The sequence below is a fragment of the Odontesthes bonariensis genome, chromosome 6 (assembly GCF_027942865.1).
Source record: "Odontesthes bonariensis isolate fOdoBon6 chromosome 6, fOdoBon6.hap1, whole genome shotgun sequence".
NCBI lineage: Eukaryota > Metazoa > Chordata > Actinopteri > Atheriniformes > Atherinopsidae > Odontesthes > Odontesthes bonariensis.
The window spans coordinates 27561016-27705194 of NC_134511.1; the positions used below are offsets into that span (position 1 = coordinate 27561016).

Sequence of the window (144179 nt, forward strand, 5' to 3'; positions counted from 1 at the left end):
AATGATAAACAAACCCAGCTGCACTCAGCCCGCCCTCCCTTCATCCCTCTATCCCTCACAATCTTCACTACCAGCCCTCCGCTTCCTACCTAAATAAAGAGTGTGTGGAGCCTTTTCTTCTTCACACTCCCACTTAAGAAATGGAAATTGCCCATACTGTGACCACTGCGAATAGCTAACAGCTTTTCAAATGCAAAAAAAAGAGCCCTGAATCATTACAACTGGCCCTACAGCTCCCATGCTGACAGGACACAATTCATGCTAAACAATCCCGTCATGAGGGTTGCGAGCAAGTCATTTAGATTTCGATCAAATTCAACTTCAACGATCCACACAGCATTAAAACACAAAACCCAGCAGAGGCTCTAACAGCCACTGTGCACATTTAACATGTGCAGTGAAACTTCCTTTATTCCAGCAGGTTTAACTACTTTTTTATCATGAGCTCTTGCCCAGAAGGCAGGAGATGTGAGCCAAATGCATCATTTCTTGTCTTAGAACAACCAAACGGGAATCCTTCCAGTTGTTTCCTTTTTTTCCTTCCAAGCCGACCCCAGAGTGGGTTCAACAAGAACTCACTGCAGTTAATCAAGAAAGCATGTTGCCCTGAGTTCAGCAGTCCTCCAGAACTGGAGATTTTCTCCACCACTCCTCTCTTTTTCTTTATGATACTGTTGTCAAATTTATATCTCATTTGAACACATCTTCCTTTCTTATTCCCATAACTCCAGCAGTTTTGTTCATTTGTCATACAAACATGTATTTGCTGGCCTGCAGATGCTGACACTGGGTAAATTATATTATGCTGCGAACATGCAAGGCAAAAATGACCACTCGTCATTCAGCAATGCTGGTACATGGGCCTGTATTGTTTATTTGCATTAACTGCACTTAAATTGCACAATTTATTTTTTGCATTGTGAATTATAGATTAAGTTTTTTATGGGCAATGTGAAAACTAACTTTTGAACCCCTCAGCTGTTTAGATTGATTTAATTTTACAATCATGTTTGGATTGTTGGATTGTTTTGACACTCTTTGTTTGGGCTTTACTGTTATTTCTCATTTTAATCACTCTCATACTGAGTGGAGCTGTTGTTACATTTGTTGTCAGCAATAAATCTCTGGTAAAACAGCACACTTGGCTGTTCAGCACAAAACAGCAGTTAGAAAGACACTGAGGAATTTGATTTGCAGATGTTTAACAAATAACAAAATGTTTAACTGGTGACATTGAAGTACGGTAAATCATTATTTTGGAAGGACTCAGCCAGAGGATTGCATAAATAAGGGCACAGGGAAACATGAAATTAACATAATTTATATACTGAACATAAGTTACATAAATATATATACAGAAATTATATGACATGTTTTATGTATGGGAATAGCTTGAAGCTTGTCACTGTATGAAGAATAGACTTAGTCATAGCTTGATGATCGCAAGATTAAAATACGCTGTCAGTCAAAACCATTAGTAAAAGATCCTGCAATGGAAGTAATTACAGAGCTGAACTGGCATCTGTGTGTAAGGGCAAGATGGAAAGGTGAAACACTGCTGTTGTCGCTCAGCTGATGGAGTGCTGAGCCTCCTCAGTTTGGTCTGTGAGGACTACTTAAGTGGAACAGTGGTGGTTAAAGGCTCTATGTGTCTAAGCTGCCCTGGAGGAAACAGAAAAAAAGGAAATAGTAGCCAGTGTTGCCAGTAGCTAACAAACAAATGCAGCATAAAGATGAGAAGAAGTTAGTGAAAATCCCATTAATTACAATAAAAGCTCCTGGGAAGCAAACTTTACCTTCACCACCAACTCTGTCACAGAGAAACTGCGTTCAGCAGTAAAAAAAAAAAAAAAGAGCCAAAACAAGAGTAAATATTGGTGTTGCTTTTCTTCACTGGAAACAGCTTTTACTCAGTAAAGAACTGAAACCTGATGCATAACTTCCAACCAATTTTTCAGACTGGTTGATGCTGTGGATACAGCTTATGTTGTAGATACATCCTGCTCAAGGGAGATTGGACAGGAGAGAAGTTTCGGTGCAATCTGTTGGTTTCCTAGGAAATTGTTTTTGAATTGGCTCTTTATGAATGAATTGGATTCATTTTGAATTAAAATAATAAAATTTGATTGGATTATGATTACAATGAATTTTGGCTTGAATTGGACTATATTATTGAAGTGCCATTAGATGACATTTGTTGTAATTTGGAGCTATATAAATAAAACTGAATTGAATTGAATTTAATCTTTTTTCAGCTCATTCTGTAATTTCAGCTTAATTTGTGCTACCTCTGTTTGATATGTGTGACTTACAAAAGAAGAACAGCAGCAGGTTTATAAGAATGTCTCATTTGCACTGACAAGGCTGAAGCCATTTATAGAAAAGGGCGACAGCATTAAGGTTTACTGCCATGTTTATACTAGAAAATGAGCAATTCATATAATGACTGTGCATGTGTTCCAGTAGCAGTGTTATTGTTATTATTTAATATTTGCTAATTTTCTTGATGATATTTCAGTTGAATAATAATAATACTTGGCTATATTTAGCTATGAACATTGTGGTCTGTAGCAGAGCTACTCTAAATTGTGTTAAAACGGTTGAAAACCAAACCAGACATAAAAAATCCTGGTCTGAAATAGAGATAAAATATCAATACAATAATAGAATCAAATATGTTTTCACACATGCCTTGAAGGAGTATAAAGCAGAAACCTTTCCTTCTCGCAGTAGATGCTCTAAAAGATTAGCTGTTACTTTTGCATCGAGTTGATCTTCTGGACAATTTAGTAAGGAGCTGAGTGGAAAATCACTGTATTGTTAACAATTCTGTTTCCATGTGTCACAACTCAAGAACATATCTAGAACATTTCAGTAACTCATTGCATGTGCAACAACTGCAAAACTAATGTCTTGTCCTCAGTTGGTAGATTGCGACTTGCTGTTTAGCAGTTATCAGCCAGTTGATAATAATGCTCCTGTGCTGCTAATATTGCTGAAAGTAAATTAGCTGCCCATGAATGATAAAATCAATATTTTCATCATGTTGTTCACTGATGAAACAGGAAGTATATAATAAGGGTGATATTTACGAAGAGTGATCCTGAAAAAGTATCCATCTTTCTCTATCAGTGTATTAAAAAACTACATTTCTGCTGAGACAATTGCTAAAAGAGATAAAATGTGAATGAAGGCAACCCACCTCTGATGTACTGTCAATTTAAGCTTCACTTTAACCTAAGAGGGACCTTCAAATTCAAGTACCAGAGGCAAAGAGGCAGAGATGCAGGAATGACTGGAGCTATTCCCAGCAGTTTAGTTCCCAGCCTCTTCAACACCATGGGAAAGCAAGCCGAGTGAGCGAGGGTCAGGTCAACCTTGTCTTCTCATCTGACTGTCAAAATAACAGTACCTTCCCCTCCAGCTTCTAGCACTGTCCGTCAGAGCTTGGCTGCCGAGAGCTGTGGCACAGAGGGGTGGAAAAGCAATTAAATCAAACATGGGTGAGTAGCTGCAGGACAAATGCCCCGTCAGCAATTCTCAGCGCAGCCATAGAAAACCAGTTTTTTTTTTTTTTCCTTCTTGAGAAGGGGTATTCATAGAGAGAGTATTGAAAGTGAAAAAGAAAACCTTCTAAAGGAGAGCTAAGACATGTTGTGTCACAGGGTGACCAATCCAGGAGTTAGCAAGACGCACACTGGCCCAATTCAGAGGCTCTTTCTTCCCTGGCGATGGCCTAAAAACCAAAGGTCAGACACATACTGTGACCCTTGACCCCCTGGTTCACATCTCCTCATAATTACCTTTGCGCATCAACCCCTTGGCTACCCCCATCCAAAGACAATGTAACAATTTGTCTTTTCAATTGTCTGTCAGTCACTCTCTTACGGTCCTTTTCAGTGGGCGTATATAGTTTCTTTTTCCATTTGTATTTATTTATTTATCTTGCTTGGAGTGGAGGGGGTTGACTGGCCTTAGAAACAGGGAGTCTTTGTTTGGGCTGGTTTCACATGGATATAAACCACCCCCAACCTCAACCCCGCCACTTTCTCCTCTCCTGCCCCTGTCTTCTATCCAGCACAGACCCCATGGACTTGTTTGGGGGCTGCTGGGTGGCTGATCTAAAGGTCATTGTACACAGCATTTCCATAGCCATTGACCAATCAGTATGATGTGTCTCCCTTCTGTGGACCGCTGAGGTGTTTTTTAACTGGTAATCACTATACTGTCAGCAGTAATGCCTGCACTCAACTGAGTTTCCAGGATTACCTGCAACCTAAACAAGCCGCACAGACTTTACAAATGGCCATTTCAGCTCTCGTTTTTTTGTGATTTTGAATTTTATTAGGTTAAACATTTTGATGTTACATATTAATTCAAAACATCTGCTTTGCATAGCTTTCAACTAGCATAAGGTATTTGTGTGTAGGGGTGGAGGTGGGAGCTTGGACTCAGGTATGACCTACTTTTCAGTGGCTCTGGCTGTGATCAGCTGGATAGAAGTGCTTTTAGTGTGTTTTAACCTCACTGCATAGCCTTTTGACAGGATAACAGATTTTGACAAAATAATCTTGACTCATTGTGCACATTTCAGCCTTTTCTGAGAATTTCAGATCAGAGCAAATGGTCACCACCATAGCCATGCCAAAGATGTAGCTCTGTTATAGTAGAACCTATGCTGAGTGATGACATGTGAACTATCTCTTTGAAAACTCATTGAAAGAAGCAAATGTCTGGTTTGTCTGGTTGCATTCCCCGTTTATGCTTTCTCAAGCTAACACCATTGTCCACATTTGTTTCCTTACAAATATATTGTGTTCCTGATTATGTTTAGGTACAGTGAAATGCTGGTCAAACTACATAAAAAGGTAACTTCTCTTTTTCTTCTTTTTGAGTGCAGAAATTTATTTTAACTGCAGGAATGAGATAGTAGGAGGTTGTAGGGGAACACTCAACCCTTAGCATCAAGACTCCTGAATATTGTTATGTTAAGAGTGTTTATGCTTTATTTTGAGATGACGTGTCTTAAACTAATGTCTTTCCATGTCTTTCAGCTCTTCTTGAAGTACTTCGATATGATTAGTAAATGACCTCTACTTCTGTTTCACAAGGAAAAGAAAACAAGCATAAGAGATTAAACTGAACCTCTTTCAGCTTTACCACAAACTACCAGATACAGTAGGTTGACAACAGAGAGAAAAATAAAAATAGACTTTCTTTGATGTAATAGTCTATGTTGAATATAATTTGGTCAGAACACTAATTTCATTGCAATATCAATTATCTAATAATGATCTATTTCTTCTTCTGTTTCTTTTCTTTCTTGATTAATTGCACAAGACAGATATTTTCATCCTTGCATTTTTACTGACAATAATCATGTATTTTGCACATTTTTGCAAATAGTTAAATCATGTTCACACATGAACACTGAAAAATGTCCAGAGAATCCTGTCTCCTACCTTTTCTATAGCTCTCTATCCTATGCATGTTGCAACTGGAATACATCGTACTGGTGACTGAGAAGGGCAGGACCTGATGTGAAAGTAAGCAGTGCATTATTTTCATTACAACACATCAAGGAAAGTAGAGGAGGCTACTGACAGATCCACACGGGTAATTATTTTTCGATTTGTTATAAAAACTACTCGCATTCGGACTATCCACAACACTGGTGAAAGCATGAAAAGGAAAATACAAAAAAGTAGACATGAGTTAGAAGCAGCAAACATCATCTCACTCAATTCAATTTAGTTTTCAACTCAGTTTATTTATATAGCGCCAAATTACAACAAATGTAATCTCAAGGCACTTAAATAATATAGTCCAATTCAAGCCAATTGGAGTTCAATTCATTGTAATCATAATCAATTTCAAAATAATCCAATTCATTCATATAGAGCCAATTCAAAACCAATTTCCTAGTGAAGAGAACCAACAGACTGCACCGAAACTTGTCTTCAGTCCAAGCTCTCAATGGCTGTGAAACCTCCAGACAGTTACCTGCTATATTCACAGGAGCTCAATCAGACGTTATCAGGACTTTATGTTCAGGGGTGTGTGAATTCCACACAAAGTCCGGTCATCCTTTCCATTCTCACTCTCTACCCATCACATACCAACACAGGAGCCTGCTGCATTGGTTTTCAACCCCCAGAGGTTTATTTTAGGTTGTGCAGGGTTTCTATCTTGGGTTTCCAGCTATCAGGACGTATTGTCACAGTAATGCGGAAAATGTTGGCAAAGCTTTACACAATGAAATTTCTGTTACGTGTTGCCTACTTAACGCCTAGCCATGATGTTTTCTTACCCTAATTATATGCTGTTAATGTCTAACCTTAATTAAATACTACATAGCAAAAAGGTACAGTAGTAGGGCAAAGGAAAAATAAAGAGTGGAAGTCAAAATACAGACAGGATTAAAAAGAAGTGAAAAAGAACATTGTTAAGGTTGGGCTTGAGCATGAGCTGACTGCTTGGAAGTCATGTGTATGTACCTCTCCTTCATTCCTAATATGTTGTTGATAAAGCAGTATTTTAGAATGATGTTTTCTTGTTGCAGTTTACTGTTGGTGCAGCTGGTGCGTCACTTTCCACCGCAGAAGGATTACTTGTAATATGCAGTTGCACAGCAGTTCCCCATGTGATAGAACAGCTGAAGGAGTCTGTGCATTAAAAACTGACATGAGTAGTTCTTGACCTGGTGAGTTGGGGAACAGATTTTGTTTGGTTGACATGTTAAGGATATTTGCATTCCCATACACAACCCTGAGGATAATGTCTATAAATGTTCAAGGCTGAAAGACAAAGTCATAACTAACTGATTCTTTTCACTTTTCCTTTTGTGTTCTCTACCTTGTTTTTCATGGTGAATTTATGAATGTTTTATTGCTTTTGATTAGAAATGTATCATAATATTCAATATCATGATATTAAAGCTATAACAGCTTCAACTCTTCTGGGCAAGCTTTCCACAATATTTAGGAGTGTGTTTATGGGATTTTTGACCATTCTTCCAGAAGTGTATTTGTGAGGTCAGACACTGATGTTGGACGAGAAGGCCTGGCTCACATTCTCCGCTCTAATTCATCCCAAAGGTGTTCTATCAGATTGAGGTCAGGACTCTGTGCAGGCCAGTGAAGTTCTTCCACACCAAACTGACTCATCCATGTCCTTACAGACCTTGCTTTGCACACTGGTTTTCAGTCATGTTGGACCAGGAACAGGCCATCCCCAAACTGTTTCCACAAAGTTGGAAACATTAAATTGTCCAAAATCTCTTGGTATGCTGAAACATTCAGAGTTCCTTTCACTGGAACTAAGGGACCAAACCCAGCTCCTGAAAAACAACCCTGCACCATAATCCCCCCTCCACCAACCTTTGCACTTGGCACAATGCTGTCAGACAAGTACCGTTCTCCTGGCAACCGCCAAACCCAGACTCGTCCATCAGATTACCAGATGGAGAAGCGTGATTTGTCACTCCAGAGAACGAGTCTCCACTGCTCTAGAGTCCAGTGGCGGTGTCCTTTAGACCGCTGCGTCCGATGCTTTACATTGCACTTGGTGATGTATGGCTTGGATGCAGCTACTAGGCCACGGAAACCCATTCCATGAAGCTCTCTACGCTCTATTCTTGAGCTAATCTGAAGGCCACATGAAAGTTTGGAGGTCTGTAGAGATTGCCTCTGCAGAAAGTTGACGATCTCTGCGCACTATGAGCCTCAGCATCCACTGACCCTGCTCTGGCATTTTACGTGGCCTACCACTTCGTGGCTGAGTTGCTGTCGTTCCCAGTCGCTTCCACTTTGTTATAATACCACTGACAGTTGGCTGTGGAATATTTGATAGTGAGAAAATTTCACGACTGGACTTGTTGTACAGGTGGCATCCTATCACGGTACCACGCTGGAATTCATTGAGCTCCTGAGAGCGTCCCATTCTTTCCCAAATGTTTGTAGAAGCAGTCTGCATGCAGAGGTGCTTGAATTTATACACTTATGGTCATGGAAGTGATCAAGTCCAACTGATCATGTATGAAAGGGATTCTCTCTAAATGATACTTTAGAGAACTCGGAAAAATACTGATGAAGATTTAAAAAAATATGTCTGAAGATTGGGATGGGCCCCTTAAAGGGTGGTCATTTAAAACAATAATGCTTGTGTGAGCTTGTTCTAATAGCAGGTTTTTCCTGTACCTTCTTGTTTGCCAATCACAGCATGAAATAACTGTTTCCCACCGAAGACTCAACGCTCCAATGCAAGGTAATGAAAGCCAGAGGAAAAAGAAGACATTTCCAGTCAAGGACTGTGTGATGTCACATGGTTTTTGAGGGATAAACACGATCAGTCTTCCAGACAGCTTGGTTTGCGCAAGTCACTCATTGTGATTGTCTATGGTGTTTCTTATGAAGCTCATAATTACGACAGTGTCGGGAGGAGATCTTTACAAAGACTGTGGTTTGCTTTGATCAGTCTAATTTGCCCCCTCTGAGAAGGCTAAGAATTTGTGCGAGTGGTTGAAGTTGGTGCGAGTAGAAACAGAGCTGTGAGAAGCCTTAACAACAAGATGAAATTAATCCCTGTGGTATTTCAAATCATGCAACAGATAAATTTATTGAGTCGGCCTAATGTCCACAATCCTTCACGTTTGATCAGGGAAAAGAATAAAGTATGAGTAGTTAAATAGTTAAAGCTGGGGTATGTACACTAAACTAGGGCAGACTTAAGTTGTACTTATACAAACAGAGCTGCTCTGGTGGCCAAAATTATCCCACTGGTTGATTTAAACTACAGTAGCAATAAAGACAGCCATGAATAAGAACACTGTATAATTCACTATATGGGAATACAGCAGCTAAGGCCTTTCTGTGTGGAGTTTGCATGTTCTCCCCGTGTACGCATGGGTTCTCTCCGAGTACTACGGTTTCCTCCCACTGTCCAAAAATATGCATGTTAGGTTAATTGACGTCTCTAAAATTGTCCTTAGGAGTGAGTGTGAGCGTGTGTGTGGTTGTTTGTCTCATTTATCTCTGTGTGGCCCTGTGATGGACTGGCGACCTGTCCAGAGTGTACCCCGCCTCTCGCCGATGACCGCTGGGATAGGCTCCAGCCGCCCCGCGACCCGGATTAAGCGGGTCTAGAAAATGGATGGATGGAAATACAACAGAAAAGTCTTCCAGTTACTGAAAAATATATTCCTCTACCAACCACAGAATTGTGTGAAATAGCTACAATACAGTACATGACATTGTGGTGCACACAATGTGCTGAAATTGAGTGCATCCAGGATTAAAGCAACACCAGCTGAAAGACTGGAGAAGTTTTGGTAAGATATAGATACAAACTTTCCTGTGTTTAAGGTTTTTGGAACTGATGATTTAGAAGTCGAAGGGGATTGTGCTGGATATGCCCAGACTGGAATGAGTCCAATGGGTCATTAGTCTTTTATATTCAAAGTAACACTTGAGAATTTGGTAAAGTTTTTGTTCTTTGGATCCCCTGCAGTAATGGGATGTAACACCACTGTCATAAAAAACAAATCAGTGCAGGGTAAGCCCTGCGAAAATATAGTCATACACATACATTTCTTGCCACGTTGAAGAGGCAACAAAGAAGCCATCAAAATCCCATAAAAAAATGTCAAATGACTGTAAAGCAAAACGGTGCAGGGCTGGAAACCAAAGTCATATCTCAGCCTCTGGGCCTCTAGGGCAGTTTCAAGCCCAGAAATGTGCATAGCAAAGATCAATGTGCTTAAAAACGAGTAAGTAGGCTTTAATGTTAAGATTCACAAACTTCTCTAGTGTTGTTTTAATATTGTTTGGTTTATTATAATCTTTGTCTTCAGCAGTTGTCTTATTTAGGCAGACGTATGTACTCAAACCATTTGACTACATTTATGAAAAGATCCCAACACATGCTTCCACCACCAGCATTCCTATCAGCCTCAGCAATCTTTTGTGTTATGTAATTTCCCAAATGTTAGCAAGACAACAAAAATAAGAGGGAAAATACAGTCAGTGTGATACAGCACCTGTTAAATGTCAGAATTTCACATAATTCAAGATTCACAAAGCTGCAAGCAAAGCTGTAGACTAATGTGAATTGTGGATTTGTATCTGATCTGACAAAAATATGGTATCTGAACTGAGAATTTGTGTTGGGAGTCAGTATATGGCCTGTTACATCACCTTGACATTAAGAGTGAGCAGAGACTGATCAAACACTCATTATTTCCTGTGTTTTCTTGAACACATCACAAAGACAACAGCATCAGCCAGCTGGTAGACAACATGTTTTCCACATTCTGTGGTTGCTTGACATAACCAGCTATTTATTTTCAACCCCCCCCCAAAAAAATACACACTGTGGAAAATTAAACAAAAGCAATGGTTTTCTTGCCATTGTGATTCTAATTAAATTAAGATAAACAACAGTTTCTGCTCTTTTTCTGGTTGATGCTATCAGCCTGAAGTCTTTTTATTGTCCAAAAACAAAATTTACTGAATGAATGATTCTTTTAGATATACCATCTAATTTCCAAGTGGGTCTTTAGCCTAGGCCCCCTACAGGTGGACAAAGACATTGCACATCTAAGAACTATTTTGTTATTCACTCAAATAAAATTCAATTGAGTTTCCACATCACAGCAACACATCTTAAGTGTTTCTTTTAACAAGACACAAAGGCTTCTAAAGAGGGTATGAAGCGGGGGGAATGTTACTGTTCCGCACAACAATTTCAACAGCAGCACACCAGATATTTGATAATATATAACTGAGAAACCAAATGAACAGAGCAGTTGATCTGGAGATCATCTGGAGAATCGGTGGCTTTCTACTCTTTCATCAGTATTGTAGATATATCCAAATATCTCCTTGGTCTATTAGAAATGCCTGGAAAACCTGCAACAAGGATGCCTCCTGATCACATTCCCATGCCACCTCAGTGGCGCCACTTTAGGGTAGATGTAGGAAGATCATCTGCTGGGGGGATGCTGGATGACAGTTGGTCGGATCATAACCTGTAATATTCCAACAGTGATTGTTATTTACACACACTTTCATATAACTGGTTGAAGCTGGACATTATTTCCAGTGGAGTGGACAACCAATCCGTGTAGAATTTTTTATCATTAGAACACACCCAAATTCCTGATTCACTGATCAATCAAAATCAAGACGGGGCATTTTGAGAACAAACTGATCCTGGCTGAAAGGGGTAATTTGCAATGTCACGCTGAATGAATATCATGAGTGATATCTGAAACCAAGCGTATTGTTTCTCAATAACACTGAAGAGATTTAAAGTTCAAACTGGGTGAATGTAAAAGTGTTTGAAGAAGATTTGTGTAACCTGGCAACAATGAGCACTAGAAGAGAAGTGCTCTGAAAATGAGGTTTTGGGTGCTTCCAGCACAAAATCAGCTGCCTGTGGACACAGACTAACAGTGGTTAGAGGAAGCATTTTCACCCTTTAAAGGGTGAAAGCTTTACTTTATGGCTTTGCAATTTCCTTGCATTTTTCTAATAAATTTCTAAAAAGTTTCCTGGAAACAACTTTGAAATTAAGCACTCATTATAAGCAATACGTAGATATCCTTGAAATAACTGCTTCATTTAAACTCAAATTTCACATTACACTGAAAGGAGACCGAGTAAATCATAATTAGGTTCAAATTACATGCTTGATAAAGCTGGTATACTAGTCTAAATTGAACACATGTGTGAACAGCGCAGAGATTTTTCCAGAGAATTCAATGAGTGCATGAAATCTGAGAGTCATTGAGTTTATGGCATCTTTTTATTTTCTTTTGTTTTATTTATTTTAATTTGTATTAGAAGTAGTCACTTACAGGATGGTGGAACACTTTGGTGGTCTTTTGTGTTATTTTTTTAAGATTAGATAACAGGTAATACAATTAAAATTAGAGTCCTTGAGCAAGACGAGGTCAAACAGGCAAAGCTGCTTCTCTCGTGTCACTTCTTGCACTTTTACCTCATCAAAAGAAAGAGTGTTCTTTAGAATCATACACAAGGACTGTAGAACTTGCAAATTTGATTGAAGTTTGTTAGTGACAGTCGTTTGTGAAACAGGATGCTGGCACCATTTGAAATCTCACTGTAGGTAATGCTCGCAAAACCCCAGGGCCACAAACAGGCTACAGAACTCTGTAGTGCAGTTGTGCACTAAGTTGTGCTAAGACAAATCTACAATAGTATAGACCCCAGAATTTTGGAGAAAATTGCGCTTTTTGGTCCTGGGATCTTTAAGCAGGATGAAATTTGTCAGCACAGTTCTGTGATCTGCTGGAATCAGTGGCTAACACTTTCAGCTCCGTAGTTTTAACATCACCTTTGTCTTTATGTCAAACAAATAGAATATATAAAAATATAATACACAGGCAGGCAAAAAGAAAGAAAGTGTTGGCTGCAGTTTTTGTGAAGGAATGTTTTGGTCTTTAACGCTGTGAAAGAATGCCCAGCTGTGTTCATTTCTGCTTATAACCTTGGACATTTGGGTGCAGATGTCAGTGTGTTATAAAGAGCTTCACACTAAAAACTATAAAGCTGTCTTGATTTAGCAGGATGATTAATGCCTCTCAGACTGCCGACTGAAATATGAGGTAATCCGACACCCCGATACCGGTCGGTCATAACATGCATAACACCATCATTAGGCTACCTCGAATGGAGTTTTTGCAATATTGAGTTGAATTTTGCCACACACAGCAAGATACGCAAACAAATCGTTTCTGATGGTAAAAACTTAATTTATCTAAAGCTCAGTGTAGCTAACCAGGAAGGGAAAACTTGTACGTTCAGGAATCTGTGACTTAACCAAGAGACGTTGCAACACCAAACTGATAACAGACACCCTAAACAGGATATTAAACAGCTAATAAACATTTAGAGGCATGTATGTTTCTCTTTAAATCCCCTCCAGGCATCTTGAGGAAAGTGATTGTTTGAATTTCCACAGGCTGTCTAACGTGCCCGGTCGACCACATCTGATGTAAGTAATGTGGAGGTGAGGAAATAAAGTCATCTCATTACACTGGTAATTTGGGGTGGCATGAGGGACTCTTGAGTGGCACATACAAACCATCTGTGACTGAGGCATTGATGCATGAAATACAGCACATTTCAAAGTTCTTGGGTATGAGACTTGCAAAAAAAAACTTGCAAGGCCGATGTTTAAACAAAAATAATAAGATTAAATGAATAATCCAGAGTTTGTTTTCCTGCTTTTTCCTCCGGTGGTTACTGTGGTTGCTGATGAAAGCCAATGGCTGAATAATTATGTGGGCAAGTGATGACATTTCTGGCTTTCATTTACCAGCTTGACACAGAACAAAGAGTCCATACTAAATTGGCTTTTTTCTGGAAGTGACTGCTGTTGAGAACCTAAGGATGACTTCATCGTATATAGAAAGGTCACAGAAATAAACATGTATTCGTAAAGGATAAATTAATTCTGAAGATAGCAGTTAATGATTCAACTGATTTGTAAAAGTATGTTGTCTAAAAAGTGCTACAGAGAGCCTGACTGCTTCTTCTGCTGTGGGGAACTAAATCCTCCTTGAACCGCACTAAAAAATTGTGCATACTTTCATGACTAAAACTGTGTGTGTGCACAAAGGTAGAATTGTAAATATAAATTATTTTCAGCATATTTTATAAAGCCCTGCATTCATATGGTTCTTCTTCAGACCTCTTGAAACTTTAAGCTCGTGCACATTTTGTTTTAGCATTAGTATTAGCATTTTGCATTAGTTATTTACATAGATAAAGTGTAGTTTGCACTAAAACTAAACAGACATGAGAATGAAAGCAGCTAAATGAAAAAAACTAACAGAAGCAATTTGATCCAGTCAACTGTTGGGGAAGACAGTAACAGAGAAATAATAAAGAATGGTCTGATTGCAGTTGAAAGAATACGTGCATCAACTCACACAAAGCCTACCTCAGAGTTACAGGCGGCAAGTTCTGCTTTATCTGCAACAGATGAACACACAGCCTGTGCAGTATACAGCCTTGTGTGGAGATGATCAAGAGGGAGAAACAGATGGTTGACTGTTTTCTTAAACAGCCTTTAAAAACCTAAAGTTTCACATGTGTCAGTGGGTGAATAAAAGTTCTCATTTTATAGCCTCATTAGCAAGGTCTTTCATAACCATGACACACCATTGTGATGCACAGCTTCAGTTAATCATATAAGACACAATTTAGAGTATAAAACAAACGAAATTAACTTTAAATCACCACCATACTGATCAAGCTTTGTGAAGTCTTTTTTTCCTTCCACTTTATATCAGGGTCACATTGTGTTAAAAATATGTGTGTGCACTGATGGTCTGACTCTGAATAATATGTGCACATTCTCACCACACATTTTATCCTTTAGAGATACCAGTTTGTGTGCAGGAAAAGGCGTACACATAAAACCATGCATATATCAGTAGCCGTGGATCAGAATGGCTTTTCTGATAATTTTTCTGATGAAATATGACAGTTGGTTCATGCACTTCTTCAGGTTTCATAGGGCTGTTCTCAATGAGCTGTATGAAGAGTTGGCTCTGCCACAAACCCTGATGGCATTGTTGTGTGAGGCAATGTGCGTCTTTACAGCTTCTGCATCTCTTTTCTTTCTTTTTTACCTCTGCAGGGTCCTTGGCTCTGACATTACAGAGTTGATCAATTCTATTGTTTTTTTTCTTTCCAGTAGTTATTGTTGTTTCTTATTTGACCACCAAATAAAAGAGATTTCCTTTTCTCTGCTTCAACGATGACTGTCTCGGGTTCGCATTGCACTTATTCTTTGTTGCTCTTATTTTCATACCTGTTTAGTTGTAGTATAAACTATGTTTTTGTACTCAAATTATTAATTTGGGGAGTATTGTAATCAAAATTAAATCAGACTTGTGCATGAAGGTGAAATTCCAGGATGATTGAGATTTACAAAAAAAGAACAAGCCTTGCAAATTGGGTGAAAAGATTGTGTATGGATAGTTCTGCCCCTCTGTGTACACACAACGTTATGCATCTAGTTCCTAAATATAACCTTCAAGCTGGCAAAGACACAAAATTACACATTTAATTTTGTTGATTACACATAAAACTAAAAGTCTGATGTTACAGATGTGACTATATTGCTATTCTTTTTCAATTTGCAATTTGCCTTCATTTTAATTTCAAACTTTTACTTGCAAGACATTAATACTCATAGGCTCAGCCCCCACCCCTGCAACCCTGAATAAGATGAAGTGGGTTTAGAAAATGGTTAATGTTAGTACTCAAAACTCTTTCTAGATGTAGATGTATGTCTGCTGTATGTATCTCCCCATGAGTCCTTTCAGATATACTTTCTGTTAATCTGACGACAACTGAACATGCTGCGGTCAGATGAAGCAGAGTTATTATTTAGTGCTGCGCAAAGTTTGATATCAGGGTTGGTAAAGAACAACACATATATATAAAGAGAAAATGGAGACACAATTCTCTAGTCAGAATTATTAGGGAAGAAGTCTTTTTTTCTTTATTTGCTTTTTGCCTTTTTTATTTCCATATATCTTAATCTATACTTGTTTATTTCTATAGTTCTAAATCTCTTCCTGCATTCCTGTGATTGTGGTAGATACATGACAGCAGAAGTAGAAATATAGGAACAAATGAAAATATAAATGGTCACATTTTGTGCTCAGAAATAACTACAAATGTAAACACAAATAAATGAAAGAATAAAAGAATTTTATCAAATTCAAATGTTATTATATTTCAATTTATTAACTAATACTTTGTTCCGTGACTTTTCAAATTGCTCCAGTTTCTGTTGGCTGCCAACAGAGGTCACTAAAACCCACTTACATCTCCATACTTCTTTAGTAAACACTTAGAAGAAGAAGAGCTAGGCTCCTGTTGTCTCTTTTAGGAGCTTTGGAGCCAGAGAGAACATTGAGTGATATGAGTTTAATCTCTCAGTCAAGGACAGAAACATGGTGAAGCATTCCTGTAGAGGCTTCTTTATTGTTATTGTTATAAATCTCAGTTTAAAAGAATCCAAGTTTTTTGCTGGATAGATCTGTATGTGTGTGTGTGTGTGTGTGTGTGTGTGTGTGTGTGTGTGTGTGTGTGTGTGTGCGTGCGGCTCTCCTGCCAAGGCATGAAAGGCCTCACCATGACCTGTGATTACCTCAAATAAAAACTCCCACTGTGAGAAGGGACTTTAGTTACCATAGTGAGATTGCTTATGTGTCCAATAAAGTAAATGTGCTGAAACCGGGGTGTAAAATACTCCATTACAGATAAGAGCCCAACATGCAGAAAAACTCAAACAGTTAGATATGAGACAAAAGTTGCCATCATCTCATTGTTGCAAAGTTCATTTTCAGGAGCCTGAATTCACCAAAGTTAAAAGTTCCTTTATAGACCATGTTTTTCATCATCATTGCTCTTAAGATATTCAATCAATTTAAGAATTGCTACTAAACCATATTCATAGCAATGGTGATGAAAAACATAATCAACTTGACAGAACTTCTAACTTTGATCAAGTCAGGCACATCAAAATAATTTAGAGCAATTTATAAGTTATGCATAAAACACATTTTGGAGTCTTTACAGTTTAACTGGCTGTACCAGTTCAATTCAATTCAATTCAATTCATTTTTATTTATATAGCGCCAAATACAACAAATGTCATCTCAAGGCACTTAGATAGTAAGTCCAATTCAAGCCAATTGGAATTCAATTAATTAATAATAATCATAATTCATAAAATAATCCAATTCGTTCATATAGAGCCAATTCAAAAACAATTTCCTAGCTAAGAAAACCAACAGATTGCACTGAAAACTTTTTGTTTTTCGGTCCAATCTCCCGGCCTGAGCGTGCCTGAGGCGACTGTGGAGAGAAACGACTCCCTTTTAACAGGAAGAAACCTCTGGCAGAACCAGACTCAGGAAGGGTGGCCATCCGCCTCGACCAGCTGGGGTTTGAGAAGACAGAAAGGGGGGGGGGGAGGGGGAGGGGAAACAGATTGTGGCAAGAACCTCCTTATTTCTGTACAGTTTGGTTTTAAATCACCATAATATAAAGCCCTTTCATTTTACTACTTTCCCATTACCAATAGTTCACTTGTCTGATATACAAAAAAAACATATCAGTAGGAGTGGCTTTGTGTGATTACTTAAGGTTGCCCTCAGTGATGACATGATGGACTTCCAGCGGTTCTCTCACAATGCTTAATTGTGCTTTTGGTCTTAATTTTAAAGTACATTTCTGTTGTAATTTATAAATGAACAAGTGCCATACACTGGCTTGTCAATGGGTCAGTTTTGATTCCTTTTACATTTAGAAGATGTAAATCAGAAAGGGGTGAATGGAAATATTAGAAATACAAATAACCTTTATATTGACCTTCATATTTTTGCCTGTTTCGAAGAAGAGTTGATGCACTTTCGGGGAGAATGGAAACACTTTTTCTGGCATGACAAAGATTAAAATGATGTGACTAACCAGTTGTTTCTGCCCTGAGTCCCAGAAATTCTGGGAAGAGGCCCCTTCCTTTTTATTCTTGTGGCTGTCCTCCACAGTTGTTGTTTTCTTCCATCCCCCGAGGTCTGATTCAAGTTGGCACAACTACTCTGAATTCCAACCACAAGCAACATAGCGTATACCGCCACCCTCTGGTGAAACAATGCAGCCAATGTTATTCATTTCTCACCTGTCAGTGAAAATGGTCTTCAATCCAGGCTTTTCAAAATATTGCTTCAGGTTTTCTTTGCATGTGGACCGCAGCTCAACTAGTGACACTTGGAATTGTTTTTATAAATAACACTTTGAGATGGATAATTCATTGCTGATTAAATTGTAATGAAAAACGAATTGGCTTCTCTCATCTTTCTCTATCCTGCTACTACACTTATTGGCATAAACTGTCACTGATTTTGATCTCTTAGCTCGAAAGCTTCTTTGTTCAACACTATTATGAAAACCACAGCATCACATGATGAAAACATGTATTTGCTATTAAATGCATGGGTTTCATTTGACAGAGTTAATGGAATCTAAGGTAGATGTAGGATGAAGTTATTTTCTACCATCACAGCTGATCAACAGGATATCTGGTGTGCTGGATGGAGAAATGGCAACAGGTTTCTCCAAACCACTGGATCCAAACATCTGTCTTGACAGCCTGTGTTGCTCATTTTGCACCAAGGTGGATGTAGTTGTTCCCTTAGTTGTTGTAGATTTTCTTGAATGAGTCAAAGAATCAAGATGCTGAAGACCAAAACCATTCATTTCAAATGGGAGTCTAACAGTCTCTGGGTGTCATTACAGTCGCAGTGTCCATCTCTTTTTATTAAGTCTTTGTACATAACAAACTAAATGAACTAGTCCTGATCACCTGGGCTTGTCAGAGCTGGAGATTGGGAGCCTAGTCTATGAAACATTAGCATTTAGTAAATAATTATTTGCTATAAGTTTCATGTTATGTATTGCCATTAAATGTCCAACATGTTAGAGACTAATCCTTAAAGTGTCATTTGGATACATACAGTAAGCTCACCATTGCAATTCATGATGCACCAGTGTTAACACTGCCGATTGAATGTCTGAGTTTCAATTTTGTCTTTACAAACATTAAAGGCTGTTCCTGTAATTCAACCTAAAGTTAAAAGGTTTCACCAGCTATTGTAGAGCTTAAACCTGAGATGACTGAGGCAATAATAATAAATATATACTAGGAACACTTGACCTATCAGAAATGTTCAGCACTGCAAGCTCCACCCTGGGGGTATCAGGTTATATCAACAGTACTACCTCCTTACAAGGGCTGTTTTGTGGGAAAAGTTTCTCCTCCAGAACTCTGAGCTTCCTGCGATGGAAAAGGAAGGGGCCACACAAAGAACTTTTTGCTCTTGAAAACGTTCCTGCTGTCCTAAATTAGGATCTTTATTGAGAAAAAACAAGACTATTCAAAAGCACTCTGATTTTGAGGCTGCCGTTTCTGATCAATTATTAGTTCAACTGGGCGTTTCACGCAGAATTAAGAAAATTAGAAATAGTCAGAGGACTATAAGAGCAATCATATGCCAACATTTACCTCAGTCCTTTATATCCATATTCCCAAAGTCATTCTTAAAAAAAGAAGCATCCACTTTTATTGCCTAATCCTGTTCTCATTTAGTGGCATGATTTGTCATAATATGGTATATAGCCCCTATAGAGTCATTTCCCTGGCTGAATGAGCCAGCTGCAGTTTCTACGTCTGTAAATAGCAGAGTGGGACAGAGCTGGTCATATACAGAGGTTGCATAGAGGTTCCATAAGGGAGCCACTACTAAAGAGCAGCTCGAGCAGCAATAAAGACATTGTCATGGGCTGTTAACCAGTATGTGTTGTATATGATGGGCCCAAATGGTGCTCATTATTGATCCCTCCCTGCACTGACGAACACTGGCAAGGGTGGAATTAAAGACCCACCCACCTTTGTTGGGAGACTCATAAGCCCCTTTTTAGAGATGAACCCCTCCCCCTTAATGTAATAGCAGCTGAAGATGCTTGTCTTGCGTTGCCAGGACTTGTTTTAACGAGCACTATGGACATTTCTACAGAAATGCATTCTCATTAGGTCAAACCTATGACTCACTCAGCTCTGGTGTCTCATCAAACTCTTGCTTGTTTGTTATTGACTTATTATAGGTTCAGTCCCAGTTTCCAGTCATTCATATCAATAGGGCCACAGTCAAGCCCTGCAGCGGCAAGCACTGCCGGCAGGTCCAAACTGCATGCAGTCACATTAAGTGATATGGACGTACGAGTGTTTTAATTTAGCATTTGATCTGCTTTCTATTTTGCAAGCGCATATATTTTAATACTTCAACATGCATTGATACTCAACAGTTAATATGTTCACAATTGTACCTTTTGTACAAGGTACAAAAATAAATCTTCTAAGTTAAATTAACAGGTAGAAAAAATAAGAAAGAAGTTTTATTCATTCATGAAATTTTTCATGAATGAATAAAGTCATTTACTTTTAAGTGAATACTGGATTACTGGACACTGGAATACTGGATTACTGGAATACTGGACAATAAAGCATTTCACTGTAATTTTCACATTGTGAATTTAAAAAAATAATAATAAATATCCGGAACCTTTCCTGGACAAATATTTCCCTCCGGAAACATTATTTCGTTGTACGAAGTGGAAAAAACTGGTAGCGGAAGATAAACAGAAAGATTGTTCAACATGGCAGAGGTAAGCTTTAGTTTGTGTTGATTCGTTTTCAAAACGTCAGCGGTGTGTTAACGTGATAATCTGTATCTAATGAGTTGTGGTACCTTTATGGGAGTGTGTTCGATAGAGAAATTGAAGGGACGCTGGCTAGCGTTAGCCGTGTAGCTCGCGGGTTGGTTGCTAGGTTGTGTAAGATAACTGCTCTTTGCCATTAAGCCACAACCTTTAAAGTGATCTATGGTTATGATAATGGTAGCCAGGTGTTTTGGTATAGTCAACGACGAGCCAAGCTGCGTATGTAAGCTAGCGTTAGCAGGGTTTCTTGAGTGACTGGCTGCTGTGCTAAAGGCTATCCGGCTGAACCTTTGATCGTAAATAGTGAACTGTCAGCAGCATACTGAGAAAGAGAAGCATACGTCGATTTCTTAAGATAAGAACATAATGGGAAGTTGGCTGTGAAACTGCTTCCTCATGTACATTGTTGCATTTGACCTATTTTGACCAAAGGACCAAAAGAAAAATGAAAGCTGTCAGGATTAGGATGTGTGAGCCAAAAGCCAACAAAGTGCACCTCACTTGTCAATTTTGTCAATTTTCCTTTTAAAATGTGTCAGAAAAGCTATCGGTATGTGTGGGATGTAGCCTACTTGTGTTTTATCATGGTTGCACAGCTAAAGACGACCCTTCTCTGGCCGAGTCAGTGAACTGATCTAAGTGATACCGTGCTGCAGTCGACCTGCTGAGTACCATTTTAAAAACAGACAAATCACACTACAAAAAGGCTGAAGATGGCTACAGTGGGCAGCATGGAGAGCATCACCTTGGAAAATACCAGAAATCTGTTGTCTGCAGGTCCAAGGCTGTTTCTACATCTGTACAATTATTGTTAAACATCTCAGCTTTACTTTACTTTTTATGTAAGTTGGGACAATTATGACAAAAACATCACACAGAAAGTGATTATTCCCAATATTGCAACTAATAAATGTATTCTGATGTCAAGGTTTATTTTCATTATAGAATTTGTGCAAGAGTTCGAAAAATGGTGAAAACAACCTGCGACCATCCTCTGTCTTTTAGGTGAAATTAGACCGTGTCAAATCAGCATTTTTAAAAAGCAAACACAGCTTATTTTATTACACAGAAACTCAAAAAAAGAAACTAATCATTAGCAAAAAAAATAAATAAAATAAAGCTCTTAAAGTTAGTCTCTGTTTATGTGAAACAAGCTCATTGTGTTTTTACCAGGACTGTTACATATTCTAGATTTCATTATATAATTGGATTGGAGAAAGAAGAGGAAAAAAAACACATTTAATTTTAAATATTAACAGCGCCTCCCTGGCTGTCTGCCTCATCATTTTGTGTCGGACACAGTGGCCGAACTCAGTGCACTTCATGACTGACAGGTGTCTTCCACAGTCGGGTTTAATGATTGGAGAAAAAAATATAATTTTTTTTTTTAAAAAGGAGGTCAAGCCGAAACAGCTGAAGAAAAGGGAGAGCAGGGTGACCGCTGTAGACTCCAGAGATGAACCATGTTTTCATTGCTAAACTCTGTTTCAACAGACTCACAGCTTGCAGGATATGCGGCAGCAGGCAGCCATCGCAGCCAAAGTCTTCATTCAGAGAGATTACACCAACGGCACCATGTGCCAGTTCCAAACCAAGTTCCCCTCGGAGCTGGAGACCAGGGTAGGACACGCCTCAGAGCTGTGAAGCACCACTGCTGGTCACACTGTGTGTTCAGGACTTCTGACACATGAAACGAGAGACACCCATACGGAGAAGAAAGGAAATCTCAATCTCAATTTCAGTTTCAGTTTAGATAAATGATTTTCATACTTGTCTTTTTTGTCATAATGAATTCTGTTCTATTTTTCTGATAGTTTGGTAGGGACAGAAGAATACAACTGTACTCTCTTTACTCTCTCAGAAATAGTTCAGAGTAAAATCTTCTCTTTGTTTCATCAACATCCTCAGCTACTCCACGACTCTCTGCAGCTCTCGAGCAAAAATGCTAATATGCTGCTCAGGCATTAAAAGATAAAAAATCATCTAATTTAATTTGAGGTTTTGCAATCGCTCCAAGTGAATTTATAATGCAAATTTTCCATAGTTAGACTATTTTGGCCAAAACAAAACATCAGCACTCCAAGAAAGCTCTTCAGACCTGTGGATACCCAAACTGGGCCATTGTAAAATCAGCAAAGACAACTGGACCAAACCACACTGTTAGAGAAGCTAAGGAGAACAGACGTAAAGATACTGTAATTCCATATGTGGCAGGAGTCTCAGAGAAACTTAGAAGGATCTTCTCTAAACATGATATTCCAGTGCACTTCACTCCCAAGAACACCCTCAGACAGAGACGGGTTCACCCAAAGGACAAAACACCCAAACACAAACTGAATGGTGTCATGTATGCAGTGCAGTGCAGTGCGGTGCGACAGGGAGTGGGCGGATCTCTATGGAGGAGAGACCAAACAACAGCTCCACAAGCGCATACCCCAACATAGCGGAAACACCTCCTCAGGTCAAGACTCAGCAGTGCACCTACATCTGAAGGAAAACGGACACTCTAATGAGGACAGGAACACATTCCAGACAGAGAAGACAGATAGTTTGAGAGAGGAGTCAAGGAAGCCATCTTCGTTAAACTGGAAAAACCATCGCTGAGCAGAGGAGGTGGTCTCAGGTATCACCTTCCCAGCACCTACAATGCAGCATAGTCTCTTCTCCCAGGCAGTTTTACTATATTTTAAACACTTTCAATCCTGTGACCAAAACTGGCCCTGTCAGGCAGGTAGACAATTCAGCGGTAATAATGACTCTAACCACATGCACATCGGTCAGGGGCCCTTACCATCTAGCATTTCGGATGAGAGGTGAAACGTATTCAAGATCCAAGAAGTCCTGTTGCCCTTATTCAGGTTCTTATTATTACCCTGACCCGGGTGACTGAGAATCTTCATCTACATGCTGAGGAATGGATTAAAGGCTGGCATTGGTTTTGTTGTGGAGGAGGAAAAGCAGGTTACTGAGACATGCCACATAAGCCAGTGCCAGCCAAACCGCTCAGTCTGCAGGACACCGAGCTGCAGTTTTGAAATGCTCACGCCACATGAAAAGAGCTGCTTCACAACACTTTTAAGTACTCTGTGGTGGCTTATTGGTAATTCCCTGTGGATTGGGTGGTCTCCCATGTTTTTCCAGCCAGATTCAGTTCATACACTCACGAAGACACGAGCAGCCGGACAAATGGAGAATGGTAGAAGCTTAAAATGTTGTTCTAAAAAAATCATTTTTAAAATATTATCTGTATCCCTGTTTTTATGAAATATGCAGTATAATACCAAACATTTGAATGACTCACATTTGTGTGTGTGTATATATGTAAGCGCTTATTTATATAACTTTTTTTTTGAGCCAGTGAATTTATTCTCCCACAGCTTCAGTTTTGCTGTGCAGCTGGGCTGTTCTGCAGCTTTGCACGCCGGACTGTCACATTCTTGCAGCTAACTTATCTTCGGCTGTGGGATTGCTTGCTTTTAGTCACTTCTTCCTGTGTAAATGCTGAAGGATGTTGGCAAAGAACTAGATGAGCACTTTGAGTTTTAAATGTTTTTGGCCGCTCACTCGCCAAAACTTTGAGCAAGATTTCATTAATTGACAACTTTCTTTCATCTGTGTCAGATGTTTGTTTCCTAAGTTCACATTGAATCGACCGTTTGTAAATCCTGTTCAACCTTGCTCTCTTTTCTAATGTTTTAGAAATGGTAATGTGCCTGTGTCAGATGCAATAGAAAGATGCTCAGGTGATGTGGTTTGAATAATAGTCTCTGAATTTGAAAATTAGAGGGAGAACAAAGGCTTTTGATAGTGAGTGCCAAATATGCCTGAGACCACTGATGTGTTGGATCTTTTGTTGCATTCCTCGGGCACAAGGAAGCAGAACATTGGAGGGTTTTCAGTTGCTCATAAAGCCCCTGGCTGGCTCCACATAGGCTCTGCTTGGAGGTTCCTTCTTTTCTCATCCATGCCATACGAAGATTGTTTGAACTGTTCTGGTCCAACATTGGACTACTGTCGACACCCCAATCCTAAAAGCTCCAAATCCCTCCATCAGTATCCCAAAGGCCGTCTGCAAACAACTGATATATGTCTCTCAACTAAGTCAAAGTGCATCTGTGCCATTGGAGAAGGAGAAACTATCAACATTCCTTCCTGGATTGTCAATGTGTGTGTCCAGCTTTCACTGTGTCCTGGCAATTATTTCGTGGAAACATTCACAGAGCACATAGCTGAGGCATCCTAATCATTTCAGTAGGTGTTTCCAAATGTGGGAAGGAGGCCCAGCACGCCCCTGATGTATGACCAGTTCAAAAAACTTCAGCCCCTCATTTATCTAGAGAGGGAAAGAACCGCTAAGAAGACAAGGTTTCTACTCAGACATCCTGTACACACACTACTGTTCAGGTGTGCACGTAGCTCTATGCCCTTATTTAATCTTACCCTGTATGTTTCCATATATATGTATATTTCAGATCGACAAACAGCACTTTGAGGAAACGGTTCGGGCACTGAACAATCTTTACGCTGAAGCGGAGAAACTTGGAAGCCAGTCGTATATAGAAGGCTGTCTGGCGTGCCTCACTGCCTACACCGTTTTCCTGTGTATGGAGACTCACTATGAAAAGGTGGGATATGTTCTACCTGTTCATCAATAATAAACAGAGCTGTTAAAGGAGACATATTCTGCCTTTTCTTTCCACAAGGTGACACAATATCTTGAAGACTTAATGAAATGTTTATGACATGTTTGATCAAAATATGCGCTGTGCGGTGGTGTCGTGAGCACTGTTGCATGTTCTCCCCGTGTATGCGTCGGCTTCCTCCCACCGCCTAAAAACATGCATGTCAGTTTATTTAGTGACTCTAAATTGACGCTAGGAGTGTAAAAGTGTGGGCTTTATTTAACTGTTGCTTATATGGGCAACATTTTACAGATTTTAATAAGTTTGTTTTTTAGTAATCAGGTCCTGCAGTGGCGCTATTGATGCTGCATTCAGCAACTAATGGGAACTTTGAATATCCAACTTCTAGCAGGGGAAAGAAAAATCAAAGAAAACGGGGAAAAGGAGTCTGATTTCTTTGTCAGTATAGAAAACTTTAAACAAAAAACTGGTTAAGCATCATTATCACATTTCTTTCTTAACTTCTAATGAGAACTTTTTGTTAATGGCAAAAAAAAAAAGGAGAGTTTTGCCATCCTACTTCTGAGGTACAGTGAATGTAACATGATCAGAAGTTGTTAGTCGAGATCAACATGATGGTTCTATTGTACCGGGATGTAAAAGAACCCTGCAACTCGAAGCTGCTCATTGAGTACTAAGTTTACAGACACACTTTCCATCATACAGAGTAACAGGGTTGTGTCACATTGAAGTGTCTGAGTTAGTGGTCACTTCAGACTCCCAAAAATTTGTTCTCCACACTTTTTTTTTCTTTCCCTAATTTGTCCCCATTAATGCTGTTTTGATGACATACAGAAACATCAAAGATCTGTGTGTGTTTTAACCGTATGTAGTCAATTTTTATCCCTCACACTTCGTGGTTTCTTTTTGAGTTGCAGAGAACTTCATTGTCATTGAAGATGTTACATATCAGTCATGGCAGTTTTGTATTTGGCTGAAATGTTGGAATTCTTGTCAAAACGTTGCTCAACCTAAAGATAAATAAATCAGGGTGCGGACCATGAATGCATTGGTCCATAACACAGTAGCGGGGTTTAATTTTAAAAAGCTGTTTGTATTGTAAAACAAAGCAGCCACTGTAGCTCGTTTTTGGAAACGTCGTCGTTCAAAGTAAAACGGCATCTCAGTGACCTCTCCTGTTATTGTCCACATGTAGAGGAAACAGTTCGGTATTTTTATTTTTGTGGAAGCTTCTTGCTTCTTGGAACTCTGTTTATTGCCCTTTTGTTTATTGCAAAACATGATTGTTTGGGTTTAAATCTCAGCATTGATCATCTGTGCTTGTCCTGTCTGCATCGAACTTGGTCACCAGTTGTGTGTTACCAAGGGGACATATTTAGCAACAGGGACATCACCGAAAGAGAACACTTGGCTGGAGTCACAATATGAGTCTGACAGCTTCCAGGTCTGCTATGCTGGTCTGATAGCTGATCTCATCCCCACATGGTCTGAAAACGTGTTTATCTGAAATATTTTCTCAGTATTCATGCTCACCATGTTCACCATCTTAGTTTAGTTTTTTTAGCACTGCAGACATCGTAGACTCATTCTTTTTTTTTTTTTATTATTGTTACTGATTACTATAACATGATCACTTTTCCTTTTTTAGGTTTTGAAGAAGATTGCAAAGTATATTCAGGAGCAGAATGACAAGATCTACGCACCACGAGGCCTCCTGCTCACCGACCCCATCGAAAGAGGCCTTCGAGTTGTATCCTACCCCTCCGTGTGAATCCAGACGGTATATATTAAGCATTTATCCGGTTTTGTTCAGGCAAAACGACAGCAAAAGCCACACAGTTTTTCAATCAAACAACAAAAATGAGTATGTGTAAGAGAGAGGTGTGATGTTCTGAATGTTTCGTTCAACTTTAAGTCATTAAACATACCAGGAAATGTGAGTGAAACTGGACCGTGTCTGTAAGTAGAACACGGAGCTTTCACAATTACCCACTAGCTGCGGTGATTTATAGGTTTGTAAACTCCTCTTAACTGCTGGTGGGTGAATATGAAAGGCAGCAGTCTCTGCAGCTTACAGGAAATCTGATGCTATGAAGGGATACGCTGTAAAAAAATCAGATAAAAGTTATATGTAATCCATAGCATCTGCGTGAAATCAGCGGGTGCGCCGACATCCTGGCTATCGCAGCGTATGTGTAGGGGGTGACTCAACATCGCAATTAATTCCAGCTGGGTGGCAAAAGGAGATTAGGGATAACAAAATATGACTGAAATTGTTCACAGCTGAGCTTTGTTCCCACTCTTGCCTGTGATTTTATAGTACTGACAGTGATCTGGATTGTTTCTCCGACACCGTCGCGCTGCTGTGCTGACTCTGACACGGGAACACCAGGAGACTGACAGGAGTCTCTCATCTGAACTGAGCTTTTAACCCTTGAGTCTAGGAGTCATGATTGTATTTGTTACTATCTGATATTGTGGCTGTTTTAGTTCTGCATGTTTATTTTAAAAATGTACCTTTCCAATTGTGAGTGGTAGAAAGTTTTTTATTTATTTAGTTTATTCTTTCAGTCTTGTTATTCCTCATGTTAAACAAACAGTGCTTGAATCAGAGGGCTAACATAGTGTTTAGGCTGCAGGACTATACATCTCCGTTGTTTGTCTCCTGTGTTGGCTCTGGGATAGACCGGTGACCCTGTGCCACTCGCTCAGTAGCAGCTTGGATAGTCTCCAGACCTCCCGCAAACGGAAAATGAATAACTGATGCAACAGAACACTGGATCAGATCTGAAGATGCTAAAATAGCATGATCCAAATGTAAAATCCTTAGAAGTCGTGGCCAACATTAGCAAGCTGTTCAAAGTAAACTTGTTAGCTTTGCTGTTGTTGTGGAGAAAAGAGTAGTCCGACTCTTCTTGGTCAGCCTCTTGGGGACTTTATTGAACAGTACAACACACACTTTCCATTGGTAATGCCAACTCCCCAGCATCATGACTCAGTACCAGTGTCGAAGAAGCTACGGTGAAAAATAGAATTGTTTTGCTTGTGATTTAAGAAATATTATGTTCTACTGCTACCGCATATTTAAGCTACAGTCAATGGTGGGTCACTGAACGTAAGTTGTCAGCCGTCTTTCCATCGAACTGACAAGCAAATGTGATGCAAATTTCTAACACGGTGATTCAGAAAATGGCTGCATGATGTCATCAGCAGATGGTTTTTAAAGTGTATGTTCCAAATGGTGTCAGCTGGAAACCAGGAGAGGTCTTCAGGAATTAGTTTTAGGTGGGAACGTTGGGAGCATGTCCGCGAGTTTTGGACATGTTTATTCTGTGGAAGCAGAAACGGCTGATTGATCATGTTAGTGATGGAAATGTTTCATCATTTGACCCTGGAAGCCAAATGCCAGAGCTACCAGATCCCCTCACCTTAGAAGTTATTGGATGGTTTGTTATACACATATATGTGTATAAAAAGAGATGATGATAATTTACACTGAATGTAAACCTTGCTGCAGCTGCTTTTCCTTAACTTTCTTGGCAAGATTGAGGTGACCATCTTTGAAGACAGAAGCCTGACCAGATAAAAGCTGACATGGTGAGTTGATCCCAACAAAGACCGACACATTGCTGCTAGCACAGATATAATGCTAAAACACAATGTGTATTTTTAAATGGGAAACACAAGAATTTCTGGGAAGCACCACAAGGAAAAGGGCTGGTGATAAAGAGCGAAAAAACTTGTCTCAGGCAGAATCCCTCCTCCACTATCAAACACAAGCACCACATCAAAGTTTCAAGCTTTTTGTCAGGGATTAATATTAGTTGGCTACTTCTCCTCCAAGAGGGCTTTATCTCAAAGAATTTGAAGGATTAATCGGCTTACGCACCGAGATTTCCGTCTGAAACACGAGCCGAGCCGAGTAACTTATCCAAAAAGTGACAGTGTCTTTTCCTCACAGTAGTGCTTTGTCTTTAGTTACAAGTTCTAAAGTAGCTGCTCTCAGAGAATTATCTCATTTAGTTAAAAGCTGTTTCCTTGTTGACTTTGATGGTCGATGGTCTTGTTTGAGACTGGTGGAAGAGGGGCTTCAGTTGGAAATTACAGTTGGCGGCCCCAGGTGTTAATGGCCGACCTGTAATATCTACCCAAAGTGGTGTGTAATCCTTTTTTTCTTTTTTCTACAACCTGAGTTTATCATACTTGAAATGAAAACTATGTGATGAAGCAAGTTACCAACAGCACATCGCTTAAGTTTTAAAAAAGAGACAATTTCAGGAAATGCATCCCAACAACACAAAAGTTTCTCGCCTTCGTTCCGCTGTTGTGAAATCAGCTTCATCAGGATCATTCCTCAGCGGTATCCCAAGACACAATTTGTTTGCTGAAAATCCTGAGATCTTTTGAGACCGCACAGTATGATCGTCAACCACAGATGGCTTTTAAATATCCACAGATCTTCCACACTTCACAACAGGGGCCTCAAGAGCACAACTCATCCCATAAATTGTTTCAATCTCTGTTACAATAAATCCCTTTCTGCGTCTCGCGTGTGCAGAACAAGACGACAAAGCGGGGCTCAAATCATACTGAAAAGTACTTTGTGTTCGCTGTACTGTAGCATACGCACCACCATCAGACAAAGGAAGACATCCCCTGTACATACATTACAAGGGGTTTGTTTTGTTTGGCAACATTTCGGAGCCCATAGACCCATGTGGTTGGATATACCACTGGCCTACTACCGCACAGATGCATACAGGAATTAATCTACTCATTTGAAACTCCTTCTGAGGGCCTCAATGCATACACATGTCCTGGAGGAATGTAAACACAGGATTTTTATAAGTAGCTGCTGATAGAGGGGTGCTTTGGATCTTTGCCACAGTCAAAGGCAGGGTAAGGCACAGCCAGCAACCAGACTGAGAGGGTGCACACCACAACCATTTCTCCTGCCAGCATCTTTTCTCTGTCTCCTCCAGGCTTTGACTGATACTTCCATGCATAAAACAGAGAAATTCAATATAATATTTGCGCATCTGTTAAAAGATTGCCCTAAATGCTCCCAATTGGAACTGCTGTAAATTAGAAAAGATGAATAAAAAAACTTCTTGTTGGCCTCTGGCTGCTCTTGAACAAGTAAAGCCTTCCCCTCTGTCCTCTTTGTGTCGGAAGTCCTAGCAGGCTAAAGCAGGATTCTTGGTTCCTGAGCGCCTGCCCGGTGTGGGGCTGAAGAGCGTTGATGGATTTGCCTCTGGTGGGATTTCTGCACTGGATAGAAAAACAGACTGTCTGTACAGCTCCTGATTGCCAAGCATCTATTCAGAGGCAGATGGTGCCAAGTCAGTGTCCTGTCAGCCTTTACAAAAGACACTCATACCCATGATGATGTGTTATTTGTGCAAACTGGCTGCCTGCACAGCTTACCACAAAACTTGTCAAGTTAGGCTGCACATGTGAGAGTATCGGTGTCTCGGTGGAGAATGTTGGACAAGGTGAGGGCATAATGATATTCATCATTACTCTGTTCTTTTTATTGAATGAAGTTAATCTCTCCTCACCATTGAAGATTATATTTTACAGGCCGAACTAAAAGATGATTTTTCACTTGAGTGTCAGTTCTTGAATTACTATTAATACAGAGGATTGTAAATCAAACTGAGAACATTTGCTCAGCCCTTTGTTCAAAATGTATTCATACATGCATGAAATCTTATGATAGAGTTGCTTTACGCAACGGTTTGTGTTAGCCGTGCCAGCTCTTTCTGTGCCCTGCATCGGGAGGCAGCAAACACATGTTTAAATGCAACGTCAATGTCAGTCCACTCAGATCGTGGCTGTAATCACACATGAACACCAAAGAATGTCTTGAGGAGAAGCAGGGAACTGGCTCCGAACTCGTTGGACGCATTTGAGAGAACGAGAACAATTTATGCATATATTTGGAAAAGTTTTAGTTCAGGTTGACGCACAGAATTAAGCAATTTTGAATATCAGTTGAGACCAGCATTTTATGGGAATAGCGATGAAAGCACTTTATATGTCGGATTGAATGAACTCTTCAAATGAGAAGTAATAAACACATGCATCAGTCATGAAAATAAATATATAGGTTTAGGATCACCTCAGTTAATTGTCAGAACTGTTAGATTGAAAGCATTTCGGGTATCAGTCAAACTGTCACAGATAAAACATAATGTCATTGTGTTATCTGATGTGTTGTCAGACATCCCAAGTCTCCCGGAAGTTCCGGGAGTCTCCCTGATATTGATAGTTAATCACGGATGCCCGCAAGTCGGATAAAATATCCCGGATTTTAAACTATGCGAGGGAGTGTTTTTTTTTGTTGTTGTTGTTTTTTTCAATGCGAGTGAGAGCGTGCAGGCAACACAATAACTCGTGCACCATGCGCGTTTGGACTGCACAGGCACGAGAGAGAGAGGGGTGTGGGGAGAGGTTGCTTGTGAAACCTGTGCGTATCTGTCCCAAGCGATGCTCTGTTCAACGGGGGTTCGAGAAGCATCTCCCTGAAATGAGTTTTTGGAACTTGGGATGTCCGTGTTGTTGTTCATCAAAGGTTCTTGTTATTCCCTGATAGTAAAACTGTAGGATTAAAAGATGACGTACTCTCCCTTTGCAATGACTTTAATTTCATGTTCAATATTTTTAAAAGTCCTACTGACGTAACTCTGCAAATAGTTAGCTTCTGTTATACAACCAGAAAGCCTATTTTTCTTTTTTGCTAGCGAGTTTCGTCCCACATGAAACTTTTAGGCTTTTTCAATAGAAAGTATTTGTTACTAATATGTTTATTCAGACATACAGTGACAGAGCAACTTTTACACACTGCTAACACTAACATCACTAGCTAATATGTGCTTGCTGGCTAATAGTGGTAGCTGTTGTTGAGCTTGCTAGCTTAATATGTTGTACAGAACGGGTGATTTGATAACTTTGTAGCTCCATACTTAAGGCCAGTTGTAGCTTTTGTAGGTTTGAAACAAGAGTTCCTTGTTAGTTACTCATATCATTTTCTTTCCATGACAAGGATTTACTCAATGCTCACTCAGTCATGTCACTGAATAATTCTCCTGTTTCTGCTGCAGCTGTTTGGCTGAGCAAAGCCGCGGGGTCTGCAGCAGCTCAGAAACAAAGCCCACCTTCCGGAGGACCTCCCAGACCGGCGCCCTTAATACTGCGTCTCAACAATCTATTCCTGTCCACCAACTATCATTTGCATGTCTCATTCAGAGCATCATTTGTGACCAAGTTTGAGATTGTGTTCCTGAGACTTGATTAAATGTTTGAGCTTTATTTGTGACTTTCTGTGCCCACGTTTTAGTTGAGGGTCATGTAATTGTATTTATCTGATAGAAATATAGAACAAGGTCTTGGATAGATTAACTCATTGATTTACTGACATTCTTCAACCCATTTGATATTGGATGAAAAGTATTTGTGATATTGGGAACTTTTGTATATTCCTTTTCTTGTCGGACTCTTGTTTTTGAGTTTTAAAGCTGACACATAGGGTAACTTATTTTTTATGAAAGGTTTTGGAACTCCCCGACGTCTGAAGTTTAAGTGAATATTTTGTCTGAACCGAGGAAATAAATTAGTCATGTAAAGAGGAACTGTGGTTATTAGCAGATTTGTTACACATTTTGTAGCTCACGGTTTGCTTTATTCCTATTGTTTTTCCTATTTTTTTTGCAAAGGTGTTTGCCAGTTTATCACTTTTTATTTTTTGCTTGCATCCCTAATTAGATGTAACCTTCTGATTTCCATTACCTAACAGTCCAAAACAAATTTTGATAATATTGTATGTATTTAATTTCTATGCAGTGATTTAAGATTTTAATTTTTCTCTTTTTGTAATTAGCATGTTAAACTGTAAATACTGCTCCTTGATTCATGGTTATCTTTATCTTGAGTCTGTGCTATACATCATGTTTGGTGATTACTGTGCTAATAATTTATGTAAAGATCATATATTCGTATATTGTGAGACTACCTTTGACAGAAGTATTAAAAGTGCTCTTGTTAGCTGACAGTGCCTGGATTGTCTTTGAATGTTGCCTTAATTTAAATTTAAAGGCCCGGTCACACCAGGAATCAAATAGCAATGTTTTACTTTGATTCATTTAAGTTTAATCGCTGTGATTACCACACAGTATATCCACACTAATCTTTCACAATCAGGTTCAACTTGAGCATTTCAAAATGTTTATTCGCCTACAACGAGCTCTGTTCTGTTGCTGGTCGTGAGCTTAAATTGAGTCATTGAGAGCTTGAAAAGTTGGTTACTCTTAAAAGTACGAGGACTCAGAAGCTTGTAATGTAGGTGTACCTGATATAAGGGAAAAACAAAGGAAAACTTCCCCAATTTCATAATTGGTCTTACAAATTCTGTGAAATGTCCATAATTTGTTTGTTTAACCCTGTTGGATTGAAGTAAACATTTTAAATAAGATGTGAAAAGCTTGTTTGGTTTTCTTTCATTCTCATTTGTCGTAGCCAGACTTCTTAATCTGTACCGCAGCCTCGCTCGTTGTGTGAGCCATGTGTACCTGTACTTGGTGTGATGATCGTGAAATTTGTTTGGAGGATTCGCACATTTTCACTGCACATAAAAATGTGTTTGGAGGGGAATAACCCAAAAGATTAATTGTTCTGGACCACTTTCTGCTGTGAACAGGCCTGAACAGGAAGACCAGATGTCAGTCTTGTTTTGTTTAGTGAAACTAAAATCCACTGACTGTAAAACAAAAGAACCTCAGTTTGTTATTGAAACCTTCATAATCTGCAGTACAAACAATACAGCTGCTCATGCTAAGCTTCAGCCGTCTCAGATGTTTAAAAGAATGTGGTCAGATGGAAGCATATTGAAATAACGACATGTACTGCTAGAGATTTTTGAATGATATAGCTACTGAATCAACACATATCTTGATGTCTTGTCTTTGTTTGACTTAGGTTTTTGTTCATCTTAACTCCAGTTAAAATTTTTCTATGTTCCTTGAAATCCAAATGTATCGTTAATCTTAAAGCTGTATGCTAATAAAGATGTAAATATTTAACGCTTTCCTGCCCCTGGTCTTATGTGGTGCTCAGTCAGAAACTGGTCCTTCATTTTTATATTGTCTCTCCACATCACTGCTGACCACACTAAAGGCTGGACAGCCAACTGAGTGCAGGACGCTACTTCAGACTAATGATTTAGCGTAAGGTCTCAAGCTCAGGATTTTAGTTGATCTGTCTTCGAAGTTGGACTTACTTGTTAGAGCAACATATTGCATTAACGGGCAGATAAATCAATAAAACCGACATCTAACACATAGTCATTTTGCTTTATAGCTGAACATTCTGGCTTTGAAAAACAAACCTCAAGAAATTGAAACAAAAGTCCTCCGATTAATGCCCTTTAAGGGATGCTGAAGTTTGTATCCTGTTATTTTTTATCAGGTTTGTTGTGGTGCAATTCTTTCTCATAATTTTAATAATGGATTTATTGGTGCTATGAGGAATGTAAAAAATAAAAACAGTTATTCTCATATTTGTTTCTGTTTATTTGCATAGTATGAACCCAAAATGTGTAATGTTTTGTCTTGTCAACTCCATTGAATTTTTTTAATATAAATCCAGTTTTTTCTTAAGGTTCCCACATGTGGTCATCGTCACGTTTTTTGCTTATTAAATCTTCGCATATTTCTTTGTTTGGAACAGGTCAGGTATGCAGGCCAGTTAAGACTGTACCCTCTTATTCCTCAGCAATGCCTTTGTAATGTGTACAAAATGTGATTTTGTATTGTTCTGTTGAAAAATGTATGCATGTCACTGCATGTGGTCTTTAAGACAGCGTATGTTGCTTTTCTGCATTATTGTGGGTGACTTGTTGCTGATAGCAGTCTGGGTGGTTCTTTTTGCCTTTTTTGCCTCCATTTAAAACAAAATTGATCTGGAATACTGATTGGTCTGACCACAATACACCTTTCCACTATGTGAAAGTCCATCCCAGATGCCTCTGAACCCAGAGAAGTTGACTATGGGCAAGGTAAATATAAAGATTCTTTTTTGCACAGTAAAGTTTTAAGTGACATTTGTGAAGGTAACTCTGTAATCGTAATATTATGTTTGACAAAGGTTTCCTACAGTAATCCCTTGTCCATGTGGTTCTATCAGCTATTGAAGAATGACGGTTCGACTGACGCAATGCCGTCTGAGGGATCAGAGATCACGGGTGGCTTGTACTCGTTTAGTCACTGAAATATATGAAAATAATATTTTGCACTGTAGAGGCACAAATATACAAATTCAACATATTTGCTCCTCAAAGACTCAGCCTTTCATGGAAGCTGCTTCTGTGCCAAACCATGATTACAATCACCTGCTGACATCTCCTGTTTCTGGTTGGGTTTTTTTCATCTCAATAGTAGTAATAGTATATTTAGTATAATAGTATATCTTAATATCCCCCATAAGACCTTTTTTATGTGTTGTTGGCCTAGAAAACAAGAAACTGATATATCAACAAGTAAATGTAAGTTGACAAGACAAAACATGAAATATGATGGGCTCATAAGTGTCTGCAATGAAATGAAAATCAACGTAAATGTAAGAATTGTTGTGTGGCACAAACATACTGGTTCGTATTTTATTAGAACCAGTGTTTTGACTGAACTACAGAGGAAAAGAGCCTGAGTGGTCTGATTGAGGCAAGTATAAACAGAAGATATAAAGCCAGATGAGAGAATGCCAATCAGTTCACAGCGGTGTGTCTGAGGCACATAGTGTCTGGCTGCATTCGAACCCATTCCTCATCATGCCTACATGCTGCTCACCCGTGACCATATTGCTACAATTTGTACAGACTAGCTTGTGTTATCTTCCAAACACCTTGTGTTTGTATGATTTCAGCAACCCTGTCAGGATGTTTATTTTGTTCTCCTTCTGAACTATTTGATGTTTACACTGTATTCCTCATATTTGCACCCACGGATTACTTACTTTGTCAGCTGTCTGTGTGTTCTGTTATAGACAGCTATTAGCAGGATTCTTGCTGTACTGTTAAAATTACTGCATTCCTCTTTATCTTGGCATTGCTGCATCCTCTTTCACAAGGTTTTTATTTTCACAATTTGTGCGTGTTCCACCTCATTACAGCTTTTGTATTTCTTTATTTGTCTTGTAAAAAGAACCCAGTAAAAACCTGCAACCTGAACCTGGAACACAGAGGCTCATGGTTTTGTAAGCCTGCAGAATCCTGACCTCTTGAGAATCAACTGTCAAAATTTCACATGAGGTTTTGTCTGTCCCAAAGCAGGACACAAATCAAATGTTACGCCACTGTGTAAATGTAGCCAAGCTATACATACGCACAGTTTTTAATCTTTTCCTTCAAAGGTTTTCTCTCATTAGGGGTCCCATGGCATCTTGAAAGAGAAAATAGACGGACTTGATACATCATCCTGAAAATGATTTATGTTACCAGGAATACAATGTATGCATTCACTGCAATAAACTGTGGTTTTCCAGCTGCACAGAAATACTGAGTGAGACAGAGCACAGGGTACCATTTGTTACTTTCATGAGGTTAAAATGCATACCAGAAAAGGTCTTGAAAGTAGCCCCGCAGAACTAAATGATTTTCTGTTGGCCACAGACATACAGTTTAAAACATGATCAGAGCTTAAAGTGGTCTTGCAGAACAATATGTCGCATTTCTGAAACCATCTGGTCTAAACTGTAACTCTTTTGGAGGCTAAAATAAAAAATTCTTAAACCCCTTAAATCTCACAGTTTTATTACATAGAAAACAAATTTTACACCCTTTTGGAAATATACTAAAGACTAGTTTGTGCAGTTTTATAACCAAAGTGTCATAAATAAAGGAATTTTCCATGACAAGACTCAGGAAGGCCCAGAAAAAGGTAACAATTCATGTAGCCGTTTCTACATTTCAAATAACACAAAGAATCAGCAGCTTTTCGTTTACTAGATAACAAATTTCAGAAATGTTTATAGATTTCTGTTAGCCATTTCATATATAAAAAAAGCACAAACTAAAAACATTAACCATCACAGATGTACAATTTAATTTAATGCAGCAGTGTTTAGCACAATTTCAAGCTGAGAGAAAAGAGGGAAAAGACCTCGAGTTTATTCTGATACATGAATAGAATAGGTGAATCAACTAATTATTTATCACATTTAACCATTTTCACTGTCAAAGGCAGCTAAAAGGCTAATAACTAAAATTAACTAAATTAAAGTTAGCTGAAAGAGCTCGCTACATGCTAAAAATTGTTGGCTAAGAAGTTTGATGTTCAATGTATTTGAATAGTAAAGGCACAAAGATGGCATATACTACAAGTAAGTGATTATAAATACATTACTTTATTTAGTAGGTTTAATTCAATTTTTCATAATTTTGCCTTTTAGTTTTGTTTCTAAGTACTGTTCACTTCCTGGTTGAGGATAGTGCTCTCAAAAACGTGCGCACCTGAATGCCTCTTACTCCACCAGGTGTTGGTATCGTGGACTGAAATAAGCAGGATTTTGAAAATGGGGAGAGGGAAATAATGTGTTTTTATATGTGCTCTGCTTTCAAAGCATGTCATAGAAAAACTCAAGCCTTGATTGTTGTAGTTATTGTGTATATTTTAGGTCCTTAGGTATAATTTGTTGATTAAGATACATTAGCTTTAATTGTTCATTTGACTTTTTCTTTGTTATTAGCAAAATAGTTTACCTGCAAGTATTTAAAGACGGTGTGTAATTGCAGTTCTGAACTCCTAGAACTACTAGTAGATATCCTGATCAGCCAGGGTTTTACCTCTTAACTTAAAAGTGCTACCAGTATCCTGTTGACTTGAGACAATGGCTCATGATCACCACATGCAATGTCTAACTTTAGCTTTCTTATGGTAGCTACCTGGGCGTAGTTTCCCCTCTAATGTTTTACAATTGCAGTATTTCATTTTTTTAGGGCAACTTGTCAGTTGGTAATGTTATCCTGTCATCAAATGTTATGTATGTATTCTCATTTTTGGGGTGCAAAACTATTTAAAATCTGCCATGTTTGATGTGCCTGACAACGGTGGTTCCTCCAAAACATGCTTAGGGAGTTCTAGGAGTTTGCTGCATTCTCAAACCAGATATCTGTTTAAATGCAATTGTGTAAAATCGCACTGAGTGACCACATTTGGTGAGTGTTAAAAATTAAATGGGTGCTGCACCTCTTCTCACAGGTCTGTGGGTGTAAGGTTGAGAGCCACACAAGTGAGGTACTGCTCAGTGAGAAAAGGGGATCAAAGTGTTTAACTTCTGACTTTGCTTTTTCTACAGAGTTGTGTACAGTTGTTGTCCATTTCATCCAAACACCATTGGATAGATGGGGAAATTTCTTCTCTAACTTTTCGGTTGCTGCATAAAGCAAGTAAACACCATAAAACACAGCAAACTACACGAATCTCACGGCATGTAGAATCTCTCATAAAAACAAAATGACACACAACCACAGAGTGTTAGCCATCAGCTCATTCCTTTATGTGTGAATACAGCCTTCACAGGGGACACTTATATTTGAATAAACCTGTAATATACAGTCTGTGGTGACTCCTCTCAGCTTTAACTGCGAGTCCATAAATTCCCCAAGCAGAGAAATATCTGGCCTTACTCCAACACCCGCGCTCTCCTGCAGAGAAAGCAGCCCTGATTCAAAGAGCTTACGCTCTTAGCTTGAAATGACTGTACTTATGATAGCCGTAATTTATCGGCTTATGGTTTATTGAATGTACTCTGGCACAGAAAGCATAATTGGAGTTTACAGTAAACATCCCTCCCATTTGCTCGCTGGCTTTGAAATGAGATCTGTCTGTGGCAGATGGGAAAAAACGATTGTAATCTTTGAGGATGTTTCGCCCCATTGTTTCAGCAATGCAGCTGTGGCTCACAGTGTTTATGTGGCTTTTCTTTCCACACTGCAGAAACATGAAGTTCACGTGATGTAAATTAGAAACCACACTTGACCTGTGGGGTAGACTGCATTGCTCTGTGACAGACAGGTGATCTCACACTAGATTCCTCTCACAAAGTACATACTGGAATGAACACGAACATCATAAAATCTGAAAATGTAAGTCTTTATTAACAGAGAAATGTTGTAATATCAGGTTGAAGCCACAGGAGGTCAGTGTTGAACCACTATTCAAGTTCCTGTTTTAGAGACCTTGGGTTAGTTGTCATGGCTCCTGAGAGAATTGTGAAAAATCTGCCTACTATCTTCCAACTTTTCTCCATTTATAAATAAAATACATTTCACTTACTGTCCTCCTCTTTCCCCCTTGAATCCCTTCTGCAGCTGCTGATCATTTTTGAAAAAAAACTACATTGTTATTATTTTTTTAAAATCCTTTTTGCTCCTCTGTACAAGTCACTGAACTCCTACTGGTCAAAGTAATCATAATTAGCTTGTTTCACCCTAATCAGTTCAATCAATTTAAGTGCCTTGAGATGACATTTGTTGTAATTTGGCGCTATATAAATAAACTGAATTGAATTGAATTGAATCAGTGCCACCTGTTAACCAGCAGGTGCACATTTATGAGAAATCATCCCTAAAATCTTTCATGTACGGTAATTAATGTTGACAGAATGCAGAGGAAAACCATGAAATCAAACCAGAGAGCATAAAATTGGGCGCCTGGAATCACTAATGACTCAAACTCAACTCTGGCAGTGTGAAAACATGTCAGTCAGTCATTCACATATCATAACATTATATGTCATTGTTATGACATCGCTGTACCAGGTTATCCAGCCTCCTCCCTCTGAATGTCCACCATAACTTCAGATGATGCTGCATTCACTGTACCTTGGAAGTGGAAATCGAAATGCTGGTTTTGCTATTATCATAATACGAAATGGTCAGCGAAGGACCCTAATATTTTTATATCCCGACAAGGATATCTGAATGTTTATTTTTATTCTCTAATTGTTTTCCAGTTGGAAGTTGGAAATTCTGATTTCCCAATTGTCCTTGAAAGCACATTGTTACAACCTCAATAACTGGCGTTAATAAAAATAAAAAAAACGTTAGTGAAATAATGTTAGTTTAAGCAACAGTACTTAATGTTGGCCGCTTAAAATGGCATGGGAAAACTGTTGCCAGGTGTTATATATGCGCTGCTGAGGGTGGCAGCACGTTGGAGTAGCTCTGAACCTCACATTGAGATTTTTCTTTTTTCAAAATTTCATTCCTGTTATTTCTTGGAAGAAATTGCATTTTTTTGGACAACTGTTCCTTCCTGCCTTGGATGCTGTGCAGCTGGATTAATTTTTCCCAATACTTTTGTATATTTTACTCTTTTGTCATGATGCATAACCATAGCAACAAGGTGGTTTACAACAGGGAGCAGCTGATTAACATTGGAAAAGCAGAAATAATTCGACAACTGAAGCCAGAAATCCCACTGGAATTGAAAAGGAGGCGTCGTGGATGCAGAGCAGGAGCAAAGAGGAGAGAAAGAAAGAAGAAGTTCAAACCATCTCTGCCATCCGTCATCATGGGAAATGTAAGATCGTTAGCTAACAAGTTGGATGAACTTCTAGCATTGACAAGGACTCAGCAAGAATATCGGGAATGTAGCATTATGTGTTTTACTGAGACATGGCTACAGGATCATATACCTGACTCCAGCGTCTCTCTGCCGGGCTTCCTGACTGTACGAGCAGATCGAGATTTAAAGAGTAGCAGGAAAAGGAAGGGGGGTGGATTGGCAGTGCTTGTCAACAACAGATGGTGTCACCCAGGAGATGTTACTGTGAAGAGTCGTCTCTGCAGTCCTGACATTGAACTATTGGCAGTAAGTTTTCGTCCATATTATTTGCCAGGAGAGTTCACCAGGGTTGTTTTGGTGGCTGTTTACATTCCACCCTCAGTTGTTGCCGACACTGCATGTGATGTCATCAGTTCCGTTGTTGCTAAGATACAGGCACAACACCCCAATTCTTTTGTGGCAATATCTGGTGATTTTAATCATGCCTCACTCTCTGCTACACTGCCAACTTTTCAACAGTTTGTCAGCTGCTCTACCAGAGAAAACAAGACATTGGATTTGTTTTACACAAATGTCAAGGATTCATACATTTCCAAATCAAGACCTCCCCTGGGTAAATCAGATCACAACCTTGTTTTTCTCTGTTCAGCATATAAACCCCTTGTCCAGAGACTACCTGTCACAAAAAGGACTGTTAGAAAGTGGTCACATGATGCTGAAGAAGCCTTACAGGGTTGTTTTGATGCAACCGATTGGATTTGTCTTTGTAAGCCACATGGAGAGGACATTAATGCCATGACTGAGTGTGTGACTGACTATATAAACTTCTGTGTGGACAACACCATCCCCACCAGAACAGTGAGATGCTTCCCTAATAACAAACCCTGGATCACCAGTGAGCTAAAGGAACTATTGAACAAGAAAAAAAGAGCCTTTAGGGAGCGAGACAGGGAGCTACTGAGGAGTATACAGAAGCAGATCAAAGTCAAGATCAGAGAGAGCAAGGAGGTGTATAGAAACAAGCTTGAGAGTAAACTGCAGAGGAACAATATCAGAGATGTGTGGTCAGGAATGAAGAAGATCACAGGCCTCAAGCAGAGGGAGGATCGGATGGATGGAAGTCTGGACAGAGCAAATGAGCTGAACACATTCTTCAACAGGTTCAGTTCAGGAACAAGCTCACCATCCTCCCCTCCTGTTCCCATCTAAAGAGACATCCCACCCTCCTCTGACCCACAGCTTTCCTGTAACATCTCCACCTCCACCTCAAAAAAGGATTCTTCTGCTTCCACTAGTTTGTCTTCAACCCAATCAGGAGATGCTGCTCTCCCCTTTGCCTCCCCCTCCCACTTTTCTGTTTCTAGAAGTCAGGTGAAGAGGCAGTTGGAGAGACTGAACCGGAACAAGGCTGCAGGTCCAGATGGTGTCAGCCCCCGAGTCCTGAAGGCCTGTGCAGAGCAGCTCTGTGGGATTCTGCAACACCTTTTCAACCTTAGCTTGACCCAAGAGAAGGTACCACTGTTGTGGAAGACATCCTGTCTGGTTCCGGTACCAAAGAAAACTCACCCTTCAGACATTAATGACTACAGACCTGTTGCCCTGACATCCCACATCATGAAGGTCCTGGAGAGACTCCTGTTGACCCACCTGTGTAAGCAAACCAGCTGTAGCGTTACCGGGTATTTATATACGTATTAAATATAAGGATTTATGAGATGTTCTTACAGTCTCAAATAAACCTTACCTCGAATTCAGGGCACCACCTACCTAGGTTTTTAACTTAATTTAAGTCACAGTCAGGTAGGAAAACTGTTCGAAATCTTACGATCCTGGTGTTAAATTAATCTTTCAATTAATAATCAATTAATATTCAGTCTCATATCTCGCTACTTTCGTGAAGTTCTCGTTTGGTTGGACAGACATTACGTAAAGAAAGCATACGACACAATCTGTGATTATAACATATATATAGATATATGAGCTGTTTATTACAATGATATGATCTTAGACATGAACCTTTAAACAAACAGGAGATGCATTGAATATGGGTGATTATATAAAACACTTAGTGAATGGAAAATAAAATATGGGAATGGAGAGTTACTGGATTTATTCAAATAGTTTGGGTTGGCTGACTATTTGAAGCTAAATACTGACATTTCGGATTAATTTATCATTCTGTGAAAGCCTCGAGACATCCATCAAACCCACTTTAAGGTGAAAACGGGTCGGTCTTACTGTGCTGAAGTTCTGTTTAGTCGGTTCGGACCACGGCAGCGGCCACGCGGGTCCGAGCGGATTTCTCTTCCGCTCTCTGGGCCTTCCTGGCTGTGGTGGCTGACTTTAGCGGACTTCTCAGTTGCTTCTTTCACTGGGAAACCGAAACGATGGTGCCGAGGACTGTGGTTAGATGATTGAATCTTGTGAGTGTCAGTGGGTCCGTTGCTTCTCTGATGAAGTGAACTTAAGTTCACAGAAGATTAATAAAAGGTTGCTTGGAGTTGGCTTTCTTGGTAGGAAAAGGTGATGATGGCGTGAAACAGCGGAGGTTAGGACGTGCGACGTAGAAGGACGTGGATGGCGAGGGACGAACAAAAACACGTAAAACGTGCATCTTCGGAGTATTTCAATCTGTTTCTTTGTTCGGGTCTTTCTTTCTCGTCTCCGGGGTCTCACTGGGTTCTGGAGGGTCTCCTCCGGTCGTCCGCTGCATCGTTATCCACACGTCCTTCCGTTCTCTCCTGAGATTATGGGAAAACTCCCAAACTCTGGTGAGCTCTTCTCTTCTGCTTAAACCATCTCCAAAACTCTCTGAGCAGCTGTTCTCTGCTCAAATCTCCTTCTGAAACTCTGGGTTGGAACCCTTCTGGAACAAGAGGCAAGAAGCAAGAGAGCAGACGCCTGAAGCGAGCCAGCAAACGAGAGAACTAGAGAGCGTGTTTTCGCGGGTTCCGGGTTTTGACTCTCGGAGGCGGGGCTTACACTACTTTTTCAGCCAATGACATGCTTGAACTGTGTGCATGTTTAACTGGGTGTCTGTGTAAGGTGATCTGTGCTAAAGGGGGATTTCTGGATGAGACAAAGAACTCTGTGTTTCTCCATTACTCCCATCTCATAGAACATTTGTCTCGGTGATTCTGAAAACACCACATCTTGTTAAGATATGCAGATTAAAGATATAACATGGACTTGTAACATAAAGACATCAAAATAACACACATGATAAAGACAATTATGACTTTCAAAATTCAGATGAATATCTATGAAATCGTGACATATGAATAGTGAACCACACAATGTTAATTTTCTGTGTTAACAATGGGGACACCAAACAAATACCAAATAGATACCGAAGGGACATCGTTAGAAGTTAATAGTTGCATATATTGTCCATTTTACTGAGTCCTCTGGGATTTAAATGTTCAACTAATCAACACTGCAGACCACTAGGGGGCAATGTGGTTCCATCAGGCAGGTTGGGCATTTTCCAACAAGTTTGTTTCTTCGTCAATATTTAAGCCAGAATCGTACAAATTGTCTCTATATGCGTCTTGTGATCAAGCTGGAAACTTTCGAGTTATGGTCCAGATAAGATAGTAAGTGTCCCACTTTTCCAAGAGTGAGTTCTTTGTTCGTTAGAGTCTATCCCAATTTTTATTGCAAGTGTCTGTTGCTTATTTTTTTTTCACTCCCAAAAAGCTTTTAAGAAGGTAGAAGGTGAACGTAAATTAGGCAGTTTCTGTCTCTTTTTCCTTTGTGGAAAGAAAATGAAGATCTGGTTTATATCCACATACGTAAACATCCCCCACAGGAATGTTGGTTTTGTCAAAGTTTGAAAAACTCTTAATCCACACGGCACTGTGACTGCTACACAGCACATATCAGGACCCCCTGCAGTTTGCTTATCGCCATGGAGTTGGAGTTGAAGACGCTATCATACACCTGCTTCAACAAACCCACTGTCATCTGGACAAAGCAGGCAGCACTGTGAGGATCATGTTCTTTGATTTCTCCAGTGCATTTAACACAATTCAGCCTGATCTGCTTCGTCTTAAACTCCAGAAGACTCAGGTGGAGGCCTCAACAATCACCTGGATTAATGACTACCTGACAAACAGACCACAGTTTGTCAGACAGAAGAATTGTGTGTCTAACCAGGTGATCAGCAGCACAGGAGCACCACAGGGGACTGTACTCTCACCATTCCTTTTCACTCTGTACACTTCAGACTTCCAGTACAAGTCAGACTCCTGTCATCTACAGAAATATTCAGATGACCCTGCAGTTGTCGGGTGTATCAGAGATGGACAAGAAGCTGAGTACAGAGAGCTGGTGGACCGCTTTGTGGCATGGTGTGGGAACAATCATCTCATCTTGAATGTTAACAAAACAAAGGAGATGATTGTAGATTTCAGGAGAAACAGGGTCAGATCAAACCCTGTTTCCATCATGGGAGAAGAAGTGGAGGTGGTTGAGGAATATAAATACCTTGGTGTTCATCTGGACAACAGACTGGACTGGAGACACAACAGTGAAGCAATCTACAAGAAAGGACAGAGCAGACTGTACATCTTGAGGAAGCTAAGGTCCTTCAAGGTTTGCAACAAGATGTTGCAGATCTTCTACAAGTCTGTTGTTGAGAGCGTCGTTTCCTCTTGCGTCATCTGTTGGGGCAGCAGCATCAGAAGCAGGGACCTAAAAAGACTCAACAACCTGATAAAGAAGGCTGGTTCTGTTCTGGGGACGGCTGTGGAACCTCTGGAGACACTAATGCAAAGAAGGATTTTGCATAAAATCAAGAGAATTATGGACAACCCTGAACATCCTCTCAATGAGATTGTTATCGGAAAACAGAGTCTCTTCAGTCAAAGGCTTCTTCAGTTTGGATGCAAAACGGACCGCTACAGGAAATCTTTCCTGCCCACAGCCATCAGCATCTATAATAACTCCTTGATTTAATTGAGCTACATCAACATTTAATTTCCCTCTGGGATAAATAAAGTATTTTTGAATTTTTTTTTTTTTGAATTGAATATAGATTTACGAAGTTTTCAATCGAGCTGTTCCTTCTCATCACCTGTACAACCGTAATGACGGAGTTTGTGTCCTTTAGTAAAAATGTCAAATTGAAGTTGTTGTATGCTTTTTACTGTAGTACAATCAAATACTCTCAAAAAACACATTAACTATTACGGATTTTTAGATACTACCATTTTTGTGATACAAACTGTTCAAGTTTTAACATTGAAAATAACATGCTTTTTTTTTTCTTTTACGTTGCTAACATCCATAACTACTTTAAAATGACATTTTTAGAAATCTGACTCAACAATGACCTCTGTATTGATATACTGTCCCATCTACTGCAAATGGCAGATATTGAGTCCACTGTGGTACTTTGTCCATCACTCTTCAGCATGTGTCTGATTGAAGCTGTGAGGAACATGTTAAAGTGAACAGTGTCTGAATGACTTTTAACAGATTGATGAAGTTTTATTCTTACGTGTCTCATGTCTGAAAAGGACAACAGTGGCACAAAATGGAAGAGGGGCGAGGAGAGAGATCGTTGTTATTTACTTGTAATCATGAGAAGTGAGTTCTAATTATTTGTTTTTAATGTCAGCTTTAAACTGTAAATATATGTAATCTTTATTATATTTCTGCCCTGTTTGTGATGCATAGCAACAGATAGTGTGTACATGAAATGCAAAGCTTAAAAAAAGAACCTCTGAGGCTTTTTAATTATTAATTTAACTTACAACGGTTTGACTCTTCAATCTTTTTCAGGGTCATTTAAAAAAGAAAAAAAAGCTCAGTCCACAGCACAAATGTTAAGTGGTTTCAGGAAATATTCACTCCTTAAGTTCATACTTTGCTGTGCTGCAGACTTCATTATTTACACCCAACAACAAGTGAATATCTGACTTTTTTTTTAAACAAATTTGAAAATCTAACAAAATGGTATTTGTTTGGGGAAAAGGGGGTAAGAAAAAAGACTTGGAGCGCTTAGAAGTCACATCTGTTGTAGATGGGGACGTGCTTAACCAACACTACTTTATTTCCACCCCCTATGAAGAATGCAAAAGGAGGAGACCTGCCTGACCCCCTTGGCCTGTTTGATAGCCACGCAAGGCCCATGTATTAGAAACACAAGAAGGACAAAGATGGCGGACAGCTATTCTAACCTGCCGGCGTCTGTATATAAAAGATGGACGTTACCATTGTAACATCGCCACATAATTTACAAACTGTCCTTTTGAAGTCTTGAGTCCCGGGGGGTGCCCTGCCTGTGCCCGGGGGAGTCTGGTTGCTCTGGGCACGCCGCCGTGAAGGTGGGTCGGTGCGGGTCCTGGTGCCGGGCTGGTTGCTCTGGGGTCTCTGATGTGCCTGTAGGCTGTTCTTTGTTAGGGTGGGGTGGCGTGCGGTGGGGTGGGGCGGTGCTTCTCCTCTGTTGGGGGCGGCTTGGGTGGGCCTGGGTGATGGTGGGTCTCAGGCCCGGGCTGTTATGACTGGAGTGATTGTGTGGTTTGTTTGTTGTTTATTTGTTTTTGTTTGTTGTGTTCTGTTTTGTTTTGTTCTTTTCTTTATTTGTAGGGGCCGTCTGGGGTGGGGCGGGTGGGTGCCTTCGGGTTGCCAAGTGGCTCCCCGAATACGCTGCGGGCCCCGGACCTGGTGAACATCGAGCCCTCCTGCTCTGTGGCGGATCCCAGGAAACGGGGGTGCCTATTGCAGCCAATCCTTGGCTGCCCTCTCCGGGGGAGCCTCTCTCCCCCGGTCTTCTAGATCCCCATACCCCTCTCCCTTCTGGCTCCTGTACACAGCACACATTCACACACGTAGGGTTTGAGGGCAGGTGTGTTCTGTGGGGGGCAGCGGATGGGTCCACGTAGGTGGTCCCCTTTGCTGCACTCTGCAGCCCCCCGCCCTTGTTTTAATTACACCTTAGACATTACTAATCATGAGACACACACACACACACACACACACACACACACACACACACACACACACATTAGGTTTTGGGGGGTGATAGCACTGAGTGGTATCTGGTGGGCGGGGCTCTTTGGGTATGTAGGCTGCCCGGAGGGCCACGCTCCCAGTTCCACAAGGTTGCTTGCCCCTCAATTTTAAATGCTCACTATTAGAAAATATCAAAGAGCCAGAGGGGGGAGGGGAGGGGTCTTCCCGCACCCCTGTTGCTGTCTGGGGCGGGGCGGGCCAGGAGGAGGAGTTTTCCTGCTGGTTCAGGGTCTGTGGTGGCTGGGGGGCTGCTGGCCCCCGGATGTGCCCGCTGCGCCACACTCCAGCGGAGGTGGGGGATGGATGCATTGCTTCTCCCCGCTGCTCGCGGCCTCACCCACCTGTGGGCACGTCTTGACTCCCGGGGCGCTTGCCCAGGGGCACTGGGGCGTGCGCTGGCCCACTGCGGTTGGCTGTCTGGGGCGCCTGGCCCTCTCGGGTGTTGGGCGGGGCCCCTGCCGGGGGGTTTTGGTGGCGCTCGGGCTCGCGGGGGCCGGTTCCAGCGCGCGGCCCATGTCTGGGTGGCGGGGGCCTGGCTGGGCTGGTAGGCTGCCACCTCTGGTCGCCGGGGGGGCTCTGTCCGGGGGCTTCCTCTGCTGTCTTCTGGGGGGATGCGTGGTTGTCCCTATGGTGGGCTTCCCGGGTTCTGTGCTCCTTGGGGGCTGTTGGTGGCCTGGGTCTGGGGGCCCTCTCGGCCTGCTTCTGATTGCTGGGGGGGGGGGGGGTTGTGACACTATACACTGATATTTAAACATGGTTATTATGTGGGACCATCTATGTGTATTGCATGTTCATGCACACACACACACACACTCATTAGCCCAGTAGCATGCTCACTAAGCAGTTGTTGTGCCGTCCTGTGGTTTAAGGTCACCTGTGTATTATATGAGATTGCTGCTGCTTGTGTTTTTTTGTTTTTTTTGCTTGTGTGTTTGTTCTCTGCTTGTCTGCTTACAGGTGCTCCTGGTGCTTTAAGGCTGGATTCCCCACAAAAGCCGTGAATCGTCTTCAGTTTTGTTTTTACAGGTGTAGCAGCTGGTTGTCGGATTTTTCATTGTTTTTTATGTTTGTCTCTTCATGTTTCTGTTCTTTTTTTTCTCTTCTTCGCTTTCCCTCTCTCTCTGTCCCCCGGTCCGGTTCGGCACTATTATCATATCATGTTAAATATTGTAACAAAAATAAATAAATAAAAATGAGGAGTTGATGGGCGTCAAGGGGAGCTTTACATTCATAAAGCTTCCCTTGGCATAGCAAATGTGTTTAGCATAAACGGTATTCAGATTACAATTCTGCTGCCATAATGCTGGACAGGACAAGGGAACAAAAACAAACAAAAAAAAAAAAACAAGAAGTCTTGAGTTCAGCATCTGGCTTTTTATCTTTCTAATCTACCAATTAGTGAGAGGCAGGGAATAAATCCCCACCCTATGCCCCCCTCCTCCAGTCACAGGGCCAAATGTACATAAAAAAGGGTCAACAGCAAATGCTTGCTTCGTAACTCTGACCTTTATTATAGTTTAACACACAAAGCACATAATTTTGTACGCTCAATTCAAGTATACTGTTAGTATACATAATGTAGCTGTTCAACATGTACTGTGCCCTCAGAAAATAGAGGACCAGTTTGATAGCACCATTACAAAAAGTACAATGAAACTAGATTCACACACATGAAAAGGTACAAAAGAATAACACAAGGAATAAAATTGTAAAAACCTAAAAAATAAAAGATGGAAGTTACAGATGTGTACTTGAAAATGTTAGACAAAAACAACTCATCTGCAAATCTGACAGTTTAGAAAGAGAAATGTTCTCTCTGTGTGATGAGAAGATAGTATCTGTGGCACTGCAGGATGGAAACCAGCTCTTCTCCCTACCAATATTTAGTTTTGAGGACAATGTGGGTGGTAAATGAGCTGAAAAATCCCTCAATGGGTTCACCATTGCATATGTGGATTAAATGCAGGATTAAAGGGGAACTCCGGGGCATTTGAAGCGCAATCCCATTGCTAGAGGTTGTCAAATACTGACAGTAGGACACAGACTGGTGCAAATCGGCGCTCCCTGTGCGGCGATTGCTCTGTTTGCGCAGCCTGTCATGCTAGCCAAATACGTGGTGGCCAAGGGCCAAATAATAAACCTTCCACGTAAAACAACAACTTGCACACTGCAGAAACGTCACACCACTTTATAAACCATCAGACAATAAAGTCACAAGCCTTACCATCAAAACCATATGCATGGTTCTCACATTACTGGCATGGGGACGTTACAAAACAACTTTATAAACAGCATGTCACTTACCTCTTGTCGGCATGCGCGCGTATGTGAAAGCCCAAAAGAGTCAATGGACGATACTCCCATATCCAAAGCAATTATCTTCTCTAGAAAAACTGCGTTGAAGTATTTAAAACATTACAACAATATTACTGGGCATGTATTGTTGTAATGTTTTAAATACTTGAACGCAGTTTTTCTAGAGAAGATAATTGCCATCTAGTGAGGTATCTTAAAGCATAAATCTTATCAAAGCAATTTTTTTTTACGAGCGCATTTCATAAAGATTCTTTTGCATTGAAAATGATAATGAATTGGATTAAATTTTATTATAATTCAACTAAACTGGACTATATATAACTGAACTTACATTGAACTAGTTAATTTTCTCTTTAAAGTGCCCTGAGATGACTTTCGTTAAGTGGCTCTACATAAATAAACTAAACTGAAAGATGAAGCTTGCTGGAGAAACTTAACAAAAGAATAGTAGTGTACAAGCTAGGTGCCATTTTATTAGCAGTTGTGTACCACGTGTTAAGGATGGCTTGCTATCTACAGAGTAAATTGTCCAAGTGGCTCTAGCTCTTTCTGCTAAGCTATGGTACATGCTTATGCTATACATTACACACGAGGAAGACTGGAGCTAGGAAGCTATGCAAGCTTTTCAGAATATGTCATGTGTTGCAGTATCTTGTGTCTGCATGATATAGATTCAGCAGATTCTCTAGATAATTCTATTTACTCTTCAGGTAATGGTAGTTTTTTTTTAAGGTAATAAGCTCCTGTATGGATATACAATGGTTAGATAGCAAACTTATTAGCTTTGTTGCCAACAGGATAATAAATTACAAGACATGAATTACAGGACAATTGTCTGAAAACCATCTAGAGGGAAGTTTGTACTTAAACAAAGGAGTTTAAAAGAGGAAGGTTCAGTGCAGCTAATTAGCATTAAATGGCTTTACACTCATTTCATCCAAACGATCAGAAACACCAAAAAGGCTATCCATCAGTCAGTGATGCCAATCAGGCATTGAAATTCTCTTTCAATCTTGATACAGTGCAGTGGAGATTACAGGTAAATTTCTCAGTTTTAAAAGTTGTTGTGGCCAGGACTTGATCCTGTTTAAAATAATTTTACTGGTGGTAGGCTATATAAAAAATATGTCTACCACGATAGGGTAGATCCCAAGAGCATTCTGATGATGCTGAAAAGTTTTGTTTCAAAGCCCTTGTGGTTACAAGTCTAATATTTTGTTAAAATCCATCTAAAAGAGTCACTCAGAAAACCACACACATGGGTGCTTTTCAAGATTCAAACTCGTGTTTCTTTGTGTCCCCTCTTCTCTGGTGACCTTGAAAATGTATGAATTTTTTTCAACCTCAAGGAGATGAGAAGGCTTCTCGAGGAGCTCAGACACACATTTGTGTCCTATGTGGAAGTCTTTATCAAGCAATTATTAACTGGCATGGCATATAAATCCTGTGCCTTAATATGTAGAACAAACTTTGACATTGAAGGAAAACATCCAATGATTCTTGGTTTGACATTTCAGTTCCTCCATCCTCACATGTCCTCCTAGCATCTTTCCTGCATCCTTTTTAGAAGGAGCTAAAACACAGGTGAGCCAAGCAAGGGAAGGTAGTAAGTATACCTAAAAGCATACTGAAAAGCAACCTATGATATCACAGGGTACGATCTGGAGTATGCTTGCCCATCACTGCATCAAGGTGGGAAATTAAACCACTACAGAACAGCTAAACTAAGGATTTCAAAGGATGTTAAGTGGCTCTTAGGAATAAATAAACATGAGGTCCCATTTTATCTTTGTGCAGATACTACTATACTTTATAAAAAGGATTTTTTTTTCTAGATTAAATGAGATTATGTTCAACACACTTTGGTAATGCCGACTCCCCAAAAGGATTATAGTGCAACCCCTCTTTGAAATGCAACTACAGTTAATGCTCCAATTGTTTAGAGAGGCCTTTCATTACGACACTTTTCAGCGGTCCCAGATTAGTTCTAGAAGTGACCCAGGTAATAAATCATAAGTGATTGAGATAAATGGGTTTACTGCTGCCACAGCTGATTTGGCATAAACACTGTTGTGTAAATATGGGACATGCCAAAGAAATGTGTGTGCAATGTACCTCAATGTATATGGACTTGAGGCTGTAAAAGATGGTTGCTGCCATCAGTCTTAAGAGAGGCAAGGACATCATAATCCTCCAGTGAGAGCTTTGAGTGAAAAGAAAAAATACAAAAACACTGCAGCAGGGTTCTTTTTAAAGTGCTGCATTTCTATGAAGACAAATTTCTAATAGCATTCCCTAACGCTACTCCTAAACTGTCTTCACAGGGAGATTGGAAGTGTTGGTAAAGTTCAACCTTCCTCGATTTGGACAGGAGAGACTCAAGTACTCCATCTGCTGGAGCGAGAGAGAATGGACAAAGAAATCTGCTGCTAAAATAGGATGATCTGATCAATGCAGGGCTGGCAGGAGAAATCCAACGCAGATGGAATGTGTAGTGGTTGGTGGGTTTCAGACTCTGCTCCTCATCTTCATCTTTATCTGTGGGTCACCTGGTTGTTGAGAAGGCCTGGGAATGTATCCTCAGTTTCAGAGCTTAATGAGCCACCTAGAAGTGGAACGGCAGAGACAAATATTTACCACCTACACACTCTGTTCTTGATTCACAACCGACCAATAGTTTTATTTACTTAGCAAATTCTGGTGATTCAAAAGCATTAAAACTAGGTCTGTTCATCCCTCTAGATTTATGGATTTATAATTTAACTAACTTAAAGTGAACTGTTAAAGCTAAAAGTGACTGTAGTTATTGCTATTGTATATAAAGGCAAGTAGAAATTGTTAAACTCGCGAAAAGTAATAAATATTGATTTAAAATTAGCTTACAAGTATGTTTGAAGTAGCTTAAAATCAGTAATTAACTGCCTGAAAGTAATAGATAAAATAGTAAGCCAGATATCAAAAAGTATTTAACTTAAGGTGGACTTAATGGATAATTGTCAATAAAGACAGATTTATTACAATATTATGAGTAATGGACACAAGGCTGTAATGTTGAAATTCTGCGTGTAAGCAGTTTGTAACACAAATACACATTCAACTAACCGAAAACTGAGACTCTTCCACTGTATCCAACTCCAACTCAGCATAACAAAATAAAGTGATCAAGCTTTGGTAATCTGAGAGTTTTTAAATGTGCCTTGTATGTCTGAAAACTTTCTATTCTGGACAACAGAATCTTACTATTTTCTTTTAAAGCTTAATGAAGCTGTACTGTGATGTGTAACAGTTTTGTTTTTCTGTGTTTTGAAGGCAGAATGAGCTTCACTCTCAGATCATCAACACTGCAAAGACAACAGGTTAAATGTTCTTCTTAATCTTTGTCTTACCATTATGGCAGCTGTACATCCACACACGATAACCATCATATCGAGATCTGCATTTCATGATGTTATTGGTGTAGTCTGACTCCGGCACTTCATAGTTTGGATTAATTATGATCTGTTAGAGGGAAAACATGAATGAGTGGAAGGTTGTGATTGTGAAAGTGAAGAAACTCCGTCAACTGATGATCACCGATAGAGAAAGAGTTGAAGGACATGGGACACATCACCTGGAAAATGTAGTCCCCAGGTTTGACATCAGTGATGTCAATCCATTGGCAGTCAATGTCGTGCCTGTAGGTATCCCAACAGCCCACAGTGATACCCTGGTCTCCGAAGTTGGCACATTCATACCGCTTTTCAATACCTGCAAGATACAATAAGATCACACACTGATAAAATATTGATTCATTTATTTTAATGGCCACTTAAGGCCAGAGCAAGAACCTTTAAATCCTGAAAGTTGTTGGGATGTTAGCCAATTCGTGAAGATTGTCGTTAAACACCTTCACAGTATCTGCTACATCATGTAAAAAATGTAGGTCCAAGGACTCCTTTTAGCTCAATGTTGGTCTCCATGGGCTTTTGAGTTAGAAATCTGACCCTTCAACAGAAAGTACTATATAATAATATAATAAATATAATAATCAGGTTGCTTCATATTTTTCCAAAGGGTTTCATTTTAAGGGGTTTCTACAGAGGACCCCTTCTGTATTTCCAAACTCACATGAGCAACAGTTCAGCCACAGCTTTGAAAGGTCATTACTGACATTTTCAAAAAGTGAAAACGTTTTTCCTTCCACGTCATGAAATTAAATTGGGATGTCAGTGTAGTTCTTACCTTCGTCACACTCCGAGTCCTCCAGGCAGAAACTTGCTTTGTGTCCCTCTGCCACTTTGGTTCCATTTAGGCTGAACAGGTCATAGGTGGTGAACACATCCATGCTGTGATAATGCCTACACACACACACACACACACACACACACACACACACACATTTGAAAATGTTAATCACAGATTGACATTTAAACTTATTTCACCTTTTTTCCAAGAGGTTCATTAGTTCAATGTCAAATTATATTCATATAAAAATAAAAATAAAAACCTGCATCAGCAACTCTACATTGAAAAAGCGGAACTTGTTCAAAATATTCTTTAATAACCAGTTAAAAAAAAAAAAAAAAGCTGCTGTGTAATTACTGTAAGTGATGGAATCCAATTTAAACTAGAGGATTGCTTGTACTCAGTGACACTGACCTGTGACAGTCGTGCCACACCCATGAGTTCCGGTCAGCTTTGGGCCGGAAGTCAGACTGGCCGTTGTTGTGGATCTGAGAGGAGAAGCGCAGCAGTCGGCGGTAGGAGTTGGCGGGCGTCTGGCTTGAGTTGGAGGACAGACAGTTCTCCTCGTACGCACACTGCAGCATGAACATTGGCCGGTCCTCCATGTAGGTGGTCTGCTCCACCACCTGAGGGTTCAACACCAGGTCCGGGGCCGCTGCAGACGGGAGGATGTGGCGAAAGAAAAAAATACAGAGGCAGATAGAGATGAAATGTATTTAGAAACAAGGAGAAATGACAGCAATGAAAGAAATGAATGGTTTCTGTTCCAAACAATAGAGCTTTCCAAGGATTCAGGAGGAACAGTTTTACATATTTCTGTAGTACACAGCATCTCCAGAAGCAGAAATAGTTTCAACTGGTCACTGAGGTTTAGGAATTGCCTCTACTCATCATTTCATATTTATGTTCAGGCAGAGCTCTAGTCCCTGATATATTAAAATGACTTTGGAGCAATTTCGATATTTTGGTGCCTTACTCTCAGAGCAGGAGACTCCGGCGGCTTTGCCCCCCCCTCCTTTGGGGCAGCTGAGGTGTTCGCCGTGGTGCAGGCAGTGGGACAGAGACATCTCGGTTCCGGAGCAACGAACGCCACTCATCACCACGTTGTCTGCGCTTACTTCACCCGGCCAGTACCACGTCTCCTGTGGAGAAACCGAAAGTTCACATCTAACATGAGGGTGACATAAATATGGTTTAACGTTTACATGACTCTGTCATGTCAGGAAATTGTTAGGCAAGGTATTTTGTAAAGGTAAAAAAAAAAAAAAATACATCAGAAGCCTTCAGTAAAACCATCTCTATTACCAGATATTAAACTTCAATATTTATTTTGCTATAAACTTAGCAAGGTGGAATGTCATGAATTCTTTATGAACTTGTGCAGTTTCATGTTTTAATGAGCCATCATGAAACACAGCATCTTTACAATGAACACTTCACCTTGTCAGGGAACTCAAAGCAGCTATCAGTGAACCAAAAGCTCTAACATGTGAGCCACAGCTGCCCAGATATTACACTGTTTGACCTTTTTCCCAAAATTTAAAATATGATACTGTCAATTTTGGAACATAACAGCGGGACAAAATGTATGTACCAAACAACCATCTCCCAGAGCTGTGTGGTGATTACCATCAAGGCTCGTTATAGCTCCGTTTCAGCAACATGAGCCAGTTTTAGATGCTCAGGCAGAGGCCTTTAACGAGCAGAACAGGACTCTGAAATCTTAAAATGTCTCCAATCTGGTTTTGATCGAAATCACTCTTTTTACTTTACTCGCACTTCTATCAAACAGTGATCATAATGTTTTTTATACCACCCCTCTGGAGCTGGCTTTATCTTTTTATCGAATCGTCTTGATTTTATGTTTCTGTCCCATTTGATATCTTAAACTTTGATAACTGCTCGACAAATAAGTATTGTTATTCATGGTATCCAGACTGTCTTATTATATTTTTGATGGGTATCAGACAGATAATCAAAATTTTACTTTTTCATTTGGCACAGAGTTATTAGCTGATGTACAGTTTTTCTCGCTGCAGCCACGTCTCTAACATGTGAATGAGTAATGTATCTGACAGCTGAGGGGAAAGTTTGAACAGAATGCTTGTAACATTGCTTGGAGGCAAAGCCAACATAATCACACGTTTCTGCAGACACTTTCAAAGGCAGTTACCATGAAGGTCCCCGACCTCGCCTTCCGACTACTGCTCCAATGCTGCTCTGTAAACGACGCTGGGAGCCACCCAGGTCATGCCCCGAGCACATTTTCTTTATGCGTTACACGTGTCAGCAGTTACTCGTGGTAACACATGGCTGTTGGTCGCTCACAGCAGTCACGTGCAGTATACAGAGAAGCACAGGACAGAGGGAAGTCTGGAGTTTAAATGATAACATCCATCTTCTTTTCTAAACTAAATATTTATATTCTAATATTTTCTATGTGTCCTGTTAATACCAACTGAACAGTGTACACAACATTTAATTGAAAGGAATCATCCTTTTGAAAATGAAAATTGTTCAAATAAAGCAAAAATCACCTTACCATTGTCCTTTTAGAGTTAATATAAAAGAGACAATTTTCATCAATATAGTCTGGTGAAGAACGGCACAGTGGTGTGATTATAAACAGAAGTTTTTTGTTAAAGTTAATTTATATATAAGAAAATGAAGCAGAGTTAATTCTTACATTGTATGTATTAGTTTTTTTTGTCTCTTTGTAAAAGACGACATTAAAATGTGTTGGTAACAGTTTTAATACCGTTCCCTTGGCATAAATCCCACAACTCTGAACCAAAGGTAAGATAATGCTGTGCCTGTGTCACTTTTTCTTCACGATGAAACCTCAGTTTGAACGTTAGGACACTTTAAAGTCAAGAAACCCGTTTAAAAAAAAAAAAAAATCTGGAAATTCTTTACACCCCAGGTTGTATAATAATGCATCAGACCATTACAAGTAGTTGTCCTTGTGATTCAGCAGAGGGCACTCAAATGTAGACTTGAGCTCAACCTCTTAGTAAAATAAGCTAATGCTAGGTTTGGTGGCATTTTGGATTTTACAATATAAATGTTAAAGTGACAAATAAAAATGAAGGTGTTTGAACACTTTAAAAAAAAGCTGATGTCTTATTCTACAACAATAAAGTATTAATTCATTTCACAGTAGGCCAAAAGCCTGTAGGACAGTCAAGCTACAGCAGGTCCCCTGTCAGACGTTTGTAAAAATGCCATCTCAGAAATGCAGCCAATTTGTATGCTTTCGGGATGGTGGTTATAGGAACTTGTGAAGAACTGTCACCCTGTGAAATTCGAAGTAAAACTACAAACTACAAACTGATCACACAGTTACAGGTCATGTCATGTCATTTCAGACTCATGGGAACTTCACAGTTATATGCTGTGAACTAAGGTGCTGTTTACACATACCCGGGTATTTTGATAAACGCATATTTTCTAACCTTCGTTTGCAAAAATAACTAGGTGCACACAGTCCAGTTTTAAAAAAAAAAAAAAACACGTCTACATTGATCAGCATAAAAACGCTATCAAGAGCTGTTAAATTACGCCAAGCCTGACGGTGGCAGTGTTAGAACAATGAGAATTCCACACAAGCCAATCAGAAGCCTAATAGAGAACTGCTGACAGGAAGAACTTCGAAAAAATGTATTTCGTTGTTCCTATGTTTCCCAAACGTATTATGTGAGGTACTGGAACAGTTCTTCACACAGCAGTGATTTCCAGGCATGTTCTTGCAATTCCGGACTGTTTAAACTTACTGATTTAAAAACACACGCGTACACTGTAAACGAACGGAGAGAATGGCGTTTTCATGCTAGCATCAGAGAGTCTCTATTAGCATCCTGCCAACATGGCGGATCGGGGCGGGGCTCTGTACTATGACGACAACTCCTCATTCTCAATTGCCCAAAACTCCGTTTTTGTCTCTTTCATCCAGTTTATACACAAACGCTAAACGGAGTTTTTAAAAAATCTCCACTTTTGCCGGAGTTTTTTTTATGCCTCGTTTTCGGAGGAAAAAACTCCGTTTGTGTATAAACGAAAGGCACAAACGAAGGGAAAGGTCTTCGTTTATCAAAATACCCGGGTATGTGTAAACAGCACCGCTGAGAAGAAGCCACACAGTTGGGCCTGTTTGCGGAAAGTGTCACCAGTACAATGCATTCATTTAACATCTCCTGGGAAGCATTTCTAGCTGCCGCCATGGAAAATGTTCAAAACTATGAGAAACCTTGTTCACATAGTTCAAATTTGAAGAATTGTATGTTTATTTCAAATGAGTTCCAACTTGATTTTTGGATGAAAGTGACAGCTCTACAACCAGGTTGTGAATATCCCGCACTGACGTTAGAGGCACTAACTGTAACAAACCAACACTTTGGATCAAGGACCATACACGGTTGACAAAGTTGTCACATTGTCTTATTAACAGCTAGAAAAACCAAGAGCGGCTTTAAGCCAATTTACAGCAGGTCAGCTGAATATGAATTTAAATGTATATGCTTGAATATTTTTGGAAATGTGTGCTTTTCCAAAAATTAAACTGTTCCATTCACATAAGTTTAAATGGAGCTGTTTTTTCAAAGAAATCATACGAGCTGTGTTGATTTCCATCCCTTGGCTACGATGACTCGTACCTGGAAAGCACTGCTAGCAAAGCCCAGGCCCAGTTGTCTGCAGACCACCATGGCCTCCATGGTTCCCCAGCCTTCGCTGCACACCGCCCCCCACGCTAGAGAGCCGTTTCTCTCCACCAGGACCTCCACACGGCCTTCGTAAGGGTTGCGACCTCCACTCAGACGCAGCTGTGGGGGAAGAAAAAAAAAAAAAAAGACAAATAAAAACACAGCAGAAGATCCACTGATGGCAGATGTGATAGTTTGATGGTGCATTTAGTTGTAAATGTAAATGCATGTCGAATCAAATCTTATTACACACGTATTCATTCAATAATTTTATTTTTACTAAAACAGCATTATTGCAAATGAAAAAAAGACAGTAACCAATGTGATGGACTTGTTTTTTGAGCACAATGTACTCCCATATATGCAGTAGGTCGTCATACATATTCATTCATGAAAAGGAATAACAGAGGTAGATACTGTAATGGTTGGCACACACATAATCTTCTATTAAAATCGATATTAAATTATTCAGATGCAGTGAACGTTTTATTTGTGGCCATGCAAGTGTAGTGTAGCAGTAACTGCTGTTCCCGGTTAGAGCATCTATTAAATGTTGCATCTTGATTGAGTGAAAAGTGACTGCAGTTTTTGACTCCAACAGAGTGGACACTGACCCGCTCCTCAAAGCCCATAGCGGGGGCGTTACATCTGACAGCCGCATCTTCCTCATGGCTGCAACCAAGAACCTCCTTGTTAAAGAAACACTCGGTTATGGACTTCTCAAATCCGGAGCACTTCACCTCATTCATGTGTACTGGTCCCATTCCTGAAAAACACACAGAGTTGAAAGCCTGTGAGTTTTTGACTTTAAAGTTTTGTAAATTTCTCTTGAAGTAGATAAGCAAAACTTAATCATTTTTCCACCAGCTCAGCTTGGTTTAGTATTCCTTGAGATGTTTGTAGCTCAACTGGAGTCACTCTGAACTAACTGGATGATGTTTAGAAATGTATCCATGTGTGTACAGTAGAGTCTAGTAAAAAAATATTTTTATATCCTAATTTTTCTAGCTTTGAGCAAAGCGGCCTTAATAATTGTTAATAATATCATTGGGAGCACAGGGATTTCCAAATGGCATGAAACTTGTGGAGCAAGATTCTTACAAGGGGATTTCAGTTGTATTTATATGCAGAGCATGTACAGAGTCCCTAGGCCCATTTGAGTGTAGTTGAGCGTTTACATGGAGGTATTCGATCCCCAATAACATTAGCCGATTGTGTTAGTCTACCTTTGAGAGTTTTTTTTTTTAACAATCTGACTAGCATGTTTACATGCTTTTTAACAGTCCAGTTTTGGTCAAACTAACACAATAATTCATTTTTTTCCAGTGGTACTGAAACAAGCTCAGTATCAGAAACTTAAAGTGTGACAGCTGCCATGACATATATCTACCAAGATAACCGATTTCCATTTGGTCCTTTCAGGGCCAAACATGCTGCTCAACTCAGCCTATTTATTAAGACTTTATGATATATTTTTTCTGTTAATGTGTTTTTCACTACAATTTTTTTTTTTTCCCATGTGACTTTTGTTTTTCACAAAGTTTTTCAGAGAGCCAGCGATGAGAAATCATGATGGAAAAGTCATTTAGAAAAGGAATAGTCTTTCTCTTCCAAAATGTTCCATGTCTAACCTGACTGGAATGTGAAGCAATGTTCAGCATGTCCCCTGTGCATGAAAAAGGAAAGCCCTTCATCTTCTTGCCAGTTACTGGCTCACTGTGATAAGTGATCAGTCCACTCTGATAACAGGTAAGTTAGGGCTCGAAAACACTAACAGGTGGTATCTGCTGGGTGTATGATTCAGAAACAAATCAGTGGTGCCTTTTTGGCTGGATCCAGTCCAGTACAGTCTAACTTCAAAACTAGGAATGTTGTAAAGCGCTCCATGCAGCCAGCATCATAACTTTGTTGGTACATCCTATAGTGACCATAAAATGAGACTGCTGGGACTGAAGGGCTTCACAGGAAATAAAAGAGGGTCCTCACAGAGCTCACCCTAAAACCCGTAGCCCAGTGTCAGCATATTTGAGCCAACACTTATATAAGCCGTTACAAAAAAAACTGCTCTTAAGCTGCCTTTCCACCGTAGGAACTTTTTCCACAAACAAGGAGGTCTTTTCCTTGACCCCCTACGTTTCAACCGCAGGAATGAGGAGCTTAAGAGTTTTTGAGGAAGAATCCCAGCTCAAAAGAAAGTTCCTTTGAGATTACCGGATTACCTTGGTGCTTGCAGAACTGAACTTTTCTGGCTGGTCGAGTATTTCCATAACTTTTATTTCCATGTTTCTGTCTCCGATTTGATAGCCACAACAATTGTTAACGTCGAGTTGTGCCTCAGGAATAGTTGCTGCGGTTTGTAAACTCAACATTCAAACTCAGGCATTCATTTTGGGAGCTGAAGAATGAACGAGGAGGCAGAACTTAGTGTGAAAGGGGCTTCAGATTCAGCTGCTTTCTTGTCACAGACTGAGGAATAACCCGCGTTTAATTTGCGAATTTAGCGTGTCCGCTGTTCCTTTCACACTGACGACCCGGGCTGGCGTGTCAACTCGACTCACCTTTCGACCCGCGTCAGACCCTAGTCTTTTTGCCGAGCCGAGTTTGGTGTGAAAGCAATTGACGCGGGTCGGACGTGGGCGTGACGTGACGTGAGGAGTTTAAAAGACAGAATGGACAGCTGATTCAGAACAACAGCGACAGGTGAGGACAAGTTTTACTCTGTTTTACTTCAAGTTCGAGACGTTTTTGAAGAAGGCCAACTGGGGAGACAAGGAGGTCCGCGAGCTCCTCAGCCTCCGAGCAGAGGACGTTATTTACCGCCACATTTCGGGGACGGTGAAAGATGGACCTCTGCTGGAAGGGCTGGCGAGAAAGATGGGAGAGCACGGTTTCCCACGCAGCAAGGCGCAGGTGACCAACAAACTGAAAGCCATGAGGAAAAAGTTCCATGCGGTTTATGACCACAACGGCAGGAGTGGCAAAGGGCGATTGGACTGGTCATATTTTGACATGTGCCACGCCATCTGGGGAGGAAGCCACTCTGTATTTAACCCTACCTCCGACGCATGTCTTGTGCCTACGTCATTGTACACGCCCAGCATTTTATGTGTTTCGTGTGACGCTCTGCCTATAGGCAACGCCCCCTGAACTCGGCTTCAGGCGACACGGGTCACCTAATACGCCAAGCTTTCACATTGCTCGACGCGGGTCGAAGTGGCAATTTGGACCCGCTAAGGTAGCGGGTCTCAGTGTGAAAGGGGCTAGAGAAATAAAACAATCTCTGTCTCACAGCAGTTATGCCCTGAGACACAAATAAAAAACACTCACAACCCTGTAGTAATGTGGTCAGACAGAGTTAATCTAACTTCCTTCCACTTTCTTCTCAGTACCAAACAACAGCAGATAAAGTTCAGGACCTGTGGGGGGAGTTTTAGCAGCAAGAAAGTCTGATTTGTTCTTCATTGCTGGTAATGTTGTAAACAAAGCTAAAAGGAGAACCAGTACTAAAAGTTCATCTGTGGATGAATGAAGTTGAAAGATACAAGCATACTAACACACTGCCATAATAACTGTGTGATGTTGTAAAGTCAGTGTTGTGGTGACGGCGAGTTTAACTGGCCCAAAGTGACAAAGTAAATAGAGCTTTAGTACAACCTTAAGTAGCAGTCACTTTCCATCAGATCTGTGAGGTCATGACTCTCTGGTAACATAGACAAGATATGAGGACGGCAGTTTAAAGGCTAGAATTACTTTCTGAAATGTCTGTGACGTGTGGTTTTACTTAGTCCTAACCTGTTATCCTGTACCATGTAGGAAACCCAGAGGGGCTGTAGTTCCAGCAATAAAAACTGTCATTTTGAGCTCACCATCATGGGATAGTTTGAGGTCTACTTTGTAATTAGTGTGGGTGTTTATTTGGTTTTTTTCTTAGCTCACGTTTCCTAATGTAATTCTCTCTGGCAGGCAGCTGAGGACGGAGCAGCACTTTGAATAAGATTAAAAAGCTGGGGACAAAAACCAAATAAATGAGTAGAAGTAAAAATCTATCACAAATACTTTACATAGAGGGTATACCTTGTCCAAGCCGACCTCCAGACAGAGCCTCCTTTGCTGTACCGAAGCCCAGCTCTCGACACACCACAGTGGCAGACAGCAGGTTCCAGTTGTCATCACAGATGGTGCCCCATTCTCCATTTTTTAAAACCTCCACTCGGCCCTCGCCTACAATGGTCCCGCCACGGAGACGAACCAAGGGTTGCTGGAGATGAGACGGAGACAACGTGAGGAGGAGTCACCGTAGAAGCTAAAATGTCCAAACTCTCAAAGAAGAAAACCACATATTATGGTTACCCTCTCAAAAATAGAAGACACAGCCAAAACTCTGGAAATTCATCTTTTCCTTCTCTGTGCTGAGGCAGCAGACTGGGTGGCTACAGGTTTATAAAACATGCACTTCTCCCACTAACTGTTAAGATAATCTGGAAGTATTTTATTTTAAAAGTAAAGACATTAATTGCACACCTATATCTGCTATTAGTAATAAAAAGATGAAGCCAAATGTCTGTGTGTGGACTCTAGAATCTGCTTTTACACTCATTGTTCACCTCCTTACCATACTAGAAACATTTAAAAATGCGATGCATGTGAACCTTCAAAACCTTCCTCTGTGAAATATGGTTTATCTGTTTAATTCACTTACAACTGAACCAGAAGATAGAAATATCAGAAATGCATTAGAATAATGAGTGAGAGAGATGGTAGATGTACAGCCCTGAAAGTTCTCAGGTCAGCAGGGATGATGGTGATCTGATACACATTATAAAATGAAGGATCTTTCAGATGGTCAGAACCAACACAAAAGGCTACTGTTAAAAAAAAAAAAGTCACTGAAAAATGGAGGTATCACAACACACAGTTGATGTCGTTGCAGAGGAAGCCAGCATTCCAACCTTTTCCACTACCACAAGTGCCTAAATGGACCTTTGAAGAATAAATATAACTTCAGAGGTACTCAGATAAGAACTTCATCCTAATCAGAGAAGCTCAGGTCTTCATCTACTATTTCGCTTCTTTCCAACAAATTAAAAACTGATCAACTGTCCACCCAACAGCTAATATATCCCAGAGCTTGATTTGGGCCACTGACATAAGGTAATCAGCATCATTCCCCTGGTTACCTGTAATTGGTCATCATTTTTTGACTAATTGGTGTTGTTTTAGCGGAAATCTTAAGTTATCAGAATTCAGGCTCCTCTTGTTCTAGTCTGTCACACAGATCCATCATAAGCAGCAGGACTGACAACAATTCAAGGCCATGGAGGTACAGTATTCTTCCAGCTGGAAGGTTGGTGGTTCATTCTTCATCTTTTGAAGTGTATTTGGGCAAGACATTTAAACCCTACTTCGTGCCCTATGCCTGCTGGTGTGTGATATAAAAGAATATAGTGCTACTCATACGGTTTGTGTTATAGCTGTGGCATGTTGTGTCTGAATTTGAGTATTAATGCTGTCGATATATCACAACAAGGAAGTGCAGCTTCCCTGTTGCACAAGATCAGAGCTATAGAGTAATACAGAGTTTCGACACTCCCATTGGAAAAAAAAAAAAAAGGGTGGACGACACTTCCGGGTTATGGAGACGCCAATAGTTCCAAACAAGGGACGGAGCTCCGTTGATCTCAATTGCTCGTCAAGAACAATTACTGGTAAGTTAATGAAATCACAGCATTTTAGACGTTTTTTACATTCGGTTTGCATGAAATGTCAATGTTAAAAATGTAAGAGATTTAGGGACCTAACTGAAAGCTTGGTAACGGAGGCTAACGTGAGGTATTTAAGGTAATAATTTCACTAAAGTTCTTTAACTTTTTGTTTTCAGGTGACATTATGTAAAGTTGTTTTGATTGTTAGGTTTTAAAACATTATCAAAAATTCTACCACTACTGCTAATGCTAAAATGCTACTGCCATTACTGCTAAATGCTTGCCGTTTTACTTCTGCTGCTGCTATAGCTACTACTACAACAATAATAATAATTATAATAATACTAATAATAATAATAATAATAATAATGCATTTTATGTAGAGACACCTTTCAAAGCACTCAATGTCATCTTACAAGACACAGTTAAAATAACAATAGAACATTAGCAATAAAAACATGAATTCATTTTATTTATTTAACAGGGACAAAGCTTAATACATATATTGTGCCAGATTTCATTGAGGACCCTTAAACAAAGCAAGATCTTGTGACCCTGCCTTCACCTTTACAATCCCTGTCCATTTATGCCACCAGCCTTTAGCCTTGGCATTTAAAGGACCTCCCCAACACTCATGGCTCCAGTTTAATATGCTGTGTTCTACAATTCGGCAGGATGTCCTGTGACACATGCAGGAGCCCTTTTCCAGGCAGGCTGTGAGGACATTCTTTCCCTTTTTCTAGAGCCCTCTGTGTGTGTGTTTATGGTTTCATTGCCCCACTTGCTATATCTGTTAATGGTTTTTGTTTGTTAACACAAACACACACACACACACACACACTGCTGTTATTGTTCTTATTATTCATTAACAATATAATATATTATTTATAATAATAACAATTATATATAAAAAATTATTATTATTCCTATTGAGTTTTTTCTTCTTGTACACACACGTACACACACACACACACACACACACACACTTGTTCTTGCAATTATTCTAGCATAATTAGTTGTTGTTTCATAGAGCTGGTACATGGCTCCATCTTAAAATCTCCATGTTTCTGATGCATGTCCTACAAAAATAACTAAATGTCCTTTAGTCTCCTACATGCCCTTTCAAAATAACTAAACTTGGCAATGAAGATAAAAGGTACTTTAGAAAAGCTGAAATTTCACAAAACAGGTAAGTGCTGAGAGTTCTTAAGAGTCCAATAAAAGTAAAAATTAAATGGTAACTTGTTATCTATTTGCAAATGCAGAACAAACAAACTTGTAAAGTTAGCACCACTCACGTAAGTAACATAGCCAAGCGAACAGGAACTTTTATATGGCAATGTCCATATAATCCTATCTAAATATATATATATATAAAATTCTATCATTTCCATGCTTTCTTGCCTCAGTTTATTGTCATTAATATCTTCTTTTCTGCACCTACAATGCAAAAGGATGTGGCTTTTTCTTTTTAAGAAAATACTTAATATCTTGTTTTATAATATTTCCTTGAGTGGGGCCTGCTGGATATGCTGGAAGATTTGGAACATGCTGCCAGGCAGGCCACTCCCAGCTCGGCACTCAGCTGTGGAACGTGACAGAGAGCATGCAAGCTCGAACCTCACATACTGAGGGAGAACAGATGAAGTCACACAGATATGAGTCCGTGTCAGCACTGCGGTGCAGTAATTATTGGTATTAACTGTGCTTGAAGTTTCATGACTCCTGAAATTTAGAGACGGAGCGAATCTCCCTCATTTACCCACATGTGAGGTCAGAGGTCGGTTCTGGAGACAGAACAGCTGCTTTGGAGCTGGCAGAGGCTCAAGTAAACGCTTACACAATGAAAAATTTTACGTACGGGACACACAAATCAAAGCACTTCTGGTCAAAAACCGTTCTGGTCATAGCTCCTGATTCAAATGGAAATACAGTAATTTTGTAGGTGCACATTACATGACCAAAAGCATGGAAACCAGAGCAGTACACCCACACTTAGCTGCTGAATATTCCAAAAACTATGGGCAGTAATAATGCTCTAACAGCCTCCGCTCATCTGGTTTCAGGTTTTCCACCAGATGTTGAAGCAGCAGGGCTGCAGGGGTGAGCTCCTACTGAGGCACATGCACATAACTGAGCTGATGTCAGGCACTTCAACATTTTCCTCTCAGGAATGGATTCACAAGGTTTTACTTAGATTTTTTTATACCTTTCATCATGGAGTTGAAATAAATACATGATATTATCATCTTATTAAAGTAGGATGTTTTCTTTTCCGTAAAATGCTATGGAAGCCATACTCCAATCGTGTCAGTTGGAATCAAAGATCGGAAAATAAGAAAACCCTGCAGCTAATCAGGACCATAAAGCTCTCATCTATTTTCTTACTAACTTCCTGTTTGCTGCATCAATCACATACAAACTCCATCTGCTCGTTCTTTTTGTAATGACCTTATCATGTCTGAATGATGTAGTGAGGAACATTAACAGTAAAGTCGCCACAAAGATGAAGCCCGAAATCTGTCTACAAATACTTTGTCCACACATGGTGGACAGATGTGGAAGATGGTTAAATTTTCACTCATAATGACAAACAACTCATATGTTGTGTATCTAATAAACAAAATGCTTAAAATATGCGGTTTTGTTTTTGCTCTTCAGGCGTCATATTACAGGTAGCGATAACGTGCCACGTACAGCAGAGCCAACAAATACGAAGACAGTTTTTAAAGTATTGGATGAAAGCACGCTTTTTTTTATGATGAACTGATGTCCTGTTTAGTCCTGAGAGGATCTGGCGAAACCACCTTCTGACTGATCGAATTCCTGAAAGTTTGCAGAGAGGGACGTTGGTGAACACACACTACTTTAGTTGTCAGCCAGGAAGCTATGACAACTCATAAACAAAGAAGAAACATTGAGAAAAACACTCTGCATTTCCGTGCATGACAAACTCTCAAATCGTGTTAAAGCATGCATACATGTTAGAGCCAGAATTGGAACTAAAATATCGGAGTAAGCAGTGCGATGATCCACTACTCCAAAGATTACAGCCAGTCTCTGTTTGGTTAATATGATCGTTACCTGCAAACACTGGCAGCCAGGATCTAGACAAGATAAATATGCTTACTTCATTGTTACTTGAAGATGCTAATGGCTTTTCTCTGTACACCACATTTGAAGTACATAGGGGTAGGTAAATGCGAGGTGCAATTGTGTGAGCAACTCAGTGTGTGAGCAACAAATCGATACTTTCGGTTGCCCTGTGTACAACTGTATTACCACAAAGTACCGTTGGCCCCTTATCTGCCTTTTTACTCAATTGTACACATGTTTGAACTAAAATGCATTCATACGCCTACAGCCAACACAAAACAGGTTTCACAGTGCTTGAGGTTCAGACTCATGCCCTTTTAGTGTGGGAACAAACTTGACTTTCTGCTTCAGTCATCCTTCAAAGCCAGCGTCATACTAGGCCTTATTCATAGAACTGCTGTTCATTAAATGTAGCGGAAAAAAACAAACCTTTTCCCGACTGCGTTGCTGACTAGGGCTGTAGCGTGAACAAATCTCACGAAACAATACACAACACAAACCCCCAAAAACAAACAAAAAAAAAAAAAAAAAAAAAAAAAAACGATACTCGCGGCTGAAAAATCTATACTTTATCGGGAAACGAAATATCGATATATATATCGCAGTATCGATAAAATTGCTCAGCCCTATTGCTGAGCAAGAAAATCAAACCGCATCCACTGATCTGAAGCTGAGGGTCAACTTCCCCTCATAACCATATACACATTTTCTTGAAGAGACTTGAGAAGTAGAGTCGGGTCTGTTGTTTCTTATGGCGCAAAAACTTCTGCTTTTAAAATTATCACAGTGAATAACATGCACACTCTCGCTGGGACTCACTTCTGGGATAATGACAGTGCAAGGAAATCAGGGAACTATGACGGAATCGTGACCAGTTTGCTGAAGAAAAGTCTCTACTAAACATTAAAACGCGCATAACCCTTTTTTTTTTAGCTTTGTCTGGTTATAGACATCACTCACAATATAGTCTTTTATATTGTGAGTGATGACAATGTCCTCAGCTGCAGATTATTCATCCTGGATTTTTAAGACTTGGTAAAGAATAAGGAATTTAAGAAATACAACTCAGCCTCAACTACTGGAGAGCAAACGGTTTCTTTAACGATGCAGCTGTACTGTATGTACACCCTGTTCTGCAGGACCTCTGAGAAAACTAAATGCTATCTGACAATGGCTTTGCTTTGCTCTCCTCCTCCAAGAATTTGACTGCTTCATGTCATCCCTGACAAAACGGGATGATGATAATTCATTCTGAATAAAGACATTTGCATTGTTAAGCGGCTAATGAAGTTCGGCCACAGCTGAACTTCATTAACTGACAGAGACTCCTTCTCTGTTGGCTTGAAGTCCAAGCAAAATATTTCATCCATCGGCTCTCTTCAAGAGAGTTTTGTTTATCATTTCACTTTTCTCACACCATTCATTCAGTGCCCACTAACTGTTACAGTGCTGATTCATTATACTGAGAAAATGTGTTTATTACCTCTTGTCTGAAGGCCTTCCTAAATCCCGTCATAGGCGTCGGGGCGAATGCTCTTCCGGGCACACAGCTCACTACCACAGGTAACCCCTCAGCACAGGTCTCATTGGACTTCTCACTGGATATGGCCTGACCCAGTTTACAGTTGGACAAGTGGGCTTCGTTACCAGTGCAGTTGACAGAGAAGTCCCAGTATGACGGCTTCCTCCTGCGAGCAAACATTCTGGACAGAAGGAGGAGAAAAGGAGATTAATAAAGCTTTTATTTACCTGAATAAAAGCTGCAATAATCTACACTTTTACACGTGAAAAAGTAACTTACAAAAAGTAAAATGGATATTATATACTTAGCTGAACTCTCAGTCAAGGATTCATTATACACTATAAAACTGACAGTTGCAAAGATATTTGCATATTGTACAAACAATACCAATGGAGTTCCATTTGAGCTTTTACATACTGGGGTAAGGGTAACCGTTTTCAAGCCTACTGGGGTGCTAATCTCCTCCTCTCCATTTATTAATGAGCCTATAATATGTATTTAATGATCCTCATTTACAGAGCGTCATGTTCTGTCTTCATGTGCCATATCTGAGGTGTAGCAGATTTAAACAGGGTAGGCTGCATTTGTTTTTTTATTTGCGAGCTGGCGAGGGTGGTGCTGCAGACTGGAAACCATTCAGGAGTAATGTTTGAAGCCTGAGGACTGACTCTGCTATGTCCTCAAATTTAATTTGAACACAATTGTGATGAATGCGAGTGCTGCCCACGCGGAGCGCTAATAGAATAAAAGAAGCTGTCCCGAGGCGGCGAAAGTTGACATTTCTCCAAAATCCTTTTATCCTGTTACAGTATTCTGAAGTTCTCTTTCCCAGACTTTAATCAACTTGAATGTTACTATTCATAACCAACTTTCCATCACAATTTGCTGTTGATGAGGAAATAAAGGGGATCTTCATTCTATTTGTCACAATTTTTCATCATTAACCACTCAACTCATCAAACCTCTGAAAAACATCCAATAAGTCTCTTTGTGTGTCACTGTTTACTGTAGCTGAAAGCCTCAGCTGAACTCCAGCTATGTTTGATACTGCAAAGATCCATTATTGGAATTAGAATTTGGGAACTCGAACCACACAAAGGACGAATGTAGAGAAATTAGTTAAACAAGATTGATCATACTAATTTCATCCTACTCCTCAGCTTACTTTCCTGTGCACTACCTCTGTTACCAGAGGAATAATCTGGGGGGCACAGCAGAGAACCTGAAGTATGCAAAGAACTTTTGAATTAGTAGGATGTAAACATTGAAAATTGAGACAGTGGAGGTTAGCGTTTGGTCAACGTTACAATCACGGCAGAAAAAGCAACAGCTCTAGCATTGTAGATGGTATTTAATAAACCTGTAAAACTTCCCGTCACATTTTCCCCAGTGCTGCCCCCACTGGTCACCTGCATATCGCATGTTTTCTTCACATGATTGTGATGTAAGAGGAAGTGCACAATTGACACTCCAACAACACATTACACATGTGGCATTATCACAAACACATGAATGCAAAAATCAAAAGCAAGAATATTTGCAGCCTTTGAGTTCCTACCCATCCGTATCAAACTGAACCAGGGTGGCTTTTTTCACTGCTGTGAAAACAATTTTCTGGATGTCTGAAACTTTTTCAGGTTTTTTTTTTTTTTTTTTTTTGCAGACAAAGTAGAGGAAGATGCATTTAAACAAAGAAATGCTATTTTTTCTCTTAGTCTAAATTACTCTATTTTATTAAGGAGACACAATGTGAAGTTAACTGAATAAAGATTTCAGCATCAGTGATTAATACATTTGCTGCTGTTTAAGACACAAATATTGTTACCAATTAAAATGCTGAAATGTTAAACTTAAAATGTTAAATGACACCAAACTATGAATTCTTCACTTGCGTGTTTCATAAAGAAATTTTTATGTAAATCTTGTGAACTGAGGTGGAATCTAGAAAAGAGCCAGAGAATGGACAGTTATGAAAGTCAGGATTATGAAACAGTTGCAGCTCCTGGCTCCGTTTCATAATGGCAGCCTGTAAAAGCACACTGCACGTTTCACTGCAGGAGCAGGCTGACACGTAGATGGAAAGTTAGGGAGCAGCCGAGCTCTGCTGTGGTTACCTAAAGCAGAAGCTTTCCAGCCAAGGCAAAAGAAAATTCAAAGTTATCTTTAGTCCTGGAAGTTTTATGGTAGGCCATGATTAACGTGTGGCTTGTAGGCTGTGAGCTTACTTATATAAGCAAGATTTAGATCCCTCAGCAGTTGCTCCAACATTATGTCAGCTTTGTGGAATCCATCAAAGTTGGACAGACAAGAGCCAGGTAGGGGATTCACTGTTCAAGGACCTGTGATATCAAGTATGTACTCCACACCTGGTTATCATCTTAAATTATAACAAACTTTGGCTGAATTTGAATATTAGGCTTTGAGACATTTGTCATCCAGTAACAAAGACCGACATATGGAGTCATCGTGCTCCTTACAGTCTTGCAGGCCCGCCACATAAAAAAAAAAAAAAGCACCTTACGGAGCAAAGTTTAAACTTTCAAAGGCATGATATAACTCCAGACTACATGCCACTTACATGATTATTGGGTAGTGAAAAAATACACTTAATCTCAAGCAAGCAAAGCAGGCTAATTGGGGTTAGGGCCCTGGGAAGGTGACTATGAAGAGTCATGCTTTTAGTATGAGCTTCATATTGGAATAGTAACCCAGCACACAGTGGGGTATGTTACAGAACTTGTTATGCCTCAGGAGAGTTTACATGTTAGGTGAAATGATAAGCTTATCTGCCTTCTCACAAGGTCCGGCTGCTCAGAATAGATGGATTACCAACACGGTAAAGCAGGAAACCCTCAGGGATCAGACATTCAGACCCATGATAGGTCAACTGAGTTGTATTTTCTGCATTTGGAATTTGCACGACTGAAACTGTATGGACTGAAAACTTATTGGTCCGTATGCTGAAGTTTCAAACTGTTACCAGATTTTTTATTTTTTTCCCCCAATTTAAACTTATCAGTATCTCAAAGTAAAAACACAAAGTAGAAAAATGCAATTTGGTCATTGTGAGGATGTTGGAAAACAATCAATTGATGCATGTAAGAATATAATATTCTAATTTTTCAAGAATAGGAAGATGCATGTAATTCAACATGAAATACAGCAAATCTGTACCAGGGAATAAGCAGTCATTTAACTAAGTTTTGCAAAATTGCTTTTTGATTTGTTGCTAAATTTCTTGCTTTAAGTTTGCAAAATGAAGGTAAAGTTCTCCAGAAACATCATAAATGTGCTGGCTCCCATCACCTGCCGGCACCCAGAGCCCGTTTCATCTCAAGACACGAACAGCGGAGTTGACTGACGTGTTTGATACAGACTATTGAGCCAAAATGCATCTTACCATCATTGTAGGTTTTACCTCAACTGTTATAAGATGTGACAGTATTGGTTGAGGAAATTTTTGTTTAAAGAATTCAAATAAGACATAATACACATTGTGTACACTTAGCTTGAAATTCCTATACATTATATATGAACATCATAGCTTTATGAAATGTCCCTTTAGTTGAACGATGTTCACATGGTAATAATGGACTGAGTCTTGCTCATAAGTAATTATAATGAATACCCACTTTTTTCTGCAGAAAAAGGAGAGTAATAGCAGTGGTATTTATAAGGATATCCATCACTGTACTCTTCATTTAATTCACATGAAATTTTCCAAGTTTTTTTTATTTTGAAGAACTTATATTGCTATAGATGGAGTCAAAGTTTATTAATTCAGTTTATTCATGAGCATTCAAATTGTAATCTGTTATACTTTTGTGAACATTGTTAATTTTTAATTTTTTTTTTTTAAAGTAAACATTCTTAAAGGGACACCATGTAATATATTAAGTCATTTATTAGCTCAAATTAACATATTCATTCATAAATTAGTCCTCATTGGTGTAAAATTATCTCTGTCAACAATCTCACTTATCCTCCTGAGCGAAGAATCACTTGTCTGTATCTACATAGAGCGGGCAAGCTCTATGGAGGCTGCCATGTCCTTCCGGTCTATGAAAAACGACGAAGTGCCGAGAGGGACATAAAGCACTTCGAATCGCGTTTTCCCCAACGTCAGGCCTGCAAGCGGAAATGACGTCATTTTGACGTCACGTTTGCACGCAGGTATAAACAGAGCCAGTCTACGCCATTAGACATTCTCTGGTATAAACCAGCCTGAACGGCCTGCACTTTTGTTCGCAATGGAAGACCATAGTTATGCCACGCCACAGGAGAAGGGATCCTCGTCGCCAAAAAAGCGAAAAAGAGAATCTTGACACATACCGCCTGCCGTAGTTCAACAAGTTGCAACGCACATTTGAAAACGCGAGGCGCTAGAGAGCAAATTGATTCGACTTTGCAAAATAAAATTGCACCACTAGATGGAGGAAGAAATTACACAGTGTCCCTTTAAATAACTCCATAAACTTTACCCTGCTTTTAAGCTTACTTCTGTTTCTTTGCAAACACTGGATTTAAAAACATACTGAAATCACTACTCTTTTGTGAGAAAACAACAAATCCTGTGATAGTTTAATTTTCACAGCTCAAATACGAGTAATTTTGGTTGATGCGATTCCCACAAATACAAAGTTATTGTAGAAAATAAGTACAATTCATGTTTTAGGAGCTTTCAGAGCTATAACGTGTTGTTATGATAGTGTGAGGGTACCTGTTAAGGAATGTGAGACCAGCTGGGTGTATGATTAACATGCAATTACCAATTTGTGTTAAAGAAACACAACAGGGGGAATAACATCTGTCAACTGCCCCAACAGAACAGCCACCGAGTCACAGCATTTAAATGTTGGATGCACCAACACCATGAATTTTCTTCATGTGGAGCTTCTTAAGGGCCCACCATACTCACTTGTAGACTCTGGCGTTGTACTTCCTCTCCCCAGGGAATCCAAACATGCCACAGAGGACTCTGCTGTTAAACTGGGTCCACTCTGAGTTACAGATCTGCTTCCATTTGCCACCATCCTTCACCTCTACGTAGCCCTCAGTTACAGGGATGCGCTTTCGGTACGACGACAGGATGGCTCGTATGCGCACATCCTCCACGTGAATGTCAAGGTTCTGTGGGAAGAATGTTGAGAAACATGTCAAGTAACTGGATTAAAAAACGGGAAATATTTAAGAAAAACATAAATAATAATAATAATAATAATAATGTGTTGCTTTTTCATGTAAAGAGAAGAAAATACAACATGTAGAAAACTGAGATTTAAAAAAGCTTTCCCTATGACACGTGGTCATAAGGAACCACGTGTTCCACGTGTTTTCCTTTTCTTGCACGTGAACTTCTGCCATCTGATGGGATGTAAACGTCTGTCTAATGACTGCATTTCCTGTGTTACATAACGTGGAATCACAGACCCTCTCCCCCCTCTGTGTTCAGTAACCACAGCTCTATATGTGCTGCTTGTAAATCTTGTCCAGACGGCACAAACATTTTTACAGTGAATCACCTTGTTAATGCTAAACACCGAGACCCCCTGCGCCGCTACTGTTTTATTCTTTAAGGGCCAAAGGTATCAAAGGGTTTCCATGGTAACATGTGCAACAAGTCTGCTGCTGGAAAAATGCACAAACGCGCTTGGAGGTCGTTGAGAAACTGACATTTTTCTTCAGATGCCTCAAGCCTACACTGTCATCGACCACAAACCGGAGCAGAGCAGGGTTTGGAGAGTCCAGTGCTACTTAGACAAGAACACCAGAAGTGGTTCCATGTTAGTGTCCCACAGTGTTTAACAATGGTTAACTTGGATTCTGTAAACACAGCCACAGATATGTAGTGTGAGGCCTCAATCCATCATGTTAGCATCTGCACATAAAGACAGAGTTAGTCTCTTCGTTCTGCACCTCCTTCTGAGCAACACTAGATGCTGATCTTTTCTGCTCATAATTTCTCAGGAGGTACTCCTACACACGTTACATCTACCTGAATCCACAGAGACATTTTTCTTTATTTATCTAAAGAGATGGAGTTTGGTAAACTGTGCCAAAACAGGGGAGATGCGGTCATATTTTAGGACCAACACAGACACTAAATGTTCCCTCTACGCCCTACTGTTTTATAAGTTAAAATATAATATTTTCATGGTAAAATGCCTCGTAAAGAAGATATCAGTGTAGGATAGAGATGATCCCACTGACTTTATGTTTCTCTCATTGGTTCTTCCACATCAGCACCAGCCTCATCACAGAGTTTTAAGGTTTTTCTGTTGGCTCTTGAAGACATTTAAGTTAGTTTTTTTTCCCTTTTCTTTTCAGATTCGTCAAATAACAGTTTAGGTTCAATATAGTCCAATACAAATAAAGTAGGAAAATCCCACCTCAACTTTGTTGCAAACTAATAATGAAAGCTGTCTCTCTGCTGGGGAATGCTGGAAATGATCCAATTTAAACCTAAGGCTATGTCTAAAATATCCTTATAAAATCTGAGGGGTTTTCAGAAAAACTTAAAACTGTCCACATTTTATTTCTAAGGCTTTGAAGAAAATAGAAAATAAATAAAAACCATTTGAGAGGCAGATGCCTGGATGCTCCAGGCTTGAAAGGCAAAATGATGCAGATGTTGCTCCAGGTCATATTGGGTTAAGATCTGATGCTGCCAATTACCTTCTGAGAGCATCAACTGGAGAGGTTTAAAAAAAATAAAAATAACTAAAAAAAAAAGCAAAACATAAGCTTGAAAGTATTCCAAAGCTTCACGGCAGGGAATGAAGAATTTAAGCAGATAAACGCTACAAAAGATGGTCTTCATACATGAAGAAAAACAGCCGTTGCTTTTGGAAAACAAAAGAAAGGAAAGAAAAATAAAGCATCTAGGGGACTCTCCAAACATGTGGAAGAAGGTAATCTGGTCAGATGAAACATAAATGTAACTTGTGGGCCATCGGGGAAAATACTGCATGTGGTGCAAATCACAGTGACACATGGTGGTGGCAACATCATGCTCTGGGACTGCTTTCCCCATCAGCGGAGCCTGGGAAAGTGGACGGTTTAAAATGCAGAAAGATTCTTACCCAAACCCTGTTTCAGTCTTCCAGAAAGTTCTGACTGGGTTCATGGTTCAGAGGTACAAAGACTCTAAAAAAAATCCTTCAGGCTATTTCAGGGGAACTATTTAATTGGAATAGTCTAGTCAAAATCAGACCTCAGACACCAGCAGAATTCATCCAACTCGACAGAACTGGAGCAGATTTGCTTGGAGAAATGAGCAGTAAAACGTAAAGCTGTGATTGTTGCAAGCAGGCAAGGCTTTCAGAAATCAGCCACTTTTCTTAGACTTTTTCAAGGATTTATATTCCACAAAGATCTTCTGTGACAGTGTGGGCTGAGGGGAAGAAGCTCAGTCTGGCTGGAGGCAGAATTTGTTGCGTGGCTCAACAGATGAATTCCCCACAGACTCTTCTCATATATAGCCGAAATAACTTTGACAGAAAATGAGAGAGGAGGGTTTCCTAAATTGGCATTTGCCTCCAGGGAAGGGCAGACGCTACCAAAGTGAAAACTACAACTCATCTGTTTTTATATCCTCTGTTATTTTCTCACAAACATAACCACATTCATCATTTGGATCCGAAGCAATGACCTGTGGACTGCAGGGGATGTTCCAGAGCATAAAGTCTGAAATCATGTGTAGAAACGTGGTGATGGTGACCTTGTCAGGACGTGGTGGATGAACATTACAAGCATGCAAAATAACAAGTACAGGCAAATGTTGCTAATCAATCAGGAGCAGGTAAAAGTAGCTCCACTAAATAAGACAACCTACTCACAAATGTTGCTTTAAGCAACCAAACCGATATACTAGAAAAGAAACCCCTCAAAAACTGTCTTCTTTCAGTTTTTTTTCTTTTTTAATTTCCTTCGAGGTCAGCATAAGAGATCCAACTTGTTCCAGCTTACCCCCTCCCCCTGCTCATTCTTTTTAATTTCTCCTGATGAACTTCCTGTTCATTCCGACGGCCCTCACATGTAACTTTTGCAGACAAAAAGAAATGGCGCTCTGACTGGGAAAAACAAGCGATTTCTAACATGTGTGTCTTGTTTCAGGAGACTCTGGGGAGTGGGGCTTTTTCCTGAGTTTTTGCCTGTCTGAGACGGAAAGCACCACAGATGGAAAAGCCATTAGTGAGATGAGTTGTACAGGAGAAGTAAAAGGACCTCCGATTGTTACAACACGGGTCCGACTTTGAGGTTGTGCTGTAAATGTTCTTTTTCACCTTTGTTTAGATCCGCCAAATGTTTTCACTGAGAATTTTAAAACTGCTGCTATGGTCAACATCAAGGTAGAAATGGAGAAGCAACACAAGTACAGTGGGAATTTCTTAAAATCTTGTGAAAAGATTGTCACAGCATGTAGCTACACTAACTCTTAGTTAAAGTTGCACTAATTGATCCTTTAGAACAAAAACAAGCTGAAATGTGACATGTATTAGTTGTTTTTTGTTATAGACTTGATGAATATACATACATGCGTAGAAAAATTGATAGCTATACAGATACTTTATTGATCCTGTGAGGGAAATTACTTTGCCACAGCAGCTAATAGTTGCATGGTAAGGTGGCAGCATAAAAGGCAAAACATAAAGTATGATATAAACATTACATAACTAACTGGCAATATTAAAAAAGAAACATCATTCATTGGTGTCAGTGTCATTGGATTGTCTGTGATGGAGAGCACTTTGTTCAGTGCCCTGTCCATCATGGACTCACATGTCGCCAGGTTCTGACCAATAGTTTCTCCACTTTGGTCTGTTCTGTCCAAAGGACGTTCCAGAAGTCTTGTGGTTTGTTTGGATGCAGCTTTGTAAACCTAAGTAATATGTATTGCTGCTCATCTGAGGTTGTAATTTAAAGACGTGGTAAGGACCAGATTATTTTTTCCATTATATCCTGATACATAAAACCTTAAAATTGAAAAAGGGCTCACTTTCTTTTCCCATGACTGTAGCTCCTCCATAGCCTACAGTGAGGTCAAGACTTAATTTGCCAGGGGAGCTTAACAACATGTGGTTCCAATAGAGGCTTTCAACAGCTCGTTGCCAGCACGAATCACCTACAGCAACATACCAACACACTGGGTTCATATGCAGTGTGGAATTTGGTTGCACATCTGAGATTTTTCTTCACATTCTGGTAGGTCTTTGTCCATCTGCCCTTCAAGAAATCAAGGGTTGAAAATTATGTGTTTTTGCAGTTTGTGTTAATAGAATGCAGAGAGCATTGACTCACAGTTTGCACTTCCTCCTTTAAAATCCATTAAAAGAGCTCCTTTGTTAACAAACTGGAAACAGATGTTTCTCAACGCCATGAATAAAGAGCTAAACTGGGGCATAAATTACAAAGACAATGACTGAATGGAAATGAGGTGATTTAACGTGGCTTTATAACTGAACTGAGATTAAAACATGAGGAGCATTTAAAGATACTTGTGGGTGATTGCAGAGTACAGGGAGCTGACTGGTTGAATACAACTGAATGCAAACTGGCTACAATGCACTAATACTTGGAAATAATCTACTATTTTTGTGTTCTCTCTCCACTAAGTATTACAGGAATGATAGATGACATAAGCCTCTCTGCACTTACGTTTTTTTTCCCCACAACACTACCTCAAAAATCTGGCTCTAGTCTTCAAAGCGAATGCCTACAATTAGCATTTAGTCCAGCCTAAAATGATTCCAGATATTAATCAAACGCAGCACAGATCTGTGGAGGTGGAGCAATGACACTCGCTGATGTTCACATGGAGCCTCTGAAAGTGACATGAGCAGCACAGACAAAGAGCTAATGGATCCAGATTACTCATCTTCATGGCAGCTCGCACTGTCAGACTTGCTGTGTGGCACAAACTCCTGCCGTCCAGTCAAAGATAAAAAATGTTTTTTGTTTGTTTTTTTAAATCAAATTCTTGTGAGACATTGTAGTTTTACACCGGAACTCTGCAGACAACAGTAAGGTAGGAGATGTAAATCCCAGAGTTCTAATGGTAACCAAACTGCTTCTAACACTGTAGAAGTGTCCATCACCGTGTTTTAGCTTATAAAATCCTACCATAAAAAAATCCTGCCTACATGCTCCAGTTTTGGTGTAAAATGTCTTTGTTTCTCTTTTAATAAAATGATTACAAAATTAACCTATTCATCAAACTCAAAAACTCCTGGCGCTTTGTGTGGGAGAGATTTGGTCTGAAAACATCTCAACCAGTGAGTGGTTTGGACTTGCAGTGGATTTGAACGCTATGCTCTCAGCTCACAATCCCCATCTTTGTCTCCAACAAACTTCTGATTTAAATCATGCTGCACGTCAGAATTGGGAAGTTTTGAACTACCCCCCTCACATAATTTGAACTGAGCTTATCTGATGTTGAACCGTAGATTAATCTCTTTAGTAAATACAGAGCATAAATGCCATTTAAAACTTTGCTGTTAGTTCACTTTTCCCTTAAGATTTTAAGTCAATTCTGCGTACCATAAAAAGCTCTCACAAATATATCTTCATAAGCTTCCTTTTTACCTTTTAAAAAAAAAAAAAAAAAAAACCTAAGGAGCCGCCAAACACTTTAAACAGCGTAACTCAAAGACTGGTGTCTTTATGGTTTTACAATTCAAAGTGTGAAAGGCGTCCTTCATATTTCATAACACTGATAAAAGACCAACAAACGTACCTAAAACTCTCTGGCTGATCCCAGCTCTGTTCTGTGTTAATTTCTCCTGATAACATCAGGAAACATTTTCATTTGAGCGTCCCTCCTTTCTTACAGACTTTATCAAACTGCCTTTGATTGCAACAAGGACAACTTATTTACTTGGAGTTTTGGCAGAGGTGACAAGTAACGAAGTACAAATACTTTCTGACTGTACTGAAGTAGATTTGTCAGGTATCTGTACTTTACTTGAGTATTTATTTTTCTGATCAGTTTTTACTTCTACTCCCTACATTTATACACAAAAATATGTACTTTCTACTCCTTACATTGTAAAAACAGGCTCGTTACTTTTTTTTTTTTTTTTTTTTTTTTTTTTAAATCTCCAGATGACGATACTACGTAAAAACTTACGTACAAGACATGACGAACTAGAGGGGGAAAGAGGGAGAAGAAGAGGGGGACAGGTAGCCACAAGAAGAAGTCGAGTGAGTGAGGGGACGGTAGAGAGAACCGAGAACTTGTAATGTAGCAGTGACATGGAGGAAGGAAGCGAAGCGGGGAGTATTGCCGACGGCTACGCTTCAGAAGATTCAGAGAAGCAAGGCATTCCCTATCCATGGCCCTATTTAAGAGTTATTCGTAGTTGTCGGCTCCAAAAAGGATTCACGGTGGATGTGCTGTGTCCTGTGTCAACTGAAAAACCACAAGCTGCTAGTGACCCATTAAAGGACTCTATGCAACTTCTCAAAAAGCCCATTATGGAGCTGCCCCTACAGGCTAGGAGGTAATGTACGGTTACACTGTCATAAATCTCCTTCTCTTCCTTGCTTCATCAGTCAACGTCTTCTTCTGTTTCTTCGGTGCCTCTGCCATGATGATTGTACTGACAATGTTGCGCTAGCTTAGCCTTATACCTGGGAGCGTGAGAGGGGTCTATTTGTTTTTGCGGTAGGTGTGCCAGAAAGCAAGTCGAAGTACTTCCGCTTAGCTCCCGGGCCGGTCCAGCAAAGTTACATAGCGCAGTTATTCCAACTCAGACCCCCGAAGGGCATAGGAGACAGGCTAATCGTAATATTAAAACTCATTCTAGCCGCACAATTTTTTTTCAAACTGTTATTTTAAGGTAGAAATGTTACATAGTATTGCTTTAAGAGTCACTAGCAGCTTCTTATTAAAGGATAAGACCGGTTTTTTGACATTGGGCCCTTGATTTCACATTATAACACGATGTTCTACTCACCCCTGCTTGTTGTTGGTCATTTGGAGCTGTTCCGAAGATATTCGCGAGGCGTCTGGCTGCTCTCTTGAGATATTTGGCCATGAAACGGTTTCCTATGGGCAAGCTTATACAGGCACAAACTATGCTGTTTATAATTTATTAATTACTCTACACTAGCACTGATAACGTGGAGGTGCGTCGCTTACTTAAAAAAATCCAGGTTACTAATTTTGAATTTTAGCCGAATGAATAAATAGGCAGCAGGTCTGTGGGCTGTCTGTGGCAGTAGCATGAAGAGGACGTCAGTAACACCCACTTTACGACAAAAAAAAAAAATCAAAATTACAATAACCCGGATTTTTTTAAGTAAGCGACGCACCTCCACGTTATCAGTGCTAGTGTAGAGTAATTAATAAATTATAAACAGCATAGTTTGTGCCTGTATAAGCTTGCCCATAGGAAATCGTTTCATGGCCGAATATCTCAAGAGAGCAGCCAGACGCCTCTCGAATATCTTCGGAACAGCTCCAAATGTTCAACAACAAGCAGGGGTGAGTAGAACATCATGTTATAATGTGAAATCAAGGGCCCAATGTCAAAAAACCGATCTTATCCTTTAAGAGTGTAAACATCCAATATGGCTTATTGGTCATAACTATTACTGATTATTGTTTGGTTGTGCTGCAGTGGAAAAAGAAAACAACCTAGATTATTCAGAGTACCAAAGCTGTTATCCAGATGCTCATGCAGTACCTCTGGTCAGTTCAATCTCGATTATATCGTCTGAACTTTTTTCGTTTAACAAAATTATCAGAGGATGTATTGTGTTTCATTAACGTCAAAAATGAATTTATACTTTTACTTTGAAAGTACATTTCAGAGCCTTTACTTTCTACTTTTACCAGAGTATTTTTTATTTTTTACACATGTATCTGTACTTCTACTTTAGTACAGAATATGAGTACTTTTGCCACCTCTGGGTTTTGAAAAATGACCAGATGTTTATTTATGTTTTGTCCGATATCAGATGATTGCCTGCCTAATGAACAGACACGCAAAACACACACCATACGCCCTCACAGGGGAATCAGCACTACTTAGCTGAGCAGTGACTTGGGTTTACTTTTCCAGATACATCAGATCTCTATTTTCAGTCAACATGTCAGAGTTCAGATGGATTAAGTGTTTATTTCACCCTTTTTTTAAAAACACTATGGCAGACAGCTAATATGCAACAGAAAAAAAAAAAAAAATGCTTCAAACCTGACTGTTTGGGAAAAAATAATATAACTATCAGCTTGCGATATCATAGATCAGGGGTCGGCAACCGCGTTGCTTGGGAAAATAAATTAAAAAGTATCCGATTGAAGTGTATTTTATTTGTGGGTTTTTTTGTTTGTTTGTTTTTTAATTGTAGTTCTAAATTGGAAGATTATTGTGATCTTGAAATAAAATTATATTCTAATCACTCAAAATATGCGTCACACTCGCCGAAAGCCGGTATATGCCCGCCAAAACGCTGTGCATTTATCGAGACTTTCAACCCCAGGTAGGCCAAGTATGGAGAAATGTAAGAAAAGAAAAATATCTGAATGAAAATAGAACATTTAATGATGCCTGGGCAGATTCATTTGCATTTACCTCTGACGAGAGTGGCTTACCAGTATGCCTAATTTGTGGTGAGAAAGAGACAGTCAACTCGGCTTGTCTTTTTTAAAAAAAAAAAAAAAAAAAAATCTTCATTTTAGAAATACAAAAAGTATTTGCGGCTCTCAGAGTTTTCTTTTCCATGGAAACCGGGTCCAAATGGCTCTTTGAGTATTAAAAGGTTGCTGACCCCTGTCATAAGCCCCTTTCACACTGCCGAATAACCCGCGTTTAATTCGCGAATTTAGCGTGTCCGCTGTTGTGTTCACACTGCCGACCCGGGCTGCCGCGTCAACTCGACTCGCCTTTCGACCCGCGTCGGACCCTAGTCTTTTTGCCGAGCCGAGTTTGATGTGAACACAATCGACGCGGGTCGGACGTGGGCGTGACATGAGGAGTTTAAAAGACAGAATGGACAACTGATTCAGAACAACAGCGACAGGTGAGGACAAGTTTTACTCTGTTTTAGCCTACATCAAGTTGGAGACATTTTTTAATATGGCCAACTGGGGAGACAAAGAGGTCCGCGAGCTCCTCAGCCCCCGAGCAGAGGACGTTATTTTCCGCCACATTTCGGGGACGGTGAAAGATGGACCTCTGCTGGAAGGGCTGGCGAGAAAGATGGGAGAGCGCGGTTTCCCACGCAGCAAGACGCACCGTAAAGTAACATCTCCATGAACTGCATTGCAAAAATGAGTTCTCAAGGTGTCCCGCCATCGTTTGTTTGAAAAATTTGATGCAGACAGGTGTATTTCACCCTACCTCCGACGCATGGCTTGTGCCTACGTCATTGTACACGCCCAGCATTTTCTGTGTTTCGTGTGACGCTCTGCCACTAGGCAACGCCCCCTGAACTCGGCTTCAGGCGACACGGGTCACCCTGACACGCCAAGCGTTCACATTGCTCGACGCGGGTCGAAGGTGCAATTTGGACCCGCTAAGATAGCGGGTCGCAGTGTGAAAGGGGCTATAGATAGAAGTAAAGAATCCTCACAGGCACTGAACTTCACTCAAATGTCTGAGCAACACTTCAACGCTTCTTAAGCTTTTTCAGTCTGGACCTTGGTGACTGTAACCATGCCACAAAGTGACAGAACACTGATGTTTGATGAAGATCATATGACACAGCTGGAGGCTTCAGAGAAGCAGGTGAGTGGGTCTAAAGTCGCCATTCCCAAGGCTTGCTATGACTTTGATTCCAAGTTTAATAAGGCTCTTGAAAATTTAAATAAAACGTTTGTGCCACACACTGCACATTTTAACAGTGGAGAAAACTGTCTGACCATTTAAATAGCTTCATGCTTCTTTAATAGAAGAATAGAAAAATACTTTATTTATCCCCCAATGGGGGAAATTCAAATTCATCAAGTAGCTCAACATTTTTTTAAATATTTACAATGATTGAATTAACAACAATAATAATACTACTAATAACTAAATAATAATAAATGACTAAATGGCAAAATAAACAAATAAATAAAAATCAATCAATCAATTTGAGAAGAACTCAGCAGTCACTGTTATAAAGTCTTATGGCTGTGGGAACAAAGGACCTTCTGAACCTCTCAGTCTTGCAGCGCAGAGAGATGAGCCTCTCACTGCAGCTGCTCCTCTGTCCTGTCAGGATGCTGTGGAGAGGATGTTTATTATTCTCCATCACAGAATCTAACTTCCTCCACCACAGCACCGAGAGGGTCCAGCCTTCTGCCTACAACAGAAGCAGCCTTTTCACAAGTTTGTCCAGGCGCCTACAGTTTCTGTCTGTAGTGCAACTCCCCCAGCAGACAGCAGCATAGAACAGTGCACTCTCAATGATAGTGTGATAAAACATGCACATCATATCACTGCAGACATTGAAGGACCTGAGCCGTCTCAGGAAAAAGAGATGGCTCTGGCCCCTCCTGTACACTGCGTCTATGTTGGCAGACCACTCCAGTTTATTATCCAGCACCACCCCCAGGTATTTGCAGGTCTGAACATTCTCTAAATCCCCTCCATCAATGCAGACTGACTGGTATGGGGTTTTAGATCTCCTGAAGTCCACCATCAGCTCTTTGGTTTTGGTGGTGTTCAGGAGCAAACAGTTCTTTTTGCTCCAGTCAGTAAAGGCCTCCACAAGGTCCCTGTACTCCTTCTCCTGTCCACCGCGCACACATGCTACAACAGCCGTATCATCAGAATACTTCTGAATGTGGCATGACTGAGTTGTACCTGAAGTCTGATGTGTACAGGGTGAAAAGAAAAGGAACCAAAACAGTACCCTGCGGAGCCCCAGTACTGCATTCCAGTGTTCCAGAAACACATTTCCCCATCCTGACATACTGTGGTCTGGCAGACAAATAGTCTATAATCCATGATGTCAGGGAGGGGGCCACACCCATACCGAGCATCTTGTCTTTCAGTATGGGAGGCCGTATGGTGTTGAAGGCACTGGAGAAGTCAAAGAACATGATTCTCACATATGAACCAGGCACATCCAGATAAGCATATGCCCAATGCAACATGTACAGAATCGCGTCTTCCACTCCGATGTGTTTCTGGTAGGCAAACTGGAGGGTATCAAGATCCCCAGAAACCTGCAATCTCATGCGACGAACAAGAAGTCTCTCCAAGGTCTTCATGATATGAGATGTCAAAGCCACCAGTCTGTAGTCATTCAGCTCCACCGGTTGCCCTAATTTTGGCACTGGTATGAGACAAGAAGTTTTCCACAGTACTGGGACTTTTTCCATCTGAATGCTCATATTGAAGAGCCTCTGAAGAGGGACTGCTAGTTGACCAGCACAGTCCCTCAGAAGCCTTGGACAGACTCCATCTGGGCCGACAGCCCTCCCTGACTTAAGTCTCCTGAGCTCAGATCCAACCTCCTCTATAGTTAGACACAGAGGTTGTAGCGGAGGGATAGCGACAGGAGTGATGTTGCTATCAACCATAGAGATGGGGGTGGGGGTGCAGCTGGACAGAGGAGGGCTAGTGGTGGGAGTTGCTGCAGAGGTGGAGGAGCAGCTGGACCGAGGAGGCCAGGCGGTGGGAGCAGCCACAGATGTGGAGATGCAGCTGTGCTCAGGATACCTGTAGGTAGAAGCTGCCGCAGAGGTGGAGGTGTGGCTGGGTTCAGAAGGCCTGGCAGTGGAAGCTGCCGCAGAGGTGGATGTGCAGCTGGGCTCTGGATGCCTGGTGGTGGAAGCTGCCGCAGAGGTGGAGGTGCAGCTGGGCTGATGAAGCTAGGCGGTGGGAGCTGCCGCACAGATGGAGGTGTGGCTGGGTTCAGAAGGCCTGGCAGTGGAAGCTGCCGTAGAGGTGGAGGTGCAGCTGGGCTCAGGATGCCTGGTGGTGGAAGCTGCCACACAGGTGGAGGTGTAGCTTGGCTCAGGAGACCAGGTGATGGAAGTTGCTGCAGAGGTGGAGGTACAGCTGGACAGAAGAAGCTTGTTGGTGACAGCAGAGGTAGAGGTGCAGTCAGGCAGAGGAGAAGCTTGGCGATGCAGGTTGCCATTGAGGTGGAAGTACAGCAGGCCAGTGGAAGCAGTATAGAGGAAGCAGCTGTAGTGGTGGGGGTGGAGGGAGCAGCAGCAGAGGAGGGAAAAGCCACACTGTCAAACCTGTTGTAATAATGGTTGAAAGTATTGGCTCTGTCCACATCACCTTCTACAGACTGAGAGTTCTTCAGTCTGTATCCAGTGATGGTCCTCATGCCCCTCCACACCTCCTTGGTGTTACTTTTCTCCAGCTGTCTCTCTACCTTTTTCTTGTACTCCACCTTAGCTCGACGTAATGTCTTTTTAAGCTTGTGTTGTACACTCCTCCGCCTTTCTCCATCCCCATTCTGGAACGCCCTCTTTTTCTGGTTCAGGAGGTCTTTGATGTCACTGGTGATCCATGATTTGTTATTTGGATAGCACCTTACAGTCCTCACTGGAATCACAGTGTCCCTACAGAAGTTAATGTAGTCTGTGATGGTGCTGACCCTCCTGTCCATGTCAATGTCCATTTCATCTTCCTCCAGCAGTACAGCCAGTCTGACATCAAAGCAGTCTTTCAATGCATCACTCGCCTCTGGTGACCACTTCCTGAAAGATCTGGTAGTAACAGGAAGTCTTTGTACACAAGGTCTGTATGTGGGTTGTAGATAGACCATGCTGTGATCAGATCGACCCAGTGGTGGAAGAGACACTGCCCTGTAAGCCTCCTTCACGTTAGCATAGAACAGATCTAATGTCTTTTCTCCACGTGTTGGACAGTCCACATACTGTACAAAGCCAGTCAGGCAGGAGGATAGAGAGACGTGGTTGAAATCTCCTGTGATTCCAATGAATGCCTCAGGATGCTGGGTCTGTATCCTAGCAACGGCGTCATAGATGACGTCACACGCCGTTGCCACTCTCGGTGGAATGTAAACAATGATGACGACTGTGTATGGGAACTCTCTAGGTGCATAGAATGCACAGAAACCAACTGACAGCAGTTCGATGTGTGGAAAACAAACCCTCTCCTTAACGGTCACATTGCGGGGGTTTACCCATCTCTGATTAAAGAACAGTATAACACCCCCGCCTTTCCGCTTACCGCCGCTCGTACTCAGGTCACGATCCGCTCGTACGGCTGTGAAGCCGGGTATGTTCACACATGAGTCTGGTGTGTTGTGGTTCAGCCAGGACTCAGACAGACAGATCAAACTGATCTCTTTATACAGCCGTTGGTTCCGCACAAGCGCCTCTAACTCATCACACTTGTTTGGCAGTAAGCTAGCGTTTCCCATGATCACCGAGGGCAGAAAAGGCTTGTACCTCCACCTCCTGTTGTGCCTCTTTGCCTTTAGTTTCGCTCCAGCTCTGCATCCACGGTACAGCTTTTTAAGCTCGGTCGGAATTGGATGTTTAATTCCGCGTCCAATCCTTGACAGTGCCAACAGTTCTTCTCTTGTGTACACTGCTTTAGTAGTAGTGCACATTGTCAAAAAAATTAATTAAAACAAAAAAACAGATCAATAAAAATAACTAAGACTAAATAACTAAATAACACAGACTTGCTGCCGATAAGGTCGGCGCATAGCAACTGACATTTGTCAATAAGACAAAGCTGTTGTGCACATGACCGGTCTGTTCCTTTCACATCAATAAACACTGAATTTGTCGACCTGCAGAGACAGATCACAGCAAATAGACAAAGAGCAACAGCTGTTCCGAATGACATCCCTCCTTCGTTCTGATGTCAAATAGAGTTCAAAACTATTTAATTTCTAGAGAGACGTTTGAGATGCGTTGTGGGACTGCGATGTCTCGGGGTGAAAACTTGTTCTTAGCTGCAGAAACATTGACCAACTACGTGAGCAAAATAAAGAAACTCAAATCCTTTTGAGGCTGTGACACAAAGAGGGGCTGCGTTTAAATCCACTGCATAAACATGGTGAAGGGCTGACGAGGCAATACATAACACCATACCACGACGTGGTTGGTTTTACAGGGAGGCAAGTGGAAGATTTGACCTAAAGTCTCACGGGGAAAAAATGACTGAAGAGAGGAAAATGGGAAATGCAAACCCCCCACCTTTTCCCCCTTTCAAAAGCTTTAAATGACTTGTAATTGAGCATATTTGCTCCAAAATTACTACAATTACAATACTGAACATACTAAGCCCTAATTACATACCTCCACGCTGCCTTCGTCTGACAGGCAGCTCTATTGTGCAGCCAGTCTCCACATTACTTGACATTTCCCCATGAAATTTTCCTCTTTCTCAATCAGTTATCCAGAAGTTTCAAACTGGACTTTTTGTCACTTTTTGAGTTCTGACATGAATTAACGAGGCTGAAAAATCTGAAAGGATGACTGTTCATCTATTTTGAATGAATAAGGCCACCCTCAGCTAGTGCTGCCAAACAACTAATTTCATAAGCCCTGGAATTCTGTAATGTTAAAACTGGTTCTCTATGGAATGAAATGCACACCAGTGCTCGCAGGTCAGACCTCAGAAGTTCTCTGTAGCCACTAAAGAACAAACTGAGGGCCGGCAGACTTCCTCAGAGCCTGAGAGGAATGTATAAATAAACGCTGAAAAGATGCTGCGGTAAATATTTCAGGGATGCAGAGCTGAACACTGACTGTCAGTGTGTGTGTTGTTTACAGTCCAGCTGGCCGAGACATTGCCACATATAGTCGCAGGAAACCATACAAACCTTCAACCACAAAAGAACAAATCCATGGAATGATAGGTTTATTGTATGCAGCTGAAAAGCTAAAAATACAACTCGTCTTTTTAGTCTGTGAGAAGACACAGAGGATGTACTGAGGAATCTGAACCGAGGTTTCAAAGGTCAGCAACATGTGTCTGCAAGGGTTCACAAGGGTTCTGCTCGGGTCTTAGCTCACTCTCTCAAGTATTTCCTCTGTGTTTTTTTTTTTTCCTTTTAAGAAACTAAGCCTACCAACTGGAAGGTTCTCCACATGCAGCCTACTAATCATACCAAACCATAAAAATCCCCAGCGACATGTCGTCATGGCAGCCATTACACACATTACACTCAAAGAAGGCCAGGTCTCTATGGCAGTGTGTGGTTTATATGCTGGGGGGCCATGTGACTTATTTTCGTGAATGGAAAAGCTGAGTCGGATTTTTTTTTCCTGAATCCAGACGTCTAGACATCTCCAGACGCACACTGGAGAACTGTACTCTTTAGTTTTTGTCTCTGTAAACTCCTGCGCAGGAAATCAGACATATCTGCTTATATGATACTGCTTTAGAAGAAGGTATTTTTACTCATGATGTGGCATGAGTCAGAATCAAAAAAAACTGAGTCTGACTGACTAGGAGACTGAGAAGGTGGTCAGCAGCACCACAGGAGACTGTACTCTCACTGTTTCTCTTCACTCTGTACAGAGTCCTGTCATCTCCAGAAATACTCTGATGACTCTGCAGTTGTTGGGTGTAGAAGTGATGGACTAGAGGCTGAGTACAGCGAGGTGGAGGAGAACTACAGATACCTGGGAGTTTACCTCCAACACGGCATTAAAATAAATAGATGTGGTGTACTACAAAGCAGGTTCAACCCAGACTTTCCAACTCAAACGGGTGGATTTGGCATCAGATGATCAATCACAATCATTATTTCTAGCAGGCTGTAAAGCAACACAGCTGCTGCAGCCAAAGAAGGAAGAAAAGCTGATAAAAAGAAAAATACATACATTATCTAAATTAGCTTTTAAAAGACTTTATAGGATAGATGTTGATAGAAATATAAAACTACAGACATAACGTGGAGTAATTTAGCAAGTTTGATAGACCATATGCTCAAAGGATAACGTTATCGGGAAATCGCTAACAGTTTAGTGATGATTTTAATGAATAAAAATAACAAAAGTTTGTTCCAAATCTTTAAAAGTGAATGGGAACAAGTTTAAGACTAAAAGCAGTCCCTCTTTTAGGCTATATGGACATTCTTTTTGGCTGACGCATCTCTTATCAAGATGCTTCTGAGTATCAGATAGTGGTCAAATGGTGTCATTAACTCCTGCTGTCCACAAACTGTTGTCTTTTTATCTCTAAACATTCCTTGCTCTGGAGAAGGTTAGATTTTCAGTACAAAAATCTACAGTTGAATCTACTTCCTCCTGCTTTGTAGCCCCAGCTCATCATCATGAAGTAGGCAGTTTTCCTAATTATCATCATCATAATAGAGATGTCTATAAAACAGTTTAAAGGAAGCCTCCAACTGCAAACAAAGTCTGTTCATACACTTTCTAAATACATTTGGATTTACATTTAGAAACCTTGTGTTTTCCTGAACATGTTATGTTCATAGAACATGTGGGGACACAGTTAAGGCCAGCAAAGCTAACACTACTGAACACATGCAGTGGGCAACAAAATAAGGAAGTAACCTGAAGCATATCCTGGAGTTGAGGCAGCAAGTGCAAGCTTCTGTTCATTAGCTATTACAATCATAGCACATCCAAAGCTTTGCCTGTGGGCGATGAAGGCCGACGTTTTAACAAGGAATATGATAAAGCTGGTCCTGCTACGTCAACACAAGTGGTACCACAAACATAGAGGAGTGAGAAGCTAAATCCTAGAAATATCCTAGATTACAGTTAAAAGAACTTCTTCATCTAAGAAGTTGATGCCTTAAAGAGTTATAGTACAGGGCAACATTAGCATTTGTTTGGAGCATTAATTAATCCAAGCCTATTATTGTCTCCCAGTTTTTTCTGGTCTCTATCACTCCTGAGGGAAGCTTCTGGCTTCTGAAACTCTCCAAATAGAAGCAGAGGATGGAGTGAGGGAAAAAAAAAACAAAAAAAAACAAAGACCGAGTCTGCGGTGCACTCATAACATTGGAATGCCTGCACAGTGATCAGAAAGATAACATTGGTTTAGAGTGTGCAGAGCTGTGTGCTGATTTTCCAGCCGAAAATAAGTACAAATAATAATTAGGGCTGGGACTTTAGCGCGTTAAGTTCGATTAATTAACTACACACATATTAGCGCGTTAAAAAAAATAACGCATTTTAATCGCACACTATAATTATTTTTTTTTTCTTTAAATACAGACGGATGGAAGCGTCGACAAGAGCGTGCTTGTGTGCAGATTATGCAACAAGGAATTCGCGTATCACCGCAGCGTATCAAGCCCAGAGGCGGCGCTAAGGGTTTGCTTGCGGTTGCTATAGCAACCCCAAGAATGTGCTCAGAAACCCCATAGCTACCCCAACTTTGCGGCTAGAGGCAGGTTTACTGCTCACAAAGAACAGAAGTGCAGTGCAACAACGACAACAATATTAAGAAGTAAAGAATCACGTATGTTGCTGCGTGGTAGCCTATCCCCGTTTTTCGTTCTTTAGCTGATAAATATACATATGGAAAGGTATAAAACACCAGCTTTACTGGTGAAACGGCTATCCACATTGTTCCTAGATCTACAGTAGCTGTGGTGATGTCATTCTACAGTCAGCCAATCACGTCTGTTCTAAATTACCCGGGGAAATCGGAGGTCTAAAATAATATTTCCATAAAGCGAATTTATGAGATAAATAGAAACCCTATTTAATTGTATTCTCAGTTTAATTCGTTTTTGAATAGTCATACGTTACAGTTTTCCTCTCATTTTAGCACCCATTCACTCATAACATAGCTAAACTGCAATTCTAAATGGATATTTGGCGATTCTAACTGGAATATGGCGATTTTGAGAATGTCCTTCTTCAAGTAACACAAATAAGGTAGGAAATCCCTGTTGTTTTTCATATGCTCGCCGAAACACTATTATCAAATAGTCTTCTTGTGACTTGGTTTGTTAGTCGACTCTAGGTGCTTGCAGTCTATCTAGAGCTACTTGCTAAGTAGCCTAGTGTCAGTGCAGCACCATCTTTTGAAAATAACGGACACACTTTTTACTTTATGTTAGGTTGCCAGCATGCTTCCTCTGCCATAATGTGATGCGAGTAGATTGGCTTGAGTAGGCTATGTGTCTGCTGTGGCAGCGGACAGAGTGGTGTGAGCAACAAGTTTGAACGTAATGTTGTGCCTGTGTGATTTAGCACTGTACGAGGCTACTGTTGGAAGCCCGCCGGGTAGAACTATCTCTTGAAAGTTGTCGCCTACAACTGTTGTGCGTCAGATGAGATGAAATAGAAAGTCCGCACTGTAGCTCATTCACTCCCAGCTCTTTTTTTCCAAGATGAAGTTGATCAAAACTTATTTGAGGAACACAGTGGGCAAAGTAGCCTTTGTGGATTGGCTATTTTATCTTTAGTGAACGGGCTATGAATGAATGAGATGGACAGGTATGCCTGTGTGTGCGACTGTGCGTGTGTGGTTGCGTACACGGGCTGGGGCTGTCTTGCCCCTGGACCTTCTATGCAGCTGTTCCACCACAACGCACAGTGCGACATCTGTCTGCTTGTGAGCAGTAAGCTCCGCTGATAACTTAAAGTTTACAGTATGCAAGGGCTACATTACACTATGCAAGGCTGCATGCAGACGGTGGAGTAATGGGTCAGTAACGTTGATGCGCGGGGGGGGGGGGGGGGGGGGGTGCGCTGTTTTGACTAGCAACCCCTCACATTCATGCAGCAACTGCATAGCAACCCCAACGAAAAATCGCTGGCGCCGCCGCTGATCAAGCCACAAATATCACCTCAACGCTAAACATGTAGCAGCTAGCGTGGAAGCTAACGGGGGCCCAACGCAGCTTAACATCCAAGATTCTATATACTGTGTTTTCATGCATGCTACATTCAGATTTCAAATAGGGATATGTTCTGTGTTTGTTGAAATATTGTTAAAAATGTTAATTTTATAAAGTATATGCGATTAAAATGCGATTAATTAATTTCAAAGCCTTCTTGAGACGCCTGGTTCAAAAAAAAAAAAAAAAAAAAAAAAAAAAAAAACTATTGAGGTTTTGAGTTGATTTCTGCAATTTCTTTATACAGACATTTCTATTGGTAGAGTTTGATTTAAGGATAGTTAGAGTTGAATTTATGCGTTATGGGTTTGCATTTTACTTTTTTGAAATGTTTATATAAAATTCCCATCTACAGCCTGCTTGAACATCTTCTTTGCAATTTTACCTCACCTTCCCATCAGACTGAATCCTTTTAACACCGCTATTCCTCTTTGATAATTCATATGGACCATAGAAAGGTGGATCAGAGCCGTGTCAGTGTGTGCTTCCACACAGCAAGCCACTGTCGCAGATTCAGCTGAGTGACAACAGCGATTTTATTAGAGGCTGTGTTTTCTGCCAACTAAATCTGGCAAATAAGCGCTTTAACATGTGAAGACTGTTTAGTCTTATGACCTCAGCTGTTAGCCAAGTTAGGGATCATGTTTACCAAATATTTGAGATTCTTGATCAATTTTTTCTTTACTTCCTGTTGTTTTTGATTTGACAGATTACAACAAGAGGTGATGTGCTACAAAATTAAGTAATTACCAGCAACACAATCAATAATTTTTTTCTGATGGCCTTATGAATGATATAGACCTTTTTATCTATATTAACTGTTTTTTTTTTTAATAAAGGAACAGTTTCAGAAGATTAAATGCTATTAAGTAAGCTTTTGCCCCATTGAATTAGAAAATGTGAATTAAATTGATGGGTAATGATAAATGCAGACAGAATTTTACAATCTCGGTCGTCACTTTGACGAAGAGTGATAACTAACGCAACCCATGAGCTTGAGGTTATAAAAGAGCCCAGACATTACAATTCTACAACAGTGATCGAGCAGCCCTACATATTACCTCATTACATTTACCCATTAATGCACAATCTTTCATTTACATCCAAAAAAAAAAAAGACGTGTTCATCTAAAATAACCAGGAATGTCCTCCCTGTCCCTTTGTAGACATATGGAGCCCTTTCCAGTCATGCTCCTCCATGCATAACTGAAATTGTACATGACAAGCCTGAATCGAACAATGAAAATAACATCTACATGAGATGGAGAGAACATCTTCACCTTCAATAATAATCTGATCCGTACAGGACGAAAACAATATCCATCAAAAGCCTTCAGATGCAGCGTGTGAGCAAAGCAGTGGTTATTGAGTCTCAATTTTTGTAATTCTTTGTCAGACATAATCCAACATGAAACATATATCACTAATAAATTATAAATTACTGCTAAAATGTATTATGAGCTCCAGCTTGACAAGAAGGAGTGGTAGTCCTTCATACTATTAATGCTAAAACAGGCTCCTACAGAGTTCATCAACTTGTGAAAAAGACAGTGTTTGATTATCAGGACATGTCAAAGAGGAAATAAAAAGGGTCCTTACCAGGTTTTAAAATGAGGCCATCACAAACTCAGATGAACAACAGCCAATGGAGTATTACACTGTGTTATTATTAAATGAACAAAGGCCATGTCCAAACTATTTGGAGTCAAACTTTTTCTCTCTTTTGTTCGTTTTGACTGTTTGTTTTTCTGTTTTTACTTAAACAGTAACATTTTTATGTGATTACAAAACCATCTATACAGCTCAAAAAGGCCAGCTGACACCCAGTGTACCCGCATGGTGTCAGAAGAAAAAAAAAAAAAAAAAAAAACACCCCCTGTGAAGGCACAAGAAAATGAGATGCTATGACATGCAAAAGATGTACAGAGGTTTTTGTTAAGTTTACCTCCACGTGGTTGGGCAGAGTATTGACGAATTTGAATCCCGGGATCCTCCTGTCACTGCACACCACGCCTACGTCCTCGCTGTGTTTGCAGTCTGAAACACCGATCCCATTGGATGGACACAAAGCCAACGTCTGCTCTTTGCCATTGCAGTGGAGATTATCAAACCAGATGGGTCCTTACGGGATAAAAGAGAAATTACTCTGTGCTTTCCTTTGGTTGTAGAAATAAGAAAGCAAAAAGAAAACATTTAATTTGATGATAAAGTTGTGTTTTTTTCCCCCCCAAATACTATAGAATATTCAACCTCCAACGATTACTAACAGATAAGAGTACATAAATCCAAAGATTATACATATCTAACAAATGTTAAACCAATAAATGAAGGTTTTCATGACAAGAGGAAAAAAACTGAAGTACCTTCTCCTTTTCCGTACTTTGATGATGGAGACCATGAGACAGCTTCCAGGTACCCCAGTTCCCTGCACACCACCTGGGCAGCGTGGATGTTGAAGTCGTCATCGCAGACAGTACCCCACTCACCGTTGTAGTAAACTTCCACACGCCCCTCGTTGTGTTTCCTCTTATCTCCTGCCAGGCGGAGCTGAATCCTGGGCGTGTCAGGCGCAAGCACAGGGGCGGTGTACTGCTCCTGTTGCGGGCTCAGGTAGCCCGGTGGGTAGCCGAGGTGTTCAGACTGGGCATTCGCCAGCTTTAGTACCAGCAATGCAATGACAGTGCAGCAGGGTAGAGTGTGGGTGGTCAGCATCTTGCTTGGAACTTTACAAAAAGATGCAAAGAGAAAAGATTTCATTAAGATGTCTTGCCCCTTGTCTCAGGCAGTTCATCATTCATTGTTTATGACAAACTGAATAAACAGCAAGGGGTGGGAGGTTAAAGGGGCATTTCACAGAATTCACATACAAAGATTGTTTTTATAGACTGAGAATGAGGTCATGGTGGGTAACCTTGTGTTGGTTTACTGAATAAAAAAAATTTAAAACTGGGCAGGGAGTTCCAGACAACAAGTGGTTTTCTGTTACATTATGGGAAATATAGTTATAGGTATTTCCGGAGCTTGACCATGCTTGACTATTGGTCAGGGAATATAGAAGATGGATTCTTGGAGTGACAACCATAAACAATGCAAGCTCCAGCTCTTTGACTGGTTCCTCGTGGCTCTGCTTGGTTTATCTGACTTATTTAAATTGACTGGTGACTTTGATACACAGACGCAATCGACTGCTAAGAATCTTTATAAAGCACTTGTCCTTTTCCAAACAGCTTCAACTGAGGACTTTCCACATGGATTTGTGAAACAAAACATCTCGTGAATCATCTTATTTTAACTCCATGGAGACTTTGAGAACATTTCAGCTCATTATTTTTTAATACTATAATACCAACAATTTTACTGTTTCAGTTGAGTCTCTCAGCTCACAGCTATCCAACAACAATGGCCAAAAAGCTTTTGCATAAAACCTCTGATGAAGCCACACTATACCTGCAAAGTAAGAGAGTTGAGAAAGTTAGCAACTGGCTAGAGCTTTTATTTAGTCATCTTTTGCCATTTCAGAACCATGCATGGGACCTTTGGGAGAATGGCAAGGGAATGGTTTCAGTGTTGTGGTTGGCAATTGTGCAACCCATGTAAAAAGAATGCTTGTTAACCTCTTCCACACCCTCTGCCAGAGTAGCTAGTTGGATGTCTCCATTTGCTGACAAAGCAAATCTGAAGTGACCTTTTGAAAAACTGCGAAAAATAAACGCAAATCAGACTTTTTTCCGTTGACTGGTTCAAAGGAAACAAACTAGTTTGCATTGTGTTTGTGAGAGGGTGGCAGAACAGGCTACGCCGCTAGTAGCTATAATTCAGTAGAAGAAGATGTTCCTCTAATGAGAAACAAACCTTCAGGAGGAAGAGAAACAACAATTGCAGTGGACATCCGCAAGAAGAAAATGGAGATGGTTCTTACTGAGGAATTACTTTCACCTCTGATATTATATAATATCTGGGAAGATGCCGATCAGTCATGTTGGTTTATTACTAGCCGACACGGATCAGAAACAGCTGGGGAGTCATTTTTTAGCGCTTCAAGGCCCTTTAGCATTTCAATGATCCTCAAGTCTTCCTCAAACAGGAAAAAACCGCCTCAAGCAAGCATATAAGCTCATTTGCTACATTTTTTACTTTTTCTAACTTAATATCTTCTGCATGCAAAGGGACGGCAAAGTAAAACCCTGACAGCTTCTTTGCTTTCACAAATGACACATTACGAGGAACGTCTTGTTCTATAAAACAGCAAATGGAAACCTTTATTCATTCTGCTATTGACTGAATCTTTACAATGAAATCAACAGGTGGTAGACTAGCAAAATATTAACTTCTGTTTTATATGAGCTGTCCAAACCAGACATCCACACCCTGTCTCAAAAAATGCCCCGATACAGCCGGGCCGTAGCTCCCACTGTATTAATCTTTGAAGAAAAATAATAATGCAGAATTCAGAATAAAGACAGCTACAATCGTGAGCTCGGGATGAAATAAAAATTGCAAAATATGCTCACAACTGATACCATCCACTGACTCGTCCACAGATGTGTTTGTCTTGTGCTTCAGTGTGAAAACATCTGGCAACTCACAGATGTCCTATCAACTGCAGAGTTTCTCCCTGCCTCGTTGTAACGTGGCAAGTTACACAAGCTCGAGTCAATGCACATTACACAATGAACAGATAGAATGAAGCCCACAGTCTCTGCTAACAATGCGTCAAACCGAACAGCAATGCTGTCAATCAAACAAATGTTATCACAGCAAGGAAGACAAAGCATGAAGAACTGAAAAGCTTATTTCTGCGGCAGCTCATTTTAACACTGTCTGTATATCATAGTGCTGAAAAATAGATGCATCTCTTGCTGAAATAAAGCACAGAAAGGATGAGGACTGGATGCAGCTGCAGACTCTTCAACCTCTAACAAAATAGGGCAAAGCATGCAGGATGGCTAAAACTAAAAGTCTGGAACAAAACTGAACCAGAAACTCTGAAATAGTAAACCTCTCAGACTCAAAACACTTAAAATGGCATGTCTTAAATTGTGCACAGTGATAAATTTCCATAAGACCTCTACTGCATGTAATTGAATCCGTTTTAACTACTTCTTTAGTTGTTGTCTCATATACATCCTTATTTAACCATCACACCAGTCACACATGTCCCACCTGCTGCTGGAGGAGAGCTACACAGTGACTGCAAAGGTCAAAATTTCAGTTTCTAAGAATGTCAGCTACTCTTCTACTGCACTTTTCTGCAGAAGACATCACTGCAAGCAGGCAGGCACAGAAAAAAAGGAGAGGTTTTCGCTCTTAGACAAAACACACCATGTCCACACTAACATGATCAGATTTATTTTACAGCAAACACAGAAAAAAACTGAGCCCAACATCTACTTCAGCTTTTTAAACATAAGCAAATAGTTAGTTTAAAAATGTATTTTAATGCAGTCGTAAATTTGATATAATTCAATTTGCAGCTTGATTACTGATTAATCACTTGGTTGTTGTTAAGATGCATCAAGCCAATCAAATGTCAGAAAACACTTAAACACAAGCACAGTGATGGCAACTTAAAATCATCTTTTAAAAGAAAAGTTAAATCAACGACAACAAATTTCCACAGTCCTCAAACTGGAAGGTGAAAATGTTGCTGAACTATGCGGACTACTTTCTCCATATTTCTTGAATGTGATGCACAAACTTAACTTAGTAACTTAGAAAAAACGAAGCATTATTCCAGACCGAAATTCACCCCGTAAAAAGGTCCCTAAAAGTTCTTCTGTGTTAAAGTTTGAAACGCCACCATAACTTTTCGAGACTTAAACTAATGTTAACATCTAAAGATAAACGCTTTGTTTTTAAAGTGAAAATTCTGCAGCAACATTGCAGGGCTTAAAGAACATCATTACAACGCTTCACATACACTCCGGCCATGAACCAACCGAGTCTCATTCTCTGAGTGACTTTTCAAGCTGTGATAACTTACTGTTTTTGCCTCCGTGGAGCTTGAGCTGCAGGTAAAAAGACACCGAACACTGAAGTCAACTGCTCCTTCTTCTGCTCGTTTATAAACTTTCACTGCCCCCCTGAAGGAGTTTGAGCGCAGCGCCCCCGCCCACCGACGCCCACCTTTACAATGACCTCAGCTGAGATGGCCCGGGACGTGGAAAAGGCTCATCCAACTGGAACAGGCGCGCGCTGATGTGTGGGATGCTGCTTTCAAGACTGTCGGAACATTTATAGAGAAAATTACTCCTCTGGTCAGGCTAGTTGGTAATCTATATGGATTCAGTTGTTAACTCAGTAATGAGCAGTACATTGATCTGAGAGCATTAACAGTTATTATGTTTTCACATCTACTCATCTAGCTTACAGTAACCACAAAAATAAGTGTAAAAGATAACACACTTTGACAGAAATAAACTAGTTTTTTTTTTCACCAACAAGGTGGTTCCCAAAGAGCTATTAGCTGAAAACTTGGCATATCTCAGCATATTGTGCAGTGTGTCTAAAAAATGAGGAAACTGGACAACTGGAGGACAGAAGAAGAAGCTGCTGGCCTATAAAAAAATCTGCAGCAGATGAACAGTATCTGAAAGTGATAAATCTAGCAAAGACCTGACACAGGACCTGAGAGATGCATCTGAACCTTCAGTTGATCCATATACTGTTGGCCCAAGCCTCATCAGAAATGGTCTCCATGGAAAGATGGCTGTCAAGAAGCCATTCTTAAGGAAGGGAAACAGGAATAAAAGGCTGAGGTATGCCAAATGACACAAGAAGTGGAATTCCTCAGGGTTCTGTGCTTGGACCAATTCTTTTCACTTTATACATGCTTCCATTAGATAACATTATTAGACAGCATGGCATAAATTTCCATTGCTATGCTGATGATACTCAGCTGTACTTATCTATTAAACCAGATGAACCCAATAGGTTGGTAAAACTACAAGCATGTCTTAAAGACATAAAGACCTGGATGACTGAAAACTGTCTGCTTCTAAATTCAGACAAAACTGAAGTTGTTATCTTTGGACCTGAGCGCTCTAGGGAGAAATTGTCTAGCTATACAGTTACTCTAGATGGTATTTTCTTGGCTTCTCGTACTACAGTGAGGAACCTTGGAGTTATTTTTGACCAGACTTTATCATTTGACTTGCATATACAACAGGTTTATCGGACTGCCTTCTTTCATCTTCGTAATATTGTCAAAATCAGGAACATCCTGCCTCAGAGTGATGCAGAAAAACTGCTCCATGCATTTGTTACTTCAAGATTGGACTACTGTAATTCTTTATTATTGGGCTGTCCCACATATTCTCTGAAAAGCCTTCAGCTGATCCAAAATGCTGCAGCCAGAGTTCTGATGAGAACTAACAGGAGAGATCATATTTCTCCAGTTTTAGCTTCTCTTCATTGGCTCCCTGTTAAATTCAGAATAGAATTTAAGATTCTTCTCCTCGCATATAAAGCTCTTAATGACCGAGCTCCATCATATCTTAAAGATCTCATTATAAGATATTTTCCTAACAGAGCACTTCGCTCCCAAACTGCAGGTTTACTTGAGGTTCCCAGAGTTTCTAAAAGTAGAATGGGAGGCAGAGCCTTCAGTTATCAGGCCCCTCTCTTGTGGAATAAACTGCCAGTAAATGTCATAGAAATAAATATTAAAAATATTGATTTCTCTCATTTATATTGGATTTTTCAAGTGCCTCTGGTTGGATTGTCTTAAAATGATCACCATTATTAGTTTTTTTTCGATTTTGTATTTGTTGATGTAGCTGTCATGGATTGCTAATCTCCTGGTTGGTTGCTGCTTTAGGTATCAAACAAATACATGAAGTTGAACCTCACATTGACTACCAACACGCTGAACTCTGCTGCCACCCTGTGTAACATACAGTCGCTGTGCTCTTCGGTCAGTTTGGAAATACAATGAAGTCAGACAATGTTCTACTTCCATTAATGGACAAAAGATGCATGTAAGTCTCAGAAGTGTTATGTCAGCTTATCTTTCAGGATTCCTCCTAACATCATAAACCACATTGTTCTTTACAGACTGTGCTGCATAGCTTTTTGTTGTTTTTTCTGAGGATGGGGAAGTGTTGAGTATCTTGGAGTCATTGAAGTATTTTACTGGAGCTGTGTGCAGCACAGCACACATGCAGCACTTTGAGGGAAGATTTTCCAGAGTTGTTTAGGACACTGCATGAAAAGTAGGATTTTCGTCAGTATGCAGCACTGTAGATTGTCGTGAAATTTCAGGTTTACGGCTGTTTACGGCAATTTGCAGGCAATGCAGAAAACTGCCGTGAATTGCCGGAAATTGATGTGGGCCTGGCTTGGCAGTCATCCCCCTATGACCCCCCTGCTCCTAATTCTAGGGGAGGCTATACAAATGCAAATCAGGGTTGCAGGGGGAGTTTTATCCCAGGTGAGATTTTTCTAAAAGGTAAAATCTCTGGTACAAATAGATCAGGCTAAGTATAGCCTACTTATGGACTCTTACATTTTAGCTTGAATTGATTTATTTAATGAAAGTATGCTAGATTAACTACTGTGTATGTCATTAGCAATGGCAAATGTTATGTAAAAAAAGATACACAAAATCAGAATCAGAATTAGCTTTATTGGCCAGGTTGGCGTAAACAAACAAGGAATTTGACTCTGGTTAATCTTTGCTCTCAAAGTACAACACTCAACAATAACATAAAAAAGAATAAAAAATACAGAACAGTATATAATTAAGGCTACACATAAGAATAAGACGCTATGGGTGGGCATGCAATTGCCTGGAGGGGGAGTGCAGCTGGGAATGTCTGCTTTCTTGTTGTCCCTGTCATCCTAGAGCTCAACCACTGTGCATTGTGGCATGACTACAGTGACCTTTTCTTTGGTCTTACTTAAATGCACAGTGGATGTATTAACATCCACAATATTAATGAATGCTTTTGGATTTTCTCTCCCAAACATTTTTGAAATAGCGCCTTCTGTGGTCATAATACTGTGAATGAGAGAGTTCATAGTTCCAATGTTCACAGAAGCGCCGAGGTCTTTCCTTCCATCTTGGGACTTCCATCTTTCAACAAACTAACAAACAAAGAGTTTCACAGGCACACCTTTTTTATATCATAGACGGGAGCCAGGGCGAGCTTGTCTCGCGAGTCCTTCCGTATAACAATAACCTTGCATGTGATTGGAGGAGCCCGACGAGCCTTCTACTCCTCATCACGTGAGAGGTCATGGCCACGGCTACTTGCACGACTAGCATATAAACAAACATTATCGTACCTAGCTAGTTCTCAGACCTTCATCTCCAGTTCCTGTGGTTTTGCTGCTTTGTCTACACGCTAGTAAGGATTTTTGCTACAATGGCTGGACGGCGTCTCGCATTTAGCTCTCCCGCCTCAACTCTTCTGGTTGAACGCGACCAACTTCCAGCCAGTCCGCAGACCGACCACAAGAAACTGTTGGTTGCCATCAGCAGACTGTCTCGTCAGTTGAGTCGGGTTGCTACTGGCATGAACGAGCAGTTCAGTGCCGTTAACTCCAGGTTGCTGTCCAGAGGCTAACTCCAAGAAAAGAAGACGGGTGCACAATCCTAAGATTGCGGTAAGAATATGATTGATGACTGCTAGCTAAGCTAAACGTACTATAAAACCACGCCTTTGTTGGTAGCCCAAGCTATAAGTAGCCTAGTAGCCTTGCAAAAGAACAACAGAAGCAGTGTAAGTTTCTTTATTAAAGTGTATTTTATTTACAGGAAGCCGTACGCCGACTTCACAACTCGGAGACCAATACTAGGCGCTACGATCCGGAGCAAGGGTAAGATTTAAATAATATGCTTTCAGTCTTCTGTATAAGGAAATGGACACGTTAATAGATACCGATCTTAACTGTATAATTTGTTTTCACAGGCTAAACTCGTCACCTCTTATTTGCTAGGAGCTATGTCCGCAAGTCCAGATTTACACGATGCTGATAATGATGAAATTGTGTGTAAGTAACTTTTTTTTTTTTTTACTGGTTCTCCTTCCTTGCTTGATGTTACTGTGACTTACGTTTGATTTTTATTAATTCCACTCTCATTTAATTGTTTTCCAGTGGCCTGTAAGACGTACTATGAAAGCATACGCCGGAATTTCCGATATAACCAGCCAGGACTTGCAGAGCAGGCGGAAACTGCGAAGATTTCAGCTCGGAGTAGGTCGAGAAGAAAGAGGGTAAGACTTTTTTGTTGACTATTTTCCAGATGCATTGATAGATGTGTTGTGTCCATACGCAGTGCATAGCACAGTGCTGATTGCCTTTATTTATTTGTTTTTTACAGCTGTTGGAAGCGAGACAGAGTGTGCTAGTAGCGGCCGAGGAGGAACTCTGGAAGTCTGCTACAGTCGACCTGATGTCCGACGAGGAAGACGGCACTGTTGGCGGGGTGTCTGGATGGATAGTTCGTTCTCCCTCCTTCCGTAGCCAGGACCTCTCCGAACTCTGTACTACGTTGCAGTCGCGATTGGAGGGGACTCCGAAGTACAGAGTGACCCACCATAAGCGTCTGCAACACGGCCAGCCCTCGCACAGAACGCCGCCTACTCCTCCGAGGCTGCAGCGCGGCAGTTCACACAGTTGTAGCCAGGATTTTGGGTACTCTTTGGCCCAATCCCATTTCTATTTTTCTACCCCTACCCCTACCCCTTACCCCTACCCCTCGCCCCTTCAATCGTAGGGGTGAGGGGTAGGGGTGAAAATGTAGCCCTTCGTATTGTGACACCCCTTCACACTCACGTACGTCATAAGTCCGCGCCGTCAGTTGTTACGTAACCAAAACCGACAGCTTTAGCCAGAAGTAAACAAACATGCCTGCTGCTGTGGTGTTCGCGCTCTCCTGGGCTATTCGGATATTTTTAGAAATATCTGCGTCGAATCGACGGAGTGCCATCAGGCGAAGGCGTCTTCGACATCTGGGAGCATTGCTGGATCTTGTTACGGTATGTAGAATGAAAAATTAATGCAAATAACGCGTGTGAGTGAGCACTTTTTCACGTCCAGAGCTGGCGTGTGAATATGATAATGTGTGTGTGTGTATTTGAAAGTGCTTCTAACTGTACATTTGTGATATCGTGTAATATAGAAACAATTTGCTTGTCTCGTTGGATTTGCTGATTTGCTGATTGGAGTAGTATCCTAACCTGGCTAACCTAGCTGAAAGCATAAGCTAACGTTTAGCCTTTGTTACTCGCCTCGTTCCGTTTGGGATAAACATGCAGCTCATGCGTTTTTGAAGCGGTTTTCTTTGTACCAGGTTCAGATTTGATGACATAAATAAATGCACTGCATTGTGTGTGCTATCAATGTGTTGGCTTGGGAGGATGAAAGCCTGATCTTTCCATGTTTTTCTTTCCAGCAGACGGGTCATCCTACAAATTATTGCCGATTGGACCACAACATGCCTGTTCTAAGGTTGTGGTTCAATGTTGAGGCGGACTTAAAGCAGGACTTTCGCCTCAGCAGAAGAGCCGTACGCGCTGTCCAAAGGCTACTACAGAGAGAGCAGGACCATGGTTGGGGCGGGCAACTGGAGGTCCTGATCTATATATACTGGTTGGCACATGGACTCTCTTACATCGTGGTGGCTAGTGTGTTTAACGTTCCCAAATCCACGGTCCACCGCGTCGTCCACAAAGTGGCGAATTACATATGCCAAAATCTACGGCGTGCCATTGCATTCCCCCAGGCTGGAGAGCTGGATGCAGTTGGCCAACGATTTGTCCTGCTATCTGGGAGCCCTGCATTCAGAAATGTTGTGGGTGCAATAGACGGTAGCCACATTAGAATCAAGCCACCAACACGGCACCGAATTGACTATCTGAACTACAAAGGCTTTTATTCAATCAACATGCAGGCAATTTGTGATTCCACTGGAAGATTCCTGGACATCTTTGTTGGTTACCCGGGTTCCGTTCATGACACAAGGGTCATGAAAAACAGCACCTGCTACAAGGCGAGGCGGTACCCTCCACCAGGCTACGTTCTCCTTGGGGATGGTGGCTACCCATGTCTAGACACACCCATCAGCCTCATGCCTCCGTACAAGGAACCAGTCAATGGACCAATACAGGGGCGCTACAATTTGCAATGCATATAGGTTTTGGTGGCTTTTTTAATACTGGCTTTTTTTTTTTTTTTTTTTTTTTTTTATGCTGGGCCTGGCCTGGAAATGCAACACGGGACAGATTAGCAGACAAGGTCTCACTGTAGAGCTGTGCGATGTATATTTTTTTTGTGACTTAAATGCTGAACTGTTAAGATGTTATTTTTTTGTTTGAGAATGTACCCCAATTTTTTTTTTATCCCTTTTATAATAAATCTCTTCATACCAATATCCGTTCCAGTCGTTCATATGATGTTGATGTGATAATCATGCTCACAAACCTTTTGTCTTTAATTTATTTTATTATGTATAGTGCAAATAACAGATTAAAGTGTCTGGTTGTGCAAATATGGAATATAAACAGAAATGAAAATAACATAAAAAGACAACAGTGCAATAAAATAACAATATAAACGGGCAACAGTGCAATCATGGAGAACAAGATGGTGGGGAGAACAAGATGGTGGGGAGAACGAGATGGTGGGGTGACCAGAGCAGGAACAGCGAAGGCGCATGGCACATCGGAGGTGCTGGGCTCAGTGATGTTCTGGGGGAACAAGACACAACATGACATTATAGCATGCACTTTCATCCATTGTAAAAAATAAAAAAAGGTGTTTCAGAATGCGGTAATGGTGGCTGTGTGTACAATAGGTGCATGGCGCATCAACTCACCTTAAAGTTTCTCTATCATGCGCTCAAACAGAGATAAAAAGCGCTCCGTCTTCTGCTCTGTTTCTTCATGGCGCTTCTGCTCTTTTAGGCTCTCCTGAAGCAGGAAGTCCATTACAGGATTGTACTTCCTGCTCCTTTTTGGGGATGGGGATGGGGATGGGGATGGGGATGGTGGAGAACGACAGCATGGTGAGGTGACCGCAGCAGGCATGGCGAAGGTGCATGGCGCATCGGAGGTGCTGGGCTCAGCATCGTTCTGGGGGAACAAGACACAACATGACATTATAGCATGCACTTTCATCCATTGACAAAAAAGGTGTTACAGAATTAGGTAGTGGTGGCTGTGTGTACAATACATGTATGTATTTTTAAAAAACATACCATGCACATTCATTCTTAAAGACCAATAGATACATAAATAATTCATGGCTGTATGTTTACCAAAGCATACAAACATACATCCTCCTCTGCACATGCTTCCACCAAGAGCGGAGGGTCCATCGCTGCTCTTGCTCCCAGCACCGCGTGCATGGCCTCATAATACTGCCACGTCGTGGCGGTCTCCTGGCCATCATCTGTTCCACCCCCAGTGGAGGGAGTTCTCAGCTGCTGCAGGAAGCAAAACAATTAAAACTCAATGGCAATTATAAATGCATTTCATTGCTCACTGACGATATTTCAAGAGCACATAGTATTCATCTACTTAAAGGACATTACTTCCTGTTTACCTTGTACTTCTTCTTGAGGTTCTCCCACTTTTTGGAGAACTGCTGGGAGGACACCTTCCCCTGCAACCCCAGCTCCTTTATCAGCTTCCTGTGTTGTAAACACGAGGGATAACGTCAGTTAACGCCTTAAATGCACTAAAACAAACCATTGTGAGCGACCTATGACCTAAAATAAATTACTCACTCCCACTGTTTGGCCGAGGCTTTCGATTTCAGAAAACGGGTTTCGTTCTCGGCGCGAAACTGTATCAGGGCCTTTGTTTCAGCTTGAGTCCCTGTGAATCACATTCACGTATATGAATACTTGTGATAATAGGTAGCGAAATGACGCTCAAATGACGCTCAAAAGGAACTTCTCTATGGTTAACCAACTACATTGCTTGTAAATACTCGAGTTACAATTTCAAAAACGACAAGTTTGTTGTTTTGCGACTGTCGCCGCACATGCATTGACCGATTACTCCATAGTAGTAGCGACTTTTCCCATGTGCGTTTATAACAGAAAACAACTACACATTGCCACCATGTTAAACTCACACAATACACCAGTTATCACAACCTAAAACGGTGAAAACAGTTAAATTATGGCAAAAAAATAGAGGAACTTACATTTGTGTGGTGCTCTTGCTTCTGCCATTTTTAAAAAGACTCGCGATCTCCCGGTAGTCGCGTTGTACTCTGGGAAATATATCATACCCCTTCAAACGGAGTCTGCCTGGCCGAACCCCTCCATTTGAAGGGCTACAAATTAGCCCTACCCCTCCGCCGACGAGAATTGGGACACCCCTACACGTGAACGCGCAAAACGGAGGGGAAGGGGTAAGGGGTAGGGCCAAGGGGTGAAATGGGATTGGGCCTTTTACTCTTTGTCAGCTACCCATACATGTTGTGTGGGCAGATCTCCTGTGTGTGTGTGTTTTTTAAAAATAAAGCTCTTTCTTTGCATAAACGTGTTTCTGGTAAATGTTCCTTGCCTCAATAAATTAAATCATGTCGTGTAGTAGCCTACATAAGAGAACAATGATATACAGCATAATAGCATATAAATTAAATAATAAATATATAATAATAATAATAATATGATAAATATATATATCATAATAATAAATATAATTTCTTATTGGGATTTACATTTATGAGCGTGCCTACTGGTAGCTCTGCCAACCAATCACGAGTGATTTTACTTGTTTGAAAAGTAGTGGTTTCATCCAATCCTGAGTAAGGACATTCAGCGCCACACGCGCGGTTTCTGCATTCATATGCTAATTAGAGCCGCAAGCTCGTACGTCATGGTACGTTTCCGACAATTTGTGGCACCGAAAAACGCTACGTTCGCAGGCTGTAAATTGTCGTTAACTGCCGAAAATTAGGGAGATTTTCGAGCGTTTACGGGGACGAAAATCCCACTTTTCATGCAGTGGGATATTTGCACATTAAGGCCCTGTCACACTATTGCGTATGAGAGAAGCGTATGAGTTGCGTATGAAAATTAATAATATAATTTTCATACGCACGAAAAGTCCTTGAAAATAAAGAATGACTAGCGTATGAGTAGCATATGAACTGCGCATGCCCAGCGTACGTTTCAACGCGCCTATATCAGCAGCCTTTCCACATTGCTCCATTATTGCAGTAGACGACGCGCTATCAACATCTCTCGAGACATTCATCTCGATCATACCTCCCAAGAAGCAATCGTTGATTGCCCGGGCCCTGGGCCGAGGAAAAGGCAAAAAAACACAAGAATCATTCTCACCCAAACCTGCTGAAATGCCTGATGCACCTGCGGCTGATGAGTTACATGCTTCTGAGCGATCAAGATCCCCAACTCCTCCTCCTGACCGCTCCCGTGAATCGGCGGCAGACGGGCGGAGGCTATAAATACGCTAGCTGTACGGTACACCTTCATGCCAACATATGGCAATTTATGTCCAGCGTTCTCGACCTATCAGTAACGTACCTATATCGTACCTCTAGCGTATTCAGCGTATGCCTAGCGTATGCTTAGCGTATTAACCATACGCACAAAAGTTTTGAGCATGTTCAAAAATTTATTTCAATTCAATTCAATTCAATTCATTTTTATTTATATAGCGCCAAATACAACAAATGTCATCTCAAGGCACTTAGATAGTAAGTCCAATTCAAGCCAATTGGAATTCAATTAATTAATAATAATCATAATTCATAAAATAATCCAATTCGTTCATATAGAGCCAATTCAAAAACAATTTCCTAGCTAAGAAAACCAACAGATTGCACTGAAAACTTTTTGTTTTTCGGTCCAATCTCCCGGCCTGAGCGTGCCTGAGGCGACTGTGGAGAGAAACGACTCCTTTTTAACAGGAAGAAACCTCTGGCAGAACCAGACTCAGGAAGGGTGGCCATCCGCCTCGACCAGCTGGGGTTTGAGAAGACAGAAAGGGGGGGAGGGGGCCGCCGCGGCGGCGGCACTGTAACACCATTCAAAGGATATCTGTTGGAACAGGGAAACACGAGTTAATGACCACAATAATATCACATATACATAAAGAGAGTAAAGTGAGGAAAGGTGTAACAGATGAGGCCCAGCAGTCTAGGCCTATAGCAGCTTAACTATGGGATGTTTCAGGATCACCTGAGCCATCCCTAACTATAAGCTTTATCAAAAAGGAAAGTTTTAAGCCTGGTCTTAAAAGTGGAAAGGGTGTCTGCTTCCCGGACATTTACTGGCAGCTTATTCCACAATAGAGGGGCCTGATAACTGAAGGCTCTGCCTCCCATTCTACTTTTAGAAACTCTGGGAACCTCAAGTAAACCTGCAGTTTGGGAACGAAGTGCTCTGTTGGGAAAATATCTTACAATGAGATCTTTAAGATATGATGGAGCTCGGTCATTAAGAGCTTTATATGTAAGGAGAAGAATCTTAAATTCTATTCTGAATTTAACAGGGAGCCAATGAAGAGAAGCTAAAACTGGAGAAATATGATCTCTCCTGTTAGTTCTCGTCAAAACTCTGGCTGCAGCATTTTGGATCAACTGAAGGTTTTTCAGAGAATATGTGGGACAGCCCAATAATAAAGAATTACAGTAGTCCAATCTTGAAGTAACAAATGCATGAATTAGTTTTTCTGCATCACTCTGAGACAAGATGTTCCTGATTTTAACAATATTACGAAGGTGAAAGAAGGCAGTCCTAGAAACCTGTTTTATATGCGAGTCAAATGATAAGTTCTGGTCAAAAATAACTCCAAGGTTCCTCACTGTAGAACTAGAAGCCAAGGAAATACCATCTAGAGTAACTATATAGCTAGACAATTTCTCCCTGAAACGCTCAGGTCCAAAGATAACGACTTCAGTTTTGTCTGAATTTAGAAGCAGACAGTTCTGAGTCATCCAGGTCTTTATGTATTTCTGCCTCAGCGTATGCCAACGTATGCCAACGTATGCCAACGTATGCCAGCGTGCTTGAAACGTGTACAACCTATGCCTAACGTTCCCCTGGCGTATGTCAGCGTATACCAGCGTATGAGTGATAATTTTCATACGCAACTCATATGCTTCTCTCATACGCAACAGTGTGACAGGGCCTTTACTGCACAAATCCTACCAAACACCTACAGAGTCATTGTAACTGGACTATAAAGATGTCTCTTATCTCCCTCCAGAACTTAAAACTCTGGATACAGATTGAAAGACATGTAAACCTTTATTATCTGTGTTAAGGTTAAGGATAAATCTCCAGGCAAAACATGTCATCTAATTTTGTGTTTGATTCATTAAGATGTGTGACTGAAACATTGATTTTTCAGTAAATCGTGTAAGCTCCTCTTTTGCAACTAAATCTGATGCTGCCATGAACTGGCCTATAATTATAGGAGTACCTGCTAATTAGGACTATTCAGGCATGTAAAAAAGAGAAATAACCCTACAACAAATCCAGGGTTATATCTGGACATAATAAAGAAAAACATCTGGGGCCTCATGTACAAAGAGTGGATTTCCTACTGAAACATGGCGTACGCTCAAACCCAAATGCCCTCCAACGTATGTATGAATCTGAGCGCATGCATCAATCCAAGCACATTTCATTTGTACATCCCAATCAACGTGGAATTGAGCGCACATGTCGGAGCACCCAACTCCTCCCTGTCCACGCCCCTACTTAAATATGCAAATCATATTTGAATGAGCCCTGCACCTGCGATTCCCCTCTCTGTACGATCAGAAAATAAAGAAAAAAGAATGAATAAGACGGGAAAAAAGAAGAACTTCACGGAAAGCGAGATGTCGGTGCTACTTTCTGAAATGGAGGCCTGCAAAAATGTGTTCTTTGGCACGCTGTCCTCCGGCACAAGCAGCAAACGTAAGATGAGTGAGTGGGAGATCGTGTACGAGGCTGTCAATGCTGTGGGGTCTGAGAAGCTCACACAAGCAGAGGTGAAGAAGAAGTGGTCCGACATTAAGGTGGATGTGAAGCGGAGACTGGCTGCCCACCGCCGCAGTGTGGCCAAAACAGGCGGGTGGGGGGGTGACCGACTCTGTTTGAACAGAGAGTTGGCACAACTATGGGTGACACTGCTCTCTCAGGGGTGGTGGGAGCACATGTGGGTGACTCTGATTACCCCCAAGGTAATTACCGATGTTTTTGTGTAACTCACAACAACGTGTTCATACAGTAACGTGAAGAAGTGCGCCGGGGAAAAGGTGAGGCTGATTAAGACATATCACACTTTAACCAGCAAAAAGCAGCAAGAAACTAACTTTAACCACGACTATGATGCTGTGAAGATGGGATAGAAATTGGGGGCGCACATACTCAATGCATGTCACAGGGAATAATATTAGGACAATTACATGAATAAAGTTACTCACCAAGAAACCAACCATCACGCACAGTGCCACCTTGTAGTCTGTTCCCAACAATGCTGTTACTCAGAATGTATGAATCGTACATTGAACCAGGCCACCTCGCCACAATGTTGGTTAATGATCTGTATATCGATCGAATGAAAATGTTTCCTGTTAACATACAAATTCATCAAGTGATTGCGCTTTTATAGCAATGTGTGTGCAGTCGATAGCTCCGATTACAAAACCGGCTCTCGCTTCAAATTGAGCTTTAATGTTGGCCTGTTCAACTTCATTGCTCCTCGCTGTGTTGCGCTCCAACGCCGTCCGTAGCTCTGCGCACAGTTCTAGGAGTATTTCCCTCAAAAAGGCTAATGAGCCAGTCGCCATCATGTGCCAACAAACTAAAGAAAAAAGAAAAAAATGGACCAGACCAGTGAGTAATTCCCTATAATCCCTATATAGTCCAGTGAGCAGTGCTGACCAACATGTCATTGGGGTCATCAGGTGGGAACCTCCTTTCATCAGTGTTTCATCTGGTTTGGCCCACGACACCTCCAGGAGGCTAGACAGTGATCACTAGCACCCCAGAGTCCCTCCCCTAATGCCAGCCATTACTGCTCCTCACACTACAACAACTATCTTTTTTTCCACAACCACAAGCTACCCCAGTATCTCACCAACTGCACACCAGTCATAGAAGGGTGGGGATACAAACCCTGGTTCGGGTAGGGGGTAGAAATAGAAGAGGTAAAAATAAGTAGGAATGGGATTCAAACCCTGGTTCGGGTAGGGGTTAATGAAAGTACAGAGGGTGCCAGAGGTGGAGGCAGATTCAGCAGACAAACTCACCTAAACAGTCCTACAATCACTAAGAATGCCAGCAAAAACAAGGCCATACAGGCCAACTCACCTAAAATGGCCGTCTGGCTTCAAAAGGCTCATAGGGGCCACACCCTCCACTTAAATATATCCTGGATTTCTTCCTTGCTTCTTCCAAGAGTCTGTTTATCCTAAGTGCTCCACCAGCTTGGCCCCCAGCTACTATTGCTTCTTCTAATCCAAATCCACTGACTGGACTTTACTGCCTCATCTGACACTTCTTTCACTATTTTCCTCACACTCTATTCACTTACACCCAACTCCCTCAACAATGAGACAACAGACTTTGCAACAAACCCTCTACATCCTACTTCCACTGGACATATGCTAACTTTCCATTCTCGCTGCTCTGCTTCTGCCCCCATCCACATACCTAAGCTTTTTCCTTTCATATTCTTCTGCTACTAATTCCTCCCAAGGAACAGTCAGCTCAATGAAATAGACTCTCATTCTACTCCTAGACCACAAGACTATATCAGGCCTTAGATTTGTAGAGGCTATTTCCTGGGGAACAACAAGCTTATCTCCTAAATCTACCTGCATCTCCCAATCACAACCATTCTCTAAGATGCCTTGCATCCTTATTATTAGAGTTGGTCGTCCAATAACCGGAAGGTTGGTGGTTCAATTCCCACTCTCGCCACTCAAAAAGATTGGTGAAACTGACAGCTGGAGGGGTGTCAGTCCACCTCCTTGTCACAGCCGAGGTGCCCTTGAGCAAGGCACCGTACCTCCATGCTCCCCGGGCGCTGTGATTGGCTGCCCACCGCTTCAGTGTATGGCATCTGTCTCTATGAGTGTGTGACCGTGTGCATGAGAGTGCCAACAGGTGCCAACCTGGATATGTTAAAAGCAGCTTAACTATGGGATGTTTCAGGATCACCTGAGCCATCCCTAACTATAAGCTTTATCAAAAAGGAAAGTTTTAAGCCTAGTCTTAAAAGTGGAAAGGGTGTCTGCTTCCCGGACATTTACTAGCAGCTTATTCCACAAGAGAGGGGCCTGATAACTGAAGGCTCTGCTTCCCATTCTACTTTTAGAAACTCTGGGAACCTCAAGTAAACCTGCAGTTTGGGAGCGAAGTGCTCTGTTAGTAAAATATCTTAGTATCCATCTCATCTCTCCTGTTTCTTCTCATCAGAACTCTGGCTGCAGCATTTTGGATCAGCTGAAGGCTTTTCAGAGAATATGTGGGACAGTCCAATAATAAAGAATTACAGTAGTCCAATCTTGAAGTAACAAATGCATGGAGCAGTTTTTCTGCATCGCTCTGAGACAGGATGTTCCTGATTTTAACAATATTACGAAGATGAAAGAACGCAGTCCGATAAACCTGTTTTATATGCGAGTCAAATGATAAATTCTGGTCAAAAATAACTCCAAGGTTCCTCACTGTAGTACGAGAAGCCAAGAAAATACCATCTAGAGTAACTATATAGCTAGACAATTTCTCCCTAGAGCGCTCAGGTCCAAAGAAAACAACTTCAGTTTTGTCTGAATTTAGAAGCAGACAGTTTTCTGAGTCATCCAGATCTTTATGTCTTTAAGACATGCTTGTTTTACCAACTTATTGGGTTCATCTGGTTTTATAGATAAGTACAGCTGAGTATCATCAGCATAGCAATGGAAATTTATGCCATGCTGTCTACTAATGTTACCTAATGGAAGCATGTATAAATTGAAAAGAATTGGTCCAAGCACAGAACCCTGAGGAACTCCATGACTTATTCTGGTGTGTGAGGAAGATTCTTCATTTACAAGAACAAACTGAAATCTATCAGATAAATATGACTTAAACCACCCTAATGCAGTTCCTTTAATCCCAATAACATGTTCAAGTCTCTTTAATAAGATATTGTGATCGACCGTATCAAATGCAGCACTGAGATTCAACAGGACAAGCACAGACACAAGTCCGCTATCAGAGGCTAAGAGGAGATCATTGATAACTTTCATCAGTGCTGTTTCTGTGCTATGATGCACTCTGAATCCTGACTGAAACTCTTCAAACAGATTATTTCTATGTAAATGGTCACAAAGTTGAGCTGCAACTATTTTTTCAAGAACTTTAGACATAAAAGGGAAATTGGATATAGGTCTATAATTAGCTAACACTTCTGAATCAAGAGTAGGTTTTTTAAGTAAAGGTTTAATTACAGCAACCTTAAAAGTCTGAGGTACATATCCTGTCAACAAAGACAGATTGATCAAATCCAATATGGAAGTGTCAATTAAGGGGAAAACCTCCTTGAACAGTCTGGTTGGGATTGGGTCTAAAATACAGGTTCATGATTTAGAAGAGACTATTGCTGTCGTTAGTTCAGAGAGATCAACTGGGCAGAAGCTCTCTAAATAGAAATCAGGTTCTAAAGATACTTCTAAAGCTGCTGTACTTGATGATACATCACTGACAATAGTGGGAAGGACTCCATCAATCTTCTCTCTGATAGAAACAATTTTATTGATAAAGAAGCTCATGAAATCATCATTGCTGAGAGTTAAAGAAATACCTGGCTCAACAGAGCTTGGACTCTTTGTCAGACTGGCTACAGTGCTGAAAAGAAACCTGGGATTGTTCTTATTCTCTTCTATCAATGATGAATAATAAGCAGTTGTAGCTTTACGAATGGCTTTCTTATACGTTATTAAACTATCTTTCCAGACTAATTGAGACTCTTTTAAATTAGAGGAACGCCACTGCCTCTCCAGCTTTCTTGCAGTCTGCTTTATAGCACGCAGCTGTGAATTATACCAAGGAGCCAACCGCTTCTGACTGATTACCTTCCTTTTCAGAGGGGCAACATTGTCCAGTGCTGTACGCATTGAAACTATAGTGCTGTCAACAAGAGAGTAAAAAAAAAATCTATTTAGAGCTCCTGCATCAGAACCTTTTAAGAGCCAGTGGACAGATTTTGTTTTTTCTGGGAAAGTGACGACAGAACCGAAGAGATTTGTGTATGTGTGCGCCAAACATTTCACCGACGAATGTTTCCAGAACTTGGGCCAATACCGAACTGGCCTTGCCGAACGTCTGAAAATTAACCCTGGATCAGTACCAACTCTCTTTGGCCCAACTACAGACCTCGGACAAGTAAGTAATTTAACGCTCTATAATTGTGTTGCTTTCCTGTATGTACAGTATAGTTACATAGCTTGTTACCAAAAGAAAGTGTCTGTATCGTTAGCTATGCAGCTAATAACATCAGCTATGTGTATGTCATGTTAGCAAGCTCTTATCTCTGCCAACTGGGCTGTTGGAGGTGTTTGCATGCCCATGAGATGGTTAGCTCGCTCATTTTAGACCAAAACCCCCTACTTCAAGCTTCCTGAAGAACAATGAATCTGCAAATTCAGTGCATTTCATCAGGATAATGATTCATTCATGGTTCCAGAGTCAAAACGGTCAGACTGTCTGTGTCGTTAGCTCTGCAGCTAATAGCTCAGTCACTGTCGCTAATGTAACGGTAAATAGCATGAGGTATGCAAGTGGACACCTCATTTACTGTAACGCGAGTGTTGTGTACTTATTTGTTGTTTTGATAGCCGTCCTGCTGTTGGTGTTATGGCGCGCACGATATCTGCCTTTCCCCTGATTGAAATGACTAGCGCTACGTGCATCTTTGCAAACCAGAGGAATCTTTGCTCCGCCTTTCTCCTCCTAATTTGCATTTAAAGCTGCAGACCCTAAACAGCTCATTCTGAGGAAAGCTCATTTTTGGGACTGGCTGTAATTCTTCACCAAGGCAGAATTTTGGGGAAAAAAACTCATATACAGTATTAGGGGATTACTAAAGCCTATAAGAATATATAAAAGCCTCCATTTATTTTCATGCCATGGCACCTTTAATGCTAACATGATCCTCCTGCTGCAGCCAGGTTTCTGTAAGACAAAATATATCAATATGATAATCACAAATCAACTCATTCACTAACAGAGACTTCGAAAGAAGAGATCTGATATTCAGCAAACCACATTTAATAGTTTGATGTTTTTGTTCAGTTAAAGTTTTTGTTTTCATTTTTTTTTGCACAAGAGGATTTGCTCCTTTTGTGTTGGGGGGGTAGCAGCAGGTGGGAAGCTGCAGAGAAGTGTGTAAGACTACAACTCTGCATCCTGGTCTGAACCCTGGGTTGTCATGTTTTAGGGTGACAAATAAATTCATCCATATTTCTAGAAATGAGAGCCGCTCCTTCCAAAGTGGGGTGGATGCCGTCTCTCCTCATCAGACCAGGTTTTCTCCAGAAAGATTGCCAATTATCTCTGTAGCCCACGTTGTTTGCTGGACACCATCTAGACAACTAGGGATTGAAGGAGGACATGCAGCTAAACATGTCATCACTGGTCAGATTTGGCAGGGGTCCAGAGAAAACTACGGAGTCCGACATTGTTTTGGCAAAATTACACACTGATGCAACATTAATTTTAGTGACCTCCGATTGGCGTAACCGGGTGTCATTAACGCCGACGTGAATAACTATTTTACCATATTTACGTTTCTCCTTAGCCAGCAGTTTTAAATAGGATTCTATGTCGCCCGCTCTGGCCCCTGGAATGCATTTGACTATGGTCGCTGGTGTCTCTAATGCCACATTTCTGACTATAGAGCTGCCAATTACCAGGGTTTTGTCCTCAGCGGGTGTGTCTCTGAGTGGGGAAAATCTGTTTGAAGCGTGGACAGGTCGATGCGGGCTTGACTTTAGGGCTATGCCTCTTTCTGACAGTCACCCAGCCACCCTGTGATTCCGGCTGCTTGGGTTCTGCTTGGGGGCGGCTAATGAAGCTAGCTATGCTAGGTGGCTCTGCACTGGCTAAAGGGACCTAGCTCACTCGGTTGATTTTCAACAGTGCAGAGCCGAGCTTCCAATTCAGATAACCTCGCCTCCAAAACTACAAAAAGTGTGGTGTGACACCCAGTTTTGTGACTAACGTGTTACAAAGTAACGCGTTAGAGTACTCTTATTACCTTTATCGAGTAACGTAACGCGTTAGTTTCGTGCGTTTGGTAATCAGTAACTTAGTTATTTTTAAAAAAAAAAGTAATCCCGACTGCAGCCTGCTTTTTGTCAGACAGTTCTGTACCACCTGCAGATGTGTCAGCGGAGGCGCAGCGCTATGATACGTCTGTGCCCTGCTGCTGACCTTCATTATCTGTGTGTGTGTGTGTGTGTGTGTGTGTGTGTGTGTGTGTGTGTGTGAGTGTCTCGAACCCTTGGCAAGATGGCAGAGAGGTCAGCGTTTTCATCGTGGAAGTATGCACATTATTTTCAATTCACCAGCGAAAAGGACAAGAACAACATAACGGTAAAATGCACTCTCTGTGTTGGTGAAAAAAAGCTTCTGTCGACCTCAAAAAATTCCACTTAGAATTTAAAAAAACATCTTGCATCGAAGCACCACTCTATCCCGCTGGTCTTCTTTTGCTACGTTTCAATCACTACTTTGAAGAGTAAATGTAAGTGGACGAAGGTAAAGTGGGTTTAGGCCTGTGATACATGTATACTATTTTCATAGTTCAGCTATTAGGCTATATTTGTCATTTGCCTGCTGTATGCCAGTGAGCAATTTTATTGTTCGTTTTATTCGGCATTTTTGTTAGATCGTTGATGGTGTCAGGCATAAGTGAAGTGAAGTGCTGTTTACTGAAGCGCATGTAAATGCACTTTCATAACTGCATCATATCGGCTACCTGGGCTGGGTACCAAACGTTGGGCAACTCCTGAATTTTGATCACATGTTCTGTGATTTAAAAGAAAAAAATATAAAATGCTATGTGGCATATAACTTACTGTCTTTCTTGTTATTGTTATCCTGCAGAGTTAATTTGGTTGGATGACTGATGTTATTCATTGTCAGGATGTCTCTTTGCATTTAAAGTAGGCTGTGTCTGCGTCAGTTAAAGGGGAACTCCGGGGCATTTAGAAAAACTGCGTTCAAGTATTTAAAACATTACAACAATATATTACAACAATATTGTTGTAATGTTTTAAATACTTGAACGCAGTTTTTTTCTAGAGAAGATAATTGTTTTCTATATGGGAGTATCGTCCATTGACTCTTTTGGGCTTTCACATGCGCGCGCCTACCGACAAGAGGTAAGTGACATGCTGTCTATAAAGTTGTTTTGTAACGTCCCCATGCCAGTAATGTGAGAACTATGCATATGGTTTTGATGGTAAGGCTTGTGACTTTATTGTCGGATGGTTTATAAAGTGGTGTGACGTTTCTGCAGTGTGCAAGTTGTTGTTTTACGTGGAAGGTTTATTATTGCCCATTGGCCACCACGTATTTGGCTAGCATGACAGGCTGCGCAAACAGCGCAATCGCCGCACAGGGAGCGCCGATTTGCACCAGTCTGTGTCCTACTGTCAGTATTTGACAACCTCTAGCAATGGGATTGCGCTTCAAATGCCCCGGAGTTCCCCTTTAAGCTGCAGCATGTGCGAGGTGCTGCAAATGCCTTTCAATTTTCGGTAACGCCAGAGTACTCTAACGCTTTACTTTTATTAATAGGTAACGCTGTAACGTAACTGATTACTTTTAATTGATGGTAACGTTGTAATCTAATTAACTGCTTTCCAAAGTAACTATACCCAATACTGGTGATACCTTAGTACATGTTTGCTTGCTTTAATTCAATTCAATTCAATTCTTTATTTATATCAGACACAAGTGCATGGTCCATATCACAATATAAATACATAGTAAAAAAAAAAAAAAAATTGTAAAATAAAAGACAAGACAAGTACACAGCCATCAGGCATATAAGCACTCTCTCCAGTGTCGCCTAAGCTTAGAAGAGAACCTCACAGAGCTCTTAGTTGGATTTACTAAAGATTCAATTATACGATTTTGAGAGCAATCCAGTCGGCACATAAATTTATACATTGCATTTCTCAGGACTGCATCACATCCAGGGACATTGGAGTGTGCAAACAGGTAGCTGGCACTGGACCATCTAGGTAACTGCATCAGTAGTCTCATAGTGTCATTATATGCAACTGTGAGCTTCTGGTAGCTGTTTTTCTTATATTTCCACCACAAGTGGGCAGTATACATGGGTGTACAGAAGGCCCTGAACAGAGAGCATTTGACATTAAAAGAACACATACTAAACTTGCGAAGTAGCATATTATCCTGGGCATACAATTTACGTCGTTGACGGTATATATCACGATCATCACAGAGATCATCTGAAATTATATGACCAAGGTACTTAACTTCCTTGCACACCATAAGTGGACTATCACACAGATGGAAAACAGGGAATGTCATCTTCTTATCCTCTTTACTCCTCACTATCAGGACATTGCTCTTCTTTGCATTGAATTTAATGTCATACAAAAGACCATATTGAGTGCATACCTTAAGAAGTTGTTGTAAGCCAGCACTACATGGGCTCACAATGGCCAGGTCATCTGCATACATGAGATGGTTAATCACAGAGCTGCCAATTAGACAGCCTGTAGAACACAAACTCAGCTGGACTGATAAGTCATTCATATACACATTAAATAGTGCAGGAGATAGAAGCCCACCTTGGCGGACACCATTTGATACGTGGAATGGGGAGGATATTCCACACCCCCATTTTACACGCATTGTCTGGTGGCTGTACCAGTACACTAGGATCCTAATGATGACCTTAGGCACCCCTCTCTGCTGTAATTTCATAAATAACTTACTATGATTGATTCTGTCAAAAGCCTTAGAGGCATCAAGAAAACACATAAAAACAGTAGAGTTCTGGTTCACATATTTGGCAACCATTTCCTTTAAAGCAAATACGCACATATCGGTGCCATGTTTCTTTTTAAAACCAAACTGATTATCTGCTGTTACTAGAAAAACATCAAGCCTTGTAATGAGGACCCGTTCTAGAACCTTGGAGGGAATACTAGACAGTGCTATTGGTCTGTAGTTGTCTATACTATTCAGTTTCCCTGCTTTGTCCTTAAGAACTGGAACAAGCAATATAGACAAAAGTGACTCAGGTAGCACTCCATGGATAAGGAGCCCAGTAAAACACATTGCTAAAAGAGGACAGAGTTTCTTGCTGCCATACATAAGGTGCTCAGCACAGATTTGATCCTTGCCACACGCCTTATTATTATCAAGTGCTGATATTGCTTCAAGAATTTCTTCAGGTCTAATTACAAAGTTTTCAGTTGAATCAATGCTATTTACTTCAAAGGGATCATTCCTAATGCAATTAAACAGTTCTTGGTAATGCTTACGCCATTTGTCAACAATATTGTCAGTACCTGACACCCCTTCTATATCAGAGGGGAGAGAGGTTTTGCAGTTGTTCAATGCTTTAACCTCTTTCCAAAAGTCATAATAATCATTATTCTGCAGCCTATTAGCAAGTGCATCAGCTCTCATGGTGCTTTCATTCCTCTTGATAAAACGAAGAGTATATTTTAATTTAGCGTTTGTGGCCTTTTTACTCTGAAACAGGGGACCTTGTCGTGGCCTACCTGCATCACACCAAAGTTTAAAAGCCTCTCTGGCTACAGTATGTGGATCCATAACATGTTCATTCCATCCAGGTTTGGCATTACTATGTATTTTACCTCTCTTTGTAGTTATAGGGGTGCTAGCTGCAGTAAGACTGCTGACAATCCCATCATACAAAGAGCATAATTCACGGCCATGGTCAGCATTCTTACAATTCTCTTTGGTATATGTCTATTTTGGAGTTATAGCCCTCCCTGCAGAAAACACCACCAGCTGCCACTGGGTGACACTAATGGGACTTGTGGGACTACTTCCAGGTGAAAAAATATACTTTAATGTATTTGAACCATATCCAAATTATAACACTGCAAATAATACAAAAACATTTACTATCTCTAAATGTATAAACATTTACATATGGCTTTTAAACATTTTCATTATAAAACTTATAATACATTTTCAAATATTGGTACTTCAATACACTTTATAGAAATAGATCCATTTCAGGCAGCAGACCTAAACATTAAACTTTAGAGCACTGAGTTGTGTTGTGTAGCCTGTATTATAATATCTGATGGTTATTTCTGAAAGATTATATATTAGTTCCAGTATTATATCTTCATCCTAAAAGTCGACTGTAAGTCATCAATGGTAATCATACATCAACACGAGTTTTAGCTAGTGGATAAAGCACTAACTGTGTTCAGGGGCCCGTTGCACAAAACTAAGATAAGGGATTAAGCCGGGTTATGTTGGCTATCCTGGCTCAACTTATCCGTGATCCAGTTGCACAAAAGTGGGATAGAGGGAAGTGGGATATGTTCAGACGTAAGTTACCATGGAGATTTATTCTGTGAAGCTAGCCTGCTCCAGACCAGGCTAAGTTCCAGGATCTATTTAATCTCATTCCTTATCTCAGTCAGCGGTCACCACAAATGGAAACCATTCCACTGCCTAGAACATATTGTTAAAACATTTAACTATACCCACTATCATTATTGAAACATTTGTGATCATTAATTGCAATCATTTTAGATAACTGATGATTTTAGATTAACTTGCGATCATTAGATAATTTAGTTTCCCACAGACTACACATAAAGTACATCACCATATAAATATAAATACACATTAGAGAGTACCATGATGTTCCTTTATTGAACAAGGATGAATCAAAGCAAGTAAACCATCAGCTCCTTTCAAAACTGAAGTCACACAGTGCTCTACAAGACAAAAAGCACAGAATCAAAGCATGCAGTTTGAGACAAACCGTTTGTAAAAATGGGCTATACAAATAAAATTGCCTTGCCTATAAAGCACAAAAACCTAACAAAAATTCCTCTGCCATTGCAGGCCCAACTTAAATCAACATGCATATTCAGGGCTCTCAAGTTTTCAAGTTTGCTTGGAGTGAGATTCGGGCGGGGCAGGGGCCGGGCCGTGTGCGCGGCGGGGTTTCTTTCGTTTTTTTTGGGGGGGGGGGGGGCCTGGTCCCTTGCAGTATCCCATCGCCATAAACTAGCTACTTAAAGAACAAAGAAATTGTTTTATTTATACCAAAATCACAAATCTTCACTTTTACACTAAATTCTGCTATATTTTAAAATAAATTGTTTTAGGTATGCAAAGTCTTAACAAACAAAAAAAATGTATGTGTTGTTGTAAGTGTTTGTGGCAGATTTTGATGCTTGATGACTGATATTGGGGGCTCCCATTTAAAGCACAGCCATTTTCACAGTCATGATGGATGACAGAGTTCCATTCAGAGCCAACGTGTTCCTGGTCTTGGTTTTATTGAGCCCCACCATGGAAAAAACCCTCTCTGCATCAGCATTTCAGTGCGGCAGAACTAATACCAGTTTGGCAATTGTAGATAGCTTTATTGGTAATCTGCTCATACCAGTCACCTAATTACACTCCTACATATTTTTCATTTTTCATTAAGTTGCTCACGTCAAAGGGTGTGTGCTGAATATTTAGGCCTACTACTCCAACGAACACTTTAATCGGCAGGTATTGGTCTTTTACAAAGAGTAGGAAAACTATAGTAACTAACAAAAGATTCAAATAAATGAAGATATGACCTGCTGATAATCCTGACGGTTCTCTTCCACCTCCAGCTCGTCTACAACTTCTGCACGCATTCAGAGCATAATAGGCTATGTCCGCTGTGCATTCATGGTACGCGTGCTTGCAGCTGAAAGCTATTTCACACCCGGCAACAAGAAATTCTGTTTTCTGATTGGCTGAGAAATTCTATTTTGTGATTTGCCGAAGGGTTGCTAAATCAAGACAGCTGTACCAGAGCTATAGTTCTGAGCTACAAGCGCACAGTAACCTGCCATTGACTCGTTTATAGAATTTCTGTGCGACGAAGTTGATCATTTCTCAGCGTGAGCGGCATGTGTGGCGTGTGAGCGTGTGAACTTGTTGAAATGCGTGTGTCTCACGCTCATTGCGTGAGACTTGGGAGCCCTGTGCATATTAATTAAAATAATTTAACACATATTGGTCTCTGACCAGCCGACCACAGTCGTCATCCGGGAAGATGGCAGGAATGTCCCAGTTTATGAGAGCTGGCACTCTGGGGGCCCTCTCCTTTCTCAGGCAGGCCACAATAGCCGCTTTCGGACTGTAGGAACCTTTGGCAGTTCTAATAACCTTTTAATCCGCGGGGCCGTTTTCTCCCGTGTTCGGACATACAGGAACTCTGGGCTATCTCCCTCAGTTCCTATAACTATTTAGCTCCTTCTCCGAGGTCGGGTCTTTTCATGGTTCTATAGAACGCATCTGACGTAGGTGTTTGGTGGTCGGTAGCTACGCCCCATGTCATGCTATCACGGCTGAAATGTTTCATCATAGGACACGGACACAACTTGCGGGTGTTTAATAAGTTAAACTTACACTTTGTCTCCTTTGTCTGCGGCGCTCTGCTCTCCTTCCTTCCTTCATGAAATGAAAAAGCATCTCCTGACTCTCTCTGTGAGCTCTTCCAGCCTCGATATTAGATGCCTGATGTGATCGTCCATGATTAATATCACCATCATGCAGACCATGAACACGGTGGCCTAGCTCTCCATATTAGCTTCTTTGTTGTGTTTTTCTTCTCTCCTTATTTTTACCGGGTTTTGCTTTGTTTTGTTTTGTTGTTGAATGTGGCGCTAAACGGCTAACACGTCACGCAGACGGCTGCGCGCGGCGCATCAGTCCCGACCTGGTCCCAACTCATGTGCGAATGCAGACTGAAACAGTTCCGCTGGGGAAGGACAGTTGTCAGAACGAAATTCGAGTAGGACAGTTCTGATAACTGCGTTCTTAGAACGGTCTGTCCGAAAGCGGCTATTGTGGAGGACAGCACAGGCCACAATGAGATCACATGCCCTGTCTGGGCTGACTCTCAGGTGGTTCAGACACTGAAAGCGTGCCTTCAGTAGGCCAAATGTCATTTCAATCCGGGCCCTTGTTCTGGCATGGGCATGGTTTTATGCCACTTGTGCCTCCAGAGGGTCTGCAAATGGAGTGAGCAGAAAAGGCTGGCAGGCATACCCTCTGTCACCCAGCAATACACCCAGGAATTCACCTGTGAATACAAAATATTACCATCACAACCTCATAAGTAGTGACATTCTTAACACAGACATGATGTTAAAAGTGGTTATCAATAGAGGTTCTGTGGCTCACCTTGTGATAGGTGCCGATAGATCTGAGTTCCGAAATATTCGGGAGTCATGGACCGAGCCGGGCAACTTTGCCACAACATTACTGATCAAATAGTCAGCATTGCAGACCATCTGAAATGATAAGATGTTAAACCAATTAATGCACATCACAGGCAATGTACAGCGTTCATTAATTAACTTTATCAAAAGTCATGTTCACCTGTACATTGATGCTGTGGAAGTTTTTCCTGTTCACAAAATCCCCCTCATGGCCACCTGAGGGGGATTTTATTTTGATGTGTGTGCAGTCCACTGCACCAATGACATTGGGGAAACCTGTAATACGATGAAATGAGTATCTTACTCTGAATGTAAACATTGTAATTGTAACTGTAATTTTTTTTTTTTTTCTTACCTGCAATCCTATAGAACTCCTCCTACAGATATGTTTTCAAAAATGTTAATTAACATTTTATTTGGATTGTAGCCTAATTGTGATAGTTTCAGTGGAGTGCCACGCTTGCTCCCTTTGTTTTTTAACTGTGGCAGTATTTCCTTTTTGTTTTATTTTCTCCTTCACCTCTTCATATGCTTCCATTAATAGTTCTTGCTCCGCTGGGGAGAAATACACCACCCTTGTTGCCATGGTGAATCATCAGTGAATCTATGATCGATCGTGGGGTCTATTTAAGCAAGCCGTGTGCAGCACTTATCCAGGATTGGTTTCACCTGGCTTGATGAATCCGTGTCTGCTCATCCTGGCTTGGCCTTTGTGCAACCAACTAAACCTGGGCGCCCATGTTTTGGATTCCTTGAACCTGGCTAAGTAATTCATCCAGGATGTCTAAATCCTACTTTTGTGCAACGGGCCCCAGGTTTCCAGTATATCTTTGTTTTTATTGTATCCACAGAAACAGAGAAAATTGTTCAACAAGAGATTTCTCTGTACATCTTCAGTTCCAAGAACATCCCTTTACAGAAGAAAAGTTACTGAAAAGGTATAAGTTGGGGAGAAATAAATGTTATCTACAATAGCAAATGTATTTCTATATCCCAATGTTCAACCATAGGTTTTAGACCACTGAAGCTGCACTTAATTGCTCTACATTTCTCTCAGATTTGTCTTACAGACCATAGTAATGCAGATACTTACCAAGAAGTGGATAGAGAGAGACAGGAGGACAGAGGAAGGTGATTGAAGTGGACAAGTGTTTTGTTATTGGACTTCTGTGCCGTCAAGCTGAAGAAGGAGTCCTATTGGGCCTTTTTGGCCAGTGGGACTCTGGAAGCAGCTGATGGGTACCGACAGGCCAAGCGGAACGCGGCCTCGGCGGTTGCTGAGGCAAAAACTCGGGCTTGGGAGGAGTTCGGGGAGGCCATGGAGAATGATTTCCGGACGGCCTCGAGGAGTTTCTGGTCCACCATCCGGCGGCTCAGGGGGGGGGGAGCGGTGCACCGTCAACACCGTGTATGGTGAGGGCGGGGCTCTGCTGACCTCAACTAGGGACGTCGTGAGTCGGTGGGGGGAATACTTCGAGGGCCTCCTCAATCCTACTGACACGCCTTCCGATGAGGAAGCAGAGTTGGGGGGCTCGGACGTGGGGCCTCCCATTTCTGGGGCTGAGGCTGCCGAGGTGGTCAAAAAAACTCCTCGGTGGCAAGGCCCCGGGGGTGGATGAGGTCCGTCCTGAGTTCCTCAAGGCTCTGGATGTTGTAGGGCTGTCTTGGTTGACACGCCTCTGCAGCATCGCGTGGACATCGGAGGCAATGCCTCTGGACTGGCAGATCGGGGTGGTGGTCCCCCTCTTTAAAAAGTGGGACCGGAGGGTGTGTTCCAACTATAGGTGGATCACACTCCTCAGCCTCCCTGGCAAGGTCTATTCGGGGGTACTGGAGAGGAGGATCCGCCGGATAGTCGAACCTCGGATTGTGTGGTTTTCGTCCTGGCCGTGGAACAGTGGACAAGCTCTATACCCTCGGCAGGATCCTGGAGGGTGCATGGGAGTTCACCCAACCGGTCTACATGTGTTTTGTGGACTTGGAGAAGGCATTCGACCATGTTCCTCGGGGACTCTTGTGGGGGGTGCTCCGGGAGTATGGAGTGCTCCTTGATATGGGCTGTTCGGTCTCTGTATGACCGGTATCAGAGTTTGGTCCGCATTGCCGGCAGTAAGTCGGACATGTTTCCTGTGAGGGTTGGACTCCGTCAGGGCTGCCCTTTGTCACCGATTCTGTTCATAATTTTTATGGACAGAATTTCTAGGCGCAGCCAGTGCGTTGAGGGGGTCCGTTTTGGTGACCTCAGAATCGGGTCTCTGCTTTTTGCGGACGATGCGGTTCTGTTGGCGTCGTCAGGCCGTGACCTTCAGCTCTCACTGGAGCGGTTCGCAGCCGAGTGTGAAGCGGCTGGGATGAGAATCAGCACCTCCAAATCTGAGACCATGGTCCTTGGCCGGAAAAGGGTGGAATGCCCTCTCCGGGTCGGGAATGAGATCCTTCCCCAAGTGGAGGAGTTCAAGTATCTCGGGGTCTTGTTCACGAGTGAGGGACGAAGGGAACAGGAGATTGACAGGAGGATCGGTGCGGCGTCTGCAGTGATGCGGGCTCTGCACCGGCCCGTCGTGGTGAAGAAGGAGCTGAGCCAGAAGGCGAAGCTCTAGATTTACCGGTCAATCTATGTTACTATCCTCACCTATGGTCACGAGCTGTGGGTAGAGACCAAAAGAACGAGATCGCGAATACAAACGGCCGAAATGAGTTTCCTCCGCAGGGTGTCTGGGCTCTCCCTTAGAGATAGGGTGAGAAGCTCGGTCATCCGGGAGGGGCTCGGAGTAGAACCGCTGCTCCTCCGCATCGAGAGGAGTCAGATGAGGTGGCTCGTGCATCTGGTGAGAATGCCTCCTGGACGCCTTCCTGGTGAGGTGTTCCGGGCCCGTCCCACTGGGAAGAGGCCCCGGGGAAGACCCAGGACACGTTGGAGAGACTATGTTTATCGGCTGGCCTGGGAATGCCTCGGGGTCCCCCCAGAAGAGCTGGAGGAAGTGGCCGGGGACAGGGACGTCTGGGTTTCTCTGCTTAAGCTGCTGCCCCCGCGACCCGATCCCCGGACAAGCGGAAGATAATGGATGGATGGATGGATGGATGGAAGAGGACAGAGAGAAAGATGACGTATGTGGACATGACGACAGAGAGGAAGATGGCGGAAGTGGACATGACAACAAAGAGAAAGATGACGGATGTTGACATGACGACAGATAGGAAGATGGCGGAAGTGGACATGATGACAGAGAGGAAGACGATGGAAGTGGACAAAGGGACAGAGAGGAAGATGGCAGAAGTGGACAAGATGACAGGGAGGAAGATGATGGAAGTGGACAAGAGGACAGAGAGAAAGAGGGCTGAAGTGGACATGACGACAGAGAGGAAGACGATGGAAGTGGACAAGAGGACAGAGAGGAAGATGATGGAAGTGGACAAGAGGACAGAGAGGAAAACGATGGAAGTGGACATGACGACAGAGAGGAAGATGGCGGAAGGGGACATTATGACAGAGAGGAAGATGATGGAAGTGGACAAGAGGACAGAGAGAAAGCCATGTTTTTAGTTCTTAGTTTTGTGTTTTATCATGTTTTTAGTTTCTCATGCCTTGGTGTTTAGTCTTTAGTGTTCTAGTTCATGTTTAGTTTTAGTTTTTCCCTCACTCCCTATGTTCAGGTCATTAGTTTCACTCATTCACTCATCAATCCCCACAGTATTTAGGTTCCCTGTATTTTCACAGTCTGGGTGACATCCTTGCACATTCACCGTCTTCACCCTTCATGCCACACCACGCCGAGTTAAGTTAAGTAAAATTGTCATTAAGAGTGTGTTTGGTTGTTTGTCTGGTTTGTCTCTGTGTGGCCCTGTGATGGACTGGCGACCTGTCCAGGGTGTACCCCGCCTCTCGTCCGATGACTGCTGGGATAGGCTCCAGTCCCCCAGCGACCCGACCGACGGATTAAGCGGGTGTAGAAAATGGATGGATGGATGGATTTCCGTATTGCCAAATGTGGTTTAATTAGTTACCAGTTTGTTGGGCAGCACTAGCCATTGAGTAATATTTCTACCTGATCATGACCCTCTGCTTCTGCGGTTTATTGGTATAATCCAAGGTGGTGGGCAGCATGATTTGATATTTAGCCCTCCCGTTGTTCTGTGAAGGTCTGCATAATGAAATAAAATCAACAAAACTTCTAGGAAAAGTAAGGTAATTGCAGTACTCGGGTAAAGATGCATTACAAGACAGAAAAATATAATCTGTGATCACATCTTTTTTAATAACAATTCAAAGACAACCAGATATAAGTGGAAACAATTCATAGAGCCAATAAAGGAGTCTGAGGTAGCCTGAGCAAATGAAAGATAGAATTCATACTTGCCTTTCAGGCTGGGTGCAGTCAAAATATGACATTCCACTTAACCATTTATCTAAGATTGTATCTGTCTGTCAGCTTAGCTCTTATGTTACTTCCAAGAATTCACAGCAGGGGAGTCTAGACAGAGATGGGGACTCGAGTCACTGTGACTTGGACTCGAGTCTCTGTTTTGATGACTTGTGACTTGACTTGATAAAAAATAAAAGACTTCAGACTTGACTTGGACTTGGAAGTTAAAGACTCGGGACTTGACTTGACTTGAGTGTTATTCAGTTCATGTTTTCAGTTTGAACATAAAATTAATAAATTAATCTAAAAAACAATATCGATTACCCGGTAGGAGCGCAGGCTGAGAATGGCGTCATGATTGGATCGCTACCCTGTCAATCAGTCAAGCCCTCTCATACCTTATGTGTTTATTGGAGAGACCCGCCCTCTCATATCAGATACGCATCAACATGTCAGCGGGAGGGATACCGAGAGTCATCGTCTTCGGCTTTCATAATTTCAACATTGACAGCAAAAGACGAACAGTACGGTGCAAGACGGTGCATCAACAAAAAATCCAGGAGTTCATTAGACACCTTGAATTTCTCCCAAGAGCTGCTGTCCCGTGCCGAGCAGCTCCAGAGTTTACCGGCAAGCTCCCAGAATGCCTCTAAGTCCGCCGTGTCCATGTTTGGTCAGATGAAAACACTTAGCTTGGTTCGGCATGAAGACGTGGCGTGAATGTGCAAGGATCTGACCCCGTGCATGGGGAAATCTGGAAACTGAATACTGTGGAGGGTGATTGGTGAGTGCAGCTTATGGGGAAAACACAGGTGAGGGAAGGGAAGCTGATGGCAGGACAGTAGAAAGACTGAGGTGGCATAGCATGGCAAACACTAAAAACAAGACCTGAACCTAAAACTTAACTAAACTAAGACATGAAAAACTAAAACATGGTAAAACTAAGAACTTAAACAGAAACTAAAAACGTGGCAAAAACCCACAGACATGACATTTTTCTAAGAAAACTAAGCTAATAATCTGTTTTTTGTTGTGTGTTTAGAACTCTGGTGTCTCAAGATGATACAGATCAAACATACAGATGTTTCTGATGCTCTATACTGTAGTATGTTTTTTCTTTCAGATGATTTGCCTTTTTTCTTGTTAGGCAAATAAAATACTAAACTAGTGGCAGAAGTGAGGAAGAAGGGACCCTGTTTAGATTGAAAGCCATCAATAAATACATTTATGAAGTCATTTCTGTTTTGTTTGATTCCATTGTGTATTTTACTGATGGCCAGTAATTACAATGCAAATCCAAATTATTGTCATATTTTTTAAACGGGTTGGACACATTGGACAATGATGTTTACTGAAAGTTACTTATATCTTGTCTTTTCACTTTATTAAGATCAGATTCTGTGGGTAAAATTGCAATAATAAGGTGACTTGACTTGACCTATTACAGGACTTGACTTGCTCAAGAAAAAAATACTTGGGACTTACTTGAGACTTGAAAGCTAATGGCCCTGTCACACTGTTGCGTATGGCACTAGCGTATGCCAGCGTATGAAAATTATCACTCATACGCTGGTATACGCTAGGGGAACGTTAGGCATAGGTTGTATACGTTTCAAGCACGCTGGCATACGTTGGCATACGCTGAGGCAGAAATAAATTTTTGAACATGCTCAAAACTTTTGTGCATATGGTTAATACGCTAAGCATACGCTTGGCATACGCTGAATACGCTAGAGGTACGATATAGGTACGTTACTGATAGGTCGAGAACGCTGGACATAAGTTGCCATACATTGGCATGAAGGTGTACCGTACAGCTAGCGTATTTATAGCCTCCGCCCGTCTGCCGCCTCCATCTCCGCCAGATGGGCGGAGATGGAGGCGGCAACTGACATATCTGAGGCAACCGACGATTCACGGGAACGGTCAGGAGGAGGAGTTGGGGATCTTGATCGCTCAGAAGCATGTAAGTCATCAGCCGCAGGTGCATCAGGCATTTCAGCAGGTTTGGGTGAGAATGATTCTTGTGTTTTTTTGCCTTTTCCTCGACCTCGGCCCAGGGCCCGGGCAAACTACGATTGCTTCTTGGGAGGCATGATCGAGATGAATGTCTCGAGAGATGTTGATAGCGCGTCGTCTACTGCAATAATGGAGCAATGTGGAAAGGCTGCTGATATAGGCGCGTTGAAACGTACGCTGGGCATGCGCAGTTCATATGCTACTCATACGCTAGTCATACGCAGAGTATGCTAGTTATACGTTGTTCATACGCTGACCATAAGCTACTCATAGGTTCAATACGGTAAGTATACGCACAATTCTTTATTTTCAAAGACTTTTCGTGCGTATGAAAATTATATAATTATATATATAGGTTTACGTCTTCAGGAAAGCTGCACAACTGCCTGGTGAGAATCTGAATGTTTATAATACCAGACTTCGCATGCTAGCAAAATACTGCGAGTTTGGTGATGTGGACAATGAAATTAAGTCACAGATCATACAAAGCTGCACCGTCCTCCAGGGTGCGCAAGTACGACTTGAGGGAGGCAAACAAGACATTAAAAGAACTCCTTGAATATGGCAGGACTCTTGAACTCCAATCAAAGGGAATAGAAGAGGGTTCCAATCTAACTGCTGCAGTGAATCAAGTGCATAGGCAACCCCAGAAGAAGGAGTAGCAAAAACGTCCAGTAGGCGGCTGCAATGCACAGTTCAGAAACTGCGGGGGTGAGTGGCCGCACAAAAATGAATGCCCTGCAAGAGGCAAACAGTGTAAAGCATGTGGGAAGCAAAACCACTTTGCAAGACAGTGTAGGTCGAAACCACAACACACAGAACAGAAAACAAGTCAACCAGGTAGAAACACAAAGTGAACCAGCTCAGCGTGAGTCATCTTCAAGCAGTGATGAATGCTATGCGTACACTGTTAAAAGCAATAGAGACATTAAGCAGCCACTGACAAAGATCAAGCTGAATGGAGACACGGTGCCAGCTCTGATCGATTCTGGCGCTGCAGTAAACATCAACAGTGAAAAGACATCTGAGTCTCCAGCCCCGCCTCCTGCACACAGATCTCAGGATACTAGCCTATGGATCCAAATACATGCTGCCCATCCTAGGGAAGTTCACAGGCAGTGTGGAGGCACGGAACAAGAACAAAACAGATGGGATGTTCTACGTGATCAAAGGTGATGGCTGCTCCCTACTCAGCTACCAGACAGCTGATGAATTGGGGTTGATCAAAATTGTACACTCTATCAGCCCTCCCCCAATGAGCCTCACAGTGGCAGGGTCGTAACTGAGGAGGCAGAGACAGTAAAGTAAAGAAAATATATTTATTGAAAATAATATTTATGAAAACTTAAGCAAAACTGCTGCGAAGAAACAAAAGAAGGTTAAACACAAGACAAATTCAATAAAATATTTTTAATGACAAAGCTAAAAGGCCGGCTATAACATATTAAAAGCCAAAATAACTAACAACATTAAAATCAGTGGGCTGAGGTCTCAGGGGGAGGCATGCTACCGGATGTGTGTCCCTTTCTTAAGCTGGGGTGAAACACTACAATTGAAAGCCACAACAAAGGAGGTTCAAGGAGGTTTTCCCCTTAATTGACACTTCCATATTGGATTTGATCAATCTGTCTTTGTTGACAGGATATGTACCTCAGACTTTTAAGGTTGCTGTAATTAAACCTTTACTTAAAAAACCTACTCTTGATTCAGAAGTGTTGGCTCATTATAGACCTATATCCAATCTCCCTTTTATGTCTAAAGTTCTTGAAAAAATAGTTGCAGCTCAGCTTTGTGATCATTTACACAGAAATAATTTGTTTGAAGAGTTTCAGTCAGGATTCAGAGTGCATCATAGCACAGAAACAGCACTGCTGAAAGTTACCAATGATCTCCTCTTAGCCTCTGATAGCGGACTTGTGTCTGTGCTTGTCCTGTTGGATCTCAGTGCTGCATTTGATACGGTCGATCACAGTATCTTATTACACAGACTTGAACATGTTATTGGGATTAAAGGAACTGCATTAGGCTGGTTTAAATCATATTTATCTGATAGATTTCAGTTTGTTCTTGTAAACGAAGAATCTTCCTCACACACCAGAGTAAGTCATGGAGTTCCCCAGGGTTCTGTGCTTGGACCGATTCTTTTTACTTTATACATGCTTCCATTAGGTAACATTATTAGACAGCATGGCATAAATTTCCATTGCTATGCTGATGATACTCAGCTGTACTTATCTATAAAACCAGATGAAACCAATAGGTTGGTCAGACTACAAGCATGTCTTAAAGACATAAAGACCTGGATGACTCAGAACTGTCTGCTGCTAAATTCAGACAAAACTGAAGTCGTTATCTTTGGACCTGAGCGTTTCAGGGAGAAATTGTCTAGCTATATAGTTACTCTAGATGGTATTTCCTTGGCTTCTAGTTCTACAGTGAGGAACCTTGGAGTTATTTTTGACCAGAACTTATCATTTGACTCGCATATAAAACAGGTTTCTAGGACTGCCTTCTTTCACCTTCGTAATATTGTTAAAATCAGGAACATCTTGTCTCAGAGTGATGCAGAAAAACTAATTCATGCATTTGTTACTTCAAGATTGGACTACTGTAATTCTTTATTATTGGGCTGTCCTACATATTCTCTGAAAAGCCTTCAGTTGATCCAAAATGCTGCAGCCAGAGTTTTGACGAGAACTAACAGCAGAGATCATATTTCTCCAGTTTTAGCTTCTCTTCATTGGCTCCCTGTTAAATTCAGAATAGAATTTAAGATTCTTCTCCTCACATATAAAGCTCTTAATGACCGAGCTCCATCATATCTTAAAGATCTCATTGTAAGATATTTTCCTAACAGAGCACTTCGTTCCCAAACTGCAGGTTTACTTGAGGTTCCCAGAGTTTCTAAAAGTAGAATGGGAGGCAGAGCCTTCAGTTATCAGGCCCCTCAATTGTGGAATAAGCTGCCAGTAAATGTCCGGGAAGCAGACACCCTTTCCACTTTTAAGACCAGGCTTAAAACTTTCCTTTTTGATAAAGCTTATAGTTAGGGATGGCTCAGGTGATCCTGAAACATCCCATAGTTAAGCTGCTATAGGCCTAGACTGCTGGGGGGCCTCATCTGACACACCTTTCCTCACTTTACTCTCTTTATGTATATGTGATATTATTGTGGTCATTAACTCGTGTTTCCCTGTTCCAACAGATATCCTTTGAATGGTGTTACAGTGCCGCCGTCGCGGTGGCCCCCTGCCCCCCTCCCCCCCCCTTTTTCTGTCTTCTCAAACCCCAGCTGGTCGAGGCGGATGGCCACCCTTCCTGAGTCTGGTTCTGCCAGAGGTTTCTTCCTGTTAAAAGGGAGTCGTTTCTCTCCACAGTCGCCTCAGGCACGCCGCTCAGGCCGGGAGATTGGACCGAAAAACAAAAAGTTTTCAGTGCAATCTGTTGGTTTTCTTAGCTAGGAAATTGTTTTTGAATTGGCTCTATATGAACGAATTGGATTATTTTATGAATTATGATTATTATTAATTAATTGAATTCCAATTGGCTTGAATTGGACTTACTATCTAAGTGCCTTGAGATGACATTTGTTGTATTTGGCGCTATATAAATAAAATTGAATTGAATTGAACAAACACGCTAAAAGTGCCCCAGTGTACTTGCATGCGAAAACGGAAGTGAGGTCCTCACCACAGTGCCTAGCCTCCCACCTGATGACACCCAGACCACACTGTAACTCAAAAAAAAGGAAAAGTTAACAAACCCAATATCAAATCAATAATCAACCTAAAACACAAAGAACTACACAAGTAAAACAAAAGTAAAACCAACCAAACACTGCACAATAAAACAGCACTAAACAAACTAACAAAACAGCACAGCAGAGCTGTACAAACAAATTAACAAAGCAGCACAACAGAACAGAACAACAGGTATGAACAAACTAATAAAGACCAAGCACAGCAGCAAGTGAACCTACAAAGACAAAACACATATTAGTAGGACAAAGGATTGCACCAAACAACATGATGAAACAGGGACCCTACTCACCACCTGAATTAGGTCACAACACAAGCTCAGCAAGAGGCTGAAGGAAGCCATTTTGAGGCTTTATATACAGGAATGGGGAGGAGCTAAAGGAGGTGCTTACAGGTTGACTTGAGTTATGTTTAAGACCTGTAGGTCCACTACATAAGCATGGCGAACTACTGCTCACGCTTCATCCCCGACTTCGCTACAGTCACAGAGCCGCTGAGAAAGCTCACGAGGAACAACACTCCTTTGGCAGTGGGGTGTGGAACAGGACGCAGCGGTGAGCACGCTGAGAGAGAGTCTCACCAGCGAGACCACGATGGCATACCTGGACCCGAACAGGGAAACAGAACTCATCGTCGCCGCCAGTCCAGTAGGACTAGGGGCAATACTGCTACAAAAAGACAAAGAAAAGAAACACATCATCGCATATGCAAGCCGAGCGCTCAGCGATGTCGAGAGGCGCTACTCACAAACAGAGCGTGAAGTGCTCGCTATCATATGGAGCTGATAACACTTTCATCTCTACATCTACGGCAAAGAGTTCACAATGGTGAGAGACCACAAGCCACTCGAGCTCATCTGGAACAACCCGAGGTCCAAGCCGCCCGCACGCATCGAGCGATGGGGACTTCGGCTGCAGCCATACAACCTCAAGGTAGAATACAGAAAAGGGTCTGATAACCCGGCAGACCACATGTCTTTTCACCCAATCCAAGCCCAGTCACCTCCCAAAAACACCCGAGCAACAAAAGTAGCTGAAGAATATGTGAACTTCATCATGCAGAACAACACACCAAAAGCAATGACTTTGGATGAAATCAAGTGTGAGACACTCAAAGATGAAACACTACAAAAGGTCAGTGCTCTCATACGCAACAATATATGGCACACAGTCACAAAGAACACTGTGCTGAGACAATATGAACATATGAAAAGCGAGCTCACAGTGTCACATGAAAATGACATCATACTAAAGGGCTCGAGTCCAGGTTTGTCATTCCCTCCTCACTGGAGCACAGGGTACTCCAGCTCGCAGATGAGGCACATCAGGGAATCACAAAAACAAAGGCCCTCCTGAGAGAGAAGGTGTGGTTTCCAAATATTGACCGACGAGCTGAGGCGACGGTAAGAAACTGTTTAGCATGTAAAGCCACCACACCAGAAACACACAATGAACCTCTGCGGATGTCTGACCTCCCCGACACAGTCTGGCAAGACATCAGTGCAGACTTCTACGGTCCACTGCCGACAGGTGAACACTTGTTAGTCATCGTAGATGAGTACTCCCGGTACCCTGTAGTGGAGGTCATGCACTCCACCTCTGCAAACTCTGTCATCCCTGTCATGGACAAAATCTTCTCGATGCTTGGCATCCCGAGAGGGGTGAAGACAGACAACGGCCCCCCTTTCAACGGTGAGCAGTTCAGCAAGTTGCGGCCTACATGAGGTTTCACCATCGAAAAATCACACCACTATGGCCCCAGGCAAACGCCACTGCAGAGAGGTTCATGAGAACACTTGGAAAGTGTCTCCGTGTTGCACACATGGAGAACATCCCCTGGAAACAGCACCTCTACACATTCCTGTGTGAGTACCGTGCAACGCCACATAGCACAACAACAACATCACCTGCTGAGTTGCTGCTCAAACGCAGGATACACACAAAGATGCCTTCTGTGAGCACGCCTATCGAACCGGACGAGGATCTCCGCAGGAGAGACCGCAAGACCAAAGCCAAAATGAAGGTGTACTCAGATACTCGCCGCAACGCTGCACCTGACCCTCTCCAACCTGGTGACATGGTGTTGTGCTCTCAACCCAGGCACAATAAACTTACAACAGCTTACAATCCCAAGCCGTACAGAGTGACCACCGTCAAGGGCTCTATGGTCACAGCTGAGCGCATTGGACACAGAGTGACAAGAAACTCCTCCTTCTTCAAAAAGCTCAACCCTTGACTGCGTGACACATCTGCAACAGAGGAAGAGGATGGAGAAGTCACTGCAGACACAGTCCCAGTATGGGCAAGGTACCCTTCTAGGCACCGACAGCATCCACATTACCTCAGTGACTTGATACAGCCTTAAAATAATAATAAAATAAATTAAAAAATTAAAAAAGGGACTGTGAAATGGACTGAATTAGCTAGGAATTGAAAAGAGTGCTCGGTTAAAAAAAAAAAGAAAAAGAGACTTTATCTTTAGACAAGTTTGTCTGTTCTGAATCTGAAAATGTTTATAAAAGCGATTCTATGTTTTGTATTTGAAATGACTTTTAAGAAAGCACTTACTTGAGTTATTACACTGAAGCAATCTAATTGTGTACTTCATAGTGTTTACTGTTGTTTACAGACCAAGTGGATGTTTAGTTATTGATTATTCAAAGTAACCAGAAGTGGATGTAACAGATAACTTTGAGTTCAAGTTTAAAAAAAAAAAAAAAAGAAGTGATGTAATGTTCAGATCACGCCAGTATTGCAGGTACTGCTTACGTCATTGCGTCATTGCGTCATTGCGTCAGCATGAGCGCTAACTCGATGTGAGTCTGTGGAATGCTAGTTCTGCTGATTCTGAAAATAAAAGCAACAAATACCCCACTGGCGACGAGCATAAAAAAAATTGCTACTTCTCATGCTGGTTTGAGAGGTAAGCACAAGCATACAAATGACAGTATTTGAAGCAAGAAAGCTGCTTGACTCAGCAGAGGTCATTGGTGCTTATTTTTAACATCCCAATTTTTTTTCTAATCTTAGATGTATCCCAGTAGGCTGGTAAAACAGAAGCATTATATTCCAGCTCAAAACAGGGAGCTGAAGCCCATGAAAGATACTGTTGAAGGTGACAAGTTACCTTGTAAGTCCCCCCAGAATCTCCCTCTCCACTGCTCAGCAGATCATGCTTCAAGAGGCCTAACTCTCCCACATTGAGGCAGTGCTGAAGTTGTGACTAAGTAGACTGATCGAGACAAAGAAACTGTTGACAATTCAGAGAATCGATGGACTGGTTCGCCAGTCCATCACAGGACCACATTGAGACAAACAACCATGCACACTCACACTTGCTCTTGCTGTGAGACAACGGTGCTAACACCACAACACTGTGCAGCCAACATATTAGAATATTATGTCCTACCAGAGTTTTCACAGCTTCATGTTGCACACATATCAATGTGTGCAACATGAAGCTAAAATGCATGTTATAGGCCTCAGAGTTGCCAGGTCCACTTATTATGACTGTCAAAATACTATTGACTTGAACACATTCAATTCAATTGAATTTATTAATAAATTCAATCATTCATATTTTACTGTCACTAAACAAAGAACTTTAATAATATGCCAGATAGCAGCAGACGTAAGATGCCAACCAAAAAAAAAAAAGATAAAATTAAGAATAAATTAAGAATAATTTAATTTGAAAACAGTAAATAATGGATAATAACCAGAAAGTATTGAGCATAAATTCCGAGAGTGACAAGAGTCATACCATGAACACAAGTAAAGTCCTTCAAGGAATATTGTTTTAGAGGACTGTGAACAAGTAGTAGCAGTGTAACATTTATCAGGCACTTCTAATTCTCTATGACTTCAGAGAAGTCTCCAGATGTTTTAACACTCCTCCAACCAGGTATAGACTGCCAGTCAACAGCACAGAGATCTGGCCAATCTCACTGAGCTTCTCAGATGGCTCTGTGGCTTGGAAATTCAAAGGGAGCTAATGCAGACTTCTTTCTTCTGTTGATCCACTGGAAGGCACTACAGTACACGGGAACAACAGACTGTGACTACAAAAGCTGGCCTCCAGGTGGTGATGCTGGAAAGGAATTGCCTTTATTGTGTTCAGGCTTTGCCAGATGATCTGGTTTTCTTTGCAGTGAGCCAACATATGTTGTGCACACACACTTTGGGGATCTGCAGAACACAGGACACAGAACACAAATTTTTCTTGGGCCCATAACTTTAGAGTCAAGTCTTTTGCCTACCGATGTTGAACACACTTATTGTAAGTCACTTTGGATAAAAGCGTCTGCAAAATGACCGTAATGTAATGTAATGTAATGTAAGTTAACAATAAACCTAAATTAAACTATTGACTGCTGTTTGGCGAAATCCCCCTCAGGGGCCAAATATGGATTATTACAGGATAATCTATTTGTAAAAATCAAATGTAAGCAAATCTTTAAAAAAAAAGGCTTACAATCTCAAGTGCAACTAAAAGCTGAAACAGCAGGCAACCTATCTTAATTGATTTGCCTTTCTTCTTTAACATTTTCTCCAGACCAGTTTGAAGCCTGGAGCATTCAGGGCTCTTAGGGAGTGAAGGCAGAGAAAAGCCTGCAAATGCGACCACCAGATGTTGTTTCACATCCCGTTTTGTGAGTCTTGGTTTTGTGTGAATACACATTCAGACAAAGATTCTTTTTTTGAACTTTTTATTTTCATTATCGTTTGTCAATTGCAGTCATACAGTAAGTTACAGCAATTATTCTTGATGGTACAATAAGGCCACGGGTAAGCCCACAGAAAAGTCAACAGTCCATGGACATCTCAACCAATATAAGTAAATATATAATATAATAAATAATATATAATATATGTGAGATATGATCAATATCTTAGCAAGAGCACATATATACAGTATAGATTACATTTAGTAAACAATAGGGTAATTCTCACATAGTAGATGACCATTGCCTTAAATTAGGTAAATAAAATAGTCTTAATAAAAAGAGCATGGTAAAATAGGAAACAAAAACTGTATCGTCATTATCATCAACAGTGACAATAGTAATATTAATAATAAAGATAAAGAGGTAAATCTGTATATTGCTCATATTAAATGAAAATATAGGGCGATCAATCAATCAATCTTTATATAGCGCATTTCATACCACAGGCAACAATGTGCGATGGATGACCATTTATTAAGGAATATATTTACTTTCAGTTGTAATAATGTTGTTATATATTCCATGTTGTAAACTTGTTGGATTCTTTCTTTCCATTGTATAATTGTTGGAGGTTTCAGCCAGGAGGCTGTGATTACCTTATTCACTATTAAAAGGAGGATTCTCAGCATGTGTGTTTGGCCGTTCTCTTCAAGATCAGCTGGCATTACCCCTAGTATAAAGTGTGATGGTTCAAGAGGAAAATCTATATGGAGACATTCTTTTATTTCTTTTTGTACATTTTGCCAATATTCTATTATCTTTGGGCAGTCCCAGAGTACATGTGTGTGATCTCCCACCAGGTCACAACGCCTCTAGAATTGGTCTGAGGTGTTGCTCCATTTTGATGTTATACGTGGAGTTCTAAAGTATCTCATTTTAATTTTCCATCCAAATTCTTTCCAATTTGGGCTACTGGTTAACCTATGTCCCTCTCTGCATGAAGTCTCCCATTGCTCACCAGGGATTATTGTGTTCATTTCTAGTTCCCATTTCTCTTTAATATCTAAATTATCTTCGTTTAACTCTTCTTGCAATATCTTGTAAATATGTGATATGAACTTTGTCTTCACTGTTCATTTAATTGTTGATATGAAGAGGTGTTCTAATTGTGTTGGTAAGAAACAGAGCTGTTCCCATTCTTGGTTACTTTGAAGATAGTGTCTAACTTGTAAGTATCTATAGAAGTCTATGTTTGGTAAATCATACTCCTCTTTGAGCTGTTCAAATGTTTTTAGGACTGCTCCGTCAAACAACTGGTCCAAAAACTCACAGTTATTTGCTATCCTTATAGTTCTGGAAATTGTCATGGGAAGTTGTAGTTTTTTCCTCACAATTGACCATATTTTTAAGGTGTTCTTGCTCCATACATTAGCAATTTTCTTTTTCCCCCATATGTCTTGGTTTAAGAATGATATTGAATCTAAGGGCATATTTGGGCATTCACTCTGCTCCATTCCCACTCATTCACTAACAATGGCAATAAAACTGATTCTGATTCTGATTCTGATATAGTGTCTTGGGATATCCAAGCAATCATTGATCGGAGTTGGGCTGCCCAGTAGTATTTTTTCAGGTTAGGTAAATCCAGGCCTCCTCTGTCTTTTGGGCAGAGTAGTCTTTTAAACTTAGGTCTGGGTCACTTGCTTTGCCAAATAAACTTGGACAGCCATTTATCCAAAATAGTAAAGGTGGAAGCAGGAACATAGATAGGTAGTGATTGGAAGAGAAAAAGCAATCTTGGTAAAATGTTCATTCTTATCGTTTCTATTCTTCCTATCAGAGAGAGTGGTAGGATTTCCCATCTTGTAAGGTCCTCTTTTATGTGGCCCATCAGTTTCCCATTGTTGGCCTTAAAAAGTTTTGTGAGGTCATTTGTTATAATGATTCCCAAGTATCTGAATCCTTGAGACCAGTGTAAATCAAGCCTTCCTGACCATTGAGTTGGCCGTTGTCCAACTAACATCATAGCCTCTGATTTTGATTGGTTGATTTGATAACCAGAGAGTTCTGCATAATTCTTTATAGTGTCCATCAGTGCAGGGTCATTTACACAAGCCAGGATATCATCGGCATAAAGAGATATCTTGTGTTCCTTGTTTCCCTAATCTTTTATGCCTTTTATTTCCTCACTCTGTCTTATAGACACTGCCAAGGGTTCAATATTTATTGCAAACAGCAGGGGACTAAGACAGTCCCCCTGTCTCACCCCTCTCTGTAAATCGAAGAACTCAGAACAGCATCCATTTACTCTGACACATGATTTTGGATTTCTGTGAACAACTCTGATCCAGTTTATAAATTCTCTGTGAAATCCCATTGCATATAGTGTTTTGTACAGAAAATCCCAGTTCACAGTGTCAAATGCTTTCTGTGCATCAAAGCTTATTAAGGTTTGGTTTGTAGCAACATGTAACAGAACCTACCCACCTTCAAGGTCACATTCTGGACCTGGTCATTTCTAAAGGTGTTGATATTTCTTCTGTTGTGGTTATTGATTTTGCCTTGTCTGACCATTTTTGTATTTTATTTGATTTATTGATCACTTTATTGATTCAAACAACCAGCTTCTCAGTTAAGAAGAGGTACATTAATTAAAACACTAGTGCTCAGTTTAGGGAGGCCATAGCTATGTTACCAACAATGAGCGCAGAGTCGGTTGAAGGACTGCTGGATCATTTCAACTTAAAAATTTTGAATGTAATGGAAGCTGTTGCACCGATAAGAATTAGCACTTTGAGCAAACAGAAAACACCATGGAGAAACACCACTATAGTCAAAAACCTGAAAAGAGAATACAGGAAAGCTGAACGTAAATAGAGGAAAACAAAGCTTCAGATTCACTATGAGCTGTACAAACAAAGCCTGCGTAGTTATAACAATGAGCTGTGCAAGGCCAGACAGCTGCATTTATCTGAAATGATTAATAAGAATGTCAACAATTCTCGAACTCTGTTTGCTATGGTTGAAAAACTCACAAATCCTCCTAAATAGTCAAACCCAGACCTCCTCTCTACAGAGAAATGCAACGAATTTGCCAACTTTTTTAGCCAAAAAATCAAAACGATTAGACAAAACATTCACGCAACACAGACAAACAAGAAAACTAATCTGTGTCTAAAACCTAGAAATAACTCTGACTTTATGACACAATTTAATATTGTTGATTTAAAAATCCTAGAGGAAACAGTTTGGCATCTGAAATCAACCACTTGCACTCTGGACACAATACCATCCGACTTTTTAAAAACTGTTTTTACCTCAGTAAAAAGTGATCTCCTATGAATAGTTAACAGCTCACTGGCATCAGGCATTTTTCCCAAGTCACTAAAGACAGCTGCCATTAAGCCACTCCTAAAGAAGAGAACTCTAGACGCCACTATGATGAACAACTACAGACCTGTCTCTAACCTCTCTTTTATATCCAAGATTATTGAGAAAGTTGTATTTAACCAGCTCAACGACTTTCTGAATGAAAGTGGAAGTCTTGATCACTTTCAATCAGGCTTCAGATGTCATCACAGCACTGAAACAGCTCTGGTCAAAGTGTTAAACGACATCAGGTTGAATACTGATCCTGGTAACGTTTCAGTCCTGGTTCTGTTGGACCTCAGCGCTGCGTTTGATACTGTAGATCACAGAATCCAGTTGCACAGGCTGGAAAACTGGGTTGGACTTTCTGGGGCAGTCCTTAACTGGTTCAGGTCCTACTTAGAAGGACAGAGTTATTTTGTTACAATTGGCAGTTGTGAATCTGAGCGAGTGGCCATGACTTGTGGAGTCCCCCAGGGGTCAATTCTTGGACCTCTTCTGTTTAACTTGTATATGCTCCATTTGAGTCAGATATTGCAGAACTTTAACATCAATTATCACAGTTATGCAGACAATACACAACTTTATGTGTCTCTGTCACCGGACGACTGCAGCCCAGCAGACGTACTGTGTCAGTGTTTGGAGGAAAGAAACACCTGGATGAGAGAGAATTTTCTACATTTAAATGAAGACAAAACTGAGATCATTCTGTTTGGTAGCAAAGAGAAAAGGGGCAGCGTTGGTAAATATCTTGAAACTGGGGCCCTTACAATCACTGACCAAGTTCGTAACCTCGGAGTGTTGATAGACTGATCTGACTTTCAGCAGCCACATCAAAGCTGCCACCAAGGCAGCTTTTTGCCATCTCAGAAACATCAACAGAATTAAAGGTTTCCTCTCCCAAAAAGACCATTAGAAACTTATCCTTGTATTCATCTCCAGTAGACTCTATTACTGTAATGCTCTTCTAACTGGACTTCCCAAAACGCTACTGCTAGAGTTTTAACCAGGACTAAGAGATCTGAACACATCAAACCAGTTTTAAAATCTTTACACTGGCTTCCAGTCAGTCACAGAATAGATTTTAAAAGCCTGCTGATGGTTTACAAATCCCAGAATGGTTTAGGCCCAAAATACATCTGTGATATGTTCAGAGAATATAAACCTAGCAGAGCTCTAAGATCCAAGGACTCAGGTCAGCTGGTCCAGTCCAGAGTCCAGACTAAACATGGAGAAGCAGCATTTAGCTGTTATGCTGCAAACAAGTGGAACAAACTGCCAGTGGAGATTAAACTTTCACCAAATGTAGACATTTTTAAATCCAGGTTAAAAACATTTCTTTTCTCATGTGTCTATGCATGAAATCTGCACGGTATCTTTTAACTTATCTGGACTGTTGCTTGTTTTTAAATTAATTTAAATTATTTTATTTGTTTCTCTTTATCAATCAATCAAACTTTATTTATATAGCCCTTTACAATAGCCAAATGGTACTCAAAGTGCTTTACAACAGGATAAAAACAACAATACATAAAACAAAACATGAAACACGATTCAGAAATGGTAAAAGTGCTAAAAGTGCTGCAGGGCATTAAACGCACAAGTGCAATAAAATGAATTGAATAAAATTTGTATAAAATTAAGATAATTAAAAAAGAGCGGATAGAAGTGGCCCTAATCAGAGTTCGAA

General features: G+C 41.0%; 2 protein-coding genes across 2 annotated transcripts; one reads left to right on the forward strand and one right to left on the reverse strand.

The window, feature by feature from the left end:
- Positions 1 to 20182: 20182 nt before the first annotated feature.
- On the forward strand, positions 20183 to 34047 carry LOC142382394 (golgin subfamily A member 7-like). Its single transcript, XM_075468192.1, has 6 exons — positions 20183 to 20270; positions 21819 to 21944; positions 24797 to 24949; positions 26616 to 26717; positions 28512 to 28564; positions 32074 to 34047. Exons 1-5 carry the CDS (start codon positions 20262 to 20264, stop codon positions 28551 to 28553), a joined length of 432 nt encoding a protein of 143 aa, XP_075324307.1. The 5' UTR covers positions 20183 to 20261; the 3' UTR covers positions 28554 to 28564; positions 32074 to 34047.
- A 14994-nt stretch (positions 34048 to 49041) lies between these two features.
- Positions 49042 to 98938, reverse strand: loxl2b (lysyl oxidase-like 2b). Its single transcript, XM_075468193.1, has 14 exons — positions 98857 to 98938; positions 95237 to 95596; positions 94819 to 94994; positions 74026 to 74237; positions 69069 to 69288; positions 62862 to 63045; positions 59402 to 59553; positions 58740 to 58907; positions 55064 to 55229; positions 54502 to 54742; positions 54085 to 54200; positions 53474 to 53610; positions 53250 to 53361; positions 49042 to 52468 (listed from the first exon to the last, which is right to left on the reverse strand). Exons 2-14 carry the CDS (start codon positions 95583 to 95585, stop codon positions 52398 to 52400), a joined length of 2304 nt encoding a protein of 767 aa, XP_075324308.1. The 5' UTR covers positions 95586 to 95596; positions 98857 to 98938; the 3' UTR covers positions 49042 to 52397.
- Between the last annotated feature and the right edge of the window lie 45241 nt (positions 98939 to 144179).

What these genes read in the sequence shown, in the direction of transcription:
- LOC142382394 (XM_075468192.1), top strand. An exon ending in TGGAGACTCACTATGAAAAG is followed by an intron (nt 24,950 to 26,615) that starts GTGGGATATGTT and finishes TTCCTTTTTTAG; the next exon opens with GTTTTGAAGAAGATTGCAAA. An exon ending in TCGAAAGAGGCCTTCGAGTT is followed by an intron (nt 26,718 to 28,511) that starts GTATCCTACCCC and finishes TTTCTTGGCAAG; the next exon opens with ATTGAGGTGACCATCTTTGA.
- loxl2b (XM_075468193.1), bottom strand. Translation starts at nt 95,585, where the DNA reads ATGCTGACCACCCACACTCTACCCTGCTGCACTGTCATTGCATTGCTG. An exon ending in AAAGTACGGAAAAGGAGAAG is followed by an intron (nt 94,995 to 95,236) that starts GTACTTCAGTTT and finishes TTATCCCGTAAG; the next exon opens with GACCCATCTGGTTTGATAAT. An exon ending in CTCTGCCCAACCACGTGGAG is followed by an intron (nt 74,238 to 94,818) that starts GTAAACTTAACA and finishes TTCTTCCCACAG; the next exon opens with AACCTTGACATTCACGTGGA.